Raw genomic sequence first — 144,179 nt, 5'->3', positions numbered from 1 at the left:
ACAAAGTTATTTTTAAGCAACCTCTGCTTCTAACCTTGAAAATTCTTAAGGCAAAAGGACACAAGGACTTGGCTACACTTTTGAAATAGGAAAGGGAAAAATACCAGAGGATCAGAATCAACACAGATCACATTCTTTCCAAATCCTTTTCATCAGTAAAAACAAAACACCAGTTAATGTTTCAATACTTTATCCTTTCACGTTAGTCAAAGAAGAAAGCTTAGAAAACAGAAATATTTCAATTATTTTGGGAAAAGAAAAAGAAGTGTATGTAGTTCTAATGAAAACAGTTATGTAACCTTTTCTTTCTTTCTTTCTTTTTTTTTTTTTTGAAAAATTGAAGAAAGAAAAAGATAAAGGGAGGGAGATGAGCAGGCTATTCTTGTTATCATTTTGGGAAGTCCCATTCTCACATAACTATATGTCTGTAACCTCACTTTATTGAATAAAAACATGCAGAGATTTCTGATGCTAGGATCCCAGGGTATGATTTTCTTAAATAACAGTGATAAATTACCCTCCTCCTCAACTTCTTCTTTGGTCCCTAATGATAATGTTATTACCACCCCATGCACATACTTTTGCTGTTTGTGCAAGTAAAAATATGGTCCTGGAAATCTGGAATTTTAATCCCCAGATTCTACCAAGAGCTCTAGCACAAAGAGAGAACTGTTTTTTTCTGGAAACAGTGAGATATTGGGAAAATATGTTAATCTCTGTTTCTTATTTTTTCAATTCCTCATGTAAAAATGGATCAGCAATATATAATCTTATGAGAAAGGGAACAAAATGCGTAATTATAAGTAGCACTGTGTGTATCAGTTGAGGAAAAGGGGCTAGTATATAGTGTATTCTTGTCTGTTTGGAAAACATGAAGATGAAATAAGAACGTGGTCTCGGTTAGGGGGAGCATTTCTCAGGCTTCTGGCTGACCTGGCCTCCTGTCCCTCCTCTTGTTGTGTGATCTAATCCCTTTGGTTGAGCAACCTCTCGTTTCTTACCAAATTCCTTCTCACATGCTAATTCAGACTTTTTTGGATCATCTTTAAAGATTTATTTCAAGTTTTTCATGGTGAAACACTGTGTCACTTGATTCCGGCCTATAAGAAGACCAAGGAGGTGGATGGTTTCTCACACCGCTGACCTCGGGGCCGGGAGGGTGTGGTGTCCATGTGTGCGCTTGCTCACCCCTGCCCCTCACTCTGTCTGTGTTCGTATCATGGTTAGATTGTACTCCATCAATTAAACACAAAACGATAAATCTCAGATATATAATTTGAGTGGTGAACTCATTCAAATATTATAAAACAACTAAAACTGCTTTACCTCTATTTATCCAAAAATCCTCCCCTCTTTTTCAGAGTCCCTGTGTCCAACTACCTTCAGCCATCAAGACTCACAAATTGGCTTTCTAGCTCAAAGAGTGGTTATTCTTAAAGCTTCTGTTACTGAATCTGGCCATTTCCCCACCATAAAGTATGCAGTAGGCATACCCTCTGTACTTTAGCCCCTCCTCTGTCCTGGAAAACTCAGGTCATAACTAAAAACTGTTTTGCTTCATCAACTAACAGTATAAAGGCTCATAGCTGGGTAAAATAATAGGTTATGCAATATGTCCTTTATGTTTTCTTCTAGCTTCTTTAAAGTTAAACTTTGGCCCAGGCCAAAATCCATGCTTTTGTGGAAATCATACATTCTACATGATTCTATTTGTATGAAGTTTACAAATGGGCATAGCTGATCTATGGCTGTACAAGTCAGAATACATTCATTACCCTGGGAGTGGAGATGGGAATTGACTGAGAGTGGACAAGTGAGAACCTGTCTGAGATTCTGAAGGTGGTTTCAAGGGTTAAATCATAAGTAAAAATTCACCAAGTTGTGCTCTCAATATCTGTGCACTTTCTGATATATAAGTTATATCTTAATAAAATATAAGTCCATAATAAATATTTTTATAAACAAGTAGTTGTTTATATAATAAAGGGACCACATATACATTTTCAATAAGAATACAATGAAAGAGTATTTTTACCTAGAAAAGAGTACAAGAAATTTGTACATTCTATATAAAGAAAAACCCCTTTAAGATAACACTGAAACACACAGAGGAACACTTGAAAAAATGAAAATGAAAAATAAAACACAAAGCACACCCTGGTCTTGCATAAGGAGGTCAACCTTAAAAAGTTGACAATTCTCCCTATGTTAATGTACATACTTGAGAAGATTCCAGTAAAATATCCAACTTTCATTTTTTATTTTTATATATTTTTATTTTTTTTCCTTTTTGTTGAATTTATTTGGGTGACACTGGTTGGCAAAACTGTACAGGTTGCAGGGGCACAATTCTACAACACATCATCTGCTCGCTGTCCTGTGTGTCCACCACCCCAAGTCAAGCCTCCATCCTTTACCATTTATACAACTTTCGGTTTAAATAGAGAAGCTGATTCTAAAGTTCACAAAGAAAAATTAATAAGAACATACCTGAGAAAACTCAGGAAAATATATGCAGTAAGTGGGAACCAGTCCTTTGAGATATAAAACCACATTAATAAAGTCTTGATAGTTGAAATTTTGGTCCTAGCACATGAATACGCAGAGAGACCAAAGAAACACACTAGAGGTTCCAGAAATGCCCACCAAAAACATGTGGGAATATGGTTTATGCTGTAGGGGGTGATAAAAGTGCCCTTCAAACTAGTGTGCCAGAGATGAACTACTTTAAAAAAGCTGCTGGGACAATTGGTTAGATTTATATCTGTATTTCACCTCTGTGTGTGATCGTAGTATTTTTCTTAATTATTTACTGTTGTTCCTGTTAAGAGAACTATGTATTTCTTTACATTGCTATGAGGCTTCTGTGTTTCCTTGTGGGAAGAATCACCCTGCCCCAACCTATGACCAAAGTCAGGCTTGGTCGTGTGACTTTCTTTAGCCAATAGAATTTCCAATGGATGTGACATACACTTCATCTGAGCTGAAGCGTTAAGAGCCATGGCTTGATTCATCTATTCTTTCCCTGCTTCCAAGAGAATAGTTTATCTTCAAAATAGCTTGAGGTAGGGTCTGTTATTATCCCCATTACTTTGTGAGAAAGCTGAGGCAGAAAGTCTAAGCAACAGCCCTAATCACTCAACTGGTGACAGGCATGGAGTCAGCATTCGAATCTAGACAGTCTGGCTCCAGTGTCTAGTCTTTAACCACTGCACAATGCTCTCTGTCTCCAACATATTCTTTAACTTTAATCATTTGAGTCTCTTGTGAAGTCCATCCTGTTGTTTTAGCTTAAGGACAAAGACAGATATTTTCTGTTTTTTCTCAAGAAATATGTATGTCTTTCTAGTTTCTAACCAGCACTTTTCTCCCCAACTTCCTAGACTATTGAATGATTTTTTTCTAAGGTTTCTCAGAACATAAGTTTTCAGTTATTTGTCTATTTGACTTTATATGTTATATTCACAGCTGGAATATAAGCAGATATGTTACAAATCTATAGTCTTTTCATTATTTAAACAATATAACTCTTAAGTAAACATGTAATTGTTTGATGAATAAATGATGGAACAAATAAAAGCTTGACTAGAAACATATATTTACTCAACAAACCCTTTTAATGTCTATTTTACAGAGATGAACGACTCGATTTCTTCCAATAGAGGAACAGGACAGTGAATCCACCAACATATGTAATAAATAAGGTCCTCAAACATTTCCTCGCTCTGCATCTATAGTGGGAAAAGAAACAGAAGAGAGCTGTGGGGTTTTCTCAGGAATACTCTCTTAGCTGAGTCTGGGCAGTGAGTGTGGCCAAAAGGAAGGGTCAGCAAACTTTCTCTGTGAAAGGCCAGATGCTAAATATTTTGGGCTTTTCAGGACATATGGTTTACATCATAACTACTCAACTCATGAGAGCTGCCATAGAAAATAGTGATAGAATGAATGTGGCTCTGTTCCAATAGAACTTCACTTAAAAAAATAGGTGTTAGGTTAGATTAGGCAAGAGAATCATAATAGTTGGCCCTTGGGATGAAGGAAACCAATTAACTGTGATGTGAAATGTTGCCTATTAGTGATGGCTATCCTACAAACAAACAAAACTTACTGACTCTTCTGATAACAGAATGAGTATCTTAAATTGGAGAGTCCACTTACAGAGTAACTACTCTTCTTCAGCCCTCTCTTTGTGTGAGAATATACCACTTGAATTGTCTTAGATCTAGGAAGCGACTTGTAAAGAATTTTAAATTTAGAAGAATGTTTAGGGAGCAAAGTTAATGGGGTATGATGTTGGTCATGGCATGTGATCTCTGACCTGTGCTGAAGGGGGCAATGTACTCAGCAAATAGCATATTCATCTGAGGGAAATATTAGGTGAAGGAGAAACAAAAATAATCTATGAACCAGGGGCCATATGAGGTCTCTTCACTTTACTTTTGGCAAAAAGTGCATCATATCAGGATTGTTAAAACTCCATTTAAATAGACCAGAGTTGAACAAGATAGTGAACATATCTACATTTCCCCCGCTCTAGAGTGGAGGAGACAGACTGAAGCCTGTTCAGAGAGCAGCTGTTCAAATTGTAAATTCTTAGCAAGATGACCATTGTGGCATTAGCTTGGAGCTCTCTCTTCCATGACCTCTGCTTCTACTCACTTTGTCCAGCTTGCTTCCTGAATCCCTTTTCTAAGATTATTGCTCCAGCCTAAAACACTTCCTACTTCTATTTCTTTTAGAAGATGTACTCATCTGTTAGGATCCAACTCAGATCTTTCTTCCTCTGTTTGTCTTTTTTCTTTCTTGTGTGTCTGTCATAAGCACTAGCCTTCTGTGCTGTTTTCACTTCCCCAACTTCTTATCCATTAGCCCCCTAACACTTATTTATCATTAACTGTCTTTCCATGTGTATGTTCTCTATGTCTCTAAACTATTCGAGAGCAGTCACTATATATTATCCTTTCAAAAAGTTCTTCAGCTTCTGACTCAATAAATATTAATTGATAAATTTGTTTGTAGGTAGTTTCTATTGTATATATCTTGGAGGAAAGAAACAGATATAATATTGACTGAATGGTCTAAAAACAGGATTTATTGTATTAGAATCTGTTTCTTGGCTCTGGGTTGAGACTATTTGTTTGTCTCAGTCTTCTCTCACTTACCTATCTCATAGTAATCATAGACTTTAACTATTGCTGGCTTAGGTCTCTTACTGGGATGTGTTGAAGAACCATGCAGGAGAAGCTTAGTGTCTGGTCTGCCACCTAAATGAAAAAGTGGAGTAATAAAGAGGCTAGAAACCCTCCTCTTTCTGTCTCGAGTAAAACATACTCTTTATTGTTCTCTGACTCTTATTCTCCTGTGTCTTTAGGTTAGCGAACATTTGTGGATGTCAAGATGGATTTAAAAGGCAACCTTGAAACTCTTTAAGGAACAAAATCTCCCAGATGCTCTAAATGACTGAGAAGATTCCTATGCTCTTGTAGTCCTCTATAAGAGATTAACTCTCTGACTCTATGTGAATGTTTTCTAAGATGCAGAGACTTGGCTTTTTACTGTCTGCAATTATAATACCAAACAATTTTTTTTGGTGTGTGTGGCTAGATAAAACATTCCCTTGGCTTTACAGTTGAATTTGAAGATATTGACGAACTCTACATTTAATTTTATTTCATATTATGGTATATTAGGATATTAACACTATCATTAATTAACCACAGTGGTATATTTATTCATTTTAGTGGGTCCTTTATACACACACACACATGCTTTAAAGATTTCATTTATTTATTTTTAGACAGAGGGAAAGGGATGGAGACAGGAGGGAGAGAAACATCAATCATTGCCTCTCACATGCCCCAACTGGAGACCTGGCCTGCAGCCCAGGCATGTGTCCTGACTGGGAACTGAACCAGCAGCCTTTCAGTTTGCAAGCTGGTGCTCAATCCACTGAGCTACACCAGCCAGGGCTGTCGTGGATCTTTAAAATAACACACATGATAAACATTTTATTTTGTTGATATTATTCTGGAAATCATCGAAATACTCCAATTGTAACGTAATTAAAAAGAGAGCAGAACATTCTGTGGATTTAAAGGGAAATTTACCTTTTGTTCTCTTTAGAATGGAATAACTTTTGGAAGGGTGATAGTAACTATTGTTTTCTTCACATTACTTATCTTTTAGTAAAGAGACTCACTTAGAAAGACCACTGATGTGTACAGGCTCACCACAAATGCCAGAGTTCTCACCTGTTCCACATAAATGATGACAGAGCTATTGCTCACTTCTGTCCTGCTCACGTGGCTAGATCTTTCAAGCTGAAGAAAATTAGAGGACTCAAAAAGTTATAAAATAGATATGAGAACATAGATCTAGAATAGGTTGTAGTAAGGGACAAATGTTTACTCTTCAAATAATGTGAGGGCTAGGATGTCTATTACTCATCTTCATAATTAAATAGTCAAGGTGCATTAGCCATACAAAAGATGGGTGAGGGGAAGGAATCGCATAATGCAAACAGGCTTCTTTGTTGCCATGTGTTGACTGTGAAAAAAAATTTGCTTGGCTTTCTATCAAGAGATGGAAGCCAGGTATTTTCAGATCAAGATTTTCACTATGTTTTAATATCCAAGTAACATATTAGAACTTCTGGCATCTTTGATGATTCTAGATCACATTAGTTTCATTGTTGCCAATTTTTTTGTGAATAGCAATTTAGTACTTAATCATAGCCTATCTTGCTTGCTTTTTCTTTTACTGTTTCATGTCCATGTGCTTAAATTTTCTAACTACACCATGAGTGGCCTAATGATAGGGATTCCCCTTATATTTCTCTGGTACCACAGTGGTCCCTTAGCTTAGAGCCAAATAAATAGTTAATGAATTCAATTTTTGGGTTTGGGGAAAATCCTTCTTGAGGCAGGATGATATTGATAGGGCTTTGATATTGTTATGATCTCAGTTTGAAGACACAGAGCATCTTTTTATATGAGATCTACTAGGCTTAAAATACACCTACCGTTTTTACTGTTGGTTTCAAGGGAATAAAACCAGATACCATCTTTATATCCACAATCACCATATTGCAGACACAGGGGCTCCCTCTGCAACCGTAGTCTCAAAGGAAAAAGGTGTTAGGGTTTATCATGTGAAAGAAAGCCAGATATCCTCTGTTAAGATGTGCCATAAACGTTCCCATCTTCATGAAGTTTTCCCTGAGATTATTACTTACAGAGATCTGTGTTTCCTGGGCCTGTATGATGTGGAGATTTAGAACCCTGCCAATATATCAAATCTACAGCTTACTAAAATCACAGGTGTTCAAGCCTCGGCCCCAAGCTATCAAACAGAATCTTTGAGCATATAGCTTGCTAATCTGCTTTTGAATACATTTATACTCTTACTTGTTGTTTGGTATGTCTTACTTTTATATTTTCAGTTAACTTGAATGTAGCACATCTTCCAAAAGTGGCTCCAAAATGGAAAGTTAGATAGATTTTTATGCTTTATACTTTGAATAAATTGATGTTTAATAATTGGTTTGGTTGTCTGAAATATCATTTGTTTTATAATATTAATGTCATCAGTATTAGATACAAAGCAATATCATTTCTGCTATATTTTCTTAGGACTCTTGTAAAGTTTTTTGATGATTTATGATAGAGCAACTTCTATCTGTTATATGTAATTTATACTTTGTATTTAATATTAGCATTTATTATTTATTCATTTGATTAAAAATAAGATAGAATATAATCATTCAGAAGATGTAAGAAAGATTTATTTCAACTTTAAAATATTTGAGGAAAATTATTCTTTAGCAATAAGTTCAAGAAAAATTAGTATAAAAGATAAGTAGGAATTGATCAGAATATTTGAAAATATTTTTTGTTGACAGATTTAAGACTAGACATTGCTTTTAAATGCTTTTAAAATTATTGAAACTTTAAGACATTTTACTAGAGAAAAGGATCATTTCATGATAAAAAAAACTAACTTCATTAGTAGATATATTAATTTAATTTTATTTTTTTAAAGGTTTTATTTATTTATTATTAGAGAAGGGAGGGGAGAGAGAAAGAGAGGGAAACACCAATGTGTGGTTGCATCTCGTGCGCCCCCTACTTGGGACCTGGTCTGCAACCCAGGCATGTGCCCTAAATAGGGAATTGAACTGGGGACCCTTTGGTTTGCAGGCCGGCGCTCAGTCCACTGAGCCACACCAACTAGGGCTAGACATATTAATTTTAAATTACTTTTACCTAATAACTTCCAAATATATTATTAATTGCTGATGGTTCCAAGTATCTTTTAGACCTCAGATTTAGATGATTCAGTCAGAAGGTTTTACCTGACATTCAGTGAGATCTGGAAGCTGGTGTGGGCGTTGGGTCCTTCACAAGTTTGTACCTTCAAAGCAAGTGGAGAGTCCTCCTTCTCAGGAAGAATGTTATATTTCATGGATGTCTGTGGAACTAAGGACACCATTAGTTACTCTTTTTTCTTGGGACACTCCCTTTTCAAGAGAAGAGGTTAAAGTTGACTTTTTTCAATATAACTCCAGAGTCTCACCTGAAGATACATTTTTCTCCAGTCACTGTTACGACATATTCCCCAGGGAGCTCTGGCAGGGAGACCTGCTATAGTAACAGGAGGTTGTTGCTGTCTATTGGAATTTTGTGGAAAATATCTGTGAATCACAAATTGTCACCTGAGCAGTTTTCCAAGTTCTGGTGAAAGTGGCGGCTCCATATCTAGACAGAGCACAGAGAGCCACCATCTGCAAAAGATGAGTGGAGAACCCGCACCCCATGAGTCAGTTTTTGGTGGCTGGGGTTTTCCTCAAAAGTTTCTATCAGCTCCTGCAGGGGGACCATGGTTCCCCCCACTGCTGCTAATGGCTTTTCTTTTTCTTCTGAATTTAAGGCATAATCAAAATCACACTACAGTTTCTGCAACTGAAGTAAAAGATTATTGATGCAAATTAACCTCACTATTTAATTTCACTTGTGTTTGTATTGTCCTAGAGACAATTTCTGCATGCAGTTATGCCCTGCTCTTTCTCATCAATAGTCCTCTTTTCCATATTTTTCAAAGTAAAGATTTACAATGAAAAAGTTAAGATAAAAAAGTTTACTACATGGTTGTTCAGATGGAAGAATGAGAAAAACTGGTTGTGGATAAAAAGTGTAGTTAAAAGACAAGTTGCACTTTCCTAAATTTCCTTTTCCCTTTATATAGTTTTTATTTGCCCCATCTAATATCCCTAAAAAACAAGTTTCATTATCTACATCCGAAATATTGAAAGAGGATGGGTAAGAGGAATAACTCAGATCCTCTGGATGTTTAACACATTTTTTACACTCAACAAAATGTTTTCAAAATTGTGGTAGAAAAAATAATTTCAGAGCTTCAGCTTAAAAACACTTTAAAGGGGCAGTATAAAGGGAGGTCTCAGGGCAGTTAGAATAGAGTGGAAAGTCTGAATTCTTTGGAGTGGTTAAATAGAACTTGTCAATCATTCTATCAAGATTAAAATGAGCTCTATGTGGTCACTTTTCTTTTACTCACACAATGTCCTGGTTCACCTTAGAAAATTTCTTGCAGGATTCTAAAGATGTGGTTTAGAACACTTACTCAAAATAAGAGTTGATTTTTATCTTCTCTCAGCTGGGAGTAGTGTGCTACTGGCATCTAGTGGGGAGAGATGAAGAAGATGTTAAACATCTTCCAATGGACAGGACAGCCCCTCACAAGAGCAGTTATCTGGAACAAAATGTCAACAGTATTGATATTCAGAACCCTGGTCTGTAGTGTAACCATTGACCAATGTGTGCTAAGGATTTAATACAGCTTTAGAGAGGAATGATGTTTATGGTTAAGAAGCCAAAGTGATAGGATAACATAGGGCTTAGTGAAAACTGTTTTTGGGGAATGTCTCAGGTCTTTTTCCTTTATTTTCCCACTATTCTCAAATATCCGTAAGTAATTCTTCCAAAATTTAATGATTTATTTAATATCTTCTCTTTTCTTTGTACGTATTCTGCTTCGAAACTTCCCAACTGCCAAGTGACCCTGGAGGAGGAGACTCTTTGGGAACCACAAACCTGGGTGGAGGAGAAGCACCCGTAAGAATTCTGGTGCTTTGTGATCCACTTCACAATGTGCGATGCAGAAGTCAGGTCCTCTGAACTTGGGACAGGCTGGGCAGTGACATAAACAAGAAGCACATAGGATGTCATCTCTACCTCAGCAGAGGGAGCACCAGTCTAGTAAAAAAAACAACAACTTTTTGTTGCTTTGGGTTTTTGAGGTTGCTCCCAGTGAACTGAGTTTTCTTGAGGGTGAGAAAAAGAGAGAATTATAATTACTGGTAGATAATAAGTGAATACACATTCATATCATATGGAAAACAATATGGAGATGAAGTAAGTGCCTTTCTGCCATAAATCCTCAAAACCCACTAGCTCGCATTTCTATGCTGAACTTGGTTTAGTCCTGTTGGATTGAGGTGGAGAATGTTGGAAGAATAAACATAGTGCACATTTATCAATCTCTTAAATGCTTTTTAAAAAAAATTGGACTGGTAGAAAAGAAAAGTGACAGAGCATTCTTTGATTGATTGTGACATTTCCTAGGAATTGGAGTGTAAATTGGATATAAAGCTTACCTATCACACTTCTCCAAAGAGCGCTATAGATGGCTAATAGACATATGAAAAGATGCTCAACATCACTATGCATCAGAGAAATGTAAATTAAAACCACAGTGAGGTATAACCTTATACCTGTCAGAATGGCTATCATCAATATTTCAACTAACAAATGTTGGCAAGGATGTAGAGAAAAGGGTACCCTCATGCATTGTTAGTTGGAATGAAGATTGGTGCAGCCACTATGGAAAACAGTATGGAGAGTTCTCAAAAAGTTAAAAATGGAACTGCCTTATGACCCAGCAATTCTACTTCTGGGAATATAGCCAAAGAAACCCAAAACAATAATTCAAAAGAATATATGCATCCCTATGTTCATTGAAGCATTATTTACATAATTTACATAGCCAAAATATGGAAGCAACCTAAGTGTCCATCAATAGACAAGTGGATAAAAAAGCTGTGGCACATACATACAATGGAATATTACTTGGCTATAAAAAGAAATGAAATTTTAACATTTTCAACAGCATAGATGGACTTAAAGGGTATTTTGCTCAGTGAAAAAATTCAGAGAAAGATAAATTGTATGATTTCCCTTATGTATGGAATCTACAGAACAAAATAAACAAGTAAAAAAAATTGAAACAGACCCATACATACTGAGAACAGATTGTTGCCAGAGGAAAGGGAGAGTTGGGAGGCTTGTGAGAAATATGAAGGTTCAATAATTACAAATTTTTAGTCACAAAATAGTTCCAGGGAAGTTAAGTATAGCATAAGGAATACAGCCCATATTGTAATGGCTATGTACAGTGCCGGAAGGGTACCTGAAATATTAGGGGGACCACTTTGTAAAGTATATGATTGTCTAATTACTATGCTGTACACCTAAAACTAATATAAATATATATAAATAATAATATAAAGTAATATTAAAGTGTAATTGAAAAAATAAAACCTACCTATTGATATCAGAAGATTTTTGTAATTATCTAGCAAAATGAGATAAAAACACTTTGAAAATGTTATTACACTTTCTTCAGTATGGCTTTTTGTTGTACTGTTTTTCATCCAAGTAGGTAAGCACTTATGTAAAAAAAAAAATTTATATATGTTTTCAAGGACTTTTCTGTCCTGTTGCCTCGCTATTTTAACAATTTCATGGAAAAAAATATACAGCTCAGAATCTGGAACTGACCACCGTCTGTGCAGGTTTGAAGGGCAGTCGGTGGGGGCTGCGCCACTGAAATCACGTGGTACTTGCACCCGAATCAGGAACTAACTTAGTGTCTGCGTCAGGATCTGGCTGAGAACTGGAGGTGGGAGGGGTTCTGCGGTCGTCAGCCCCTCCCCCCAGGGGCTACTGAAGGACAGGAGGAGGCCGGTCAGCCGGTTCCCAGGGCAGAAAAACAATCATGAGTTAACCCCGGGATTCACACCCAAGCTCCTACTCAATCCCCGTGGGCAGGGTTGTAAGACACAGCGTGGTATTTGAATTTCAGAACAGATAATTTTAAAAATATCAGTATGTTCCACATACAACAAAGGGGCATGCTTATACTGAAAAATTATCCTTTTGTATACCTGAAATTCTTATTAACTCAACATTCTGGTTTCTTTTGTTGCTAAATCTGGCAACTGTGTACCTAGACTCTCAGGGCTCCTGCCTCAGAAGTCAGGGGATTGGGCCCTGCTGTTAGAGAGGCCTGGGAAAGGAAGGAAAAATCTGGGCCGGAAGGGAGGGGGAGGGTCGGTAGGGGTGGGGGTGGGGGATGGGAGGAGGAGGGAATAGCTCAATCCAAAACACACACACAGAAAAGCTTTTATCTCCCATAGGAGTGATATATTAGTTTTAAAAGTTGTTTTTCAGAAATATTCTATACTGGACGCCTTCAGCAGTTAATAGCTATGGGTGGAGGTGGAGTGCTTTCCCGCAGGCACCCACTCCCTACAATTCTAAGTAAAAGTGTGGAAGCACTTAGTATAAAGGTGTCTAGGAGTCGATGTTCCCTCTGGTGGCAGACCTGCTAACACTGTTCCTGACACTGCTCGAGAAAGATTTAAACATGTCAAGAAGAAACATGAGAAATAAGCCAGGGGGCGAAAGACAAATACCATATGATCTCACCTATAAGCGGAACCTAACCAACAATACAAAGATGCAAGGAAACTAAGACCAGCAACACTGAAAGGAAAAGAAACCAACAGAGACAAGAGGGAAGGAGGGGGGAGGGGCTGGGGGGAAAGGAAGGGAAAGGGCAAGTCAAGGAACATATAGCAAGGACTGATGGACAAAACCAAAGGGGAAAGGTTGAGGGAGGGTGCTGGGGAGGAGGCAAGGGAAAGTGGTGGGGGGAAAGCAGAGACAAATGAATTCGAAAAAAAATAAATAAATTAATTAAAAAACAGGAAGAAGAAACATGAATAGAGGACTCCTGGCAGGGGCATTGGGGTGGGGATGGACTCTGGGAGCGAGTGGGGGCGGGGCAGTGGAGAGCAAAGGGGAGAAAAACGTGGGACAACTCTAACAGAACAACAGAAATGACAAACCAATTGGGGCTGAGTGACTGCTAAAGCCTGTTCCTAGTGTCACCCTACAAGGGCCCCTTCTTGAAAATGGATGCCCAGGGGCCTCCCTTCTGCTCCCCATCTTGTTGTTTTCCCTTGGAAAGGGCTGCGTTTAGTGTTCAGGTTCGGTCTGGCATTACTCCAAGGGGCTCCAGGCTTCCAGTGCAGGAACCAGGCAGAGGAGGCGGGGACGGGGAAGTGTGCCTGCCCCATTCCTCCCGTGACACACATTTAACCGGGGAAGTCACTGCCAGGTCACAGCAGAAACTCTAGGAGAGGAAAGGAGAGCCAGTGTCCTCAGCTCTAGCACCGAGGTCGCCCTTGAGTTGACCTGCGTTGCTGGCGGGGGGCAGGGGGGAGGGGGGAGGAGGGGAGGGGGGCGAGGCAGGAACTCAGGTTGACATCTGGCATTGATTTGAGGCGGAAATGGAGAAAAGGAAACTGCTTCCTGCTGTAATAACATAGCCGGTCCTACAGAGCTCAGGGAGGCCAGGGTGTACGACAAAGTCAGGCACCCAGTTGGCACCCAGGCTAGCTCGCCCAGTCCTCCACAGGCCCCCAGGCTCTCCCAACGCCCCTCATCCATGAGGTCCAGCGTCCGTGGCAGAGGCCAGGCTCTTGGCTGCTGGGAAGGGGAGGGGAAGGTGGTGGTGGGCTGGGGTAGGGAGATAAAGCGAAGAGCGTGGGGCCCCACTTCCTCCTGCCCCACGCTCGGACCTTGTTTTCCTCCTCCTCTTCTAGGAAGGAGAACTCTTTGTTGCGCTGCCTGGGGAGAGCGCCCGGACCCCGTCTGGCCCCCTGAAGATGGGGCGGCGCTTCTACCGGACGCTGGAGGTGCCGCTGGCCAGAGAGCTGCTGTCCCGCGAGCTGTGACTGCCCATGCTGCAGGCAGGGTTGAGCCCGGGCTAGAAGCCACAGCTACCCACCCCTTGTCCTGCAGAGCGTGGGGCAGGGGGCATGAGTCCAGGCCAGCCGTGCCCCCCGACGCAGAAGGGGGAGCCTTGGGGAGACTGCAGGGGTCGTTGTCGCCTTGGTAACAGCCATCTTCCTCCTCTGGCTCCCACTCTTTGTCCATGATGCTCAGGACATCTCCCAGCCTGGAGGGCCCCAGGTCGATGTGGAAGGACATGATGGACTCTACCTGCTTCAGCCTGAAGCTGGCCTTGGGCACGAAAGGCAGGCCTGTCCTTCAGGTCCCCAAAGGCCTTCTTGCCAATGCGTGGGTCTGGGGAATGGGGGTCAGTGGCCCTGTTCCGTGGGGGCACCTCCTCTACATGGGCCTCCTGGTCACCCTTCCCGGGATTAGCCTTCTTTATGGGGCTGGACGACAGGCTCTTGGGCAGCTTGCCGGAGCCCTTCTCTGTGGCCTCCTCGTTCAGATAGGGCAGAGACATGACGTTCTTGACAAACAGGGCTGAGTTTCGCAGTGATCCCAGCATGCCCCTCTGCTCCTCATGACCCTGGTCATCTACTGTGAGTACTTGCTGCCCCGAAACTTCCAGGACAGGAGGCTGCGTCTAGACAATGAGAAGGATGCGTACTCACCGTCCAGCTTGCCAGCGTTGTTGTTGAAGACCAAGGTGTCCCCAAAGGCGTTCCCTGCCCAGTCCACGCGCATGGTGTGGTGGAAGTCACCCATCAGGACACTGATCATCTTGGGATCCACGCGGGAGTGGCGCTTGGAGTGCATTGAGCTGGGCACCAGCTGCTTAAGGATGAGCATCTTGCCTGAGGGGAAGGGAGGTAGGGCCTCCCAAGGCAGCAGGCAGGTCGGAAGTCAGATCTAAGTCTGGCCAGTGGAGGGGGCGATAAGGAGGAGCTCAGAGAGCTGGGTCCCCAGAGACAAGAGCGCCTGGCCTGGCGCATAGCGCTGCTCTCTCGCTGGGTGGGCTCTGCCCTGTGCTGGGACATGTGGCTCATGTCCTTGCCTGCGTCGGTTTCCTTCTCTCTCCCTATGTATACTTAATAAATATTTGTTAAATATATTTGTTTAATACCTTGGTCTCAGCAGGTAGGAACAAAATTCCATAATTTACCTGCAGCATTGTCTGTAGGGTGTAACATATGTAATCGCAGAGAAGATATTTTTATAAAAGGTGTTCTGATCTCAAAACATGTGACTTGGCTAAAGAATTCAAGACAAATCTTGTTGCTTTCAACAGGGATACATTCCTCCTCTTCTTATAGGACCTGTGTAAGTGTAAGGGAACATTTTTTTTTTTAACCATTTGCTCTCACTTTCTTTCACAGCTTCCTCATCCAGAGAGTTCAGTATTTCTCTTTTCCTTTCTTGGTTTCCCACTAAGGCAGACGCATAGGCCAGCAAAGCCTTGGCTCCCACATGTCCCCTCCTTTGCTTTGTTCCAGGCAGACCCCAGGCAGAATAGGGCCTTTTGAATAATAGGGTGTTGTGAAGACAAAGAGGCGATGGTGTCAAACTAGGTTAAGTAGAGGATGGAGCAAGCAAATATCCACTCTAAGTTGAGAAACATTGTAAAACTCTTAACTTTATAGTTAGTTCTCAAAAAATAAGTCTAGAGAACCTGTGTTTTAGGATTAGTTTTAGTACATAGTCCAAGGGCATTCTGGGGCTAGTGTAAATTCCCCTTTATGGATTGACTGAAGAACTCATCTAGCTTAGAAAAGCCTCATCATTGACCAAAAAGACTTGGCTTTTATTAGGGTGGTATTCCAAACATCAGATCTGGAGTTTTCAGGGTACAAAATGAGATCCAGATGGGTCAGACTAGAGGAGCACTTTCCAGGAGAGCAATAGTGACGTAGACAGAGAGGGTCACTTTGTCTTCTACTCCTCTCTCTGTAAACAGACAGAGAGAGAATTTTGATGAATAGTACTTGATTACTTCTAAATTATAGTATATTCTGTCTTGTTTTTTAATGCAAATTGTCCTCAGCATCTTCTCTATCAAATAAAGCAACACCTTCATGCAAAGCACTATTTCTTTTTCTTTATAAGTTTTTTCAGGTTTAATACTCCTTCCTGGATGCCCTTTCACATTACCTTGGACTTCATCTTTGCAATTTGTGCCTTCTTTCTCCCATCACTCTTGGAAAAGTGTTAATACTCATGTACCATGAGGATTAGGATAAGTACTCACCACTCTTTACCTTAATGGCATTGTTGGATAGAGATCCAGAACTTGTGAAACAGCCATTGTCCTCCTGCTCTTGGAAGAGCCAGGTCAAGGCTTGGGTAATGTGTGCTCCATCAATGAAGATGTAAGTTTGAGCCTGGGCAAAAATCTACAGTACAAAACTGTGAGCCTAAAGGATGAAAAAGAATGAAATGCTAAGACCATTTTTTTCATACAGCACTTTAATGTTCGGTTTTGCACACATAGAGGCCCACTACTCCCAATTCACCCCCATGAGAATAAAAGAGTGATTGCTGAAAGTTTGGAAACTTTTTCTGTTAATTTGGCAGTATCTATATCTGTATTTATGTCTATATCTGTATCTATCTATATCATCTATATCTATATATAGTTTTGCTGTGGCATGTTGTTAAATGCACTACCAAGAATTCTTGCTTCTGAAAGCATTTCTGCATCACTTTAGAGATTTAGGTTTCTCCTAGTTTTCTTGGGTGGTTAAGATATTTGCTCTCATATTCTGGACTTTCTGTACTTATTTCTTCCCACTGATGTCTTACTTTGTATTCTGCAGCTAATGTTCTATTGGACTAACTTCTTCTAATGTTCTGCTTCAGTAAATGTTTTCCTCTACATCATCCTGTCTCTCCACTACTTTTCAGGTCCTTGACTTCCTCTTGTTTTCTTGTGTGGTCAAACTTAGTCAAGATAGACAGATAGATTGATAAGTGATAGATAGATAGAAGAATATATAGATAGATGAATGGATGGGTATACAGATAAAGGACAGATAGAAAAATGGATATAGATAGATGGAGGGATAGATAGATGATAGATAGATAGAAACAGACTGTCATCTAGTAGAAGGTGGTAAAGTACACACTGTGAGTAACGGCTGCCATTTTTTAAAGCCTATTTTTAGCATCTTTCAGCACTGATCAACAACTTATGAGGGCAAATCACAAATTTATAATAGTCCTTTAGCAACATGAGAAAGGAGTTTGGTGTGTTGGATATAAAAATAATCAACTTCAAAGTCTTGTCAGTTTTGCTTCTTACTAGTTGTTTATACTAGAGATATTTATTTATTTATCTACAATGGATGTCATTTTCCCCTCTCTAAAATAAAGCAAATAGCTCTCACTTCACAGGATTGTTGTAAAAATTAAATAGGCTAACATACAGAGTTGGGCAAAAGTAGGTTTATAGTAATGAGTACACAAAAGTTTATTCTTATATTATTATTAATTATTGTCTTATTTTCCATATGAACAACTGTAAACCTACTTTTTTGCCCCACCCTCTATGTACATGCTTTGAACTCATAGTTGAAACTCAGAATGGGAGAATCGAGATGGTGGAGGAGTGAGTCGAAGTCACACTGACCTCCTCCAAGGACCAATCTGGAATTACAACTAAATTGTGGAGAAATCACCTGGAACAAACAACTGAACAATAGTGAGAGAGGAGCCTTGTAACCTCAGACAGACAGAAGAATCAGCTTTAGCGCAATCTAACTGGTAAAGAGTATGGTAGAGACTCAAGAAGGCAGATGGGGCACCCATAGGTGGCAGCACCAGAAGGATATTAAAATGCCCAGTTGGATTCCCCTGAGATGAGCAGGCTCTAAACCATAAACAGGGATCTCCAGCCTACAGCACCAGAGCCCAAAACCTACACAGATAACCCCAGTTGAGAAAAGCCTCAGGGTCGCTCTCTGCAAGGGATGGGAGGTTGGAGACGCAAAGAGCCATTTAAAGGGCCAATGCATAAATTTGTATTTGCAGCCACTTACCCTGGACTCCAGCAAAGGCAGGGGCAGAGTGGGTTGGAACCACCTGAGGAGAGACTGGGGAAGGAGGTTTTGGGGAGAGAACGGAGAGAGTGGCTGGCAGGATCCCTGTGCTGACTCCTCCCCCATAGGGCGGCAGCAGTCTGGCTCAGGCAGATTACTCCCTTGAGAGGCAACAGCATGAGAGGACACAGTAGCCTGGCCCCCAGGAGGGACTAAGCCCTAGCCCAGTAGTGCTAAAGCCTGACTGCTGAGTTCAGGGTGGCAGCCACAGATAGTAGGCCCCTGGCTAGAGGTGGAGCTGAGTGGTCTACAGACACTTGAGGAGAGACTGGAGATGGAGGCTTTGGTGAGAGAACAGACAGAGTAGTTGGCGAGATCCCAGTGCTGGCTCCTCCTTCATATGGCAACAGCCATTTGGCTCAGGCCCACCACTCCCCTGAGTGGCAGCAGTGTGAGAGGACACAATAGCCCCACCCACAGGAGGGTCTGGGCCTCACCCTGTGGTGTCTAAGCTACCTGCTGAATGCAGAGTGACTAGATTAACAGCTGAAAGAGACAGCCACAGACAACAGATTCCTGGAAGTCTCAAATAGACTGCCTCAGGGGAGACAGGGTCAACATCTGACATTATCAGAGGCAGATCCAGAAAGTAAAAGCAGTGGTCTTCTACCACAGAAGTTGACATCACAAAGTCAGGAAATCAAGACAGATCAACTTAAGAAGCAGAAGCAAAAAGAAGAGTCTTACAAATAATGGGGAGACAAAGAAACACCCACCAGTCGAAGGGAAAGGGGGATTCCCCAGAAAGAGAACTAAATGAAATAGAGGCAAGTAAACGATCAGATATTGAGTTCAAAGCAATGGTTCTAAGGAAGCTAAATGAGCCCAGTGAGCTCAGAGAGAGTTACCAAAAATAACAAGTTTATCTAGCAAGGTTTCTTATATACTTTTACGATAGGAAACTCCATTAGTCTTATCAGATGAATTGTGTGAGCATGATAGTAATTATCCTTTGCTATCTCAAGAATGTCCACGCTGTTTATTGTTACTACAGTTAGGGGTTCAGAAAAATGTGTGGAAGGGATAGAGACTGACTGACTTCCACCAACAGAGTTTTTGTGACTGTGTCTTTCCTCCCAATCGCAGGGACCTCAGCAACGTCACTTCCACACAGCTCTAGGGATTGCACTGACTCTGCACTCACCAAGAACTTCACATTCCCTAAAACAAAGAATGTAGAAAATATGAGTATTCATCTTGACAGCAGTCCCAGCCACCGCTAATAGCTGAAAATGACTATGCTTCATAATGATCTTAAAGGGCTGGACTTTAACCTTACAATTGGCTGGAATAGTAAAGAAAACTGAAAACAAAACAAAACAAAAAGCTCAGGGCTAATGCATGCTGAATAACCAATGCCCAAGCATAGTGACTGTGGGGCCCAAATGTCATGGGAGTAGTGGGAGGGACCAATTTGGTTAGCAAAAGAGGGAATATGATGTAAGCAGTGTTCAAAGATTCACTGCCCTTGTTGACTGACAAACATTTCGGAGGAATCTCACTTACCCAGAGTTTTAGGAGTTATAGCCCAAGACACCATTCGCTGCTCATTTACACAGATGCAGTAGGATTCTTTTCCCTTTGTGTTTTGGACTGCTAGGAAGGCTGTGGAGGCTTCCAGTTACCCACTGACCTATCATCCACAAGTGAGGCATAGAGATAGATGTTATCAGAATATGGAGAGACACCAAATGCATAGAATTGGGATCACATGTGAGATGCTGCACTAAACTGGGATTTGGAAGAAAAAAAGCTATGACTTTCCTGTATGCTTTGAGAAGTGTGAACATAGCAATGACACAAATCCAGATGGATTATTTAGTAGGAGGAGCTGGCATTTAGATTAGGGAAAACCAGTGACATCAACAGATGTCCCAGGGAGCTCTATGTCCTTGTTTCCCCCATCCAAGTACTAACCGGGCCCGACCTCGCTTAGCTTCCGAGATCAGATGAGATTGGGTGAGTTCAGGGTGGTATGGCCGTAGACTGTCTGTCCTGGTTTCTATCTGACGATTCTTATCTCCTATGTAGATTTTCTTCTTACCTCTCCTACTTCCTCCAACATATATCACGTCTATTCTGTATAAGACGTTGTAAATTTTGAAGGGAAAGTTTCTGACCTTGAGCATATTGTATTACAAAAGGGATAATCTCTACACAAAACAATGACATAACTTACAAGTGTTAGAAGTTAAAAGTACATATTGTGGTAATGTAGAGACGAGGGCTTGAAGAATGACACCAATGAAATTAAGAAAACTGAGCTTTGTGTCAACATCAAGAACTTTCCCCCAACTGAGGACCTGGCTCAAAACCCAGGCATATGCCATGACAGGGAATCAATCAACCTTTTGGTTAGCAGGCTGAGCTACATCAGCCAGGGCTAAAATTTAATACATACAACTGAACTTTGAGAAGTAGAAACTAGAATAAACCCAAAAGAACTGCAATATTACTGATTTATCTTCCAACATTGTAAAAATACCTCCCAAACAAGCAAATTAATTTTTCCTTTTAAATATTGATGCATGTGGCAATTAAAGTTATAAAACTTTCCAGTGGTTACTTTTTGACAATGATATACTCCTAATATACTATTTTACTTGAATTATACTGAAAAATTTCAAAACATGAGTAATCTACTAAATAGGTTAGAAAAGGAGTCTCTGAATTTTCCCATTTTGCTGATAGATTTCTCTCCCAAACCCCATGTTTAAGAAGGAATTAGCCAATGAACATATATGCATGACACATAGGCACAAACAACAGTGTGGTGCTGGAAAGAGGGAAAGGGGCTTAGGTGGAGGTGACAAAAAGGGGATGGGGACATTTGTAATAGAGTCAACAATAAAAATAGTTAAAAACATTTCTCTTAATGCCAATTATTAACCAATATTTCACCTTTTATTTTTCTGAGCCATATATAACATTTTATTCTCTCTCCAAGGTCACTGCTCTGCAAGGACAAGGACTGTGATATGTTTACTGCTATTTTCCTAGCTCCTATAACAGACCTAGTACATAGTGTGTTTACAATGGTGGTGCTGGCTCTGGATGGTGTGGCTCAGTGGATTAAATGCCGGCCTGCAAACCAGAGGGTTGCTGGTTCGATTCCCAGTCAGGGCACACACCTGGGTTGTGGGCCAGGTCCCCGGTAGGCAGTGCAAGAGAGGCAACCACACATTGATGTTTCTCTCCTACTCTTTCTCCCTCCTTTCCCTTCTGTCTAAAAATAAATAAATAAAATCTTTAAAAAAAACCCCAATTCTGATGATGATGATGATCACAACAGTGAATTAATATGACACTCCAATACTACCACTATGAAATATATAATTCTAGAAAAAAAAGCAGAAGCTTAAAATTTTAGTCTATGAATCATCATTTCTGACAAAGTTGTGATAGGTCGTGTTTTGTTTTTAATTGAAAATAACTTGTGAATCACTTATTACCACTTTTACAGATCCCAAGTATTCTAGAGACATACATTGTTAGATCCCTTGAAAGTTTCATGACTTATGCTCATACTATTAATTTTATAAAATGCTTAATTACTCCACTGACCAAAAATGATTTTACTTTAGCAATTTATTATTCATTCTCTGACCTATATAACTAGTGAATCTTAATAAAATTTAGCTTTCTTTAATATTATTATATAGCATGAATAATCAAGGTTTAGATTTGACTCCTTATAGAAATAGAAGTTAAGTCATGAAAGAGATTAAAGTTTGTAGGCAACTTCAGAATGACATCTCAACTACGTCATTTACTTCTGGGTAAGCTTGCACAAGTCTCTCAACTGTTACAAACCTTAGTTTTTATATCTTGAAATGAGGCTGTTATTTACTCTCCAGGATATCAGAAAGATTAAATGAGAAAATGTGTGGGAGAGCTTGAGAAATCATAAAAAACTAGACAAACGGTAAATATTTTTATTACATTCTTGTATTTTAGTCTCATCAGGGCCTTCTCCTTGCTCTGAACCCCTCATGTGGCCCTTTCTAACCCCTGAAGCTGACAAGAACTCACCGAGATGAGGAGAGCCCTGCCTCAGGCTTCATGGGCGACACACTTTGGTCCGCTGCACGGAGGGCACAGAGGGACTGAGGAGAAGCTGTGACAGGCAGGTGGGCGTGTGAGGCGGGAAGACTTTGTGCTGGGTTGAATCCACTTGTGAGACATGAAGTAAAAGTCATCCAGCACTTCTGTTTGTGTGATCCTGCAGAAACCTACATTTTTTGAGTCATCCTAACATTCAGATTTATATGGCTATGTTTATGTTATGTCTATATATATTCTTGAATACATACTCATAAAAGTACACATATCTAATAAATTATGGGTGATTACTCACTTTATAAAACAATATACATTAAAATCTGTCTAAGTAAACATCACTTGTGCATGAACACCATGACTGGATTTATATAAATGCAACTGAAAAACTTCAGTGAACATATATCCATTACATAAAGCAATACATATTTATGTTGCAAAATAATTTTCTTAACACACAAAAAAGAACACATATGCTGTTTTTCTCAGGTTCCTCAGATATGGCCTACCTAAAAACTCAATAGTTTTTTAATCAGCAAGTTTTAATTTTTATCAATAATTTACGTGCACACATCTATGTCACACAAGTATACAGAACGTTTAATTCCCATTCTCCTTCATTTTCATTGCCTCGAGGTAATCAATCTGAATATGTTAGTATTAATATTTCTATGTTTATAAACATATGCTGTGTCAAGACTTTATCAATGGATAAATTGTCCTTTTTTATTAAAAAACAAGTTCTGGTAATACATATTATTTTGCAAAAGCTTTCTCACTTAAATTTTTAAATGTATTTAATTATTCAGAGGTATAGGAAATTTTTTGTGTGAGCTTTGCTTCTTTGTCTTGACTTCATTGATGAGTTTCCTTTTTCTATGATATGCTCATATTTTCCTGTCACAGTTCGATGCATTCTTCAGGAACCATTTTAAGTGACACCTTTCCTGCAGCATTCAGTTCAATATATCTCCATATTCTGAACTCCCATGGGCTGAAAGAGAATCTGTGTTTCCTAAATATCTGCTGCTTGCCAGTTAACCAGTGTCTGCATAAAGCTGTTGAATTCTCTCAACAGTCTTTTAAGGTTCATAAAATATATCCTCATGTTCATGAGAGATAAAACTTGTGATCCTCATTAATTCCCATATTTGAATATATATAACAGTGAGATAAAATCTCTGCCCCCTCACTAAGTCAGGATATTATACATGCAATGTGAATCCTCAAAACTTGACTGATTTAGTACCTGTGGTTTTAAGCTGTTTATTTATAATATATCTTTGTAATTAAGAGAATTATTTTTATATGATTTTATTATCCTTTCCTTTCTTTCACCAACATAAAACACAATTTTATTACTTGACAAAGTTAATAAGTGTGAATCTAGGAGTAGAGAATAGCAAAGGCAGCTTAGTTGTTGAATCTGGAAGTCAAGAGCTGTGTCTGCATTGTCTGCTCTGCTCCAGCAGTCTTCCTGTGTATGTTTTAAATTTTGCCTTGGCAAAATTGTATGCCATGAATCTTTAGAGCCACTCTTAAATCATTAAAACCTCAGATTGCTTATTGCATAAATGCTAATGTTTTGCTCTAAAGCAAAGAGGCTCAGAGCAGCTAAATAAACTACCCATGGTCATTCAGACAGTACCTCTCATCGAATCCCTTTCTTGCATTTGAATATTTCTGATCTTCTAAACATCTGCTCTTTCAAAGATGTGATATATAATAATTTTTTAAATTTTCACAACAACAACAACACTCTTCTACAAGGCTTACTGCATTGAACGCAGTAAAAACAACCATATGGGAGCAGGCAGTTCCAGTGTCCATTCCTTTACATCTTTGTCCTATTCTGAATTATGTCCTGAGCTCTTCCTACCATGAAGAACAAACTAGGGGAATACTTCTAGGATGATTACTGTGAGATATGTCTCTGCGAATTTTTCTATTTCCCTCAAACTCCTAATCATTTGTTAGCAACTCCAGACCATGGTTAGGAAGTAGAAGACTACAAATTTTTATGAGTGACCCATACATTGGCCTATTGCCTTGTCTCCTCCACCTTCCTAAACAGAGCTGTAATATTATTCTCTGGACTCTGCTTACATAAGAGACGTATAGACTAAAGTTATGGCTATCTTATTCCTTCATTTCCAAAGTCTTTACTTTCTCTACATATTTTAAAATCACTTTATTGAGGTATGAATGACATACAAAAAGCTAAACATACTTAGTGTGTACTACTTGAGTAGTACGTAGTTAAGTATACACTTGTGACATCATCAGTACAATCTTTGTTATAAACATTTCCATCATTTCCAAAAGTTTCCCCTCTTCAATTATTATTATCATTATTATCATTGTACTGAGAACACAACATAAGATCTATCCTCTCAGCAATTTTTAAGTATGCAGTATAGTATTAATTATAGGCTTTATAAAATAACAATATTTTTTTAACCTCTTCATCCACTTCCCCCTCTTATTTCTTTGAAATTAATAGGAAAAAGTCATTACTATATTATAATTTTATTCCATATACTACTTTTATTTTTATTAACCTAATTAGATCACAATTTAAAAAATTTTCTCCTCATAATTTGACATTTCAGATAACTCACACAAGTTTGGTTAGTATTCTTTCCACAAATATTCAGATTGGGACTTACAAAAGTTGAGTAATTTGCCCAAGATTTCAGGTGTACTGAGCAAACAAAATCTTTTAATATATTACTTAATTATGAATGTTTGACTTTTAACTACTTGCCCTTGTAAGAGTGATTAAATTTTGCAACTATTAGACTGATCACTTTTAATTTTCTTTTTCATCATGTTTCCCTGTAACCTCTCTCTCTCTGAAGTTTACTGACATAAGGCAGGGGAGAACTGGGGTCTTTAGGTGATAGCGCTATGTGACAAGAAAGAGCTACTGTGAGTCAAAGTCAGCTAAAGAGAACTTCTGGGACTCCTTGGCAAAGGACCAAACCGAGAGAAACTAGATGGTTAAAGGCTCAAAAGATGAATGTTAGCAGGTAAGGAGAAATCAGATTGACAGTGGCCAAGGAAGACAGAGAACTCTGAGACAAAGCACCCTGACCCTTCTTCTCCCCCAGTAATTAATGAATATCACATTCTTCTAGACATTATTTTGGGGAGGAACTGGGGAGAAGTGGAAGAGAAGACTTGCAGTTTTTGGATTTTGCCATCTTTATAACTAAATGGAGTTAAAATTACTTTTCCCCTGCATTAACTATTTACTGAGGGCTCTTGATGTAGACTCAATAAGTTATCGAGAAATGAAGGAGCTGTATTTTCTCTATGCATGTGATCTACAATGTGAGTTAAGTTGCACCTCACTATACACTTTAAATATTTTTATAAGTCAATGTTTTCAACCCCCCCTAACAAAAAAATGGGTCTATGAATGTGGAGTCTGAGATTTCAGCTTATAGTGAAAACATGCTTCTTAGTGTTGACTTACTGTGTTGCTATTATTTTAAGAGTGCAGAATAAATAAAAGGAAAAATGCATTAACCATTTATAATTAATTTCTTATGATTAGAAAGTATCTTTAGGAATGAAAAGATAGCATTTAATAGGAAAAACAAAGCAATGGTATAAAGGAGAGATTAAAATAAAGGACAGACTCTTGAGGAAAGGACTTTGAGTGAGACTTATAGTTTTGCAGGGTTTGAGGCATTGGGAGAAAGCAGGACAAGGAGAAGTACCATGAAACCTGCATGATGAAGTTGGTCTTTTCCCATAGAGAGGGGCAAAACTCAAGGACTGTATTATGCCCGCCTGCCTTCAGCCAGGTCTTTGATATCTCCCAAATTTACCAGGCTTTATATGGCTGCTATTTGCAAACAAGCCCCGCCCTTAGGCTTCCAAATAGAGCTCAGAGTTGGGCACAAATTCCCTAAAAGGGTAGTTGCTCTCAGCGATTGCCTCATTAGCCTCAAGGCTTAGTAATTGTTTTCCAAGGGAAGGAAAGAGAGTAGTTTTGTTTTAAAATTCCTGGTTCTTTCATGGTGTGAAATAAAACAATGAAAGAAAAAACCTGAATGGTGATAGAATGAGGTCTGCAGGAAGTGATTTTTTCCCTTTATTTACAACGTTGAATCTGGGAAAAAAATGCAACTTTTTCCATAGCTGGCACATTTTTAGCAATTTTTAATTTAAATATAATTCACATAACATAAAAATCACCATTTTAAAGTGTACAATTAGGGTATTTTTAGTATATTCATGAGGTTGCACAAATATCATCACTATCTAATTATTGAACTTTTCATTACCTCTGAAATGAATGTTGTGCTTGTTCCCAGTTCCTTCCTCCCTCAGTCCCTGACAACCAGTAATTTATTTTCTGTTTCTATGGATTTGTCTCTCTGGATATTTCATGTAAATAAATGGAATAATACCACATGTAGACTTTTGTGTCTGGTTTCTTTCACTAAGCATTGTATTTTCAAGGTTCACCCATATTATGCCATGTATCAGTACTTTATATGGGTGACAATTATTTCATTTTATGATTGTACCATATTTTATTTATTTATCAATTGATAAAACATGTGGGTTGTTTTCACTTTTTGGATATAGTAAATAATTCTGCTATGAACAGTTGAGTAAAATTTTTTGTATGATATATGTTTTCAGTTCTCTTGGGTATAAAAATAGGAGTGGAATTGCTAGGTCATATGGGAACTCCTGTTTAAAATTTTGAGGAACTGTTAAACTGCTTTCCACAGCAGCTGCAGATTTTTACATTGCCACCTCTAATGTATGAGGTTTCTATTTTTTCCACATTTTTGCCAACACTTGCCATTCTCTGTTATTTTGTTTGTTTCATTATGCCAAATCTAGTAGGAATGAAGTGGTTTCTCATTGTGGTTTTTACTTTTCATTTCCTTCATCAAGGATGTTGAGTATATTTTTATGAGCTTATTGGCCATTTGTATATCTTCTTTAGAGAGATTTCTGTTCAATTCCTTCACCATATTTTTATTCATTTGTTTTCTTATTGTTGAGTTGTAAGAGCTTTTTATATGTTCCGGGTCCTAGATATATATTATATAAATGGTTATAAATATTTTCTTATTATGTGATTTATTTTTCTCTATTAATAGTGTTCCTTGATGCACAAACATTTTTAATTTTGATAAAGGAAAATTTATCAATTTTTTCTTTGGTTGTTCGTGTTTTTGTGTCATATTTAAGAAATTATTGCCTAAAGTCACAAAGGTTTACGCTTATGTTTCCTTCTAAGAGTTTTATCATTTTAGCTCTTATATTTTACTCTAGAATCTACTGGAAGTTAATTTTTGTGTATTATTTAAGGTAAGGGCCCAACTTCCTTCCTTTGTATGTGGATATCTGGTGGTCCTACAACCATTTGTTGAAAACTGTTCTTTCCTCATTGAACATTCTTAGCTCACTTGTTGAAAATTAGTTGACTATCGATGAACATTTTTACTTATGGACCCTCAATTCTAGTCTATTGATCTATATATCTACCTTTTGCTAGTGTCATGCTGTCTTGATAACTATAGTTTTGTAGGAAGTTTTGAGATAAGGAAGTGTGAATCTTCTTTTTTTGTCCTTCTTTTACAATATTGCTTTGGCCATTCTGTGTTCCTTGCACCTCCAAATGAATTTTAAGGTGAGCTTGTCTACTTTTGAAAGAAAAGGTGAAGTAACAAGTTATAAAGGTTTTTAAAAGTCTAAACCATGATTTTGTATAAAAGTGGACAGAAGTTAATTATGTAGTCTTAGTAATGGCTCAATACTTAAGGTTCAGGATTTGCAGACAAACTTAAGGAGGCTACATTGTTAATTAACCCTTCTATGCATCTATGGAAACAATTAGTCCAAACTAATTAGATAACTACTTTGTCCTTTTTGAAATAAAGAATGATTTTTGGATAGGAGACTGTGAGAAAAATTATCAGAAACTCAGAAGTAAAGCAAAACAAAGAGTAGCACATTTTATTAATACAACTTTGGGGCAAGGGCTGTTTAAAGACTATCCAAAGAACAGACTTAGTTCATTTTATTTTTTTCAACAAATGAAAGTTTCCAGGCTTAATGAAGTTACTTGTTGACTTTTATAGGATACACATACAAATAACCTCTGTCAAGGGGAACAGATAACCCCAGAGATTTTCTGGTCTATTTTACGTTATTCATAAGCCATTATTTTTACTTAACAGTTTTTTTTGTTAAATTGTCTATAAAAGTTATAACTATTGGATGCTGTTTAAAACAGTTATGATAACTGTTAAAACTCAGGTGTTGAGTTTTGTAAGTACTTTATAAATTTTGGATATTAATCCCTTAATCTTACTGATTACTTCATTAATTAATAGGTTAAAAAATGTTGACATCTGTTTACTTAAGTTTGTTTGGGAATATAAATTACATATATGCATACATATACATGGTCTGGTAAAGTAAGGCCTGCTTGAGTGTGATTGGTAGGGTAATAATATAGGTGTAATAATTTATAGTTTTAATTTGAACATTTCACATAAAATGTCATATGGTGTGCTTGAGTGTGATATTGTTATGTTATAGAATTATATGTTTATGATTTTGTAATGAGAGGTTTTGTAATATAAAATGCTGTTATTTGTGCCTGACCCTGTATATGTGTGTGTATATATGTAAATATATGTGTATATATACATATATACATATGTATATGTGTATACACACACACATGAACATAGCATGGTTAATAATATCTATCTAGAGTCCCAGTATAAATTATAAAATATTTTATAAAAAGTGATCTTTTACTCCAAACAATTTTTTGATTTAATTTTTATTTTATTTTTTTATTGTTGTTCAATTACAGTTGTCCCCATTTCCCCCCATTACTCTCCCCTGCCCTACCCACCTCCTACCTCCCACATTCAATCCTCCCCCCACCATTGTCTTTGTCCTTGGGTCCTTTACACATGTACTGTGACTTGACTCTTCCCCTTCTTTCCCCCATTATCTCCCTCCCTTCTCCCCTCTGGTCACTGTCAGTTCTTTATTTCCATGTCTCTGGCTCTATTTTGCTATTTGTTTGTTTTGTTGATTAGGTGCCACTTATGGGTGAGATCATATGGTATTTGTCTTTCACCACCTGGCTTATTTCACTTAGCATAATGCTCTCCAGCTCTATCCATGCTGTTGCGAAGGGTAGGAGTTCCTTCTTTCTTTCTGCTGTGTAGTATTCCAATGTGTAAATATACTACAGTTTTTTTATCTACTCATTTACTAATGGGCGTTTAGGCTGTTTCCAGCATTTGGCTATTGTAAATAGCGCTGCAATGAACATCGGGGTGCATATGTTCTTCTGAATAGGTGTTTCAGGATATTTAGGGTATAATCCCAGCAGTGAAATCGCATGGTCAAAAGGCAGTTCCATTTTTAGTTTTTTGAAGAAATTTCATACACAGTGGCTGCACCAGTCCGCATTCCCCAAAAGAGTGTCCTAGGATTCCCTTTTCTCCACAACCTCACCATCACTTGTGTGTTGATTTGTTTATGATGGCCATTCTGATTGGTGTGAAGTGGTATCTCATTGTGATTTTAATTTGCATCTCTGATGGCTAGTGATGCTGAGCATCCTTTCATATGTCTCTAGGCCCTCTGTATGTCCTCCTTGGAGAAGTGTTTGTTTAAGTCCTTGGCCCATTTTTTCACTGAATTGTTTGTCTTCTTGGTGTGGAATCATGTGAGTTCATATATTTTGGAGATCAAATCTTTGTCCAAGGTATCATTGGCAATTATATTTTCCCATATAGTTGGTTCCTTTTTCATTTTGCTGATGTTTTCTTTAGCTGTTGTCCAGTAGTTTTTTAATTTGATGTGGTCCCATTTGTTTATTCTTTCCTTATGTCCCTTGCTCTAGGGGACATCTTAGTAAAAATATTGCTGTGTGGAATATCTGAAATTTTCCTGCCTATGTTATTCTCTAGGACTTTTATGGTGTCATGACTTATTTTAAGCCTTTTATCTGTATTGAATGTATTGTATTTTTTCCATTATCATTTAGTCCCCTTATATATTCTTACTCCCAGCAGTCAGCACTCTGTTGACCATGTCCATGCACCCTTTTTCCTTTTTGTTCAATCTTTCCACCTACTAACTTCCCCCACCCCACCTGCCATCCTGCTCTCCATCTAAGAATCTGTTCCCATTTTCCTTGTTAGCTGAGTTTGTTTATTAGATTCCACATATGAGTGAAATCATATGGTATTTGTCTTTCTCTGACTGGTTTATTTCACTTAGCATAATGTTCTTCAGGTCCATCCATTCTGTCACAAAGGGTAAAACTTTCTTCTTTTTTTATGGCTGAGTAGTATTCTATTGTGTAAATGTCCCATAGTTGTTTTATCCACTCATCTTATCCACTCATAGACACTTGGGCTGCTTCCATAGCTTGGCAATCATAAATAATGCTGCAATGAACAAAGGATGCTTATGTTCTTTTGAATTAGTGTTTTGGGTTCCTTTGGATATATTCACAAAAATGGAATTGCAAGGTCAAGAGGCAGTTCCATTTTTAATTTTTTGAGGTATCTCCATATTGCTTTCCAGGGTGGCTGCCCCAGTCTGCATTCCCACCAATAGAGCAAAAAGGTTCCCTTTTCTCCACATCCTTACCAAACTTGTTGATTTATTGAAGATAGCCATTCTGACAAGCGTGAGGTGGTATCTCATTGTGGTTTTAATTGACATTTCTCTGATGACTAGTGACATTGAACATCTTTTCCTATGTCTATTGGCCTTCTGTACGTCCTCTTCGGAGAAGTGTCTATTCAGGTCCTTTGCCCATTTTTTAAATGGGTTATTTGTTTTTCAGGTGTTGAGTTTTGTAAGTACTTTATAAATTTTGGATATTAATCCCTTAACAGATGTATCAGTGAATGTGTTCTCCCATTCTGTGGGTTGCCTTTTTATTTTGTTGATGTTTTCTTTTGCTGTGCAAAAACTTTAGTTTGATGTAGTTCCTTTGGTTATTTTTTCTTTTGTTTTCCTTTGCCTGGGGAAATGTATCTAATAACAAATTTATATGAGCAATGTCCAAGATTTTACTGCCTATATCTTCTTCTAGGAGTATGGTTTTGGGTCTAACACTTAAATCTTTGATCCATTTTGATTCATTCTTGTGTGTAGTGTGAGAAGGTTGTCTAGCTTCACTTTTCTGCAGGTATCTTTCCAATTTTCCCAGCACCATTTATTGAACATACTCTCCTTAGCCTAGTGAATGTGATTGCTTCCTCTGTTGAATATTAATTGACTATAAATGTGTGAGTTTATTTCTGGGCTCTCTATTCTGTTCCTTTAATCTACATGTCTGTTTTTAATAAGTACCGTGCTATTTTCATTACTATAACCTTGTAGTATAGTTTAATATTAGGTAACATGATTTCTCCAACTTTGTTCTCCTTTCTCAGGATTGCTATTGCTATGTGGAGCAGTTTGTGGTTCCATATGAATTTTTGAAATATTTGTTCTAGTTCTGTGAAATACATTATTGAAATTTTGATAGGAATTACACTGAATCTTTAGATTGTTTTGGGTAGTATGGATATTTTAATGATGCTAATTCTCCCTATCTATGGACACAGTATGTGCTTCCATTTATTTGTATCTTCTTCAGTTTCTTTCTTCAGTGTCTTATAATTTGTCATATACAGGTTTTTTAAATCCTTGGTTAGGTTTATTCCTAGGTATTTTGTTTTTTTGAAGCAATTGTGAATGGGATTGTTTTCTTAATTTCCCTTTCTGTGAGTTCATTACTGGAATATAAAAATACAACTGATTTCTGGATATTAATTTTGCATCTTGCTACTTTGCTGAATTCATCTATCAGTTATAGTAGTTTCTTGGTGGAATCTTTGGGGTTCTCTATGTACAGTATCATGTCATCTGCAAATAAAGACAGATTTACTTCTTCCTTTCCAATTTGGATGACTTATTTCTTCTTGTCTGATTGCTGCAGCTAAGACTTCCAGTACTATGTTGAATAAGAGATATGAAAGCAGGCATCCCTGTGTTGTTCCTGATCTTAAGGGGAATGCCTGTAGTTTTTGCTCACTGAGTATGATGCTAGCAGTGGGTTTGACATATATGGCCTTTATGGTGTTTAGGTATGTTCCCTCTATTCCCAAGTTGCTGAAAGCTTTTTTTTCTTTTATCATAAATAGATGCTAGATTTATCAAACATTTTTTCTGTATCTATTGATGTGATCATGTGGATTTTATCCTTCATTTTGTTTATGTGGTGACTCACATTTATTGATTTGTGAATGTAGTACCTCCTTGCATTTCCAGAATAAATCCCACTTGATCATGGTGTATGATCTTTTTTGATGCATTGCTATATTTGGTTTGCTAATATATTGAGTATTTTAGCATCTATGTTCATCAGGGATACTGTCCTATAATTTTCTCTTTTTTGTAGTATCTTATCTGATTTTGAAATTAGGATAATGCTGGCCTCATGAAGTGAGCTAAGTAGCCTTTCCTTCTCTTGAATTTTAAGAAATAGTTTAAAAAGAAGGGGTGTTAGTTCTTGGAACATTTGGTAAAATTCACCTGTAAAGCCACCTGGTCCAGGGCTTTTTTTTCTTGGGAGTTTTTTGATTACTCCTTTAATTTCACTAGGTATAATCTGCCTATTCACAGTCTCTGATTCTTCCTCATTTAGTTTTGGAAGATTGGATGTTTCTAGAAATTTATCCATTTTGGCCATGTTGTCAGTTGGTTGGCATATGGCTGTTTGTAAAATTTTCTTACAATCTTTTGTATTTCTTTGGTGTCAGTTGTTATTTTGTCTCTCTTATTTCTGACTTTATTTATTTGGGTTCTCTCTTTTTCTTGATGAGTCTGGTTAAAGGTTTGTCAATCTTGTTTATCTTTTCAAAGAAATAGATCTTGATTCATTGATCTTTTGTATCATTTTTAAGACTCTATTTTGTTTATTTTTGCTCTGATCTTTATTATTTCTTTCCTTCTACTCACTTTGGGCTTTGTTTGTTGTTCTTTTTCATGTTGCTTTAAGTGTAAAGTTAGATAGTTTATTTGAGCTATTTCTTGTTTTTTGAGATAGGCCTGTAATGCTATGAATTTCCATCTTACGATTGCGTTACCAGTGTGCCACAGATTTTGGATTCATGTGTCCTCTTTTTCATTTGTTTCAAGGTATATTTTGATATCTTCCTTGATATTGTTTTTTGATCCATTTATTGTTTAATAACATTATTTAGCTTCCATGTTTTTGTGTGTTTTTCAGTGTTCTTGTGATTGATTTCTAGCTTCCTGACACTGTGGTCAGAGAAGATGCCTGATATGATTTCAGTCTTCTTAAATTTATTGAGACTTGTTTTTTTGTCCTAACATGTGGTTAGTCCTAGAACACTTTCCATGTGTTCTATTCTTCTGCTTTGGGCTGAAATGCTCTGAAGATATCAATTAAATCCATTTGATCTTCTGTTTTGTTTAAGGCTGCTGTTTCCTTGTCAGTTTTCTGCCTGACAGATCTATCCATTGAAGTCAATGGGGTGTTAAAATCCCCAACTATATTGTACTTCTGTTGAGAACTCCCTTTGTGTCCATCAAGATTTGCTTCACATATTTAGGTGCTCCTGTATTGGGTACATAAATATTTACTGGGGTTATATTCTCTTATTGGATTTTTCCCTTTATCATTTTGTAGTATTCTCTTTTTCTCTTACTATAGCCTTGATTTTACAGTCTATTTTGTTGGATATAAGTACAGATACCTCAGCTTTTTTTCCTTTCATTTTGTATGAAATATCTTTTTCCATCCCTTTACTTTAGCCTGTATGTATCTGTAGATCTGTGATGTGTCTCTTGGGGGCAGCATATACATGGGTCTTGTTTTCTTATCCATTTAGCGACCTTATATCTTTTGGTTGGAGCATTTAAGCCATTTACATTTAAGGTGATTATTGATACACAAGTGTTTAGTGTCATTTTGTTGTTAGGCTGTTTTCCTCTGTTTTTTTTCTTTCTTTCTCTTTTTCTTTTTCTTCTTCATCTTAAAGCACGACTTTTAATATTTGTTGAAGTACTGGTTTGTTGTTAACTCCTTTAAATTTTTCTTTTCTGGGAAGCTCCTTATTTCTCCTTCAATTTTAAATGATATCTTTGCTGGGTAAAGTAGCCTTGGTCATAGGTCTTTGTTTTTCATCACCTTGAATATTTCACGCCACTCCACTCTGGTCTAAAATATTTCTGATGAGTAATCATATGACAGTCTAATTGGTGCTCCTTTGTATGTAACTACCAGCTTTTCTCTTGTGGCTTTTAGGATTCTCTCCTTGTCTTTAAGCCTTCTCAATTTAATTATCATGTGTTTTGGTGAAGGCCTCTTTGGGTCCAAATGTTTGGGAATCTCTGAGGTTCCTGGACTTGTATGTCTTTTTCCTTCACCAGATTAGGGAAATTTTTGGTCATTATTTCTTTAAATAGGTTCTCGACCCCTTGTTTGCTCTCCTCTCTTTCTGGTATTCCCATGAGACAGATGTTGTCATGCCACATGTTGTCCAAAATGTTTCTTAAACTCTCCTAATTTTTTTAAAATTATTTTTTCTTTGTGTGACTTTGCTTGGAGTTTTTTTTTCTGCCATGTCTTTCAAATCACTGATTTGATCATCTGCTTCATCTAACCTACTATTTATTTCTTCCAGTGTATTAACTATTTCAGATATTGCATTCTTTATTTCTGACTGGTCCTTTTTTATGGTTTCCATGTCTTTTTTTCATTCTGTTGAGTATCCTTGCAATCATTACTCTAAACTGTCTATGTGATAAATTTCTTGCCTCTGTTTCATTTAGCCCTTCTCAAGAATTCTCTTGTTCTTTCATTTTGGGGTCTGTTTATTTGTCTTCTAATTTTGGCTGCTCCTTTGTATTTGTTTCTATGTATTTGTTAGATCTGCAAAGACTCTGGTGTAGGCCTTTGTCGGATGCTGCATATGACTGGCTCTGGTCAATCCATTTGAACTATCAGCGATCCACAGTGTGTATGGCTCCCTCTGCTGGGACTGTTTGTGTACAGAAGGAACCAAGCTGCACACCAAGGCCAATTTTTACCAGCAGCAGACTGGATGAAGGTCAGTTGAAGTCTTATAGAGCTCCCAGAGATCTGCTGAAGTTGTTAAGCTAATCAATGATACAGCTTCAAGCTGTAATCATCAGCCTGGTTTGAGCTCCACAGGGTGGGGCAAAGTAATTCCTGCTGGCAGGTTATTTCTTCCCCTCAGGTTGAGGCCATTCAGAGGGTAATGATCTGCCTGAGAAAGATGGCTTCTGAAGTTTGTGGAATGCCTCAGCACAGGGATCCTGGCGACTGTTCTTTCAGTTCCCTCCCCAGAGCCACCAACCTAGACTCTTCTTAAGTATCTCTAGTCCACTCTGCCCTCTCTCTGCTAGAGGCCAGGGTAAGTAGCTGCAAATGAAATTTTGTGCATTGGCCCTTTAAGAGTCTGTCTGAGTCTCCAGCTTTCTCTCCATGGCAGACAAAAACCCTGCTGCTTTTCATACCTGGATATTATCTGGGTTCCTTTCTGGCTCTGGTACGGCAGGCTGGGGAGCCCAGCTTGGTGTTTAGACCCCATACTTCTCAGGCAAAAACCCCCAGCCACTGAAATATTCCCCCAGAACTTCAGCCTCTACCTGTGGGAGACCAGCTAGCCCTCTTGTGCCTCCTCTGCACTCTCTACCAGTCTCATTGTGGTGAAGTGGGCTTTTATATCCTCCCATTGTTATAAGGCTTCTCTCCAGCTAGTGTTCATTTGGTTATTCAGGATGATTTCTCTACAATTTATCATTCTAGATTGGATCTGGGAGGAGGTTAATGTAGCTTCCACTTACTATTCTGCCATCTTGGATCTCCTACTCTAAACAATTTGACAAAGACATTTTCCTTTGTGTTTTCAATTTTTATACTTGGTACCAAGGAGAAATTTATTTTTATATTCCGTTGCTCAGTGCCAGTGAAGAGAGAATTTTGGAGCCATGTGTTTTCCAAGTGTACCGATGATGAAAGTCTTGCATGGTTTGTATATTAATAGAATTTGAGTAATGAGATCATTTACTGGACATAACAAGTTTCATTTTTGTTTGAGTAAATACACCTTGTATTGGCACAGATTTTCTCAGGAAAAACTTTGTTCAACGATAATTTGAATCCTTGCAGAACTTTTGCCTTTGCTGTCTTGAATTTTAATGTTGTCTTGTTAATTTTGATTCTTAAAGCCTAAATGAAAAATACCAGAGAATATTAAGTGAAAAGCATAAAGATATTTCTCATGCTCTTTCATATTTTTAAAATAACTAAGAAGAAAGGTCTTTAATAATACTTTTATTTTGTATTAAATACTAATCAAACATTCCTTTAGAGCTTGTACCGGAACAGATTAAAATCTACAAGTCCACCTTTTCACCCAGATGTGCATTGAAGTCCAGCAACAGTCATGACTCATGGATTTATTTATTTTTATTATGACTTATTACATTGTCCTTATGACCACAGGAGAGATGGACAAGGAAATTCTTCCTGGAGAACTTTAACAGCAGTAAGAGATTCTTTTTATTGAGATAAGCTATAAGTATGGCAGAGTGCCAGAAGTGAAAAAACTGTACCCTATATCTCAGATTTTATTTGTTTGTTTGTTTTTAGTTATAGGACAAGATAATTTTGTTGTTGAATAAAATTGTGTGGAAATACATAAAACAGAATGAAATTTCTTGCTTTTTCCTTTGTCCACCTAATCATTTGAGACCTTCTTATTTATTGTTCTTATTTAAAAGACAAAGAAGAATGAACTAAGTAAACTGGGCCAATAGGTGAAAATATATTATTTTAATTGGATATTATAGTAGTTATCAAAGTGGGTGGCTTGAAATAAGAGAAAATTATTTTTTCATAGTTCTAGAGGCCAGAAATCAAAGTATTGACAGGGCTCTGCTGTAAAGGGAATCTGTTCCATGCCTTTTTCTTAGCTTCTTTGGTTACCAGCAATCCTTGGTATTCCTGTCTCTTTCTCTGTCATCACATGGCCCTGTGTGTCTGATATTGTCTTCCTTCAGCATGTGCCTGTCTCTGTGTGTCTTTTCCTCTTGTCATAGGACAACAGTAATGTTAAATAAAGGACCCATCCTACTTCAGTTTGACCTCATTTAACTTATATCATTTTTCAATATTTTTTTAGACTATCCTATTGTTTTTTGTTCAAATATATTTGTCTCCATTTTCCCTCCACCACTTTCCCCTGCCCCACCCACCCCCACCTGCCACCCTCAATCCTTCCCCACCTTGGCTTTGTCCCATGGGTCCTTTATACATGTTCCTTGATTTGACCCTTCCCCTTCTTTTCCCTTTCTCTTCTCCCTTCTCGTTACTGTCAGTTTCTTTTTTCTTTCAATGTTGCTGGTTATATTTTCCTTGCTTGTTTGTTTTGTTGATTAGGTTCTACTTACAGGTGAGATCGTATGGTATTTGTCTTTCACCACCTGGCTTATTTCACTTATCATAATGCTCTCCAGTTCCATCATGCTGTTTTGAAGGGTAGTAGCTTTCTTTCTTTCTTTTCTTTCTTTCTCTCTCTCTTTCTCTCTCTTTCTTTCTTTCTTTCTTTCTTTCTTTCTTTCTTTCTTTCTTTCTTTCTTTCTTTCTTTCTTTCTTTCTTTCTTTCTTTCTTTCTTTCTTTCTTTCTTTCTTTCTTTCTTTCTTTCTTTCTTTCTTTCTTTCTTTCTTTCTTTCTTTCTTTCTTTCTTTCTTCTCTCTCTCTCTTTTTCTTGGTTTCTTTCTTTCTGCTGTGCAGTATTCCATTGTGTAAATGTACCATAGTTTTTTGATCTACTCATTTGTTGATGGGCACTTAAGTTGCTTCCAGCAGCTGAATATTGTGAATAACACTGCTATGAACATTAGGGTGCATAGGTTCTTTTGAAGTGGTATTTTGGGGTTCTTAGGGTATAATCCCAACAGTGGAATCGCTGGGTCAAAAGGCAGTTCCATTTTTAGCTTTTTAAGGGAATTCCAAACTGTTTTCCACGGTGGCTGCACCAGTCTGCATTCCCACCAACAGTGTACTATAGGGTTGCCTTTTCTCCACAACCTTGTCAGCACTTGTTGTTTGTTGATGTGTTTATGTTGGCCATTCTGATTGGTGTGAAGTGGTATCTCATTGTGGTTTTAATTTGCATCTCTCTGATGGTTAGTGATGATTAGCATCTCTTCATGTGTCCCTGGGCCCTTCATATGTCCTTTTTGGAGAAGTGTCTGTTCAGGTCTTTTGCACATTTTTTTTAATTGGGTTGTTTGTCTTCCTGGAATGGAGTTGTGTGAGTACTTTATATATTTTGGAGATCAAACCATTGTCCAAGGTATCATTGGCACATATATTTTGTCCTATAGCTTGCTGATTCTATCCTCTGCTTCATCTAGCCTACTTTTGATTCCTTCTACTGTGTTCTTCAGTTCAGAAATTGTATTCTTCATTTCCTCTTGCTTCTTGTTGATAGTTTCTATGTCCTTTTTCATGCTGACATAGTTTTCAGTAAGTTCCTTGTAGTTTCCCTGTAGTTTTTGTAATTCTCTCTGAACTTACTGAGCTCATTGAGCTTCTTTATAATCATTGTTTTGAACTCAACATCTGATAGTTTAATTACCTCTATTTCATTTAATACTCTTTCTGGGGATTCCTCTTGCCCCTTCAGTTGGAGTTCGTTTCTTAGTCTTCCCATTATTTATGAGACTCTTCTTTTTTGCTTCTGTTTCTTCAATTGATCTGTCTTGTCTTCCTGACTTTGCAGTATGAACTTCTACAGTAGGAAACTTCTGCTTACTCTTTCTGGATCTGCCTTGATGATGCCAGCTGTTGACTTCGTCTGAACTTAGGCAGTCATTTAGAGACTTTCAGGAATCTACTGTCTGTGGCTGTCTCCTTCAGCTGTTAATCTAGTCATTCTGCACTCAGCAGTCAGGCTTAGGCACCACAGGGTGGGGCAGAGTCTCTCCTGTGGGTGGGGTTATTGTGTCCTCTCATGCTGCTGCTGCTCAAAGGAGCAGTCTGCTTGAGCAAGGTGGCTGCTGCCGTATGAGGGAGGAGTGAGCACCGGGATCCTGCTGGTTGCTCTCTCAGTTCTCTCCCAAAGTCTCTGTCTCTAGACTCTCCTCAAGCATCTCTAGGCCACTCTGCACCCCTCTTTAGCCAGGGATCTACTATCTGTGACTGCCACTCTGTACTCAGTAGTCAGGCTTGGGCACCACAGGGCCAGGGCAAGCCTCCTGGTCGGTGGGGCGGGGGGGTACTGTGTCCTCTTATGCTGCTGCCGCTCAGGGGAATGATTTGCCTGAGCAAGGTGGCTGCTGCCATATGAGGGAGGAGTTAGCACCGGGACCCCACCGACTACTCTCTGTTTTCTCCCCAAAGCTTCTTTCCCCAGTCTCTCCTCTGGCAACTCCAGCCCACTCTGCCCCGACTTTTGCTGGAGCCCAGGGTAAGTGGCTACAAATAAAAATTTATGCCCTTTAAATGGCTCTTTGCGTCTCAAGCCACCCATCTCTGGCAGAGAGCAACCCTGCTGCTTTTCACAGCTGGCTGTTATCTGTGTACTTTTTGGGCTCTGGTGTTGTAGGGTGGAGATCTCCACCTATGGTTCCAACCCCACTCTTCTCAGGGGGATCCAACTGGACATTTAAATATCCCTCCTGCACTGCCACCTGTGGGTGACCAGTCTGCCTTCTCGAGTCTCTACCTCAGTCTTTACCAGTTAGGTTGTGCTGAAGCTGATCCCTCTGTGTGTTCAAGGTTTTAAGGCTCTCCTGTCACTATTGTTCAGTTGTTTGTTCTTGGTGATTTCTCCACAATTTAATTGTAATTCCAAATTGGTCCTGTGGCTTCCACTCACTCCTCTGCCATCTTGAAGTCCCAGCTAATATCTTAATTACATCTGCAAAGACCCTATTTCCAAATAAGATAATATTATCAGGTCACAGGGTTAGGACTCAACGTATCTTTCAGGGGGGTACAATTCAACCCACAACAGAGATAATTTGTATTTATCCTTTTGACGACTGCTGACAGCTAGTTTTACAAGATAGAGGCAATTATTTTCCTCTTCGTGCTCAATGAATGCATAAAATGTACTTTTAAACATGTTTTGCTTAAAGTCTTAATAAATAACCAAAGTTTATTTCTCCTCATTTATTTGACTTTGAAAAAGTATGCAAATCTTTTCCATAGAGCATTTGTGAAACATTAAGCAATAAGTTGAGTTTCAGTGAAAGTGTTTTTTCTAGCAGTTTATTTTCTATATTAGTGTATTCTGATACCTTTGTATTATTCCGTTTGTCTTCTGTTTACATACAGGAATGTGCTCACTTAAGCACTGACCCATTTAATTACTTTTGTTTTACTGACTGCCTACCATATTCCCAGCACCATGCTGGGTGAGTGGGCTATAGACATGATTAAGACACAGGTTTGGCTTTTAAAGAGATTTGAGTCTATAGATGAGAAGAAAATAAACAATTTTTAAAAGTGTGTAATTGTATAAGTATGGAAGAAAAATATGCGCAAAAACATTTGATGTAGCTTAAAGAAGGCACCCAAGTTTTGGACAAATGGTCTGTGTATCAGGGGATCAGCAAAAACTTGCTTGTTTCCTTCACATCATTGCCTGGAAGATAAACTCTCATAATGAGAAATCTGAAATATACTCTCGCTAAATTTTTTTCAACAATTTCTACCAACATATAAGAAATATTGTTTTAGTCTTTGATTATCTTATATTTTTATCTTTGTCCATATCTTAATTTTTTCATCCATGTATGTGTTACTTTATACTTTCAACTTATCTTACTATATATGCCCATAAAGTTAATTTTTAACTTTAGCTTCATGTGACTTGAATAAAGATAAAATATGTCTAAATAAGAATGGCTAAATGCTGTAAAATGTTTATAGTCACAATTATTCTAAATTCATTCATATTCAATGCTGTACTAAACAATACCCAGTATGACTACGGGGATAATTAACTTGATAAATGGATTTCAATGTTTTACTTTGAATAAATAATGAGCTTAGTAGTGCAAAGAAAACATGAAAACAGAGAAACAAAGTGTCTGTGAAAGAACAGACTAGCTAATCAATAGAAGAGAATAATTCACTGAGAAACAAGCTTTAGGATGTATGATAGTTTAATGTGTGATGAAAGAGGCACTTTTTAGTAGCAGGGAACAAATATATAATTGGTCAATAAATGATAATGGGATTATTAGAAAGTTACATGAGAAAAAGAAGTCCATTTAGATGCTTATCACATAATAGACAACAAAATAATTTGAGAGGGAATTGAATGTAAAAACTTGAATCGAAATTTCTCACATATGCAGGATTTTATTACCACAAAGATCTCTAATGCAATCCCTTTATATGCACACCCTTCACGCTCGCTCTATTATTTAGAACCCCTGGAAATCACTGATTTGTTTTCCATTTCTGTAATATTGTCATTTCAAGAATGTTATATAAAAGGAATTATACAGTATACCTTTTTGAAATTGGCTTTAATTTCACTTAGCATAATCTTTTAGAGATCCACCCAAGTGTGTATATCAATAGTTTGCTCCTTTTTATTGATGAGTAGTATTTTGTGGTATAGATGTACCACAGTTAGTTTAACCATTCATCTGTTGAAGGGCATTTTAGTTGTTTTAATACTTTGAAACATTGTTTTTCTACCTTCTTGTGGGTTACTTGGACATTTTTTGCAACCCCACTTTATCTTTAGTGTTTTTGAATGCACCTCTTTGTATAATATCTTAGTGTTTTTAAAAACAATATGGGGAATAGAAACACATTTCAGAAGGGAAATATAACACTGATAAAGAATAAAAGAAAAAACAGAGTTGTAAATGTCATAAATTTATTCAACATACTAATCTTATCTATTTCCAATTTCTGCCTTTTCACCCACTGTCTTCTCTCCTGATAAGTCTTTGTTCTTCATTTTTGGAGAAGTTCACTTGATGAGGTCCATAAGTTTACATCTTCAAGCATTTCCAAGTTCAGATTCTGAACAGTAAAAGGGAAAAAAGAAATATTTGGGAAATTCTGCAATGTACTGAATACTTTTTCACATTTTAATGATAAATATTTGAACTTAATGTGTTTTATTTTTAATGATAAAGCTGTTCTCAGTTTTTTAAAAAATATTTTAAAGTGGAGAACTGAAGGACTCCCAACTAGTGCTCTATTGTCAAAGATGAACCCTGTCAACCAGTCCAGAGGAAGGTCTAGTAGATCACATCTTTCATGCTATGCTGTATGAATAATTACAGTGAAATGTTTCCTGATCTTAACTAGTATAGGTGTGGAAACATTTCAGAAATGTCATGGGTGATAAATATATTACCTCTAGGTATAGAATATAAATAAACATTAGATGATTTGTTTTGTTATATGTGGCAAATTACTGGACTCATCTCCAAACAAGCTATTCCAGACACCAGTAATTACATTTGACTTGCATTTTTTCTACTGAGAAATCCTATAATGCATTTGAAATTGCTTTATTCATAAATAATAACCCAAGGAGTTTTATAATATGATAAGGATATATTCAAGAAGCTGCCTCATGCAGACAACAGATATTTATTTATTTTCTTTATGTTGGCATTAGATTTTTCTTTTTCTACTTTACCAGCACTGCAGGGAGCACTGTACTCTTCAATGGTGAATTCATCTGAAACACAGAAATGATGAAACAGAAAGAGTGAAGACATTTAGCAACAGGCACATGAGCAGTGAATTTTAAGTAAACTGTACAATGTCAGCTAAGATAGAAAGCGTAAAAACAGTCATGGAGCCAATAAAAGTGACCTCCTTCTCTTCTAAGGCATTTGGGATTGGAGTGGTAAGGTGAATAAGAGAAAATTGGGCTTGGATACAGAATGGAGGGGCAGTTTTCACAGCTGGAAAATTGTTTCTATTTATAGAACACTGTACAGCCCTTTATCACAGCTGTGTTTTTCTCATTGGAATTGTACATACTTTCCTCTCTGAACTTTCCCTTAATCGAAGAAGGAGTAAAGTTCTAACACTACTAGCAAGCTGCAACATTGGTAAGTTTCTAGTTCAAAGTTATGAGTAAATGAAAGAATTTCCTGATATGTTTTGAAGTTTACCAGATTTTGTGAGACTATCCAAGGCACAAGTCAAAAACAGATCTAATTTTAGGTTTTATATCACATAATCACTACTGAGAGGTGGTCTTTTAGTTATTGCTATTCTTCTTGTCTTCCTGGAATAATTCAGTCTAGAGCAAACAATTTTATAAGGGAATTTAAAAGAGTTCACCCCCTTATTGCTCCAAGATCAATTTATAAGTATGGCTCTAAGATTTGTTTAGGGGGCACATGAAAGGTTAATATACAAGAACATGATTATCCAACAACCACAAACTCACTTGTTCTTCCTGTGACAAATCGTGGAGTTTTGTTTTCATTAAGATAACCCTTTACTAGTTTAGTCTGTTTTTCAATCAAAGTGCAGCATGTCTGAATCCTACTCACCTGTCTCATAATAATCATAGGCTTTTACTGTAGCTGGTTTTAAATTCTCTACTTTGATATCTTGTTCCACTGAGAAGGAAAAATTCAGGGCTTGTTTGGTTAGCTGGAGAGACAGAAAAACTGAATTACAGTTGGAGATTAACTTAGTTACCAGTTATCATCCTCTCTTCTTAAGATATTATCAAACCCTGTAGTATTGCTATCTATTTGTAACAAAACCTATGGAAAGAATGGGACATTTTGGGACGTGTATAACACATTCAGAGACAAATAAAAGAAGGGCTAAGGAGGCAATTCTATGGACAGTCAAATGTATTAAATTGAGCCTTGTTGACCAATCCTGTCTTCATTTCCCTATGTGGTTATATTCTTCTCCCTCACCTGTGTATTTGAAAAACACTATTTGGAATCTGTACTAGTTTGTTGGAACTTGTAGTTGTTCTCCCAGATTTAGCAAAGTTACAGAGAAATCTTACCTCTTCAAAGTAAATCAGGACATGGTTGGTGCTCACTTCAGTCCTTTGAATCTGTGGCCTTTCTTGGAGCTGTTGACCAGGAGATAAGACAGAGATACAAGATGAAGAAATTTTAGGATGAGAGCAATTTTCAGGTATTTAAAATATAAGTGGTTGCTCAGAAATATCCAAACTGCTCATTTTGATTTCTTCAGAGTATATTATAATATTTCACATATATGACATAGACAGGGTGGGGCAAAAGTAGGTTTACAGTTGTCGGTACATGAAACAGACTTTATTCTTATATTATTATTTATTATTCTTATATTATTTTGTTTGCATGGAAATCAGAAAACTTATTCTTTTATTATTTATTATTATTGTATTATTTTGTTTGCATCACAGTTGTTTGCATGGAAAATAATACAATAATAATAAATAATAATACAAGAATAAACTGTTTCATGTACTCACAACTATAAATCTACTTTTGCTCCATTGTGTATGTATATAGATATATAATACATGGTAAATAATTAGCTACCTCTCCAATTACCTCTAGATGGCTCAGGGCTTTTGGCAACACTATTAACTATATTTATAAAATATGTCTTATACTTGAGACCATATAACAATGATACCCACTATTAAAATGATGGAAACATCCTCTAGAGGAGCAAGTTAAAGGGAGTAAACACCTTGAAAACTGAATCAATAAAAGAAAATTTACAAGCATAAATGCTAACATTGATCATAACTCTTCTATCTGTAAAGGACTTAGGGTTTACCTTTTTCACTGATGGTTTCACAGGTATGAAGCCAGATACCATCTTTACATCAACAATAACCATGTTGGAACTGGGTCGTTCTCCAGTATAACTATGAAGTCAAGGCATAGGGACAAGGCGTTACAACAAAATTCTTTGGAATTCATTCAAGATAGAAGTCTTTCCTTCTTTATTTCTAGTGTTCCCTATCCCTGTCAACCACTCAGCTTCTCCATGTACTCTATTTGTCTCTGCTATGGTTGCTTGGAAAACCCTTCTTTATGAAATTTCACTCTGTACAATGGCAACATTTCATTCTCAATGTTGTCTTTTCAGTAAGAATGAAGAATATTTTATCATTAACACATATTGTAAGAATTCCATCTACACTATGTGTGACTTTGGATAATGGCATTCCTCCACACAAGAAAATCAATTTGTCATATTCTACAAAAGTTCTGGTAGTAACTTAGGATTTACCTAACGTTGATGTGAATCTGGAATTTCCTGTCAGCATGTAGTCCATCGCAGTTCTTGGGGAGAACATCAACATTCAGAGCGAAGGGAGCTTTCTCGTCTTTCTTGGGTAGGACATTGTATCTCAGGGATGTCTAAAACAATTTGAAAAAACTTATTCATTTTTGCACTCAAATACTCTATCTCTTTTAGGTGATTCATACCACCCCTTAGCACCCATTTCCTTTTCTATTTTGAAATTCAAATCTAATCCTTGAGGCTTTTTTCCCCATTTGTAACATCCCCTAAGCCCCAGCAGTCTCACCTGGAGGTACACACATCCTGACCCGGCCACAGTTGTGCTGTACTCCCCTGGAATCTCTGGTAATGCAACCTCCTGCAGCAATAGGCGATGGGCATCGTCTACTTGAAGTTCTTCTGAGAAGGTCTTTGAAGACTTGATGGTGACTGTAGCTGCTTTCTCCATTTTCGTGAAAGTTGCTGCTCCATATTTGGAGAGGGCTTGAAGAGCTACCACTGTATCCTGAAAAAGATGAGTGTAGAAATCACTGGAGAGGAAGGCAACAACATTATACTAGATGTAAATCATACAAATATTACTCTCTCTCAGAGTTATTTATTTAGTTGTAAACAGTTCATTAACTGAGTTTCAATTTTGCTCAGTCATGGTGTTAATCATGACTTATTCTAGGTAATCTGGGAAATGTCCTCAATCAATAACTTACAATATACATATAGAAATAAGGTTCAAATATTTTACACAAAGCAGAAGTTATTTCAAAAATTTATTTATTTATATAACGATATTTGTTGTAAAAATTCAGAAAAGGCTGAAGAAATTGGGGATAAAATAATAACAAGACTATGAAGAAGGTAATAAATATGCTTATCTAAGAATAATGAGAAAAGTTTATATACACAGAAGAGAAGCATCAGGTGTGGGGAATATTGTAAGTGAAGACACAGAAAAGGGAGTTGAGTCACTTCCAGAAAAAGTGAAGGTACCAGCCTGAGGAGAGAGAAATACTCATGTTTACTGAGGAGAAGAAATATTTTGGGTAAAGTGTTATGTAATTTTAGTCTTCGGGTTAAAAATATTTACATTATCAGGTCTATTTTACAGCAGAGGGTCAGACTAAAGAGAAAAGACAGGGGACTGTACAGAGGACCGAGCAGTAATCCATATTTAAAATAATGAGGCTGGAACCTTTATGGTGATGGAGGAATGAAGAAAGTATGAATCAGAAACACTATACAATTTTTCAACTCTTAGAATATGGTTGTACCTACATATGTATTTATTTTTCTTCCTAGGGTATTTCCACAGACCTGAGTAGAGGAGAAGCCTCCATTGGGGTTTTGTTGCTTGGTTATCCATTTCACAATACGAGAGGCTACAGACAGGTCCTCTGAAGACGGGGCAGGCTGGGAGGTAAGATAGGCAAGGAGCAAGTAAGATGTCATCTCAACTTCAGCAGAAGGAGCCCGGGGTTGATAATAGAATGTCTTAGCTTCTTGAAGTTTCCCAGGACGTTGCAAGTGGATTGAGTCCTCTTTGAAATGGAAAAAGACACAATCTTGAGTTTAGAGAATGGCTTTAAAATCTAATTTGTGACATCATTATAATTAAAGCTTACTTAGTGAATTGATGGAAATGAAGGAAAAATATTAAGTCATCACCAATCGATCAAATCTTTGCCAAGAAAGTAAATTAAGTTTCCAGCAACTCCCATTGTGTCTTTCTGTTTATTACATACTTGTATGATATTAGAAGTTGGGCGGTAGAGAGTCAATAAAGTGTAAATTGGTAAAATGATTCATGTTACCTAGAGAATTTATTTTCAATGATAATAATTCTTGTTATCATAATGTAATATATAATATAATTAATAACATAAATAATATAATATACTATAATATGGAATAATAGTTGTGAGTTCAATAGATTTTTTTCCCTTCTGATTTTCATCTTCTGATTTTCACCTTCTGATTACTGGTGATTTTTGGAAGTAAATTTTGCAGGAGTGGTTCTTACCTTCTTTTACAGCCTCTTTGTCCAGTGATTGAAGCAGCTCATTTCGCTTGGCCTGGTTTCCTGCCAGGGCAAAGGCATAGGCCAATAATGCCTTGGTATAGACAAGACTTCCTTGGGCTTCTGAAGTGGATGCCCATGCACTTTCCAGGCAGAATAGAGCATTGCGGACAATTGGGTGCTATGAAGAAGATGAAAGGAGATCTTAGGATAGCAGAACTAAGCTAATGAACTGTTCCCAGGCTAACCTCTTAAAAGCCTGAATGTGTCTGCACAACCTCACAATTCAGACCAGAGAATAATTTTCTCTGCAGCTTCCAAAAGGATGTAGTCCTTTATGTTCTGGTAAAATATACCAAAATTAAATAACACAAAACCACAACTCATTTTCCTCAGAGATTCAGAGGTTTATGATTTTCCCCCCTTAACATTTGTGAAAGGCAGGCAATGGGTGTGTACTAGTACATACAGTGACAGGCAGTGGCATCTCCAGCAGAGCAATGGTGATGTAGGCAGAGAGTGTCACCTCATCATCTACTCCACCCTGTAAGGATCAGAGGCAATGACACTAAAGCACGCCAATATTCATTAGCCAGAGTCAGCTAACTCTCTGTTTCTTCTTGGGTATCTTCACTAGAAAGCATCCTTTTTTGAGTAATATTATTGATTTTCCACCCTCTTCTTCCACCCTAATATTCTTATATCTGTCTTGAATCTCCTTAACTTTTAGTAATATATTGGTTTTTTTGCTTACTATTTTTATTCAATAAAAGACTGCTAATTAATTGCTATATTTCAGAAGTTTTAGAGCCTACCATCCTCCCTCAAAGCTATGTCATGAAGACTTGAAGAATGTATAGGAGCATCATTGCACTGGCATATCAGCATCATTAGGACTGGAGCAATGTTAAAGGCATCACCTTCATAGCATTGTTTAGCAGTGATCCAGAGTGTTGGAAACAGCCATTTTCCCTTTGCTTCTGTGAGAGCCAGGTAAGGGAATTCGTGATGTGTGAGTCTTCCACAAAGATGTATGACCGAGCTTGAGAAAAGGACTTAAGCACAAACGCAGTGAGCCTGTCCAGCAAAGAAAAGATGAGTCATCAGGACAAGCTAACTTTGTGCACTGCCTCCAGACACTGATTTTCATAATTCAGTGAAGGAAATTATTGGGGGAGAGGAACTGGTGGTGAAATAATACTAGGACACTGAATACACTCTTCGTCAAAAAAACATCTGAGTCTCTTTTTGTAAATCTTTCAATTTTATTCGTTTCTCCAGAGTCAATGTTTTTCACTTTCTTTTATCTCATGTAGTGTTGGAACTTCCAAGCCTTCTCACCATCAAACTTCCAATCTGAGTGATTTTACTACATTACATCTTCTGTCTTCTCCAGGCTCCTCTTTCTTGCTATATAATATAGAAGCTTCTTCCTTGATTTTTTTCTCATTGTGACACTTTCTGCCTTATATTTCCATTTTGGGGGATCCTTATTTCTGTTATCTATTGTGCTATCAGATCAGGTGAGCTCTTATAGATGAATGGTGAGGTCACCCAGTGTGATGACACACATATAGGTTTTTAAAGGATAACAGATTTCTATAAAAGGACTCCAAGTATCAGAGACTAGCTATTTCCATATTTCTGAAATATTATGGGTCTACAAAGAGCATACAGAAATAATTATCTTACCAAGTGTTTCCCTGGCTTGTACCACCACGATCCCCAAAAGTGCTGTATGAACCATCGTTGTGCTTATAATTCAACTGTCTTTGATACCCTGAAGAAGAAGTATTCATAAATTTATGAAATAGCAGAGACATTGGAGAATTATTATTTTTTCCTCAAAACTTGTTGAAGAGTCATAGGGACACTGCTCTTTTACCAAGAGATCTCCAAGACTTGATGATGCCTTTGAATTTTCTGATTGTATGTGGGACATTTAATTGGATATCACACCAATAATAATGATTAAATCTTAACCAAAGAGATACTGATTTGAGTTCACTGAAGAATATATTTAGGGACTCAATTAACATTTCTCATGTTGGGGTAATCTCTTACCACTAATGAGGTGGCTAACGGCTTTGGACTTGATCTTTTCTGTCAGCTGTCGTGTCTCATTCAGATAGTTCAAAACATAGATGTTAGGGACAAAAAGGACCATGTTCTGTTCTCCACAACCATAGGGCATCTGGAGAAGATTCTGAAGATTATGCATTGCAGAGCCTAGTATATCACCTGAGGAATGAAAGATACAGAAGAATCAGAATAACTTGGAGTTTGTTTATGTTGGGATAGGAAGATAGACACTATCTAAGTGAGAGGTCAACTCACTTATGGAGGGGAAGATGCAAAAAGCATAGGAAGTGAAGAACCACAAGAAATAGAAAGAAAAGAGAAAAGTAGGAAAAGTAAAGTAGATGGTTCAAGGGTAGAATAAAACAAAGAAACAACTGAATGACAAGATAGATACATCTTTCCTGATGAGGGACATGTCTGGTATAAACCAACTATACTCAAATATATTAGGAAGTACCACCAAATACTCAACCCTTTGAATATAAGGTCACAGAGAGGTGACCCTTCTTACTTTATAGATTATATCAAGATATATATCACAACATCTATTCAACCCCCTTTCTGATGAATACACAGTGCAATACTTAGCTTAGTGCTCTTTCTCTTTCCAGTGACTAGAGTCAGTGATCTCATTAACCATGGATGGTGAGGCCCCATGCACTAAAATTGTGGTGATAGCTGCTTCCTTTGGGCTGGGAGACTCACCCAAAACTGAGTATGTTGCCCTGGCAGATCCTTCAACCACATTTGAAGGAACTTTTAGTGACAGCTTTTCATGTACTCCAGTTTCTAATGAAAGAAGACATAAATAAAGGAGGAAAAAATGAGAGATATGTTCCATTTTTGTTTGAATATTTTTCCTCTACAGGATTGAGGTCCAACCTCTCATTTCTCTTGTTTCTTATATAATTTCTTTGATACAACTCAAGGTTCTCCTAAAGCCATGATTCATCTCATAGTGTAGCTCATATTAAACATATATATTTGTGCTAAATTTCTATAGATTTCTGATGTATATACCATATGGTATACTTATTTTCTTCTCTTCATTGTTTATGTTAATTTCTGATATTGGTAGTTTTTAGAAAAATTACATTTATTCCATAAATATGTATGAAATATTTGCCAAATATAAGTTCTGTGTTAAGTGTAATGATATAGCAATTTTCAAAACAAATCTCCTGACTTCCTGGAATTTTTATTTTAATGGAAGTAATAAGGTAACAAATCAATACTTAATATGATAGATGTTAATATTTATAGAGAAAATTAGAGTGTTTTTATGGTTAAGCTAATAAGAAAAGTCAAATAAGGGAATATAGGGCATAAGGAAGTGACTCCATAATAAAAAGCTCGTTGATTAAAAAAAATCATAGGTGACTAGAGACTTTAACTAAGTCATGGAGTAAGTTTATAGATATCTTGGGAAGAGACTTACAGGAAAAAGAAATAAAAAGTGAAAAGACTCCAGAGAATAGAGCATGCTAGATGTGTTCCAAGAGCAGATTAGACCTAAAGTTCTTATAATTATTGTTTAAATGAAAACACATGAGTACATTTAAACAACTGATTGAATAATAGTGTTAATATCACACAGGTATTTCAGTATTTCAAAAATTATTTAGAGAGAAGTATCAGAGATAGTAACTTTGTATTGAAAGAAATCCTGTCCCCCAGTCACCAGCTTTTTTCCTTAATATTAGTCAAGCTCTTTTAGGCCTTTCAACTTCTCCCTGCCTTCATCTGGAAAAAGTGGTTCTTCATCAAATGTCCTTAGATTTGTACATGGGAAAGTATAAAGTCCTCCCCCCACACAAAGGACAACATTCCCCCAAGGGCATTCTATAATCATATACTTTGGCAAGGAGCAGAACTTGAGAATCTTGTCAATTTTTGACACTTACCTGTTGCACAGAGGAGTGAGTTGAAAGTTTCCTCCTTTTCTATTCCCTCAGGCTTTATATGACAAGAAAAAAAATAAAAATAATTAAGTGACACTTAATGTATCAGAGAAAAATCAGCTACTCTTAAGGAGAGGAGAAAATGCTAGTATAAAATTGAGTTGTGGATACATCTGTATGTTTGGGAATTAAATGTCACTGTCACACACATATTAGAATATATGCTGTTATATAATAAGGTGTCTGAGAAAGTATACCTGCATACCTCTACTAATAAGGGCTTGACTACAGTGTCCTTGCGTCCAAGTGCTGGGACTTGAGGCATCTCATTACCGCACGATTGCGGAGACTGCAGGGCTTCTGCAGTCGCTGTGAAATTCACCTTTCCTGTGGAGTTAAACAGCGATTCCATGTTGAATGTTTGTTTGTTTTTTTTCTTTTTGAATTTCCTCAATATACATAATGGTTTTCTTTCAATCGATCATTGTTAAAGAAAAAAAGACATATACTTGGGTCAGAGAGGAAAGCAAACCATTACTACTCACCCAGTGACTTGAGGGTTACAGCCCAGGATACAGTTTTCCTCCCATCTCCACAAATACAGTGAGATTCTTCATTCTTCTCTACTGGAACAGCCAAGAAGGCAGGAGAGTCCTCCAGCTCTATGCTGACCTGTCCCCCATTCCCCCACACAAGTTTGAACACAAGCAGAAGGTCAGTAATAGGGGACTGAGGCTTAAAGGGACAATGCATACTAATGGAGAGACTTTGAGAAATTGTCCAAACAGCATAAATCCTGTCAAATACTTTGTTGTTTAGATATTTGCAATAAGGGAACTGAAAAACAGACAGGAATTAGAATTAATGTCCAGGATTTAAGCTTGTACCAACAAAAGGAAAAAACTGAACACTGAAGTAATCAGGTGGAAATAATATCTGAAATTAGGAATACACAGATAATATAGAGCCCCGCATGAATATAACCTCAACAGTTTGGACCCATCGGGTAGTTTTGCTCTTAGTTCCTATTCCATTCCAAAATTAATTTCCATTATATTCAATTATGATTTACAAGGAGATTACCTAAGAGACCTAGGTAATGAATGGTGATTGTGTTCCTTCCTTCTACTTTTGCTCATCTCTAGAGAAGTGTTCTTACCCAGATGCAGTAGGACAAGTAGTTGAACACAGTGGCTTTGAGTATAAAGGCTTCTCCTCGCACCACAGAGTAGGGGAGAGTGAGTTCTAGGAAGAAGGGCTGGAAGACTTGAAGAGAGACGACAGGGGAGAGGCCAAGCCCAGTTTTTCCAGACAAGCAGAGCGCACTGGCCTTCCACTTGGTGATGGTGTCAGGGACCTTTATTTCCAGCTCACTGTTACCTGATGAACTAATGAAAATAAAAAGAAGAGGAGAGTGAATGAAACCCCACCCTGCCCTTTTCTGGCATGTACCATAGCTGATCCTAAACCATGATAACTTAGAAACCTAGTGTGGTAAATATTAAATTTGACATAAAGTTTGTCACTCTTATTGAAGTCCCTGAAAGTTTTTCAATTTCTTTTTAGGGGTGAGACGAGCTTCCTGCTTTCTATTATTTTAGCTACCTCAAGACCAAATTAGAAAAAATGTTGCATTGTTTCACTATGAGATCAATGAACTATGAACCTAAATATTAATGAGAAAAGAATGGAGTAAAACTGAAAGGATCAGGAACAAAGGATAACACTAGAATCACAGAGGAGAATGCAGGTCTTCTCTTATACTGAATTCCAGGCAATGCACAACTTACTCAAGTGACACCAAGTCCCAGATCCAGGTCTCTGGGAAGTACTTCCGGACTGTCTCTTTTACGCCCACAGCTAGAGGGGCCGCGCTCATCATCAGTGGATAACTTTCATGATAATATGCTACAGGAGCGCTCATTGGAGCCCCTATGGAAAAACAACATTCAGGACCCAATGTAAACCTCATTTTATCATTAGTTTTTTAAATAGGTGCCTTATTTATCAAATAGAATGTCAGTGGCTCAGTGAAAATTTATTATTGGAACAGTTTAACCTACCAACTTGTTACTTATACGGGAAGGCTAATCCTAATATTTCCTCATTCTAGAGGTAAGTGTATTTTTCTCTAGATATGAAAACAAATGTAGATTTCCTTAAGCTGATTATTCAACTGGTGGAGGGTAGAATAAAGAGTAATTTAATACACCAAATATTGCTTTTACAGTGAAATGATGATCACATGATCTCCGTTTGTGGCAAGACTCAAGCTAGAAGGACTGATAGTAGCTACTGCAAGAAGATTTTAGGGATGATTTTTAAAAAATAACAGTGAGTGAGATATGGAGACATAAAAAATTAAGATATAATACAGTATGTGCTATAGACAACAGAGACTCAGTGAAGGACAGAATATTAATTTTAGATTGGCCAGAAAAGACTTTTTCAAAGTAGACATTAAAATGATCATTGAAGAATGAGAAACAGGAGGATGGAAAAGGTATTTCAAGGCAATGGCTATCTAGATTGAAAGGGTTGGCCCAAAAACCTTATCCCTATGGAGTAGAAATGTCTGTTTTGGGGGTGTGTTTAATATAGTTGTGTAAATAATGGGTGTTTTTAACATATTTGAGTAAATAGTAGGTGTAATTAGGTGTAAGTAGGTGTAATGTTCATTACCATGAAAATTAGGACAAATTAGATCTGTGAAGATAGAAGTTAACTTGATTAAAAAGTGTTATTCCATAGATCAGAAGATATATAAAGATAATATGTATAATGTATAAATATAAAATATGTGCTATATAAAATAGAGTTGGACATGGTCTTTTAAAGCCCTAAGTGTAACAATCCTACCAATTCTGGAAGTAGGAACTATGTATGAGAAATAGGTGACATGATAAAAGCAATGTTTAAGGATGATATGCCTTTCACAATAGACGGAACAGACTGAGGTGGAGAAAGACCAGAAGCAAAGAAAGTAAATTAGTGTGGTTTACAGTAATAATTTGGTTATGAAATAATAAGGTACAAGACTAAGGTGGTATAATTGAAAATTAAAGAATGAATAAGTAATAAATACCAAATGTAAAATTTGTATAAGAGTATTGCAGAATATTTGGGATAAGAATGTAACTAATGGTACTCTGATTTTAGGTTTGGTGGATCATTCCATTCTCTTTGGATTGACACAAATGTATATAGTTGGTTTTAAAAGGGCTATGAAAAAATGAGAATAAAGAAACAGTTCTTTTAACTTTTTTAAAACAAAGAATATGCTATCACGTGGAATCATAATTATATTTATTTTATGCTCACATACATCATACTAGATAGAGATATGATACAAACATGTCCCTTTGCTCTTAGCACAGTGTTGCTTTTCATTACACAAAAGTTCCTTTCTATTGAGAAAATGCTCTTATTCCTTATATTTTCAACTAGAACTTTATTCATGGTCTTCCCAGGTTAATAATTTCTACTTTATTAAAATAGAGGTTTATTTTTTATTTAAAAAATCACTTTACACCATCACATTTCTTATAAAGTAGTATTACTAGACCTCTAAGCATGCAGAGAGAAACTTCTCTGGATCTGGTAGCAGGAGAAAAGAATTCTCAGGATTAGAATTTTTCTTTTCCTTAGTTCCAGGTGTACTTGAAACACACCAAGAAACTAATAGTATGTCTGCCAAAAGATGAATTATTGTTATTTAATATATCAAAATCATTTAAATTTTTTTCTATGAAAGTACATGGCAGGATATATAGGAACTATTAATATCCATATGGTCCTTCATATTTTTCAGCCTCACTTGCAGTTAGGGTGGATGTGATATATATCACTTCCACAGCTGGTCATAAAGGTCATGCACAAATCTACTCCTCTTCCCCATAGTAGTAACCTTAAAAGACACATTAGAGATGATGGAGTCACAAGATGAAATTAGAATGAATATCTTTGAGTCATGATTGGTAAGAAGCTGCTCTGGAGAGCTACTGGACTCACTCTCTTTTGTGTAAAGAAAATAAATGTTACATGCTCAGTCACTGAGATGTGGGGGTTTGTTTGTTACTGCAGTATAACCTAGCTTATCCTGACTAATTTAGGTATTGAATCCATAGTGGATAAGAAGAATTTGAAGTAGCAAGACTATTGAAGGCCAGGAGAAAAATCATTCAATTTTGAGGAAGGGGGGGACGGGGAGAGAGGGAGGGAGGGAGGGGGAGAGAAAGAGAGAGAGAGAGAGAGAGAGAGAGTAATTGCTTTAAAATACTATTTGTTAGAGGAAAAAATTTCATTTGAGGAAAATTTTCCAAGAAGTTGCCGCAATCACAACATTCAATACTTAGAAAAATAGGGTTGGGGGATAGGAACAGAAGATGACAGCAGAGTAACTGGCAGCTCTGTTCATCTGCTCACAGACAGGGACCAGATTTGAAGTCAGAACACAGAGAGTGAGTGAAAGCACCTGTGAGAGAGCTTGTACAGGGGTGATAACGTGAGGAGTGCGGAGGAGTGTGCAGGAACACGCCCACCTGTGGGGTGCAGGGGGCGTTGGCTGGGGCTGTCTAGGTGGACCCCCACTGCTGTCCAACCCGACACTGCTGGCGGCGCAACGTTGGGGCGGCTGCAGATTTGCTCAGGACCCGGGAGCTGCTGGGGTGGCGAGAAAGTGCTACAGCATGGGCGCCATACAGAAATTATTTTAAAGGGGGAGCTGAGGCAAGTCCAGAGGCTTGGCAGGGACCCAGGCTCGTAGGCCTGTGTGTGTGAGTAGGGCACAGTGGCTTTGCCAACCAAAAGCTCAGAAGCAGAGAATACCCTGAAGGAATGGGATGACCCGATCCAGAAAGGCTGGTGAGTAGAGGGCAGCTCAGAGGGGAGAGTTCAGGCGAACCCTCTGTGAGAGAGCAGCAGGCTCAGGTCTGGAAGGCAGCAGTCGAATGCCTGAGATTCGATGCAATCAGCCAGAGCCTTTCACAGACACGTGAATGCTACCCCCACCTGCAGGATTACAGGCTCCACGGAGTGATGAGGCCAGACGCAGGAGTTACCTGCTCTGTACATTTCCTCAGGGGAAAGAAGGAAAAGCACAAATAGGGCCCTTAGCCAGACACTACAAGATATACAGCTCCCCCAGCCCTGATTTACTAAACCCAACAGAGCAGAGAAAATAGAGACAGGCATGACAAGGCACTATCTTCTCTCCTCCATAACTGTTTACGATTCATTTCATCTCCTTCAATTTTGGGCATAATATGGCACCAGGTTTTATAATATAGTTTATTTCAAATCTCATATATTGTGCCTCCCTTCTCTTACTCCATACTACCTCCTTCCTTCCTCTTCATATTTTTAAGTTCTATTTTCTCTCTTGCTACAACTTGTTTCCATTCCGCACTATCACTATTCCTCCCCGCTCCAGCCTCTCAAAATCGTTTGTGATTGTTATTCATCGTCTCACATTCCTTCTCCTGTTCTTAAATACTCTTATTTTCCCTCCACCTTTATCAATCTTTGCTTGTAGGATGTGGATAAGGTGGTTGTTGTTACAGCTCTTCAAACTTATTTCTAGATAGTACTATCTTTGTATTTCGAATCTCAAATTTTACTGTTTCCCTCTCCATTTGTCTTCCTGCCCTTTCCTTTTTTAATTTTAAATATTAATTTTTTCCTTGTCTTAGCCAGGTTTTCATCCAGCACTCTTAGTGTATCTTCTCCCTCTATCCTCTCAAAATAAATTCTCTTTCCTCTAGACATCTCTTGTTTCCTTTTGCCCTCTTATTCCCATCTCACCTATATAAATATTAGCTCATTGCTTGTTGATAGTTCTGTGGTGGAGCTTTTTCTGCAATTAGGGGGTTGTGTGTGTATTCATATATATATTAGATCCATATATATAATTAGGACTATATATATATAAATATATGTATATATATAAAATCTTTTTGTTGTGGCTGTCTGTTTTTTCTCTCACTAGATATGTAAAAAATATATATATTTTCTTTAAACTTTGGTTTTAACCTAATACTATATGCTTCCACTCTCTTACTCCATTCCACCTTCCTACCTCCTTTTTTTAGTTATGAAGTAAATTTCCTTTCCTGCTTTGCCTTGTTTCTATTCCCTAATCTTATTATTGCCCCTCCCTCTACCCTCAAATATCTCTTTTTTTTTCAGTCATCTCATATTTGTTTTTCCTTTCTTATAATAGTCTTAATCTCTTTACACTTTTATTAATACTGGCTAATTTGTTGATGAAAGTGTAACTGTGGATGGGGGTTACTTTTGCAGGTGTAAGTCTATTTCCTGGGCTGTTTGACTTTGGTTCTGGCAGCACCTGTACAACAGTATATAAGACGTGGAAGGCAGACTGTCTCTCAGTCAGTCAGCTGGAAGGAGGAACCCAACAAAAAATGACCCAACAACAACCAAAACCCAGTTACAACCAGAGAGCCCACATAAAAGGCATAAAGGGTAACACAAGAGCATCAAACACAGATGATCAAGGAGGTTGCACCACCGAATCCCACAGGTCTCTTACCATAGATCACACTACAAAGACAGAGAGTCAAAGCAGACCAGTATAACACAGAGAAACAAACAAGAAGAGTCACCTAAAATGGGGAGACAAAGAAACAACCCCCAAATTAAAGGAAAGGAGGAATCTCCAGAAAGTGTTAAATGGACATGAGTGGGTCAAAAATTGTGGTACATTCACACAAAGGAACACTATGCAGCACAAAGAAATAATTTATATCCTTCACGACAGCATGGATGGAACTAGAAAATATTATGCTAAGTGAAATATGCCAGGTGGTGAAAAGCAAATACCATATGATTTCACCTATAAGTGGAACCTGATCAACAAAACAAACAACAGAAAAACAGAACCAGAAACATGGAAATAAACAACAAAATGACAGTAACCAGAGGGGAGGGAGGAGGGGGTAACAGGGGAAAGAAGGGGAAGGGCCAAGTCAAGGAATGTGTATAAAGAACTCATGGAAATGGACAACAGGGTGGGTTTTGACTTTAGGAGGTTGGGGGGGCATGGGCAGGACAAAAGAAAGCAACGGGGGAAAAGTTGGGGCAACTGTAATTGAACAACAATAAAAAAAATTAATGTGGTTGTGGATCATGAGATAGAATATTTAAAGATAATTTATTTGCTATATAACTGATCATCTACTTTAAGGATTATTTTTGCATGATTTAAAGGATTTTACAGTTTTAAAGGAGAAATGAATAATAAAATTTTTCTAAGGATAAAAAAAGAAAAACCGCTATAGTTTTTTATGCCAACACAATCTAGCAAAACATTATTTTTCTTTTCTGTTATTCTGTTTTCTGTTATTTTATAACAGCAATATAATATAATAATATTTTCTATTATTCTAGCAGAGAAGTAAATCTCACCTAAACCAGCTGCACCAGGCACAAGAAGACGGCTAGATTGTACAGGCAGCTGACATAAATATGGCTTGTGGATTTTTGAGTTGGTAAAAATATTTAATCCTGCAGACTGAAAGAAAATTAATTGTTAGAGCATATTGGCAATACAATCTTAAAACTGGAATATTTTCTTACATTTGTATTATATTTTCACTATTATTATACATAAAGCTCATAGGATCATGAAAATTCTACACAATAGAGAATAGAGCTACTTTATAAATGAAAATGAAGACTCAGGAAGTCCAGAGTATCCAGTTAGTGCATGGAAATTGGGATTAGAACCCACTTCTTCTGATTCTTATTTCTGAATTTTTGTCTGCTCTATACTTATGCCTCTTTAATTATCTTTTGTAGACAGGAAACAGTATTTTAGCTGTGGATGTTTTCTTCCCTTCCTCCCCAAACAAATATAACACATATACTTACATAACATATATATATATATAAAATATATATACACATACACAAACATGCATATCTCATAGCTTTATTGCAGAGAGTAATTTTTAATTTTTTGAATTTGAATTTGTAGGATTGGAGATTTTTTTACAGTCTTAGTAAGCTTTGCTTTGTTTATGTTTTATTGGAAAATACACCTTTCCCTGAATAGTTCTCAACCCATCCCTTTTGTAATTTATCTTTTCCTCTTTTATTTCTCAGTTTTTATTAACTATCTTGAATCTCTGCATTCAAAACACATATGTTCGTAGAACCACCTGTTCCCAACATCCTCTTTCTTCAACAGTAGCCACAGTTAAATATTACTGGCTGTCCTGTCTCAGAATATATGGGAAACTGTGGGACTCTGAGGCACAGTGGTCAGTAGTGGTAGCAATGTGAACAAGGAGAAAGAAGTAAGGAATAAATGTTAAAGATGAAACAATGAGCTAATTAACCTAGAGTCCTCCTTCTATTCTTCCACCACCTTATGACTCTGAAGATTCCAGAAGGAGGAGACTTAAATTGTTCTCAGCTAGGCTGCAGCTCTTTTGGAAGAATGAAATGTTTTCCTCAAAGTATAATGATACTTTTTATTCCTTTTTGGTAGTGATCAGGTTTAGTCTCACAACCTGGATAAACTCCCCGTTCATAACTCTACCTAGTTTTAGGTAATCCCAAACATATGCATTTTATTTAATGTACCTAGAGCATGTTAACATCTCTACCTCAAGTACTGTAGATCTTTTCTTCATGAAAGGTTACTTTTAGTTTCCTCAAACTTTACTGCACCCAAGTAAGAGGGCTCAAGTATTGTACTTTGTGTCACTCATGTCTTTATTGTGCAAATGACTACTATAATGGCTTCCGTTGAATACTCACCTTTCCAGAGGTGTCAGAGGCATTCTAGAAAGTGCCTCCCTCACGTAATAGAATCTCTGCAAATGACTGAGAGGGGCATGTGACTGTGGTAACTAGCTTTGGGGTCCACTTAATTAAAGCTGTGAGCCCTAAAAGAATACCACATGCTATTTAAAGTACCCCAAAATTCATGATTAAATATCTGTATGCATACAAAGTTGGCTATGTATTTGAGGTTTTAATGTTTTTCAGTTAATCATTGTTTTGTTTGGGAACAGGGGCAGGGGCAAGGGCAGGATTCTAGAGCTTAGAAGTCTAGTTGTTCTCCAGTTTACAAGTACTCAGAAAGCAATTTTGATTATGTTTTTATGATAAATAATTACCTGAAAGATACTGTAAACATCGTTGACATTCAGGTCCTGCTTTGGAGTGTAAATGATTCCATTGTGAGTTATGTCTTCTGCAATTATGCATCCCTCAGTGTCTTCATTCATGTTATATCTGTATTGAGCATTAAAGGTGTTCTTTGGTAACAGATTATAAACCTGCAGAATTGAGGAAAGAGAGGAAAACTCTTGTGTTTTTTTCTTCTTTTAAGTGTGATAATATTCAGTCTGAGATTTAAAAGATCATAGTGTTTTACACTCCCATGTCAACATTATAAAAAACAACACAGGGAATCATGGAGAGATATTAAAGGTTATAGACCCTAAGCCTCTTGTGAAAGACAAATACTATATGATCTCACTGACATGTGGAATCTAATGGATAAAATAAACAAACAAGCAAAATAGAATCAGAGGCATAGATACATGGAACAGACTGACAGCTGTCAGAGAGGAGGGCAGAGGGGAGATCTGGATGAAAGAAGGTGAAATGATTAACCAAAGAACATATATGCATGACCATGGACATTGCCAACAGTGTGGGGATTGACTAGGGGAGTTGTGGAGAACAGTCTGGTGGAGGGTAGCAAAGGGAGAAAAATTGGGACCACTGTAATAACATAAACAATAAAATATATTTCAAAAAGAAATATATGAATATTAAAAAAGAAAAAAGAAATTAATATAAAAAAGAAATCAAGTTAATTGATCAAAGTCTCAGGGCCCATTTTCGTTGTAGTACAATATAACCCAAGTCATCTGTCCCCCAGTCCAGATGCTTGCTTTTAAAAAATGCAGAAAATGTGTCTAGTACAAAGAAGTGTAATAAGAGAACAAAAGCCACTTATAATTCTATCATCCAGGAATAAACTCTGTAAATACTTAATTTATTTCCTTTTCCCATTTTACATGAATAAGTTCTTACCAAGTTTAAAAAAATTTTTTTTTAAGCCTACCACTTTAGGACCACATTTAAATTGAGAAAAAAAACTGAGTGCAGTTTTTTTTTCTCTGAAATAATTCCAGTTCAGCTTTTGCCCAAAATAAGGCCACCTGCACAGTTATATAGTGTTCAGGCCATTAAACACATGCTGGACCCCAGGCAGACCTTCTAATCTGGTCGCTATTATTTCTTATCTGAGCTACAACAATAACTTCTTAACTGTTTTCATTCTTTCATTCTTGTTCTCATATTCTCAGCAGCAAACAGGATCTTCTTAATAGATAAATCTAAATTGTGACTCTCCTGCTTAAAACTTTTCGGTAATTTACTACTGCATTTTTTGTCAACACCAATCTCCACTCCAAGTTAACAGAGCTTGTTATAATCTTCCTTACTTTCCATTCCACCTATGGCCTCTACCATCACTTTCTGTTACAACCACGTAATAGATTATTATCTTATCCTTTTTTAGAACACTCTAGAGTTATTCTGACCACACACCTTCAGGTATACTGCTTTCATTCATTGTAATGCTTGCCCTAGTCCCTTCATTATCTGACAATCTAAGAAGACACCTTTAGTTACTATATCAAAAATTATTCAGCTCTTTTTTTCTTTTTTCATATATATTTTATTGGCTATGCTATTACAGTTGTCCCTTTTTTTCCCTTTTATTCCCCTCCAACCTGCAACCCCTTTCCCACCAGCATTCCCCCCCACCTTAGTTCATGTCCATTGGTCATACATGTAAGTTCTTTGGCTTCTCTATTTCCTATACAACTCTTAAACTCCCCCTGTCTATTGTGTACCTACTATTTATGCTTCTTATTCCCTGTACATTTTCCCCCATTCTCCACCCCCGTCCCCTCCCTTCTGATCTCCATTTCTGTGATTCTGTTCCTGTTCTAGTTTTTGCTTAGTTTGTTTTATTTTTTTTAGTTTCAATTGTTGATAGTTGTGAATTTGTTGTCATTTTACTGTTCATATTATTTGATCTTCTTTTAACTCCTTGGTTGGACTTCCATACAGTTTGATTTTCTTGCAGTTCTGGTTATTTTTTGTTTTTAAATTTGTTGTCTTTTTGGTTGTGCAAGGGGCAAAGCATATCTATCTATATGACTCCATCTTGGCTGGAAACCTCAACTTTTTTTCTTTATCTCAACATCCTGTTTATTCCTTTTATTATTCTTATCAAAAGAATATATGTTTGTGTGTTTGTTTAATATCTCATAAGACTATAAGTCTAAACTTGTCAAAGACAGTATCTGATTGTTCACCATTAGAACTATTTCTTGAGCATTATCCATCCTATAGTTGAGATGTCATGAATACTTATTAAATAAATAAATGGACCATGAAGCCTGTAAACTATAGGACCATTTTGAAAATGTTTTATTATAAGACACATCTTAAAAAGACAAGTTTGAGTGAAAACTCTCTTTTGTCCTAATTAAAACCAGTAAGTGGGTGCCTGGATTTTAAAGGAAGTTTAAAAAGCTGGTATTTCACATACTAACTTGAATTGTGGTGCAGTAAAAGTGCCATTGAGTGAAATTTGATTCAAATTCTACCTTTAAAATATATTTGTGGCATACTTTTTCTACAGTTTCTTAGTCTATCTTAGCTTTGTTTTTCATTTATAAAATTGAGGTAATAAAACCCATCTTAAAGAATTATTATTTACTCATTCATTCATTAAAATATGTTGAGCATCTTTCATATATAAGGTACTGCTCTAGGCACAAAGAATGTAGTGGTGAGCAAGGCAGTTCCTTCACTGGGAGTATGTTATAATAGAAGATGAAATGAGATGATACATGAGCACCTTGTGCAATGTCGTTTGTGGAACTGCATTGAATTTCAGCTTATCCATAACAGTACACTATGCTTGACATGCTGAAGAACTTGTCCCTTGCAATGATAATTTCCCAGTTCCAAAAATGGTCTTATCATATGTGGATTTTCTAATATTCAAGAATGAAATAAGACTCACTGATTGAGGTGAGAGCTCAGCTTCAGGCTTCATGAGCAGTATACTGTGGTCTATTGCACGAAGGGCACACAGAGAATGAGGAGTGGCAGCGATCTTCAGGTTGGTGTCTGAGCCTGGCAGGCTCTGGGCTGAGGAGAAGCCCAAATTTACCTGTCAAGAGAATGTGATTATAGCAGCAAATTTTCTATTATGATCTTAAAACTCTCTTCTGCCTCAGGCTAGGCCTAGTCCTTTCTATACTTCCTTTCTCTTCACCCATTTTAGAGCAGGATTAAGAGATGACTCCGCCTAGGGATGACCAGTTAACCATCTCTGGAATAAACCGAAAATATGGTTCTAGTTAACTCAAGTTTCCCACTCCTTATATAACTGGTGAAATATAAATTGGTTTTGATCACAATGAACTAGAATCCTGAACAGGAACAAGAATATACATACTAATAAAGATGCATACCTTATATCTGGCCTTTCTCTATGCGGTGTTTTTGTGATGAATGTGTGTATTTTGCATGATGCTGGGAAAAAAAATCACACTTTACCTCTCAGATCAGCCAACCCAAGTCTCCTCTGGTTGGCAGTCTTAGTCATCTGACATTCTAAAGAAGTATAATAATGTTCATTAGAATCAGAGGTTTATTGGGTCTTAAAAATTAAACATCTAATATTCATCCTAAGAGTTAATTGGTTGAGAAATTCAAAGAGTTGTGAATAAAGAATAAGAAAAACAAAATAAATGGGAAATTATGCACAATTTTTTCAGAGATTTGATTCTGCTTTGGTTGGTGGAGATTCATTGGTAAGTGAAGCTATTGGTCCCTTATGTTTGTGTTCAATATGATTTTTATAGTAAAAACATAAAATAAAATAATTTAAAATGTAGTTACTATAATGGTATCAGGTAATGTAGGTTCATGAACTCAAAGCTGATTTGGATTGGAATAAAAAGTCAGTGTGTTTAGTGAAATATTATTTGACTTGGATTGCTGAATTTGACTATGATAATCCTGTTATGCCATCTACTGAATTAATGTAATGGTTTGGACTTATGTGTTGTGAGACATATATGAAAAAAGTAAATAATTGATTTTTCCTCAAGATGCTGTAGTAGTCCTCTCTACTTAAGGGGAATTCTATTTTAAACATATGTGTTTTTATTTTTATAAAACTTAAGTTAATTAAAATATGTCCATATCAAGTCAGTTATTTGGAATTATAAGCAACTAAAAACACTTTTAGCTAAGAAGTGGATATCTTAGAAAATATAAAATGTTTTACTGATGTGAGAACCAAAAAATACTTTAAGACATATTTTGAGAGTCTGTACCTATTTATATTGAGTAATGTTTTCCTCAATGAATAATTATATCTGGTTAAAAATGACAGGCAATTTAAACTGTTACATACTATGTAATGTTTATACTAAATCTGTTCTTTTTAAAGTGAGAAAGTGGTATGTGAATTTTGAATAGAAAACAGTTTTTCTGTACCCCAGCAAAGAAGACTGAAAAAAAATGTTTCAAGTATATTGGTTTGATGGAACATACGTCTCAAACTGACCTGAATCTTTCTTCACATTCTCAGCCCACTCTTCACTGTTTGCTCTTCATCCTGTCAAAATGTCTAACTTCTAGGGGACTTAATTTTTAACTTTAATAGTACTCTTTTTATAATTTTTTGTGGTAAATAAAAAATAGTCTACTTCTTAGTACCGAATAAATCTTCATCTATAATTACTTATTTTTCATAACTGATCTCCATGTCTGATCAATGATAAGTTAAAAGATATTTGACATAAGTGTTTGAATACAATGCATGTGGAGTTTTGCTTCCATATGGAAGTTTGTGGTTTTACCCAAGAGTTTTCATGTGATTTTCACCATAGAGAGACCATTACTAGAATGAGTAAAGCGTGTTGGAAGTTGTAGCATAACACAGCCATTCTAAGGTTTAACAAATAACTAACTGTGATTAGCAATGAAGGTATTGAAGTTCAAAGCAGGAATTTCTTCTGGTTCATATAAAACACACAGAACATTTAAACAGAATAGAACTTATGCTCTTGGATGCCTGTTCTGGTTTAATAGCATTCTTTGTAAAGTGGAATTGAACATTTATATCAGAATCTCTTGTGTATTTTTTTAAGATCTTAGTATATTAAGATATGGATAACCTAAACATAGTTCTGATTACAGAAATGTTAACTTGCTATAAATGTATATTGTTTTAATCTCCATAAAACTCATGTTAAAGAGTCCTTCTAGGTAAATTTTTAAAAAGATACCTGAAGTTGGTGGATCCTATGTGATTGTTAATGTTAGGATTATGCTTATTTATATCCCAGTAGGCATCTCATTACAGCTATGTATTTTTTTTGGAAATATACAAAGATCCCACTTGCAGCTGTTATATTTTTATGCTGTAGTCATTATTCAAGTGCTCAGGTTATGTTTCTCAAAATCGGGTACATACATATCTCCCTGTTCTGTATTATCAAATTAAATTTAAACTCACAGTAAGTTACTGGTTTCTGTAGTAGTACATGGAGGCATGCCAAGCGGGCATGATGGGATAAATTGACACATCCTTGTGGAACATCAATTTTAATTGGAAAATTTTGGAACAAAACTTCTCAAAATTAAAACTATTAAAGGCTTATGATAAAATAGATTGAATTTCATGTAAGTTTTAAGGTTAAACAAGACATTTAAAAATTGTGCTAATGGCAATCTGATTTGGACTGCCCCAGTAGACCTCTCAAGGTATGGTGTCACTCTCTGCCTCTAGAGGACCTTTGGGGACAAGCTGTAGGAACATTATATGAGGGCCTTTAAATATACGTACATTCTTAGTTTTCATACTTCAAAAAGAGAGTTGGATAAAAGGACTGGGCTTCAACAAAACACCCACCTTATTGGCAAAACAGTTTTCAATCTCAAGGTTCTGTGTATCTGCAACAACTTCTCCATTAGGTAAAATAGTATAAACAAGCAACTGGGCAGTAGGAGCAATATCTGACTCCACTTGAAAGGAGAAGGAAAATACTCCCTTCACTGGAGAATAAAGGGAGTTCAAAAAATTGATTAGAAAGAGGGAGGAGTTCTCAATTTTATAAAGACAAGTTTCTCAAATAATTTAACTTATTTATATTTGGAGTATAATAAAGTAAGAAAAGACTTGCATTTATACCATTGTGCATGTAATAGTGTTCAATAAATATATGCTGAACTAATGACATTTTTCCTTAAAGATTTAGGTTAATTTGTTCATGTCTTCTACTTGGGCAGGAAAAAAACATTTAGCACATGTCTCAATTTTCTAAATAAAAAGGATTTATTAAGAAAGAAGTCAAGAGAAAACTTTTAGACTTCTTTTATTATCTCTATCTATGGTCCAAATTAGCACAATTCTTGTCAAATGCATGAGGACAATTCAAAGAATGCAACAGTCTCTACCCTCAAATCATTTGAAAAAGAACAGAGATACAGGTACAAATAATCACATATAAAACAAGCTGTGCCTCTTATTTTTATGAAAGAATTCTCTGTATTTATCTTTGTGATTGCTTTCTGTATGAATTGCATAGTACTTATATAATGTACCTGTTTAATTTTCCAATAATTGCTTTAAGTTTGATCTTTGTAGCATAACATTCTTTAAAAAATATAGCCTTCCAAAAGGTTTGAAGGCATCTTGCAGTGAAAATACCAAAAACAACAGGAACAATATAAATTTGAAACAATAATATTGAAGCTGTATGTAGGTGGATTTCTGGAACCAGGTGAAACATAGGCAGGAATTAATTTTATTAATGATTTTATTAATTTTATTAATAAAATGGTTATACAATAAAGTACTTAAATTTAGCATTTAGTTTTTTACAAGTAAAAGACAAAAAAACATTTATATGTTCAAATAAAATAAAGTACTTTTTCCTTATTCCATCCTTCTAGGTACTTACTACATATACAATTTAAACTCTATTACAAGACCTAATTTTGAAGAAATTGCTTTATGAGACACTTTGGGTTGTGATATGCTGTTAGTAACAATCTTAACAGCATATCAAAATGGGAAACCCACAAAATTTTTGAGAAATTTCTATCAGTAGAAACCCTGCCACCTTGGACCAAAAAGGACATAGAGAATGTAAAATGAAAGAAGGATATTAGACTTATCAAATTCTACAGGCAAGAAACAAGCTGATTAAACTATTAAGTTGCAAACATATGCTATGCTTTATGCTTTATGAAAAAGAAAGAATGATTCTGAGAGTGAAGGCTTAATAGCAGAGGGCAGAAACATGAACCCAAGAGGATTTTTACCAGATCTTGAAACCTACCGTTTGTGCAGCTGGATTTCAAACTATCTTGAGCCTGATGACACATTTTGTTCTAGAATTGATTATACTTAGGGCCCCACCAACACCTAATTTAGATGATGATGGTTGGGATTTTTGAGTTCATGAGATTTACATGAGATTTTGGACTTGAGTTAATGTTACAATGTATTGAAGCATTTAGGGGTGTTGGAATGAGGTGAATGCATTTTACATCTGAAATAGATGTAAAACTTTTGGACCAGAGGGTGGTTTGTAGTAGTTAGAATAATGTATCTCCCAATGTATTCATGTCATAATTTCAAAAACATGTGTATATGTTATTTTATATAGCAAAAGGGACTTGCAGATGTGGTTAAGTCAAGGACCTTGAGATGGGAACATTATATTGGGTTATCCAAGTGGGCCCACTGTAATGATAACAATATTTAAAAAGAAAGGCAGGGATGAGGAACTAGAAATATTTTCTTTCTTTTATATGCAATATTTTTATATAATTTTTTAATTTTCAGATTATAGTTGGCATACAATATCGTATTAGTTTCAGGCGTACAACCTAGTGATTAGACATTTTATAACTTACTAAGTGATCATCCCAATAAATATATTATATATAACTTTATGGCTCTGGTAATTTATTTTGATCTGATTTACCATTTTAATAAATATTTACCTTTAAACCTAGAAAAAAGAGAGAGAGAGAAAGTCAGGAATGTAAGAAAAAATAAATGGTGTGCCACTAGCATTGAAGATAGAAGGGGCCATGGATGAAGGAATGTGGTTCTTTAGAAACTGGAAAAGGCAAGGAAACAGATAATCACCTAACACTCTGGAATGGAAGTAGCCCTGATGACACCTTGATATTAACCCACTGAGACTTGTTACATACAGGAGTGTAAAATAATAAGTTTGCATGGTTTTAAATCAGAAAGTGTATGATAGCCTATTACAAAAGTAATAGAGAACTATTATAAAAACATACAGAGTAAAACTTTGGTGATTTTCTGCAATTTCAATTATCTTCTGCATTTTAAAAACCATTAAAAGGTGAGGATATTTTATTTTAGGATAAAATTTAAAATACTGACATGCTATAAAAAGAAGAAAAAGACTAAATAGACTAAACACGTTTTGTATGAGTTCTCTCATGTTTGGTTGATGGAAGAAAATTGCTGACTATTTTCTCTAATGTAAAGATAACTTATTCTTTATAAAATATTCAAGATTTGACAATAGGAGGGAAAAAGCAGGAAATCCTGAAAGTACTTACTATCCCCTTGTTCAACGGACAACACATGGATTCCTGATTGGGATATGCTTTCTCTTGCTTTAATCTAAGACAGAGAGAAATGCATTTATTATTATTTTGAAAGGCACATATTAAACTTAATCAAAATTATGACATAAATAGCCCTGGCTGGTGTGGCTCAGTGGATTGGAAACCAGCCTGCAAACCAAAGGGTTTCTGGTTTGATTCCCAGTCTGGGCACATGCCTGGGTTGCGGGCCAGGTCCGCATTGAGGGAGCACATGAGAGGCAGCCACATATTGATGTTTCTCTCCCTATCTTTCTCCCTCCCTTCCCCTCTGTCTAAAAATAAATAAACAAAATCTTTAAAAAATTATAACATAAATAAACAATAATTTCACTACTTCAACCCAGAAGTTATTTTTGATCACCAAATTTCTCTTCTAATACTTTCCTATAGATATAATTATGTACTTTAAGTGATGAACATATTCTTATACAAGGATTTTGTATTTCATTTAATATTTACTTTGTATTGTAAATATTATTTAAAATTTACATATTCTTTTGATAATATTTTAACATCTAAAATATGAAAAACAACCTATAATGAAGGCAGATATAAAATATATGTAAATATTCTCTACAATAGCTATTTTAGAAAAACAAAACTAAATGTATTGACACTCTCTGTGCTCCAAGCACTGAACTAAATAGTTCTAGGATTTTATTTAATTTACACAGTAATCTCGTGAAGTCTTATAAACGCCCACTCTAGTATTAGGGTGAGATGGGTGACATTTCTCTTTACAAATGAGATTAGGTAAATTGCCCAAGGTCACAGAAACATGAAGATACTAATTTATTGTCAATTTTTAACTTTTTAGTAAAATTTTAAAGAATGTTATAGTTAATGTTCCTAAACAGAATTTCCTACACATACATTTTTCTTTAACATGACTTACTTGGATAACTACTAGTTTTGAATATTCTTAATTTTGGGACATAAATAGATATGCTGGCCTCAAAAATGTCATACCAATTTATAATATGTCTGTTAAGGTATTTTTCCCTGGACTTACACCAGCCATAAACTTCGTAAATTAACAGAACCTTTATAAGTATACAATGCTACTGCTTTATTGTTTTAATTTTCACTTATCCAATTAATATCAAAATTAAATATTTTTCCAGATTATTGTTTAACATTTTTATTTCCTCTTGAATATGTTCTTTATTCTTATCTTTTGCTTACTTGTCTACTAAAACCAACTTCTCCTCAAGCATAAAAACAAAAAAAATACATGTTTATATTGATATCTTATAAAGGGCATTACTTAGATAGGAACTCAATATTTTGGGATCTACACAATTGGGAAGAGAAACAGTGGCTTTCATTCTCACCAAATAATAGAAGGTTAACTTTTTTTCATCTTTGAGAATCTGTTCATTCAGAATGTAGTGTGCCCGGATCTCTTGGGTTTTCCCACAGGCTATGGTACCAGTAACAAGTTCAAGGTGAACATAACTCTTGCTTGGAGAAAAAACATGATGTGCAGTGTGCTGTGCTTGTAAATGAGATTCTTCAAGCCACCGGTTAGTAAAACAATTGTAAGTTTCTTTGTAAGTGACCTAATGGAAAGAATAAAAGTCTTACATAGGCAATTTTAATATATATTATGTACTGTATTTGTTAGTCACTTTCTATAATTTGCTGAAGTTTTATTTATGTAAAACATGTTTGCTTGGTTCTATTATAGGCTGCTTTCCCAGATAAAGCCAATTCTATGAATGACTTTCCCTTGTTTATTTTAGGTTATACTGTACTGACTTAGTAGATATTATTCACTCACAATCAAGACCAATTACTTTTTCTTAATACCCTTATGGCTATAAATCACACAAGACCATTTGAATATTTAACACAAAAAAAATAGTATAGCGGAAAAACCAAGAAAAACCTAATTTTATTATAAAATTGTAAAAATATTGAATTTTTCAAAATACCATTAATGTGATATAATAAAAATCTCCTGAAACTAGATGATATAAACAGAGTCAATCTAACAAAGTCAATCTAACAAAGTCAATCTAAAAATTCTGACAAAGAAATTTTTTGTTTCTGTGAGAGCGGGGATAGGTAGGGGGAAAACAACTGGGGAAAAATTGGGACAACTGTAATTGAACAACAATAAAAAAAGAGTGTTTTGTTTCTTACAATTTAAGTCTCTACATTGCTTAATTTCTATTTTACTCTTTATCACCTTTTCTTTTATCCCTAGAGTAATGTGCTTCCCATATATCCTTAAATTGCGTGGCTCTAGTGGTCTCTTTCTTTTTGACTCATGCCCTTTCCACTTACTGTAACTATCATCGAAGAAGACGTAACATTGGTGGTATCAATGAAAATGTTCGCCAAACCATGCTCATTCGTAGTAAAGTGGGAACGGAATGCAGGCTGACCCCAAAAGACAGCCAGAGTTTTATTGGGGAGTGGCTGACCCTTCTCATCAACTAGAAGAACCTGGAAAAATAAAAGTGATAGCTGGTTTGAAGTGTAATGCAGCCATAGCCTCATCCATTCTTTGTTGTGTTCATCCTTGACGTCTTGGTCACTGTCATTTACTAAATATCTTAAAATCTAAAAATATGATTTGCTTTCTGGGCTGTAAATTATTTTTACTTTTGATATTTCAATTTAGATAACTCATGAGCATTCAATTGAAAATATCCCAAAGTGGGCTCATGATGATACCTTTCTAAATTTTCTTCATGTCTGGTGTTCTCTCTCCTAGTCCCTGGTGCTTCTATCCATCCCATAGTTTATGCAGAATATTAAGGGCTCTTTTTTGTTTTCTTCTCTTTCACTGCCTATATCTAACTCATTTCTAAGTGCTGCTTCTTCCCCTGTAAAACATATTTTATTGCTATTTCCTTCTCTCCAAATCCATTGCTACCATTCCAATTAAAACCACAACATTTTTCCCCTCCTGGTTTCCATTAGTTTTCTATTTAATATTATGCAGTCCACATATAAGTTCTTGCTGCTTCATCCTTGCTTCAAACCATTCTCTATACTGCCTCAGCTAAACTAATCATGTTATTCTTAAAACCTTCAGTAATTTCTCAATTCAGAATTCTGAGCATATACTAAAAGGCCCTTGACGGTCTGGTCGAGCTTACCTACAGCTATTCAGTCAATAAGTTGTACCTCTTATCTCAGCCAGTCACACTGGCTAGCTACCTCTTAGTTCTTTGCTCTTGAAAAGCTCTTCCTCTGTTAGAGCCTTGGACATTCTCCTATCTTTCTTAAATTTCTGGCCAAGTGACATTAATCTAACAAGTTCTCAGTTTCTTCATGCTTTTTTGCCAACCTGAAATGACCTTGTCCAATCATATCTATATATTGATTTTCTCAATTTAATATGAAATACTAAAATAAATGAAGATAATATAAAATTCATACTATGCCACTAAAATGAGAAAATTGGCTATATACTGTCAATTCAATAATTAGTTACCACAAAACAAAAATGCCCAGAAATCTTGCATTTCTTATATGAAAGGAAATTGATAGTTTACTAAATTGGATCTTAGTCCTAAAATTTACCAATATTATTAACAATATTTAGCCTTGAAACAGTAAAAACTTTTTGAAAAAAATTTAAAGCTATAATTAAAAATTTAATTATCTAGATGAACGACTTTTTATTTTTTTCTATAGAAAATTATATTACAAAGTCATTATTTAAAAAGAGGCAGTCAAAGAATATGCAGCCTAGCTACTCAGAAAAAGCAAATTATAGAGGTGTGTTAGAAAGTTAACCGATAAAACTATCCTTTATTTTTCTGGATTTTGTGATGACATTTGCCTTTAAAGTTTGTAATTTGCTATAATTTATTTTCTTACTGTAAATAAATATTAATTTTCATAATAAATTTTGATTTTATAATATAAAAACTCATTTTATTAAAAGCCGCATCCCCCAAATTATGATTATATTGAAAACATATTTTACCTGTCCAAAGAAAGGGAGCCCACGTCTATAATATGAATCTACTTTTACAAATACCAGATTGCTTAAGACATTTGTGATGGTACATAATCCATGCCCAGTTAATTCCAACCCTGAAAAAAAGTAAATGCAGTTGAACAGTTCTATATATTCAATTCACATCCTACTTTCATCCCAGCTTCACTCTATCACAACAAAATACCACACATATCCTTTTTTCTTATTCTTTCCAGGGTTTCTTACATTTAGAAAGTACATGCAATTTGCCATTAACTTTACTTTCATATAAAAAATTTATTGGCATCCATAATTCTCCAATTCCTGTGGTTTCACGAGTATTCTACTTATTCAAACCATGTGCTTAAGCTTTTCCCATCTCCTCTGTGATTTTTCTCCATCTTTGTTTCTGTCTCTCTCACATCCCTGCCCCTTCTCCACAACTTTTTCATGTAATGTAATTTTTCACATTGGCCTAAATATATGCTTCAATTTCTTACACAAACAAGTTCTCCAGCAAGACCCTTCATTTCGGAAAGGCCTGTCCAATGTATAACCAACACCTGATGTTTTTCCATTCAATGAAGTATAATCTGTATTTTGACTTCAACATCTAACGTACTACTCTATAAAATCTAAAAGATCTCATTGCTTCCAATATAGGAGTAGTCTCATTTCATACTTAACAAAATGAACCCTCAGAAGTAATAGTACAATTGAAACTCTTCTAGTGGCTTCTAAGAAATAGCATTTATAACTTTCCCTCTGCTCTTCTTATCTTTAATTTATTATGCTGACTTACTTGATACTATTTTTTAACTACACAGTGATAGCTGTTATTTGTGGTAGTATGTTCCAAGACCCCCAGTGGATGTCTGCAGCCACCAATAATACCCAAACTTATATATACTGTTTTTCCTTATGCATCTATACCTATGGCAAAGTTTAATCTATAAATTATGCATGCAATTTAAAACTTAAGACTTATTTATTTCTGGAATGTTTCATTTCATATTTTTGGACTGCAGCTGACCATGGGTAACAAACTGTGGAAAGCGAAGCCACAGATAAGAGGACTACTGTAGTTTGTCTTTGGGCTGCTTCTTGTCTACATCTAGCTTCAATTTAGCAATTCTAAGTGAGTTCACTTTCAGAGGGATTGCATTTACTCTTAGGAGGATATGGGCACTGTGGGAATTGTCCCAGATGTACATTTCTGGTCTTGATTTTGCTCTGGCTTTCTTCTTAAATTATGTGCTGAATAACTCAACTTCCATTTTGATATTCCAAATTATAATTAATTATCTTGGACACATTCTCATCACCATAATTCTTTCTCATTTACTTCTTATCTCAGTTAATGGCATTTCTGTTTTCCAGTACCCAGATTTGTAATCATTGGAGTCATCTTTGAATAATGTTCTGATGTATCACATTGTAACACATTTTTTTCTTTTTTTTTCAAAAAAGAAAGGAGAGTTTTAATGATCAGAATAAAAATGGTTAAACTTTATTTTTATATGATATAATAATTAAAAATAAAGATTTTTAGAGTAAGTTATATGTTCAGTAAGATGTTTAGATATGAGATGAACTAAAAAGGCAATTGATTTCCTTATATCAGCAATAAATATCTAAAAATATTAGAAATTAACATACCATTTACAGTGGAAAAAACTTCTTAATATGTAGAAATTGGCATTATCACAAAGCCTGTAAGGATACTATTTTAAAATTATGCTTAAAGTATTTAAGTGAAGATCTGCTTAAATATAGAGATAAATCCTATGCATGAAAATGACACACAGACATTTTAAAGATGTCAGTTCTTCCTAAATTAATTGATAAAGTCAATGCATTTTCAAGAAACATTCCAGCAAGATTCAAAGGAATATTTGTTACAGTTGTCCTAAAATGTTTATGGAAGATGAAAATTTCAATAAATGGAAGAATTTTTAAAAATATTCAAGTCACAGCTTACCAGATAATAAAAGATATTGGTACAAACTCATAGTATATAAAACAGTGGTGCCTAACATAAAGGCCTGGGGCATAATAAACAGTTTATAACAGAAAATTGTATTGGGTTGGCCATAAAGTTCATATGTTTTTTTAATAAATGCCCATCACTAGATGATTGGATCAAAAAATTATGGTACATTTACACAATGGAATACTACGCAGCAGAAAGAAAAAAGGAACTACTGAACTTCGTGACAGCATGGATGGAACTCGAGAGCATTATGCTAAGTGAAATAAGCCAGGGGGCTAAAGACAAATGCCATATGATCTCACCTATAAGTGGAACCTAACCAACAATACAAAGATGCAAGGAAAATAAGACCAGCAACACTGAAAGGAAAAGAAACCAACAGAGACAAGAGGGAAGGAGGCAGGGAGGCGAGGGAAAAGGAAGGGAAGGAGAAAGTCAAGGAACATATAGCAAGGACTCATGAACAAAGCCAAAGGGGAAGAGTTGAGGGAGGAAGGGGGCAAGGGAAAGTGGTGGGGGGTAGGCAGAGACAAATGTATTTGAAAAAATAAATTTAAAAAAAGTAACACATTTGTCATCTAGCCAGTCCTCTTCATGTCAGTTAGAATTATCTTTTAAAAATATCAATTTATTGAGGTCATTCTCCTGATATCCAATGCTTTTTTTAATAAAGTCTAACCTCTGTAGTATATGATTTATTTTTTCTACCCATCTCAGCATCAACCTACATCAGATTCTTCTGAGACCAAACGCATTTGTTATGCTTATCATGCTTTCCCAACCCATAACTATCATTCAAAATATTATTCATTCTGTACAAATGAGCTCAAATAAATTTTCTCTTGCTTTATTTTAGGACTAATTATTTCTCTTAATACTCATTTATTCTGTATATTTTGTATTTCTTGTGGTAATTTTATTATGGTTATACATCTGCACATACATACAAATATACATATACATATATATAATTTCTTTATAGATTTTTAATTTCTTGAGGACAAGGATCATACTATTTTTATTGTCCCCAGAAACAATAAAATAATTTACATGGAATGAAATTTTGATAAGTGTTTAACAATTAATAAATGATGAATTAATATTTACAAATAATACAAACCTGTTCCCTCCTCTCTGATCTTGGCTTCCACTTCTAACTCCATGCCATACCCTCTTTGTGTCAGCTGAAATACTTTAGTCTTTACAAGTTGTGTGAAACAGCCTTTGCTGTCTGCCTGAAGAGAAAGGAAGAGAATTCCTAGGTCTTCTGATTTGCTATCCAAAGAGTTAGTTATTAACCTATGGAAATTTTTTGTTGACTATAGAAGAAAATTTTACAAATATTCCGACCATATTTTATTCACTTACCCTTTCTCAAGCTCCAAAATGACATAAAATGTCTTTATTAATCATTGAGTTACTTTTGCCAATCTTTGTCTCTTTTCTTCTCTTGAGAGCCTATCCCATTTTTGCCTTATTAAACTTCCTAGAGTATCCAAATGTGCCACTGTATTTTGCAATTGTATTTTTGCATATGTTGTTCCTCAAATGATAACATTCTTTCTCCCATTCATGTCTTGGCCAACAGTTATTGCTCTTCTAGACTTAACCCAAATATAACAACTAAGAAGCCTCTGTAACCATCTCCACCTAAATATTGGCTAAGGATTATATTTTCTCAACTGTATTTTCTCAGTCTCAAAAATTAATGAAAACAAATATATTAATTGAATAGGTCAATTACTATAACATAGTCCTGCATCACTTAGCAACAGGGATACATTCAGAGAAATGCATCTTTAGGTAATTGTGCAAACATCATAGAGTGGAGTGTATTTAAAGAAACCTAGATGGCATAGCCTACTACTCATCTAGGCTATATGGGATAGACCATTGATCCTAGGTTACAGGCCTGTATAGCATGTTACTATGCAAAACAACATGAGGGTAAATCAAGCACGAGAGAAAATGATATAATCAAGAGAGACACAGTAAACATGTGCTGTATGAGGCTGCTCCTGGCATGATGTAGCATACTGTTTTACAAAAAAAAAAACAAACAAAAAAAAACCCACAAATTTTTTTTTTGGTAGAAAGACTATACTCTAAAATAATGATAAAAAGTATAGTATAGTAAATACCTAAACCAGCAACATAGCCATTTATTATCAGATATTATGTAGTGTACCTAACTGTATGTGCTATACTTTTATATGACTGGTAGAGCATTAGGATGGTTTATACCAGCATCACCTCAAATGGGTGAATAATGTGTTGTACTGTGATATTACAGAGAGTAGCATACCAGGTCTATTACTGACTAAAGTATTATTATGAAGCACATGACTGTAATTAGATTTCCAAACTAAATATTGAGAGTCGTGTTTTAATGAAGATTTGTTTTTATTTTTGTATTTACATGAACATATTTATTGTATAATAAAATTTAATTATATTAATTTATATATCAAGGCCATGACTCACTTTAAAATAAAAATTAATTTTAGTCTCTGATACATTAAAGAGTTTGACTGCTAGTTTTTTCTCATATTTATCTAGCAAACTTTGGATACTTCAACATCCTTTTATGCCTTATACATGGCATGTTGATTGCAGTTGGAAAAAAATTACAAAACTAGCCAAATAAATATCACTATAAATCCAGGAGCCCAAACTTCAGGTGGGCTCCTAATGTTGCCACACAATTATACGATGTTTCCCTTAATTCACAATTTTTCAAAGTGACTATTTCAAGCACTACTTTCTATTGTATTATATTCAGAACACAAAATTCTATTGTACTCCTCATAGTATTATAATCCAGGAGGAAGCAAGATCTGGCTTTAATATCCTGGAGAGAATGGTTTCCATATACCTGTTGACTGAATTCTTCACAGATACTTTCTGGATACCTTCCCTGACAGGAGGAATAGGATTGTGAATATTTTCTGCATACATTAATTGTCACCAGTCCAGGAACAGGCTTTCCATATGTGTACCTACAACAATAAAGCAGTCATACAAAAAGATATTTAATATAAATAACTGTTGTTTTTCTCATGACTTGATCCATTCACATATTCATCTTGCTCATTTATAGCAATTGTATTTCCTTCTATAGCATTTGTACTTTAAAAGCACTTATTCTGAAACTGTAATAATTATCTGTGTAAGCAAACATCTATAAGATATATGGAAAAAATTCTTCCTGAGTCTTTTGAAACACTTCTAAATGGAAAATTAGCAATGTGGTTTTTCTCAGATCTTTCCTCTCCCCCAGGTGAGGTTTTATGGTAAGCCAATTTTATTTCCACCTTTCTCTGATGTTAGACTATCTAGGTTATGATTCCAGCTTTGAAAATACTTCTTAATTTTTATGTATTTTAAGAGTATAAAAGAGAAATTAAATGGGAAAACACTAGCTATAAAACAAAAATGTTATAAATAAATATTATAATGACCAATTCTGGTTCTGCCAAATCAGATGGAAGGATATAATGTGGTGTGGTCTGCAGGTTTGTGTTCCCCCACATTCATGTATTGAAATTCTATTCTCCAAAGAGGATAGTGTTAGGGTGTAAGGCCTTTGAGAGGTGTTGAAATCATGAGGGGAAACCTTCACGAATGGGATTAGTACTTCTATAAAAGAGGTTCTAGAGGGATCCCTTGCTTCTTCCACCCTGTGAGGTCAAGGTAAGAAAGCACCAGCTCCTGAGGTCAAGGTAAGAAAGCACCAGCTCCTGAGGTCAAGGTGAGAAAGCACCAGCTCCTGAGGTCAAGGGGAGAAAGCACCAGCTCTGAACGAAAAAGAAGACCTTCATCAGAACTTGACCATGCTCTCACCTCAGTCCTGGATTTCCCAGCCTTCATAGCTGTGAGCCGTGAATTTCTGTTATTTATAAGCTACACAGTCTGTGGTATGTTAGTATAGCAGCTCGAACAGACTAAAGTATGATGCGAAGTCAAACTTAGACTATTGTTTCTCAAAGTATGTTGTATACACCACTTATATTGAAATGACCTGAGATATACACTGAGAGTCAGAGTCGGGAATCTCTCCTGAGATTTATCATTGGAATCTCCCGAGGTGAGGCCCAGGAATCTATATTTTAACTAAGCATCTCTGCAAATTCTAATGAACCTTTAAGTTTGAAACCCTTTGCGTTAGCACAAACTGTGAGGAAGGGGAGATTTGAGCTTAGTGTCCCCAGACTGCTCCCCTTTTAAAATGTTTCCCTCAAATTTCTACAAGTACTAATAAAGTAATAAGTTATTTAGTAAATTTCAATCACTTTGTTGAATGTTATCTTTAAGTTTGAATCAAAAGGTATTTCCTGTGCTGGAAAAATTTAAAGCATCAAAGCTGGTAAGAAGATTGAAAACATGTTTCTCATTCTGTTTTCAAAAGCAAGAGGTGATGTCTCTCCTTGGTACATGTGGAGGATGCTCTACTGCACTAAAAGGCAATCTGGGAAGAAATAACTATGACATATATTTTGAATTCTACATTAGGTATCCGGCATTTAAAATAAAGGGACAGCTTAGCTTCTTCTAAATTTCCATAGTTAAAAAAATTCAGAGCAATTTTAAAAAGGGGGATGAGAGAACACAGAATAACACAGAAGTCATGAGCATGAGCTCCAAAGTTGGGCAGCCTAGTCTTAAGTTAGCACAGTGTCTGAGAAATGTAAATGCTTACGAAGCTAGATTTTTTTTTTTTTAACTTTGGAGGAGAGAATTTTGGTGATGAGTTCTGTGTCTGAAGCCAGGCTATCAGATTTAAATTCCAGTCTGCCATTTACTACCTGTAGGAGCCTAAGCACTTTTTTTTTTTTAAATCCTCTATGTGTTTAAGTTTCCTTATTTGTAGATTGAGGGTAACTAACTGCATCTCATAGGGTTAAGGTAAGACTAAAAATGTTTATAAATACAAGGCACTTAAATTATTGTTTAGCACATTTTGAGTGTTCAGTGAATGATTTTAATATCACTAGTAAAAGTGTCAGATGCTACCGTTCCTGCTCTCTAATCAGGGCTCAGCCAAGTTGGAAAGAGAGTCATTCCTTCTGTGATTAAAATACTTCCAAGTCAAGTAACAGTTATTTGCAATACAAATAAAATAAGAAAATAAAATGAGATGAAAAATATAACTTACAGGCCACATGCAGATACCTCAAGTGTTTCATCTAGAAAACCAATAACCTTGGGCATTTTCAGTTGGACCTCAAATTTGGGCAAAACTGTTGTCAGTAGAAGGAAAAAGAGAGGTGAAAATGGACACGAGATCATGTGAGTACTAGTAATAACTCTATTACAGAACCTTTTAACATAAGATCACACGAAATTACAATTTGGAGCAGCAGGGGCACTACTGAGAAGGAGATGTCATACATAATCATGGGCAGTTTGTATCACATTGATTTGGTTAAGCTGATACTACATTTCCTTGACTCTCCTTGTCTTTCACTTGTTCCATATTTCAAAGGTGGAAGGAAAGCAGCACCCCAAGTCTCTGAAGATCATCATGGTTAGGTGTAGTAACAGGTACAGTGAGGCCAGTAAGCTCCATTTGTTCTTATTCTTTCCCTCTGTGCCCAGTTCTTCTTCTGAACCACTAGCCCTGCTCACTAACACAGGCCCTAGACCCACCATCAGACACTTGGCTACAGAAACACTGAAGTGGTAACTATGAAGAACTAACAGCCTTTCATAGTTTCTTCTACCAGTTTTTCTTCATGGTCCCCATGATTACTTCAGGAGAACTGTTAGTGATTTCGTCTGATCCACCAGTTCCTGATGGACATTTAATTTTCTGGTCCCTCCCATAGTTGTGTAAAGTTAGTTATTCAGATAATAAATCCCTGCTAGCCAATCGTAAATACTCTAATATTATAAATGTCTTGGGCACATGCAAAATTCTTACCATATTCATCCACCTGAAAGGAATGCTCTATTTTACTCCCTGACGCCTTCTGCACAATGACTTTGTAGGTACCCAGAGTGGGCTCCACTGAGAGTGGGAAGGAGAGCTGGTTGAGTCCCCCTTTCAATGAGAGACTTTGCCATTGGAAAATTCGGTTCCTCTTAGGATTCTATAGGTAAAAACATTATGAGTTCATAGAAACAATTGAAATACATACTTTTGATAAAGAGATATTGGGGAGGGTGACATTGAAAGTTGGATATCAGATGGTTGGTAAATCGGCACCAAAGGTAATAAGAAAGTTTTATAAGAATTCTAGATTGAGAAAAAGGCAATCAGTTTAACAAGCTATGAGATATTGCAAATTATAGTACTTCATTTTGAGATTAACCAGATATATTGTGGTCAGAAATATTGGAAGAGTCACTAAATTGCATCATCCTAGGGAATTTTGTTCCTCCATTTACATCTTATCCACTCTTTAATATGTTTAAGGAAAACCAGAAAAATAATATTTATTTAGTTTTGGTGAAATGCTAATGGAGATAGAAGAGGTGGAGAAAGGCAGTTTGATATAACTTGTAGTAAGTCCTTATCCCAATTAAGATACAATGGTATATTACCTACCTCAATATAAACCACTGGGAACTGAAAAGAAAGAAAGAATACGAGCATGAGGTAGAGTTCACAGAGAAAACCATGATATCAGCATTGATAGAGTATCTGGGTCAGAGGAAGTGAACGTGTATATTTCTTGTCCAGGCAAGCAATTATGCCCCAATTTGTCTCACAGCACTCTATACATTTAGTTTGGGACACACGTCTTTTAAGAAGTCATGTCTTTCCCTTTATGAAATAATGTAAAACTGAGGAAACCTACACTCAGGTAAAAAAAAAAAAAAGGTCCAAATAATAAGTTTATTTTGCAGATGATATTTACCTCTAAGAAATTCTTCATTTCTTTTAGAGAGAATTAAAATGTAGTTATTTTTATTTGTTCAATAAAAATAACTGTTATCTTTACAAATATCATATAAACGATATTTAATTTATTTTAAGGATGTAATTGGTGAACGGATTTCTCTTATCCTTCAGAAGTTGTACTCTTATGAAATCTTTCTGTGGTAGGTTTAAGCACCTCATATTGGTCTTAGGTTCTACAACAGGGCAGGCTTTTAACCTTTTACATGTTTCTCCAAACCTCACCCATCATTATGAGACTCACCGTTTCATTCAAAGGGAGAAAACTGATATCCACAGAGACAATGCGGAATCTCACTGAAACAGAGATTTTTCCCATGAAACCCTCCAAGGGGAATCCAAGGTAATAACACAGATAACAACATATCAGGACTTTCATAACTGCAGAATAATGTAATAAAGAATCTCACCCTCCCGGACCGCCTGCCCCTTAATGTGCCCTTGTTCATTTGATTCTTTTTACCTGTTTGTCCCGGTTTGTAGGTAGGTTTGTCTGTCTGGACAAAGACTAGGCTCTCTACTTTCATTACTTCCATTGCCTTCCTCTTTTTGAACTCCTGGGTCGGTCCTTTCACCTTCACAGTAATGAATACTGAGGAAGTTGGCAACTCTGGAATCTGTAAAACAGAAATAGGAGCTGAAGAATCTGCCCAGACCAACCCACTTCTGCACGTTTCAGCCTTTATGATCTCATTTCTCTGGTTAGTTCCAAGAGAATTAGTAGGGGATATGGTCAAGGATTATTACCCCTGTTTTATAGACTATTATGACTGTGTAACATTACAGTAACAATTCATTGATTAAATTAAAGGGAAATAGCATTGCAATAAAACAATCTTCAACCAAGTAATGACAGAAGTAAATAACATGCTTGTATTTCACAGCAATTATATGTTATCATTGGTAGTAACATATAATTGTCAGCATGATTAACTAAATATTTAATACCTTAAGTAATAGAAGGTTACTAGGGCAATACATTAACCATCAGCCATCTCTGAGACTTAGATAAATCACTTAACTTGATGAATGTTAGTGTTTATATCTCTGACGAAATAAACATTGTCTTAGAAGTTTACAAGCAAATAAAATCTTTCCTATATCTACAGTTAACTTTTGTGTATTTCACTACGTCTGTTTGTAAATATTATCTAAGCACATTCAATAGAATTTTCATATTTAGAATCTAATTTGAAATTCACTCTGCACTTCTCATTCTTTCTTCGTTACACTTTTTTTTTTGTTGTTGGGGGCAGAAGACAAGGCATCAATTAGTATGTGCTTTCATTAACAATCTCCCTTATCCCAAAGAGTGATACTGACAGTGAAGGGGCTGCAGTAGAAGGAGTTCTTCTCTGTCACCAGGTCTGAGAGGAGGGACTTGTTGTGTATTCCATACTCCAGAATTATGTCCAGTGTCACTGTCTCATTCAGGTGATTAAGCATGACACAGGCCTTCTCAGGAACTCCACTGTACAGCTGTGATGGGACCACCACCAGGTACTGCCTGTGGAGGAGGAGAGTATGACTCAACCATGGAGAGGTTAAATAGACATCATTATTGTGGCTATTTCCAATATAATCTTTGTAATTGTTACCAATCAGAATAAAGCCAGATTTCATCAGGAGTATAGAGAAGTGTATTCTTTAAAAGCCAACTCAAAAGATTTTAGAAACTCAGAAACCCAACAAGTGATACATGTATATGCTTCTCTTGTAGAAATGTTCACCCTGGCAATATTTATAAACTTGTTTATAAGCTATGAATTAGCAATCCATGAATTGTATGTATTTTGCAATAATTTTCAAATTTAGTAATAGATCAAGAAAATGGGATTATATATAATTGAATATTACTCAGCCTTAAAAAAGAAGGAATCCTGCCATTTGTGACAACATGGTTGTTGCGGGAGGCGACACATTGTGGGGAGCACGGGGTATGGGCACTCCTGGATCTGAGGGTCACTGTCCAGAGCCAGCGGAGGAGGGAGTGGGGCTCTGAATCCCACAGAGTCTGTCCCAGGGTTGTCATCGATTGGGGCAGGAGGGAATAAACACGAGTCATCGCAAACACTTCCCTGTTTCCCAGGGAGGGGACATGGCACTCCCCTCTAGTGGGGAAGGCCCTGAACCCCCATGTCCAAAGGCTTTTATTGAGACCCATATACACAGAGGTATGGATGCAAAGCTCATCAATCAATGTCAAAAGGCTATGTTTACAGAAAACAGACAGAGATCATGGATAACAATTGGAGGAACACAAGAGATCTACCTCAGGTCAGGGTCTATGAATAATGTAAATCTCCTTCCCAATATGAGCCAGTCATCATAGCTTTTGAGGGAAGAACAAAACATGCTTAGAGGAACTTCTAGCCCTGATTGTCCCCAGGAGCTGCCCGATCCAGGTTAGGGCTGTATCTGCCTTTAGTATTGTTTCAAACCTGAGCCAGGTGGGCAGGGCAGAACCACGAAGGGATAAGGAAAATTCTTTAAGATAGAATGAGGACCCTGGCCATGTTCAAGCCTAGCCTAGGGGTGTGGGCCTTTTTGCCCTTTCTCCATATCCCCCAAGTCCTTGTCTGCTGCCCATACTAGCCAATGTCTGTCTTAGGTCATTCCTCCTCATGAGAAAACTTACCCATCATCAACAACCAAACATCACAGGGCCAAACAGGGTGATGTGAGGGAGGCAGGGGCTGCGTCCCTGCCAGGGGGACAGGTTTCATCTCCTCAGTGGCCTGTTTTCCCAAGGCCTCCTTGATTAGCTCCAGCCTTGGGTCCTCTCACCTGACAGTGGGGCTACAGTCCCTGAAACCAGACTGGGGTTTCCCAACACATGGCCATCCATGTTGAGGACATTATACTAGTGAAATAAGCCAGAGAAGGATAATGCTGCATTTTATCACTTATATGTGGAATCTAAAAATAAATAGATAGATAGATAGATAGATAGATAAATACAGATAGATTCATAGATAGAAAGCAGGATGAAAGCTTTGGGCAGGGGACTTGGGAGGTGGAAGGACTGAGCAAAAAAGAAAAAGAACTCATGGACTCTGACAACTGTGGTGATGGTGGGGGGTGGGTGGAGGTAGAAGAAGCTACAGGAAGAAAAATGGTAATGGAAAAATATAACAAAAAACTATTAAAATCAATTAACTAAAGTCTTAAAAAAAGAGAAAAAAAATTGAATTCATAGAAACAGAGTAGAAAAATGGTTGCCAGGGGTAGGATGTGAGAGGAATAGAGATATATTGGTAAAAAGGTACAGACTTTCAGTTATAAGATGAATATGGTCTGAGGATCTAACATAAAACATGGTGACTATAGTTGATAACAGTCTATTGTATAACCTAAATTTGCTACAAGAGTAGTACTTAATGGCGTCACACAAAAAAAGTAAATGTGTGAAAAGTGAGTGTGCTGATTAACTCAAGAAGGGGATTCTATATATATGCATTATATATATATGCATATATAAAATCATCATGCTATCCACTTTAAATATCTTATAATTTTTTTGTCAATTGTCAAAAAAAGCAGAAAATACATTTTATTTTCTTTAGCAAAAACAAAATGTGATTCATCAATTAATCATCACTGAAAGCATTAAGAACATGTCTTTATGTAGTCTTGGGTTTGTTTCATATGGAAGATATCAAAAAATTTCATTGTTCTAGGGAACAATAAAACAAATCCATTTAATAGATGAGGAAGAGTTGAATTGCTTTTTACTACTATTCCATTTATTTATTTATTTAACTTTATTTTGATTGTTTACTCTCTTATGGATGTCCCCATTCCTCCCCACCCCGCCCTTGTTTTTATTACTGTTTTAGAAGGTACTATATCTCTTTTCTATCTTTCATTCTCTGGTGATTAAAGAAAAGCCATGCCAAGCTGGCCTCATCACCAAACACATTACCACATAAACCCAAGATAAAATACCACTCTCTTGTTGTTCTTTGCTCATTATTAATAATCACCTAAATATGCTGCACTTTGAGAAGCTCTGCTTGTCCATGCCTTTTCTACTTCTAAAGGGTCCTTGGTGTGATGAGCAGGACCAATAAAATGGCATTGGTCTGGTGAAAATAGCATAAAATATATAAAATAAAATGGAGTACTCATTTCACCCAAGATGGCTGCCAGTCAGCCATGACACTTAGGTTCAACAAAAAAACTGCCTAAGTCATGCTAAACACATCTGGCAAGGAGACACACCTAAGATATCTGCACATGTGGCCAGAACAGCTGTGTCTGCAGAGCGGGAACACCCATAGACAAGCTCCTGGGGAAATTCCCCGCTTTGAATGAGGGTGCCAAGACACTTATCAAGAGACCCAGAAGGGTGGTACACCACCCTCAAGGGTATAACTGAGGCAAGTTCCAGACCACAGCTGAGACAGCTGAGCTCCACACCACATTGATTTCCCTTGGCATCGACCTCTGGAGGCTCTGCCTTGCTGGGCTGAGGACTTCATCTGCCCTGCTGCCCCCCTGGCTCCAGGGAGCCTTCCTTGCAAGACACTGATGGATCCTTTGTCCACTGTGCTGTCTCCCTGACCTGCTGACTGAGACTCTGGGATTCAGGTTAGTTATTCCCCATTGATTGCTGGGTATATATGTTATATTTCTCTTAGATTGTTAGAATGTGAGTAGGATATTAATGTATGTTGATGTTCTACTTTGAGTGAACCTGTACTCAATAAAAGCTGAGTGAATAGCATAGTTACCTTGTGTGACTCTTGTCTATTCCTTGGTGTTGGGTTGCTCAGTGGGCGGCTAGCTGAGCAGTTGCCCAGCTGACTTATAGGAAAGACTGTATCGTGAACATACACTTGGGACCCCTTGTTTACCTGTAAAACTTCTATTTGCTTCATAAAACTTATCTTGAAGACGATGTCCCTATGCAGGCTTCAGAGATGCCCCTTCCCTTATTCCAGGTCCCATAAGGAGTTAAGTTTCTTTTGTAAATATTCTCACAGAATCCTGCATTACCTGTTTCTGGTTTTGCACTGAATTTCATTCTGTGTACCAACTCTCTTATCTATCCCGTGAGGTATAGAGGACAGGGTCTACATTTTGTTAATCTTTCTAGTACCAAGATCTAATGCTAGCCACTAATGTTTTCCTGAAGGATTGACTGAACTGACACACAAATCCTGGCTTATCTGTGGGTATGCATCCATTTTCTCAAGTACTGACTTGAGGAAAGGCAAATAACTGAGTCACTTCACAATGACCATAACACTGTGCCCCCTTTTCATGAGCTAATAAAGAATTTATCTCTTTTTTGGGGGGCTATAGTTCAGGATTCTATGTTCTCTATATTTTATGAGTGCTGTAGAATTCTATAGTCTTTAATTTTTACTTTTTAAAAGAATTTTATGTTTTTATTTGGTCAATGTTTCATAAATGTTACTGCCTTATGTCTGAGTTTTCTAGAATTACAGTAGACTTTATCCCATGAAAGCAATAAGCACTTTAAAAAAGAAAACTTGTATTGAATTTACAGGGGTGGCATTGGTTAATAAAATTCTATAGGCTTCAAGTGTATAATTCTATAACACACCATCTGTATATTGTATTGTACATTTACCACCCAAAGTCAAGTCTCCTTTCATTACCATTTATCCCCCTTTATCTTCTATCTACTCCCCCTCATTTTCCCTCCAGTAATTGCCATAATGTTGTCAGAGAGATTATTTTAAAAATAAAAAAATAAAATAAAAGGTCTCCACCTTTTTCACCTAGTTCCCATCTTGTTCCCATCTGACAGTTGTTAAATCTGTTCTCTGTATCTATGAGTCTGTTTTTAGCTTGCTTGTTTATCTTGTTTGTTAAATTCCACATATAATTGAAATGCAATAACAACTTAATGACCCTTCTAAGCCCTTTTGACAACAGATCATTTCACAGGGAATCAGAAAATAAATAAAAAGATAGATATCAAGAAGCAAATAACACAATGGGAAAGAGGTGAAAATAGACTTTCTGGAAATTTTGCTTACGGTTTTGAAGTAGCTGAGGCATCTCTGGGAAGGAGCAGAAGAAGCAGAATCCAGACTGGATTGGGCAGTTCACGTCCCCTCATGGTGTGGAGAGGAAAGGGAAATAAAGGGAGTCTGAGCCCTTGATTCCTTGAACTCTGCTCTTATCCCCAAATCACTGGTTTTTATTTTACCTGCTAGTCAATGAAAGTGAACTGCTAACCATTTGTTTTTTGTAACATATTAACCATTCCCGGTATAAAAAAATCAATTCCAGATAATTTCCACAACTATCAATATTCTTTCATCTATTTTCTCAAATTTTCTAAAACATTGAAAAATAGTGCTTTGAGGCTACACTGGCTCTGGTTATTAATCTTTACTTTAAATATTTTTAATGCAAAATGAAATAAATTACATAATTTGATAAAATCAATCAATACTTTTGATTTCTCTTTCCTTTTTTAAAAAGAGCTATTAATGTAAATACCTATCTGGGTGCTGGGGGAGGAGCAATCTAAGCAGCTTTCAGTTGTGGAGATAGTCACTGAAATCAGTTACTTGGTACTGTTAGTCAGGTAGAAGGAAACTGGTTTCTCAAAATTTGGGTTAAGTAAGAAATGAGGAATGAAAGTATCACTGATATACATTTTATTTTTAAGTGAGGAAATAATTGTAATAAGATTAATATCTTTGAGCTTTCACAATATCTCAAAGTTCTACATCCTTCTACATGTGGCCATTCATTTAATCTTCACAACAGTGCTATTAGGCACATACCATTTTATCACCATTTAACATAGACATGGAAGTGAGTAGAAAGAAGAAATCTCATGAGGACACACGGAGAGGCGGCTATGAGTGGCAGGGAAGGGGTTCACTTGGAGACAGTGACGGTGGGATTTAGGGAGAAGGGGGAACTAGATGGGTGGGTACGTGGATGTAGCTCGGGGATTGGGACGGCACCGCGACATGGTGTGATAACCAAGAAGGACTGTGGTGCTGCAGAGATATCTAGAGCACGTTTCGGAAACTAAATGAGTGCAGAATAAGAAACAATATTTGGTTTGACTCATCGAGAGATGCTGGGTAGCAGCAGCATGTGCACTGTGGCCGTTTGAGCAACGGGGCTCTCAGGGACCAAATCCTGTCCCTCTTCCTCAGTCTGTGCTTTTCTCCTCCATCTGGTATTCTGTTCTCCTTTAAGACCTCGCAGAGGCCATTTTCTCGTGGCCTCAGCCCAGGCTCTGCAAGGCTGGGTGTGGCTCCTCTCTGGCTCAGACCCTCCTGACTGCGTCCTTCTCTTGGAGCATGAATATCACTGCCAGCCCCCCGGTCCCAGCACCCTATCTTTCCTAGCCGATGGCTGTAAGACCTTCTTCTTTTCCCATAACAGGATGTGCCGCCCTCATAACCCTATTATTGCTTTCTTATGTCCCCGATGAATCCCAACCTTTCATTCCTCCCAAGCCTTCAGAACGCCTTTCCTTCCCCACTCCCATCTTCACTCCCGCCAGCCCCATCCCGGCCTCCCCCTTTATGTGGGTGACAGAGACTAGTGCGCATATGAACCTGTATGCCTACCGGACTTCCGTGTGGATCTGAATGTGACTGTGAATGGCAGTGACGGTATAAGGGGCGTACGGAAGTAAGGGCGTATTTGTGCCCATTTATATATGTGCATGTATCTGTTCCCCGGGTGGGAAAAGGCAGCCGGGAGTACATTGATTAAAGTCAAAAAGATGGTCAGTCTTACCTAAGAAAAAAGGTTAACTACACAAAGATATGCACAGGAGGGTGATTATCCAGTTTTTGTAAATTGAAAACATCGGAAATTTCCATTATGAAGAGATTAATTAATTTTTGGTTAATCTTTCAGTGAAATAGTATGAGTTACAAAAATATTATATTACATATTCCTCGTGTGTGTGTGTAGAGAAAGAGATGAAAATATTACGGGAAACAGGTTAAAGCAGTTGAATATTTTTAATTACATTTACATATTTTTGCTTGCAAAAATATCTGAAAATAATTGCTTAAACAATAATGTGGTTGCATCTGGAAAGGCAATTATTTTTTAAACTGCATTTTCTGATTTGCCACAGTGAACATGTGGTATGTGAGTAATAAAAAATATAAAATTGTGAGACAATAACACTATTTTATGTGTAGCACAAATGCAAAGAGTAAGCACAAAGGAGGAGATACACTATTATGTATCATTTAATTATTTAGGCATCTAAGTTATAAGGCAAAGGTCACATTATAATCACCATTCAAAAATAATTTTAATAGTCTATCAGATGATAAATTAAATACATCTTCAAGAATTTTGTGGAAAATAAGCATTGAAGCAGTCCTATGTTCTCTGTAACATCATTTACAATGTCCAAGATGTGGGAGCAAACTAAGTGCCACCGATAAATGAGTGGATAAAAAACTGTGATACAACAAATTAAAAAAACACTGTGGTACATATATACAGTGGAATATTACTTGGTCATAAAAAGAATGCAATCTTCCCTGGCTGGTCTGGCTCAGGTGATTGAGCACCAGCCTGCGAACCAAAGGGTTGCTGGTTTGATTCCCAGTCATGGCACATGCCTGGGTTGCAGGCCAGGTCCCCAGTAGGGGGTACTCAAGAGGCAACCACACATTGACGTTTCTCTCCCTTTCTCCCTCCCTTCCCCTCTCTAAAAAATAAATAACTAAAATCTTTTTAAAAAAGTGCCTGGACCTCTGCAAATCTTCAACAAGTTAAAAAAAAGAAAGAATGCAATCTTACCACTTGTAACAGCATGGGTGGACCTAGAGTGTATTATATCAAATGAAATAAGTCAAAGACAAAAATCATATGATTTCACTTATATGTAGAATCTAATGAGCAAAATAAACAAACAAAATAGAAACAGATTCACTCAAGATACAGAGAACGAACTGATAGTTGCCAGAGGGGAAGGAGATTAGGGGACTGGGTGGGAAAAAAGTGAAGAGGTTAAGAAGTACAAATTGGAAGTTACAGAATAGTCACAGGGATGTAAAGTACAGCATAGGAAATACAGTAAATGATACTGTAATAACTGTGTGTTTCCAGGTGGGTACTGGAAATATCACGGGGACAACTTTATGATTTACACCTGAAACTAATACAAAGCCATATTGAATGTAAACTGTAATTGAAAACTCAAAAATAAAAAAATCTAATATACCTAAGAAACTTGGTAAAATTGAAATATTAGTTTAATTATACTTTTATTGATATAAAGTGATATAAATGATATATATATTTATCATTTATTTAATAAACTCACAAATATATACCCCCTATGACAATTATCCCACTTTTGAGTTTTAAGATAAGGTAGAGAGTCTTGCTGGGTACTTATTACCTAGATGAAATAAGACTTCTACTTCAATATATTTTTCCATGCTCTCTGCTTTAATCTATATTAAAAAATTACTAAGTGTAATTCAGATGATTATACCCAATTCTGCCTCATGACAATAAAAAATGTTCCTATCAAAATCACATTATGACATGAATACAGGTTTGTTGCTTTTGTACAGCTCTAGAAACATGCACCAAATGTATATAATAAGTTTTACGGCTTAGTAAAAATATAGAAATTTCTCAATGCAGCTTAAAGTTGAGAATAGGATCCTAAGATTAACGAATCTTCTGAATACCAGCATTCCCCAATGTATAGAGTACACTTTAAACCTACTCCTAAAGCCTCAGTGAGGGGGAAAAGGGTGGGAGAAAGATGAATAGAGAGCCAAGACAAGGAGTTCTGCCCAGAGCTCATGGTTTCTTTATTCCCCTGGCCTCTCTTCCCATCTCTGGTTTCCCCCAGAAATCTACACCCCAGAAATCTCTGCCAGTGGACAGAACCAGAGAGCTCTTTCTCTGATTGGCTGACAGTGAGGGTGGGAGGGAAGCCACAGGGCTAGCATGCAATGTTAGGGTTCTTCTTGACAATCCAATTTGGAAATTACGAATTATGTTTCTTGTATATGGAAAAACAAAACATAGATATATATAGTAGTTCACTTCTGCCATTAGAACATTTCGCTGCAAGTTAAACCAATTAGTGTGTTTGGGCTTAAAAGCTAACCCCCTTTTAGGACATTTTTTAATAGGGAAAAAAGTGCTCTGAATTCCATATAACTTTCTTATAAACAACCATTTGAAGAATGGAGACAGAAATTACCTGATAGAGTTACAAGGATTGAGTGTTTCTTGCCTCCAAAGTCAGCAGGGCAATTGAACGGGGAAAATTGTGGGGCTGACAAAGCCGTGTGCAGATCCCCTCAATGTGCCATGGGTAAAATTTTGCCTGACAGACTAAAGCAACACGACTCTTGTCAGCCCTTTATCTCTGCTGGCAAATATCATGGAATTGGCTCCAGTTGAGACTTTGCTGCCAAACCACTTCATCGCCTGGCCTAAGGTCTCAAACTCTCTTCTGGAAACTGTGACTATGGTCCAGAGGTTGTGTAAAGCTTTATAAAAGGTGGCCTAAGCAAACTTTTCTTTCTCTTAGGTGTACCTGAGCAACTGACTTTTTTTCTAGAAGGGTATCAGAAACAGACCAGAGTCAATAGTCACTTATATAAAACTGGTATTTTAGAATGGCTCTTTAGATATTAAATAATTCAAACCTAAGAACCCAAGGTTCTCAAACATCTCTTCTTCCCACCAACAGAAATAAAGTAAGACACTTGAAGGATTTAAATAACCCCAGTGGACCTTCTTGATAGGAAGAGCGTAGCATGTGAAGGGAACTGTCCACATCATTGGTGAGAGCAAAGGCCTAGACTTAAGGCTAAGGAGAAAACAAAGGAAAGAATTCAGAAGAAAAACCAGCTTGTGAAGACCAAACCCAGTCCCTTGTGAATGAAAGAGGGAGGTCCCTGTATAAGATCTGGCCAAGGTTTTGAATGGCAGAAATGAGGCAGCTCAGAGAATCAAGGTACAAAAATTTTCCCATAAATCATATGACTGGTTTTTGACAGCTCCCAGGGAAAAACAATGAAGGCATTTAAAGAAAAGGCTGCAGAACAATATACTGGGGCTAAAGTGAAAAGGCTCTGGGCATTAGCACCCCTAGACCCAGGCAGAGAAACCATATCCACAGAAGGCTAATGGCATTAGGATCTGATGGGGGGTTTATTCAGGGATCCCTCCACCCCACTCAGTGTTTGGGCTCATAGTTTGCTCCGCTATCTCATAGCAATAGGTAGATTGTTTTGGGTTTTCTTTCAAAGGCTTCAAACTCTTCTACTATTATGTTAATGATTCCTAGATACCCAGTTAGCCTTGAGATGGCTGATCCAGCAACGACATGGAAGATCCCATGTCACCAAACCTTCCTGTGGCCTTGCACCAGCTCCCTGGCCACCCCCATCTTAGAGTTCCTCTTACATTTGGAACTACAAATGAGGCCACACCAGGGAGTCGTATTTTTTCTCCACAGAGATGTGTCTCTAGCAGTCTGGATGGCGAGGTCCTCTGAAGCTCTTGATATGAGCCTGAGCAGTGGTTCAGACACACTGCAGACCCCTGTCCCACCATCGATCCTTTGGGCTAACAGAAACTATAATATTTGAAGTCCTATCTCTTGAGTACGTTCGCTACGTGGAAGTAGGAAGTTGTCTCAGGAGAAGGAGATGCTGGATTGGTCTCTGGGTGCTTTCAAGACTGTGCTGTGAGAGTGAGGCCAATGTCCAGGCTGAGTTCCTAGCTGTCACCTGGGCACATGGGCTCAGCTCCTAGTCCGAGGCGCTGTCTGCTTCTCCCCGCCACCTTTCTCATCTGGCTCTTTTCTGGACGCAGTGCTCCTTGCTGCTTCAAGGTTCAGTTTTTGGGCTTCCTCCTCACACTAGAACACATGGTCTTTGGGTTTGTTTAGGTATGCCAAGGGTGAAGTAACAGTGCCTTGGGACCCAAAAAATGTCACCGGTCTTTCCACCAGGTTGGTTCCAGAAATGTATAATCTGCACAGATGTCAATTCATTAAAGATACCACTTCCTTTTCCACCTGGGGGATTGGTCCTTTTAGGTATGTTCTGAGATTCTTCAGTTGATGCAAAAATATTAGATGCCATCCTATTAGTCCTCCTAGAAGGAACAGCATTTTTCTGGGCTTCTAAAAAGTTTGCTCGTTTCTCCTGGGAACTTCATGGCCCTGGAGCTGGCCTGGCTGCTCTCGGTTCTCCTGGCCCTGAAACATGCATGCTAGTCACCTCCTCGCCCCTCCTCTTTATTCTTATGGAATTTTCAGGGAATGCAACCTTTGACAAGAGTTGGAGGAGGGAAATGTGGGGGATTTAAATGAAAATTGTCATTATTTCTGTTACCCACCACTACAACATGTATAAAGTGGAGAAAATTCCAAAATGGGCCCAAAGTACCCAATTCTAATGCTGTACTTTTTAAAAAGTATATGTATATACTTTTTATATATATTTATATATAAATATAATCTTTATTACCTTTTTTCCGCTACCATTTAGTCCTCTTTTGCTTCCCTCCCCTCAGCCATCAACACCCAGTTGTCCATGTCCGTGAGTCCTTTTTCTTTTTTGCTCAATCCCTCAACCCCTTAATCTCCCCTCTCCCCACTAGCTGTCATTTATTCTCCATTTATGCGTCTGTCTCTGTTTTTTGATAGTTTAGTTTGTTCATTAGATTCCACATATGAGTGAAATCACATGGTATTTGTCTTTTTCTGGCTGGCTTATTTCACTTAGCGTAATGTTCTCCAGGTCCATCCATATTGTCACAAAGGGTAAAATTTTCTTTTTCTTTTTTTTTTTTTACAGCCGAGTAGTATTTCATTGTATAAATGTCCCATAGTTGTTTTATTCACTCATCTATTGATGGACACTTGGGCTGCTTCTATATCTTGGTGATTGTAAATAATGTGCAATGAACACAGGGGTGGTTATGTTCTTTCGAATTAGTGTTTTGGGTTCCTTCAGATACATTCCCAGAAGTGGGATTGCTGGGTCAAAAGGCAGATCCATTTTTAATTTTTTGAGGTTTCCTCATACTGCTTTCCACAGTGGCTGCATCCATCTGCATTCTTACCAACAGTGCAAAAGGGTTCCCCTTCCTTCACATCCTCACCAAAATTTGGTTTTTGATTTATTTATGATAGCCTTTCTGGTAGGTGTGAGGTGATATCTCATTGTGGCTTTATTTTCATTCCTCTGATGATTAGTGACATTGAGCATCTTCCCATATGTCTATTGGCCATATGTATGTCCTCTTTGGAGAAGTGCCTGTTCAGGTCCCTTGCCCATTTTTTAATTGGGTTGTTTGTCTTTTTGGTGTTGAATTTTGTAAGTACTTTATACGTTTTGGATAGTACCCTCTTATCAGATGTATTGGTGAATATGTTCTCCCATTATGTGGGTTGTCTTTTTCTTTTGTTGACGATTTCCTTTGTTGTGCAAAAACTTTTTAGTTTGATGAAGTTCCATTAGTTTATTTTTTCTTTTGTTTCCTTTGTCTGGGGAGATATATCCTATAAAAAATTTCTATGAGGAATGTCCATGATATTGCTGCCTATGTTTTCTTCTAGGATTTTTGTGGTTTTTGGTCTAATATTCAAGTCTTTAATCCATTCTGAATTTATTTTTGTGTGTGGTATAGGATGGTAGTCTAGTTTTATTTTTCTGCATGTATCTGTCCAATTTCCCCAATACCATTTATTGAACAAACTATCTTTAGCCCATCTCATGTCATACTTTTTTAAATACCAGAAATATATTTAGGGCAGATGGATATATGAGGCCTACAATGAACTTATGATGTCTTAAGAGAATTTGTGCAAATATATGTAACAATAAGTGAATATTCATACATTAAAATTAATCCACATCATGCCTTGATTATATTACCAACAGTATTATAGTGATTTCGTGTAATCATGACCTATAAAGATCATGGAATTGTTGACCATGCACAATTTCACAGATAGTAAAAATTATGTTGAAATAGGTTGTGACCAAAGATGAACCTGAAAGGCAGATTTTAGCCAAATGTGAAAGTCAAAGACCAATGTCACAGCATTCCAACTTTTAATAGTAGATAAGAACTTAACTCACGTCAATGCAAATATAGTAACAAAATTTCAGTCATCAGTTTAATAGGCACTCAATAAACATTTGTTGAATGAAAGAATAAATAAAATATTTGACCTCTTTTTCTGGGCTAAAGTAATATTTATAGGAGAAAGAAAAGCACCCAGAGAAAGAAGCAATCTGAAATACAACAGGGGAATATTTTAACTGCTGAAAGTAGCACAACATGGTGTTTGAGAGAGTACTCAATCGTCAAACTGCCTAGGATGGAATTCCAGGTCCCTCACTTACTGTGTCATTTTGAGCAAATTATATAAACTCTTGATGCTTCAGCTTCCTTGTCTGTTAAGTTGGCTTAATAATAATTCTGTGATTTGATTATATTAATTAACACATGTGAAGCACTTACAAAGTGCCTGGCTTCGGGTAGGTGTTATGCAAATGTCAGTTATTATTGATTTTTAACTTAGAAACACTTCTTTGTGTAGGAGACATTTGCTATACATAATTGGTGTGTAAGATCCATGGTTTTGAGCACCAAGTGTAACTGACTCAGTAAAGAAATTCCCACACAAAGAATAAAAATGAACATACCACTAAATGAACATATCACTAAAGCAAAATTTAATATTAGTAAAATTTTAGATGAGTGGAAATGGTCAATAACAATTAAGATACATATTGTATATTGCCTTGATAGAATATTACACATCTATTGAAACATAAAGATTTTTCATGACATCAAAGCTTTATTTTCTGCTATATGAAAAAAACAGACCAAAATCTAAATTCTGACTCTAATAATAGAGTTTACAAGGACTAGGGAATAATGAAATGTGGAAAGACTTTACTTTGTAATTGCTGATTATTCTGATACAATGTAAATTGTATAACAAATTAAAAAAATTTTCAAAATAAAGCTATAAAAGAACTATGAAGGACATCATTACCTTTGAACACATTTCTAAACCAGTGTTATTTCCAAAGAAAAATATGTTTACAGAGGATTGAGCAACTGTGCGTGGGAAGAATGAAAGTGTCCTTGCCACCTCAGGGTACATTGGGGGAGGTAGAGTTAGAACCATTAACATGTAGAATGAAATTAAAGTTCATATTAACACGAGATATTTATAATAATACTTTTAATAAATAAAAGCAGGAATTCTGGTTGTGATAATTTGTCTTTCATGATAACTTGCTGATTTGATTTTCTGCATGTATTTTCTTCTTTTCAATACTTGGTCTGGTAGAGAGCAGGCTGGGAAATTCTGGGACCTTAAAGACACATTTTCATTTTTTAAGGATTCCGGGGAACAAATCCTGAGAGTCAGGACAATGATAGAAAAGAATGCTTAGAATGTGCCATTTCTTGTTTTATTAGAAAGACATTGTTTAATATTACCATGCTGATTTAGAGATCAGTGTTACGATCCCCACAAGTATGAGCTCAGAAATTAGAGTTTGATCACACACTCTTTATTATTTGGCCAAGTTTTACCTGCGCAGGGGCCACCTTTCCCTCGAAAGGAAAAAGGCGCACCGCTGTAAGGGTACACAGGTTTTTATAAGCAGAGCAAGCAAGCAAGATACAAGGGCGAGAAGTGGCAGTTAGCAATAGGCAGCTTCTTTCTTTTTTGCTGATTAGGTTCAAGGCTGTTACTGGGCCCCCTACTCTTTCTCTGGTCAGGATGTGTATCTGAGGCAAGGCTCAACCCTCGCCCTATGCCTCCTCCTCATTCTTGTCGACTCTGGCCCAGCTGCATGGGGGCTGCACCCTGATATGTTTTTCTTGGTATTTGTTTCTCCCTTATCCTCAGCTCTGACCCTGCTTTTATGGGCTATTTGTCTGAGTCAAGGCTCAGCCGTTGTCCTATCTTGTTACTAAGGGGGGGCTCTAATTCTTCCCTTCATCTTGGGGTATTGTTTGTTCTAGTTTCTTGTTTCGGCCCAGGCTTGACCTAGTGTTAAAGTTTGGCCCCTTCAATCAGGCCAGTGGGTTTGTCAACTGAGTTGTTCAGACTGCGGTAATATTTTCTGCGGACACGTCATTAAAAACTGCCCTAGTGGCAAAGTAATGTTCTATCCAGCTTAATGATCTTCCCCTGAGTCATCAATGGAAAGTTTGTCCACCCTCCCCACAATGCTCTCCAGTCCCCATACCGCTGACCTGCTGATTCTTTTACTTTGTATGTTTTAGCCATACTGAACACTTTGCATCCCTCCAGTACTTGAGAACCTTCCTGCCTTAATGACTTTGTGCTTTTTGTTCCCTTTTCCTGCATTTCTCTTCCCTCAGATTTCACATAGATAATATCCTCACCTTAAACCTTTGTTCTCTATCAACTTCTTATTAAGAAGCAGTGTCATGTCTCATGGGCACATGATTCTTCATCCATTTATTCAACAAATAATTATTGAGTGCTTGCTATTATTAGGTATAATTATTGACAACCATTATACAAAATTGTGCCTTGTGAAAATTAAAAAAAGTTCTTATCAAAATCACATTGTGATGTTGAGTATAGTTTTGTTGTTTTAGCAAAGCTCTGGAAAAATGCATGAAATGCACATAAAAAGTATCAAGGCTTAATAAAAATACATACTAGTAATTTCTCATTAAGTTTAAAGGTTGAGAGTAAAATGCTAAGATTAATGATTCTTCCAAATACCAGCAGTTCCTAATGTGTAGAGTATACTTTAAACCCACTCCTAAAATCTCAGTGAGGGGAAAGTGGGGTAGAGTTTATATTTTATTTTTCAAATTCAAATTCTAGAAGTGAAAGACATACAGTTTGAATGGAAGACCTCTTTTTTGGCTCTCCTCTTAATCTTCTGTGGCATCACTACAGATCTTCCTAAATTTTTGGTGTGGGATAAACATGACTGTGTTTAGACACTAGGTTCTCTAGGGGAAATTCAATTGTCCAGGGATTTGAAACATTATTGTTCCACAAGTTAGCTTCAGGAATTATATAAGCCCCTAGAAAATTTATGCACTTACACAAAATTTTAGAGTCTGAAACTTTCATTAGATTATCAGGGCTGTGTGAGCCAAGCATGCCTGATCTAATTACTTGATTACATATGATTTAATCCCTCCATTTACACTGATTTAATTTGCTGCCCTTAAAAAGTGCATCCTCCGGGTGGAAGTCTCTTTTCTTTGATTTCAGAAATGGAATGCTTGCCACCCTAGGTAAGTTATCATATACTCCAAGAACAAGAGGTAAGTTGAATTAGCAGAAAGCTATTATCGAGGTTGTATAATTCTTTTAGGGGCAAACAAGCATCCTTGAGATGTCAAGAGAAAATTCACATTGGGTGATAAAAGTGCTAATAACTATGTTCAAGGCATGCCTTAGATGGAAGAAATAGTGCAGGAAGAAAGTATTAGTGGCATGAATTTCTTCACTACCAAATAATTGTATGAGCATAACTGTAAATGGACTTGAGGATTATGGTAGTATAAGGATGCAGTATGAGTTTATTGTATCCATATTGGATTTGTCATGGGCCCAATATTGGGCATAGTATCATTGTGGCATTGAGGGAAAGCCATAGACTGTAGAACTCCAACTTAACTGTAGTGACCTAATTGTCTGTCTGTATTCCAACTAAAAACTACTGGATAACATTTATTTACTTATTTTTATTTTTTATTTTAAATAGTTCATTTTTATTGTATTTTTTCATTACCATTATACCCCCATACCCTCTTTCACCTAGATCCTCCCTCCCTGCGCCCTTGCAATCACACACTGTTAAATCTGTAGGGATAACGATAGCATTAATTTATCTTCTGAGCAAAAATATCTTGTATAAAAAGAGTCTCACACAAATGCCTGATTTAGTTATCTACCATGCCAATAAATACGAATGGCAACCTTAGGCTCAAAAATCTCATCAAAGTGTAATGCTCTCCAGTTCCATCCATGCTGTCGTGAAGGGTAGGAGCTGATGCTTTCTTTCTGTTGTGTAGTATTCCATTGTGTAAATGTACCCCAGTTTTTTAATCCACTCAACAACTGATAGGCACTTGGGCTCTTTCCAACATCTGGCTATTACAAATAGTGCTGCTATACTTTATGAACATAGGCAAGACAGAAAAAACAGCATTTTTAGGTACAGCGTAGCAGCAGTCTTCCAGAATGATATTCTGACATCCCCAAATCACGCAGCAATTAGGACACTAGTGGTCCTGAAGTCACACTAGACAAGGTTGAGTCGGCTCAGGTCCCTTTAGCTCAGGACATCCATCAGTTCTGAATTCTTTAAGTTTTTATGCTTTGTTACTCACATCACCTTCCCTGATGAGCACCCCAATCATATGGGACTGGCCCTCTTCTCTTGTATGGTGACTGGCCTCATCACCATCAGTTACTCTTTATTCAATAAACTTGACAATGAGTACAGGGTAAGCTCCTCCATATGCTCTTTTACCTTAGATCTGACATACTCATACACTATTTGAGTTAGTGTGCCAAGGAAAATTTGATCAAAGATAAAATCCTCACGCATCCCTGAGGCTGGAAGAAAGGCTCAGCTTCTACTTCTCTGCTTGCTGCTTCTCCTTGTCCTTTGGTGTCTTTCTCTCTCTCTTCTTTATACACACTGTCTCTCTTAGTGTTGAGATGGAAAATTTTCTTACAAATCTTAATCTTAGTCCATTAAGTTGTTATGTAGAATACCATTATAGTATATAGGAAAAACTCTTCAGGCAAATTAGGGAAACATTTCTTTTTACATTTTGTTTTTGAAATGTGTATGCTATTCAAACCTCTAGCTGCCCAGGAATACATAGGGCTGTGCAATTAATTCAAACATCTTTTTTTTTTCTCATTTCTTCCAGGAAACACTTGTTTCAAATATCCTTCATTTTCTGAAATAAGCACTGCTTTTAGGAGATCAACCAACTGAAAATATTTGTGAATTTTCTTTCAGTGACTTATGATTGGTGCATTACTAATACATTTACTTTTCCTATCTACAATAAACCAATTAATAAAGATTTATTAAGGGCCAGTTGTAATTTAGGTATTATTTAAAGTATACACTATCAGAGAAGTTAAAAAATAAATGTCTAACCATCTTCTATGAAAACACTGTATTTTAAATTTGTTGAATATTGACAGAGTCTAGGACACTCTGTTTCTAAATTTTTTTCACTCCAAAACTGGAAAATTTATCTTTGTTTTTTTCTTTCTTTTTCTTTTTTTAAAATATTATGGGTTTATTTATTTATTTATTTTTAAATTTTATTTTAATTTATTTTTTCAATGCATTTGTCTCTGCCTCCCTATCTTTGTTTTTTCTTGTCTGTAGCAGTATCTCAGTAAAGTCAGAATCCTGTGTTAAAGTTAGTAGAGAAATTGTCTTATTCCATTCCTATTTTCTTCCAGTTTCTTCCTGCCTCTCTCTTCTCAATATTAATTCATTGCTATAATAGTAGTGTTAAGCAAAAGGCAGACATTGAACATTGCTTTTCAGTAATAAGTGATAAGCTCAGAAAAGTAAAATAATTTTAAAAAGATAAAATGCCCTTGGATTAACTTCTCAATCATGGTCATAAATCCACTAAATTTATCAGTTAATTTGTGACTCTCTAAGCAATCTCCACCCCATTCTTCAATGATCTTTTACTGAAAATACTGTGTGTTTTTGTTGTGTTTTGGTTTTTATTTTTATTTTTATTTTCTTGAGCTCACATGAAGTTCTCTTCAATTTAATTTTTTTCTCTTCCTCATCAACACTGACTCTCTCTCTCTCTCTGTCTCTCTCTCTCTCTCGGCATATTCCATATTTTCCTTATGTCATAATATCTAAAAACTTAAATTCAGAATTTACAACAGTAATGCAAATTATTTGCTATCAAATGAAATCCTGTGTTTTTTAGGATGAAAATTATGAATGAAATACTGGAAGAAAAGCAAGTCATAAACTCAAATGTGAAATCACAGCATTTAATGGATAACAAAGAAAATCTGGGAAGAAGACATAGCAGGTTCCAGATTCTGCATGGTTTTCTTTCAGGTTTGATTCAGAAGGATAAGTATATTCAAAACAAATAGCTTTCCACCTAGGATTTAAAACACACTTTAAACAATAAATAAATTTGTGTATGTATATGTACATAAGTATATAGATATATAAACATACCTATGTATACACATACACACTTAATATGGACATGAATGTGTATAAATATATGTACATACATATATAATGAACTTTATATCAATTCATGAAAAAAAATAAGAGATTCGTAAAAGGCACTAAGTATCTGCACATTCTTTGAAGCTATTTTAAAGAAATTAATGGAATCTTAATGACTATGAGAATACTAATCTAGTGCACATAGCTATACAATCCTTGTTAAATACTAGAGACTTTTCTTTTTCTTATTCAATGTTTTATCTTTAGGTTTTAATTTTTTTTTACCATATGTGTTTCAGTAGTCTATAATGTATACAATTTCCTTACCTTTTTCTGTGTTTTGTTTTGTCTCAATGGGAAGTTGAAACACTACAGACATTATAAGAAATAATGGCATACTCATCTGGAAAATAAAGAGAAAATTCATCCTTATTGGAGCTCCAACTTTTTATAATCAGATTAGGTCAGTCAGTTGTAGATATACTAAGCCTAATCTTTTCAGTAATTTTGCAAGACAATCAGTCACTTCTTTGTTTTCTAAATCCAAAAATATGTTATTAAAATTTAAGGCACTTGATGAATCAAATTATTCTATTAATAAGTGACAGAGCCAGAATTCAAACACCTCTTGACAAACTTTGTAAGACATTCAATAAGGAACTAATACACAAATAATCCAGGGAAATTTTTTATGGTCTCTACAATACCTTAGTAATTGGTTCAAAACCTAAATGTATCAACATTTCTTGTAACATTTCAGAATATTGCCCACTCCCCTTTTCAAACTGAAGTTCATAAAGATAGCATGAAATCTACCATAAAATCTTGCCATTAACAACAATAAAAAGGACATGACACTTAGCAGAGTTTGTATTTAAGGTTAAAAGGGAGCTCTTGCACATCATATCAGAAGGAATCTAGGTATTGAAAAACTCTGGTAACTGGAAGCTGGCCCCTTCAGAAGATATATCATGAAGGAAAAACAATTCAATATATAAAGTAAAACCATTTGCTGTATAGTCTTTGTAGACTGAAGGAGATTTTGGAAAATTCTGTAGCTCAGGGAATCTTAGATATAAATATCATGTTCGATAACTTTAGGGTGTGGTTGTTGCTTGCCTACCTTTTTCATAATAATCATACACCATGGCTGGGGCAGGCTGAATGTTGGACACAAAGTAGCTTTGCTCAATGGAGAAAGTGAAACTGTATGCTGTACCAGGAACCTGTAAAGACACAAATTCCTAATACATCAGAGAAGATCTGGAAAAGAAATCAGTGAGAAAACTATCTCCAGAAGTTCATTATCTATCCAATTAAATAGATCCAGGGTTTCAATATTGTACATCTTACATGAGGACTTAATCTTAAATAATTAGTTAGGCAAAATTAAATTGTACAAAAATTTAAGTTCTGTTGCCTACATTGAGGTGCAAGAAATTATCTGAAAGTAGTAATGTAGGCATTTATGTGAAATGCAATGATGTGCACATAGAAAGGATGACTCTAAAACTCATGCCACCTTCATCAGGGTTCAAATCAAATTATAAAAGATTTATACAGCTACTCTGTGACCACACTATGTTAGATGCCATGAGGAAAGTAAAACAGGGAAATTATGTTTCTAAACTTAAGAATTATCTAGCCAGATAGTCAAGGTGCACATGAAATAACATTAGAGTTAGCAGGGAGAAGATAATCCCTGGGATAGAAGACCACCAATAATCTTTAATGTCCACTATTTTTAGAGAAACCATGTCATGTATATCTAAAAGGAATAGACTCATCCAATTATTCTCATAAGAAAAAAAAAAACAAGGAAGGAAAAAAAATTATTGCTCAACTTACATTTTCCAAATAGAAAAGAACATGGTCATTCCTGATATCAGTCTTCATCACTTGGCCATTGTTTTCAAGCTTTGAAGAAATTGGCAGCGAAGGACAGGCAATTATATTAAAGAGTACTATTCCAGTACTGAATACTTCCTAATTTTTATTGAACCAATTGTCAGGAATCTATCTTATGGAATGTTTCTTTGTGCTGTGATATTTTCATAAGCACGAAGAGGAACTTAAGAAACAGACTGGAGACTATGGGAGATAATGTCTGCTAATTGCTTTAAGTTAAGAACACCGCCCTCTGACGTTACAGCAAAAATGAAAATGTGAACTCTTGAATAACTATTCAAATAAGGAGTTCCATAGTTTGGTTTTGCTGACCAGTCATTTCATCTGTTGCTTCTCCTGTGCTGAAAGATTGGGTTTCTATTATTTACCTCCTCAGTGGATGACAGCACTGGAGTAAATCCTGATAGCATTTTTACATCAACAAGGGCCATCCTGGAGTAAGTGCGCATTCCAGTGTATCTGAAATTTAAAAACAAAATGCTAGTTTAGACATCAGTTTAGAAAAGTGACTTGTGACAAGGGTGGTGGGCACATACATACAAATTAGCTATATACATTAGGAGAAAAGGTACAGCTGAGGAGAAAACACCTGAAAAGAGCCATTCTCATATCAGAATAGGTACAATTGGAAAGATAACGGATGAGATGAAATAAAGCAACATAAGTTGGAGTGATTAATGAATTATCTGAGCCTATAACCTCCCCAAACCCTGCTTTTAAGATTACCTGAAGCCTCAAAGTCAGAACTTACAAAGCTTGTAATTAATATTACATATATCTATGGTAGGTAGATTAAGATTTGCACAAAACCTAAAGGAAATCTTAATTTAAAAAATCAGATGTTGGTAGAATCATAGAGTAGACATGTCCCTAAGAGATATTCTAGCTTGTGTCCCTAACACTGGATAGGATTGTTGGAGTGTGAAGTTAATTTAGTTCTCATTTTAGTTCTGGTGTTCATGAGACTATCATTTGGAAATCCTAAGAAAATCCTTCAAACTAATTTTTCTTAGTGTTTCTTCACATATTAACTAAAGTTAAAACTCTTTGGCACCTATAGTTTATATTTTAGTTTAAAAGAATTATTTTGCTTTCTACTCTGAAAAGTAAAAACTTAAATTTTACTCTATTGTTATAGAATAAGCATTTGCAGATTTCTTCTTCTAGGCCCATCTGCGTGTGTTTTTAGGTGGGAAAATAGTATCTCCATTGATCAGAACTAAGAGTACTTCCATACAAAAAAAATGAAAGTATTGTTGGAGTGCCTGTGTAGCAGAAGCCTGCAAGTTATATCTGCATGCAGTATAAATTATACTTGCATAATTCTAGCTCTGATTTAGTTCAAGTTGTACTAAATTGTGGTGTCTCTACAGAAAACTATAAAATGTGACTATGTTATAGAAATTACATACCAACAAGTAAACTCACATCTTGCTTACCATCATTCATATTTTGTTATTTTACTATGGTTTAAAATAATTATTATTTTTTTTGATATATTACCCTCTCTCTAATGTGGAAATTGATGATAAAATGGGATACTTACTCAACAGTTACCGTCAGGTCAAAATTACTCTGGAATATATTGGGAGAGTTTTTCTTTACCATTTCCAAGGAAAGGAAAAAGCCAGATTCCTCCGTAGGTAGTAGCACATTATACTGAAGGGTAACCTAGAAAATGTAGCAAATCATTAAAAAAAATCCATCCATTTATTCTGTAGTAAAGACTAAAGGACTTACTGTTTCTCTTATGTTCATTATTAATGCACTTTATCTTACATCTCTACTCATCAAGGAGTAAGGCTAAATATAATTGTTTAGTTTTCAGAATACACAAGAATCTTTAACAACATAATTTAATAGAAATATTTGAATACTTTCTAACAGTGACATTACTTAAGAAACTTCTCAGTTATCCAGTTATCCTTAAGAGTAAATACTTCTTCATAAAGAACTTGCATTTTCAGCTAATGACTAGAACATATCAATGAGAGTGTACAAATAATCTTGGAATTATGCAAAATGGTAGAATAACACTTTATATATAACTGAGCAGATAGTCTGACCTTTTTACTGGCAAATATTCATTTCCCTCTGGGGTAGATATTTATTACCTGAATAAATGCACAACCATGTCCTTCCACATCTACTGTGTAGTGCCCATGTGCTTTTGTTAGCTCTGATCGCTGGACCAGTAAGCGGTTGTCATTATTAACCTGGAAAATCTCACTGGATTCTTCACTGCGTAAGGTGACAGTGTTTTGACCATTAGAGAATGTTAACTTCATATAGCAGGTTATGGCAAGCAGACAGACAGCAGTGTCCTGCACAGAACAGTACAAGTAATGATATGAGCTCTGTTATGTTCCAATATTTAAATCAGTCCACAGAAACATTCCTAAACAGGTCAATAGAACATCAAGAAGCAATATCCTAAAGGACAAGAAAATATATGATTGTGATAGTTGTTGCCATTTAAATTTATGTTCTTTTACAGATCTTAATTAGATTTACCTAGAGGATTGTATAAAGTATAATCTCTGTTGTTGAAAGCAGTGCCAAGTATTTTCTGATCTGATATTATATAATTAAGCTGCCTTGGACAATGCTTATATCCAGCTATCTTTGGAGACGGGAAGTCGGACTCTGAAAACGCTGTTGGGAGAGTCACTAAGATGGGTGAAGACAGAAAAAAGAAAGCAAATAAGGAAGTGAAGGTTTTCCCCGTGGGAACAAAACTGTATTTCTTCATATTTAAACATTTTTTCTGGTTAAGGAAGGATATACATCATTGTTCTTCATACCTATGTCTTCTGTTATACATTCATTTCATTAACTTTTCCCAAACCACAAAAATATTTCTTCTTGACCATAATATCTAACTAATCATCAAGACCCTGGTATTTATGAAAACAATCTCTTCCAGATTTTCATTCTATTTTTTACTGTGAAAGCTGAGATATAAATAAGGATAAATTCCTTGAAAAGGGGCCTCGTTTTATTAATCTGTAAATGGAGAATTCCGAGTAGAGTCCTTGATACACAGAAACTGACCAATAAATAATTGTTAACTAAATATAATAAGATTTATAACAGCAAATAGCCTTAATCTCAGTAGACATTTTCTGTGATTGTCTTTGCTGTCTAGTGTATTGTAATGTCTTTTGCATTAAACATATTGTTATTGCTATCAGACCCACCAATCACCTGGGTGGACGAGAAGCCTCCATGGGAATTCATCTGTTGGGCAAGCCACTGCACAATCTTACTAGCATATGTGAGGTCAGGAGTTTCTTCGGAAATGATGGCCAACAGCACATAGCAAGTCTTTTCAGTATCAGCAGAAGATGTGCGAGGAATAAAGGACAGGGATGCTTCTGTCTGGGGTTTCTTAGGGCTTTCCCAATATATCACATTATCTGAGAAAAAGAAAAAAATTGCACACAGTCCCTATAAGGAGAACTGATTACACATAAAAATGAAGCAAATTTCATTCTTGATTTCTGTTATGGTCTTAACGGCATCCCTCAAAATTCATATGTTCTCCAGAACCTCAGAAAATGACTGTATTTGGAGATAAAGCCTTCAAAAAAGGGATTAAGTTAAAAAGAGGCCATTAGGGAGTACCCTAATCCAGTATGATTGGTGTCCTTCCTAGAAGAGGAAATCTGAACACATGTAAGGGACACCAAAGATTCGTGCGCGCACACACAAACACAAGGTGAATATGGAGGGAGTAGATGGACATCTACAAACCAAGAATAAGGCCTGAGAAGAAGCCGCATGCGCTGACACCTTGACCTTAGAATTCTGTCCTCTAGAGCCATGAAAAAATAAAACTATATTTTGTTGTTTAAGCCACCTAGGCTCTGGCATTTTGTATGGCAACCTTAAGAAACAAATATAGCTTTAAATAGCAACTTCCTAAGGTCAAAAATGGTATGTGATTAAGTTTTACAAGCAGTTTTTATTTTCTATAGTATGGTCACTAAGCTTGATTTCCTTTATTTTGCTCCTTTAAGGAGAAACTAGCAGAAAACAGAAAATAGATATTGCTCTTTAAAGATAAAGAGCTATTCAGAAATTACATGAGAGAAATAGAAATATACTAGTGAAGAGAGGGTTCCTATATGATTGTTAAGTTTCATCACTTTATTCTCAAGGTCATCTCTATTAGCAAAAGTAAATAAGAATGCTTACTTCTTTTTGTAGCAGATTGATCCAGAATCTGGAGTAAGGATTCCACTTGCTTCTCTTTTCCAGCTAATGCAAAAGCATAAGCTAGTATTGCATGATTATAGCCATTGCTAACACCATTTTCCAATGCATCCTCTAGGTAGAAAAACCCATGCCGTAGGGCAGGAAACTTGTCATGCAAAAAAAACCACATATTTTAAAATGATACCCAAACACTTTATAAGCTTGCTGAGTATTTGAACTTATCATTCTTTATAACATACATAATATGTCCTTGAAGTATACTTTACATACAAACCTATTCATATATATATATACACACATATATGTATTATGCTTTATAAATATCAATAAAATTAATTTTAAATGGATTACTAGGATGAGAAATAAAATTTAAATAATCTGAAAATGCCAGCTTCTATATCTGATCAGTCATATTTTAGTTAATAATATAAAGTTCTTATATGTGGCAAAGAATATAAGTTTATTTTTAGATTTAAGATATTTTATTCTAATACTAAAATAGAAGCTTTTTAAAGATGATTTTTGAGATATTTCTAAAGATGGTTTTTGAGATATGCAATGACTATGAAATTTCCTAGTACCTTCTTTCAGGGATAGATTGTGCAATCAGATAAATTGACCTTTGGAATGGGAGGCAGCCAAGAGGAACAACACTTAGGTTGAAATGTTTACATATTGAACTGCTTAGTGAAACAGAATACCAGGTTATGGTTCTACTTGGAGAATGGGCTCTTAATCTGAAATTCATGACTGAACTTCAGAAGATATGTAAATACCTGAAATGATAGAAATGGTATGAAAGACTTCTGTATGTGTGCACAGGTGTATATTCTCCCTAAGGAAAAACCAATAGTGTTCATCAAAGGTTTCTATGAATGAAAAATAGCTTGAGTAACATCAACTGAAAGAGAGGTAATAAATGAAAGGTTCATTTGATGTTTCACCCAGTGTAAGAATTTCAAATAACTCCTATTTCAGTCTATTAATATGCATTCAACAGACTGAAACTTAAAGATGATGGGAATCCTTACAGTAAAGTTGAGTCCAGCTTCCAGGAATGCTCCAACAACATATGCAGTGAGTAAAATGTCCTCTTCATCTTCTCCCTAACACACACATGCACAAACAAAATGAGTCATACAGGAGAGCAGTGCACAAAAGAACAGCTGTTCTTCTCAAGTGAAATGAAGCATAAAAGAAACATTGAAACAATTACCATTATTCATTAAAAACCACCTGAAAGTGTGTAATTTTTAAATTAATTTGTTAATAACCATACTATCTGAGCAAAAATCTACCAGGATTCAATGTAATAATGAGAGATAACATAAAATTAATCTCAAGTATACTTAAGTGACAAATATAATTGTATTTATGTTGCCTGGTATTGAGCATGAATTTCAAGCAGTTCTTATGACAAGTCAAATTTTACTTTATTTGGTATTAATTTTAGAAAGCAGACAAAGAATTTCACATGGGATGGAGCAGAAAGTTATTGTGAATATTCTTCAACATCCCTGGGATATTGTACTGAGAAGTAACAATAATCAGGTGTCACGGATTCTTGTGGTATAAGATTAGAAAAACGTAAGTTATGTGGTTTGCAAATGGTGCATTAAATTTTCTGGGGAACTTAAACATAAAATGAACCAGTATCCACACAAGAGATTTTGATTCAAAAGGTCAGGAATAATATATAAGGAAATTAAATTTAATGGGTACTCTGCTGGTACTGATGCAAATAACATTCAGATGGCATTTGGGATCTGCTGCTTTAGCATAAGCTTCTTCAGAAAAAAATATCTCTGAGGAGCTCAGTTATCAAGTGGTAAATAACTGCAGATTTTGGGTACTAAAATAAGATGTGGGGACCAGTATAAGATTTTATTTTATTTTTTTGCTTCTTTCTCCCACTCAACTTAAAAAGCATGCACACGCACAATTATGGAAAAAGATTGGGTAAGATCACACAAACTGACAGAGTGATCAGTGATGAATCCAATAAAAAGAAATGTGGAGGTGTTTTAGAAGAAAACATGAAAAATTCTGATTTTTTACATAAGAACAGATGTTATTCTCTATCAGAGGCTTCCTGTTGTGAGAAATAGGTTTGAAATAATTTAAACACATTTTTCCCACACTTGTAATCATAAAACAACTTAAAAGCAATTCACATTAAGATTAAATACAATACAGAGTTGCCATTCACCCATATTTTGAAGTGGATTAGCTTTATACTACAAATTCCAAGAAAGAAGTGGTGATTCTGAAGACACAAAGGAAAAACCCAGGATATTTAAGAGGGTGTCAGGGTAATAAAATATCATGATCAGGGATTTGCATACAGAAATACAAATGTTAGGAAAATAAAGGACACAGAGGATGGAATGCAGGTGGGCAGCAGTCTACAAAGTAAGTAAAGCAGGAGAGAGGATGCCTAGGGATTTACCTATATATGGACAGGAAAACGGAAGGAGTGATTATTTCACCTGACTTGTATTATGACCTACAGCAAGTGAGGTCTTCATGCTTTGACTTGAGAAGGTATTGGAAGAGTGCTTCATTGAAACAATATAAATTACTAAATACTATTTCTGAACTTTCTTGTCGCCCATAAATAAGAATAAATTACCTGCTCAAGGACCCTTCCCTTAACCTATCTTCTGGTTCCAAACTTATGAATGTTCTCTGAGTTCCTTTTCTCTCCCCGTTCTCCTATTGCTAGTTTATATCCTGAAACAGATTGGTTCTACGGACAAGCCAAAGACACCAAGACAAAGAATAGATTCAGGAGGAGTTCTTTATATCTAGCAGTGATGCTGTTGACTAACACACCACAGGCCTATGACTTCAACAGGCTCAGAAGGGGTAATATGCCCAAGAAAAAATGTTCATGTTCCAGATTAGTCAGGCCAGAAGTAGGGAAGGTAGGCAATACCAACGAGCAAGGAAAGCCTACTTCTGTTAATCTCTCACCTCCCAGACACAGTTGAAAAGTTTGCCATCACTCTTAAAGCAGCCATTGCTTTCCTGTTTGCTTGAAAGCCAGAGCAAGGTCTGTTGTTGAACTTGTTCATCAATGAAAATATATTTCTTCATTCTCTCAAATGTCTTAAAAGTAAGGGCCGTGAGCCTGTAATGCATACCACCAGTTAGATGAAAGTTAGATAAAAAAGAAGTGATAATGTCAGCTACTCAAAAGATTCATCATCATGGTTTTAATTTGGCTAAATTTAACTGTAGTTAGTATTGATAGTGGCTCTTTCCTTTGGGGCAATACAATGTTTTGATTAGCGATATGTAAAAACAAAAGTAGGTAATTTCCAGGCTGTTTATACACAAAGTTCTTGCTATATCGTTCATTAGATTATCCACATGTGGGGAGAGACTGGGTGTAATTAGATGCCTTGGGGACGTCTAGTTTTACTCTCCTGAATCAGCATGGGACTTTAAGAAATGCAGGTTAAGTTATGGCATTTTCCAGGGAGTTAACAAGCTGTGGGAGTTGAGAGGGTATCATTAAATTTGCCGTGAGACGCTAGGTATATTGTATTAGAGCTGGAATAATAAAGTATTTTAGTATTATCTGATTCACCTCTGAAAGTCACTTTGAAAACCAATTTACTTTAAAATCCCTCCTAACCTCATTCTCTCATTCTCTCATAAGCCCTCCTCAGATCATTTCTACATTATTTAAAATAAAATTTTCAGGTCTCACCATAAGCTTCCTTCTTGATTCCTCTGCCAAAACACATTATATGAGCCATCGGAGTTTTTGAAAGTCAGCTGCTTTTGATAGCCTAAAATACAACATTGCAGAAAATTATTTTTTAATCTAAGAAAGTTAGAAGAAAAAGAATGATGTAGTACAAGTCTTGCATTTCAGTGTTAGACAGATATGAATTGCTAGATGATTATTTCAATTTAATTTCTGACTGAGGTTCTCTATCTATACTGAGAAAAAAAATTCCTACCATAGAGAGTTTTAATGACAAGACATTACATGTGACTGAGCCTGGTTTAAAAACTGGCATTTTCACTATTTCATTAAGGTTCTTTTGTTTCAGTGTTATCTTTCTAAAAGGAAAATCTAAGAAATCATACCCTTGGACTTTCCCTTAACATCACATTTTACAAGACTTATACATCTTTTTCCTACATACAAATCCAATCACTTCATTGCAATGAAACACAATTGAAAGATAAATACAGAAGTTGATAAATAAACCATTTCTAGCTACTATTAATAGCAACAACAAACAAGATAGCTTGGCAAAATATTAGGCACTAAAAAACCTGAATTTATAATTTGAAATGTTAGTTTTATATTGTGGCACTAAATGACTACACAGGTATTGACGTCTAAAACCCCCAGAATACCAAAAACAAAAACCACATACATAGCTCAAGCTCAGAGTACCTCAGTGCACATCCACTTCTTGCCCTTGCAACTACTTCCGAATAAAAGATTTTTGACATTTTGAGGTCAGTAACAGCTGATTTCATCTACCATGGGCAGAAATTACTTAAACCTTCTCACCGTTAGCTAAGAAAACAACAGCCTTAGCTTTAACTTCCTCTGTCAATTGTTTAGTAGATGACAGGTAGTCAAGGACAAAGGTATCAGATGCTAGTAAGGCAATATTCTGCTCTCCACCTCCATAGGGCATTTGGAGAAGATTCTCCAGATTCTGCATTGCAAGTCCTAGAATATCCCCTAAAAATAGGAAAAGCAGAAAGTGACTGTTACTTAAAGTTGGTATCTGAGCATTAATAACTATAGTCTAAAGAAGCATAGTTTAAGTAGAAAATGCCTAAAATTAAGTCTAAAAGGTGGAAACAAGGACAATTTTCATGAAGTCATTCTAAAGAGGAGACTGACATGAAGGGTAGAGTTAAGAGTCTGGTATGAAAACTATTTCTGAAAAATGTCATTACCAGAGAAAAGAAAGTTAAGAAAGTGTGTTTGTTTCCTTGTTTATTTTTTGAGAAACTGACCCTACGAATTATAAACTGTATTCTTTCCCTTTCCCTCAAAGTGCTGATGTTAGTGATACAGGAGTTTAAATTTTGAAAAACAGATTTCTACTATTACTTGAGGAAATTTCCAGCATTTATAACAAGCAAAGATTATTCTGACTCTCCAAAGGGAAATTTAATATTTCAGATTAATAAACTATAATAGAACCCTTTGTTTTTTAAACATCAGTTATTGCCCACTAGGACAAGTGATTCCTAGGGACACAGATTTGAAAATGGTGCTATAATTCTTTAAATTCCCATATGGAATCAAGCTTAGAGGATATCCCTCAAAAACAATTATCTTCAATTGATAGTAAATATAAGAAAACTCTCCATCATGTTATTTTAAGGAATTTTTAAAGACTACATCAATCAAGATTTTCAAATCATTGTGAAACACAAAGTTTAAGCAACTTACCCACAACAGTGAAAAAAGTCCTGGCTGATTCTTCCACCACGTTGTCTGGCAAATCCAAAACTACAGGTGTGGAGGCTTTGGTACCTGGAAAGGAAATATCAGTAAAATAAATAATGTGATGGCTTCTTTTTATAAACAACAGCAGAAGACTTGTGGAACAAATGTACTATGTAATATATTCCATTATTTATTTTTATTTTACAAGTTGCTTGTTAGAAGAGATAAATTGAGGTTTTGATTAATTTAGAATGATAATATATTCATAAAATGGGATATATATCTGTGTGTTAGCTAATGCCTCCTATTCTCCATTAGTTTAGTGCCTGTACTACTTATGAATAAAAAATGTCAAAAATTATTGACTATGACATATAAAATAGCACACACAATACATAAATCTTGGAGATACCTTTGAGGTATTAAAATCATATCATTATCAACCAGATAAAACAATACTGTGATGGCCATTAAGCAGGCAATTGAAGGGCAGTGATTACTTCATCCCAAGACCATAAAAACAAAGGTTACATTATATGTAATTTGGGCATACTCTCAATTTCCCACTGTCCAACAGTTTGTCACAATCATATGACAAAAGAATCCAAAAATATACAAGGTAGGAAAAATAGGTTGAGGCAGATCAATGAGTTGGATTTTAATAATGAAATCCCATAACTACTATAGTTTTTCTTGGCTAAAATTACACCGTAAAAAATAGGGCATGAAATAAAATAATACTCTATTAGGCATTTAGAATAAATCTCTGAGGTACTCAGTACAGCAAGTGTTGATAAATTTTCTTTAGAACCAAGTTGGCCACCTAAAAGATCCTCTTACCTTCTGTATAGATAAGAAAACTTTGAGTCATTTCCTTTTCAATACCTTCAGGCTGTCAAAGAGTAAACAAAAACAAACACAAAATAATGAGCCTGGATCATCTTTCCACGAAGGAAAGCATCAGCTTACATAAATATGACTGGACATATTTGTCTTTGGGAGAAGATTCATTCATTGTCCCCTTCTTTTTATATCAGGAAGTCATCATACGTTATCCACATCCATAGAAGCCCCTGTGTTCCCACAGTTTGGACTGAGATAACTCTGATGTCCTTGTGGGACACTTTCAACTCCTCTGATACTGCCTAACATCTCCAATATACAAAGTGTTCTGCAGAGTAGGAATATGTCAAGAGGTGAGGATGGTGGAAGCTGCACAGGACAAGTAGATTTGTCTTGGATTTGAGTCAGTCAAAAAGGCAAAGGGAAAAAGAATAACCATACATAAAACATCATGAATCTGAAGCAAACAACAAGTCATCAAGCCTGTTTTAAGTGGTATGTTTTACTATTCTGGGTCAAGTATTAGTTAAGAAAAAGATGAATTTTATTGCTGTTTGAAATAATTTCAGATGACACGTCTTGTGTCAAACGTAACTATGGTCAATTAAGTACTTCAGAGAGAATGTCTTTTAATATTTAACCCATTAGATACTGTCTCTTTCATATCTGGAAGAGCTTGACAGTTTTGTGTGTACATACCTTTACCAACAAACTCTTGACCACAGTATCTTTCCAGTTTAGATTTTGCTGCTCGGTTGCTCCATTTGGGCAAGCATTAGTCTGTTCGGACTCAGCAACTACAGTGATGTTCACTTTACCTGGAAAACATTTCCAAATTTAAGTTAAAGTGATTATTGGCTGCTTCTGTAATGGAAAATAATAAATAGCCTGTAAACCACATTTTGAAACAGATGCACTGAATTTTATCGTATTTATGCTTACTAGAATATCCCCCTCTCTCACCTGACAGGAAATAATTTGGTATAGTTTGTTTTTACCTGTTTCAAGATTCCTTATGTTAAATAAGTGATTCACTTACTTAATTAAAACATAAGAAATTTTAAAGAAAAATAATAGTTCTGTAAAACCAAGTGAGAAGGTTGCTTGATATAGTTTACAAGTTATATATGACAATATAGGGACATAACATCAAATAACCAGGGCTTCTAACTTTTCCAAGTTCTAATAAACAAAAATAGTAAAATATAACATATTGGAAAAGGTACTGGATTTAAATCAAGTGCTAAAAAACAATCTATTTCTTTTTTACTCCCTGTGATATCACAGTTCATGTAATAAACTAATCTCTAGTTTCCTTATTGTAAAAATTAGAGGATTGAGAAATATACTTCTTTTGGTTTAATATTACCTATAAGCCTATATACCAATATGCATAATCAATACACTGTTCTTGATTTTTCTTTGTTGTTTTGTTTCTTTTAAAAACATTTTTATTGCATTTTTTTCCATTACCATTTAGCCCTCATACTCCCCTCCCCCTACAATCGCTACACTGTTGTCCATGCCCAAGAACCCTTTTTCTTTTTTGCCTGATCCCTTCACCCCCTAACCTTCCCTCCCATAGCTGCCATTCTGCTTTCTATGAACCTGTGTCTATTTTGCCTGTTAGCTCAGTTTATTAGATTCCTCATATGAGTAAAATCATACGGTATTTGTCTTTCTTTGGCTTATTTCACTTAGCATAATGTTCTCCAGGTCCATCCATATTACCTCAAAGTGTAAAATTTTCTTCTTTTTTTTAATGGCTGAGTTGTATTCCATTGTGTAAATGTCCTATAGTTGTTTTATCCACTCATCTACTGATGGATAGTTGGGCTGTTTCATTATCTTGGCGATTGTAAATACTACTTCAACGAATATAGGGGTCCTTATGTTCTTTTGAATTAACTGTTTGGGGTCCCTTTGGATATACTCCCAGAAGTGGGATCTCTGGGTCAAAAGGCAGATCCATTTTAAATTTTTTGAGATGTCTCCATACTGCTTTGCACATAGGCTGCACCAGTCTGCATTCCCACCAACAGTGCAAAAGGATTCCTTTTTCTCCACATCCTTCCTAGCACTTGTTTGTTGATTTACTGATGATAGCCATTGTGACAGGTATGAAGTGATATCTCATTGTGGTTTTAATTAGCATTTCTCTGATCAGTGACATTGAGCATCTTTACTTATGTTTATTGTCCATCTGTATGTTCTCTTTGGGGACATGTCTATTCAGGTCCTCTGCCCATTTTTTAGTTGGATTGTTTGCTTTTTTGGTATTGAAATTTGTAAGTCCTTTATAAATTTGAGGTAATTTTATCAGATATATTGGTGAATATGTTCTCCCATTCTGTGGGTTGTCTTTTATTTTGTTGGTGGTTTCCTTTGCTGTGCAAAAAACTTTTTACTTTGATGTAGCCCCATTTGTTTATTTTTTTTTCTTTTGTTTTCCTTGCCTGGGGAGATAGATAAAATATTGTTATGAGCAATGTCCTAGATATTGCTGCCTATATTTCTTCTAGAATTTTTATGGTTGTGGGTCTCACGTTTACGTCTTTGATCCATTTTAAATTTATTTTTGTGTGTGGTGTAAGAAGGTGGTCTAGTTTCATTTTTCTACATGTATCTGTCCAATTCTCCCAACACCATTTTTTGAAAAAACTGTCTGTAGCCCATTTTATGTGTTTGCTTCCTCTGTCAAATATTAATGGACTATAAAATGTGGGTTTATTTCTGGGCTCTCTATTCTGTTCAATTGATTTATGTGTCTGTTTTTATGCTAGTACCATGCTGTTTTGATTACTATGGACTTATTGTATAGTTTAATATTAGGTAGCATGATTCCTCAAAATGTTCTTTCTCAGGATTACTGTTGTCATGCAGGGCCTTTTGTGGTTACAAAGAAATCTTTGAAATATTTGTCCTAGTTTGGTGAAACATCGTTGGAATCTTGAAGGAATTACATTGAATCTATAGATTGCTTTGGGTAGCATGGACATTTTAATGATGTTACTTCTTCTTATCCATAAAACATGTTATGTTCTTCCACTTATTTGTATCTTCTTCAATTTCTTTCTTCAGTGTCTTATAATTTTTCGTATACAGGTCTTTTACATCTTGGTTAGATTTATTCCTAGGTAATGTTAATGTTTTTGAAGCAATTGTGAATGAAATTATCTTCTTAATTTCTATTTTTGTTAGCTTATTGGCATATAATAATGCAACTGATTTCTGGATATTAATATTTTACCCTGCTACTTTGCTAAATTTATTTATTGGTTCTAGTAATTTCTTGGTGGAATTGTTGGGGTTCTCTATGTAAAGTATCATGTCATCTGCAAATAATGACAGTTTTACTTCTTCCTTTCCAATTTGGATGCCTTTTATTTCTTCTTCTCCTCTGATTGCTATGGTTAGGATTTCCAGTATTATGTTGAATAAGAGAGGTAGAAGCAGACCCTGTCTTGTTTCCATTCTTAGGGGGAATGCTTATAGTTTTTGCCTGTTGAGTATGATGCTGGGAGCAGTTTTTTATATGTGGCCTTTATTATGTTTAATTATATTCCTTTTATTCTTATGTTGCTGAGAGTTTTTATCATAGCGAGTGCTACATTATGAAATGCTTTTCCTGCATATATTCATATGATCATATGATTTTTATCTTTTATTCCTAGAATAAATCCTACTTGATCATGGTGTATGACTTTTTTTAATGTATTGTTGTATTCAGTGTACTAATATTTTGTTGAAGATTTTAGCATCTATGTTCATCACAGATATTGGCCAATAATTCTCCTTTGTTTTTTGCAGTGTCTTTATCTGGTTTTGGAATTAAAATAATGCTGGCCTAGTAAAATGAGCTTGGGACCCTTCTCTCCTCTTGAATTTTTTGAAATAGCTTGAGAAGGAGAGGTGGTAGTACTTTTCAGGCTGTTTGGTAAAATTCATCTGTGAAGCCACTGGGTTCAGGACTTTTCTTTGTGGGAGTTTTTTGATTACTGCTTCCATTTTACTAGGTATAATCTGACTATTTAGATTCTCTGATTCTTCCTGATTCAGTTTTGGAAGATTACATGTACCTAGAAATTTATCCATTTCGTCCAGGTTGCCAATTTGTTGGCATATAGTTGTTCATAGCATTTTTTTTACAATCCTCTGTATTTCTTTGGTGTCAGTTGTATTACTCCTCTTTCATTTCTGACTTTATTTATTTGGGTCCTCTCTCTTTCTTTCTTGATGAGTTTGGTTAACAGTTTGTCAGTCTTGTTTATCTTTTCGAAGAAGCAGCTCTTGGATCCCTTGACCTTTTGTATCATATTTTAAGACTCTATTTCATTTATTCCTGCTCTGATCTTTATTTCCTTCCTTCTGCTAACTTTTGGCTTTGTTTGTTGTTCTTTTTCAAGTTCCTTTAAGTGTAAAGTTATATTTTTTTTATTTGAGCATTTTCTTTTTTCTTTCTTTCTTTTTTAGATAGGCCTATAATGCTATGAATTTTCCTCTTAGGAATGCTTTTGCTGTGTCTCATAAATTTTGGGTTGTTGTATACTCATTTTTATGAGTTTCAAGGTATCTTTTGAGTTCTTCCTTGATTCTCATTGTTAACTCATTCATTGATTAGTAGTTGATTTTTGAAGACCTTGTGTAGTTAGAATAATGAGAAACTTAAAATCTAATAAGAAAAGTAGTCTTAGATAAACATCATGGGTGAACTGAAATGATCTCATAAAAATACGTTTTGTTTGTGGTGGAAGGAGATTTGACTTTAGGTGGTGAACACACAATACAATATACAGGTGATATATTATAAAATCATATATCTGAAACCTGTATAATTTTATTAACCAATGTCACCCAATAGATTAAAAAACTCAAAAAAATACAATAAATATAGGATATGAAATAAAATTTTAATGACATTTAATTTTTTAATTTAGTGATAATGACCATATGTATCTATCACATCTATCTTCTTTATTTTTTACACTATTTTTAATTTTTCCTTTCTATTTTCAAGAAGATATGGTTAAATATGTATGTTTTATATTGCAAGTAATATGTGCACTGAGACGTGCTTCTCAGTGTTTGATCTCCAAGTGTTTTTTGTTATCTCATGACATATTTAATAAATTTGCAAATCCTGGCAAATATATTGTGATTAAGGAGCAATTTCTGTATAGGTAAATGGGTTAATGATGATAGGTGAAGGAACAAATGGGAATTAAATTGGTCAGCATTAAGAAAATAAAGCCTTCATTTGGGATAATATGTATAGGCTTGAGAGGTCATACAAATTAGCATTTATATTGTATTTTGACCATATTATGCTTTTATATAAATGAAGGGTGGTTTTGCTTTACACAAACATTAGCAAATTAGATTATAAATTGGATTATAAAAATAATATTTTTAATTGAGAATAAAAAAAGAATTAAAAATGCTATGGGAAAAATTGTTTGTATAGAGAATTTAAGGAAAATAAATAGAGGCAATAAAAATGGGCTGGTTTTCTATGAGGGACTGGTATAGATAGAGAGCTGCTTACCTAATTTCTTTGGTATAAGAGTCCAGACATATGTTTTCTTCTCTCCAGCTTGAATAACATCACTGCCATTGTTTTCAGGGGTACGGACATTTGCCTCAAAATTCTGAGATTCTTCCAGTTGAACAAAAATCTAAAAAATAAAAAACCCATGGTAATGAGGGTGGCACTCTAAATAATTTGCTGTTACTATTCCTCCTCCAATCTTGAGAAAATTCCTCTCTACTTAATTTAAGTTAGCAGAGATAAAAGATACCAAATGACTCTTCTCATGCAAAGATAAATATGGTAGAATACATATGAATTGCCATTCTCAAAGCAGCATTTAAATCATTGCCGTGAATTAAAGCAATTGCTTTTGTTTGAGGATTATGGAAGTCAGTCCTATTACTTTATAGTAATTTTGCATTTGGGAATGAAAATACTATGTGACTCTTCAAGGAAAATATTAAAAACTTTTCTTGCCCTTACTAGATTTTGTCTCCAAAGGCAACAACTTACCTCTACACATGTGTCCAGGTAGCTGAAGACATTGACAATCACATCAAATTGTTCATTTCGAACAACTGAAAAGGGGAGGGTCATTTCAACAAAGAAAGATTGTGAGACTTCCAGAGAAATTGTTGATGAAATGCCAAATCCGGAATCACCATTCAAACAGAAGCCATTTGTCTCCCATTGAGTTATAGTGTCAGGGATGATGAATGAAAGATTTGCTGAACCTGAGGAACTAGAAGGATAGATTATTGGTAAAATCAGTTCGTTTTTTGTTTAAACTAGGAAACTAAATTCAGTCTAGAGTAAGTGGAAAAAAAGTACTAACTGAAAGTTAAAAATGAGTTATATTATTTAGATATGCATCAGACAAAAGTCTTGAGAGCTATATTTCTATGAATTTAACCTTAAAAAGACCACATTCCTTTAAACACCACACTGTTTTTTAAAAATTAAGTCATGTTACATCCATCTGCATGAAATAATGATAATGCTGGAGAAAAATTAAAATAAAATACATGATCAGCACACCTTAATGAATGATATTACATATCTTTTTTTACAAATATGGTACTGCTTTATATACCCAGAAATAAATTTTAAATAAATAATAACAAAAAGAAAATAGAAATAAAGGCACATTGAAAAGAAAACTGTTGAAAGCTCACTCGACACTGATGAGATCCCATATCCATGTTTCTGGAAAGTTTGTTCTTACTGTTTCCATTAGTTCACTTTCTACAGAGTTAAACTCCTCCTCCACGACTTTGCCAGGTAAAAGAAAAGAGAAATGCTTTATTTTGGAAGAATAAGAATACATGTTTCAACCACATGGATCTATAAGCTACGTCTTTAAGCATATATGCTTAGTGTGAAAAAGTTGCTCCTAGTGCTCATTGCCAATAAATGTACATCTCAACCCAGCATTTTGATTCTCAAATCTGTCCCATTACTAACAAAAACAAATAGCCTGCATTGTTCCTCCACAGTCGGGTTTAGAAAAAGTGATGTGTATTCACTGAATTGAGCTTCTTGCCTAACATCCTGGTGTGGGCCAGAAACCAGTTTGGTACCTGCTGATTCCATTATGCTAACATGACTTTCACTAAAGCTTCTAATGATGTAAATATTGCTAATTCTAAAGAACATCTTTTTCTTGCTTGGCCTCTAGGTTATTTGACATTCTTAATCAAATGTATCCTCTTCAAGAGTCACTATTTTTAACTTCTATTATACCAGCTCCTTCTCATCCCTTGCCCTTCTCTTTTGAGGATGTAATCTCCTCATCCCTGACTTGCTCCTAGAAGCTCTGTTCCAGGTCCTCTTTTTCTTACTGTGCTCTGTCTCTGCATTGATGACTTTATTACAATATTTATGCTGAGGTGTCCTAATTTGTGTCTCCCACCTGGACCTCTCTTCTCAGCTCCATGCTGTACATATACTGCCTGTGTGCAATTTTCTTTTTGGATGCTTTACAGGCATTTAAAATTAGATTGTTCAAAAAGTTAACTAATTGTATCTTCTGCTGCTATTTTTGAGTATTTTCCATGATGGGTACTAGAATCTACCCACTTACCCAAATTGGAAATTTAACAATTGTTCTTGACCTACCTGTCCACATCCTGCACTTATCATAATCAACCAAATGAAAACAGCCTTTTTATTAGTAGTCCAAACACCATTGTTTCTCAACTCAATTACTAGCTTTTATAATGTTTCATATAGTGTTAGACAATACAAGTCCCAATCCCTTTTTCCAAAGAGCAGTCAGTGATATCTTTTGAAAACAAGTATTAGATTGTCCGCTTAAAACTTGTCAGTAGTGAATTACTGCATTAGAATGAATTCGGAACTCTTTAAATGTCCTAAAAGGTCTTCAGAAGCGGTCTGTTTATCCCTTTTCCTGTAGCTATCTTTACTCTTTCCTTTGAACCTTACCTTCTGCCATTCTGAAGTGCTTTAACGTTCTATCTCATTTTTCATAGTACTTCTCTCTCTTGAAATGCCCTTCTAACTCTTTTTGTGGTGTATTATCATTCACTTTTCAGGTCTTACTATAAATGTAAGTTTTTCCAGAGGAACATAATAAGCCCTTGAGAAACTTAGGTCATTTCTATTGATCTTATTTCCATTTAATACACTCTTCCCAGGTTTTCAAAATTACCTGTTTCACTGTAAGTCTTCCTTGTTAAACTAAATGTTCTGGGAAAGCAGAGATTAAGCCATTGCATTTATATACATAACTAAATCCTGACCGCAATAAATGTTTGTTGAGTGAATTAATAAATGAATAACCGAAGAAAGAAATCAAATGAATGACTTTGGGTTTCAGTATATTTTAGTCAAAGATATTAAAAAGTTTAAATGTGTCTGACAAATCTCAAAATATGATTTGATCTAGTAGTAACAGAAATGTTGATAGCTCAACTCCTTGATTAGGACTTCAAAGTGGTTTCACATTCTGGACTTTTAGGGCCTCTTGAACTCATGAATTCTACCCTTGTGGAAAGTTGTCAGGCCTTTCTTTTTTCTCAAGTGGTGTTTCTGACACCCTTCTTCAGGGTCAGCCCCACTTAAATTACTGGCCTAATCTCAATGGTAAGTGAGAAGGATTTAAGGGGTGTTATTTAAGAGTTTTCAATCTGGAATATAGCCTTGATTTGGGTTATATTTTGATGACTTTTTTCATTTTGCTTCTGTGATGAAATTTCTGTATAGGGAATCTACCTATTTACCTTATTCATCTAACACTATGACTGAGTTTTATGCTTACAGTTCTTCCAGTAAGAAACGGACTAATATTTGAACACAGTGCTCTGATGCCAGCTGTTTAGCTCTCTAGGAATCAACATATTCTTTGCCTTTAACTCTGAACTGTGGTCTATAATAAGGGTAAAAGGGTCCCTTAAGGACATCTCATTCTCCTGTATTATACTCACTTGTAATGCCTGCCCTTCCATCACTATACGTTACCTGCTCTTAGACACTTCTCATATTGTGTTCTACCAAAAAAAACACTTCCCTTCATATCTGAAGCCAGTTCTTCCTTTTAGCTCAAACCATTCCCATTCTGCTTTATTTTACAGGAGGTCTAGCTGTAACTAAAAACATGGCATAATTTACATGTAAAATTCTTATTTTTTATAGTTTTATCCCAAATACACCTCTGACCAGACACAAAATTCTAGATTACTCACATGCACTTTTATGTGTGGCACCGTATGATGGTAAATAGCCTAACATCTGGTCAGGGAATGACCTCCACTCTATCGAACATATTTCTGGTTTCCGATAATGGAGATTGGTAAAGACTTTCAGACCCATGGCCTTCAAAGAAACAAACAACAAAAGAAAAGTTGTGCATTCCTTTCATGCAAGGCCTAAAGAAGATCTGTCATCTACACTATAATGGTAAGTATAAATATTTCCTTTGCTACAAAGGTCTTGGATTTTAGAAGTCAAATCACCTGTATTTGATGTGTTGAAAATCTTTAACTTGGAGAAAAAATAATAATCAGTATGATTTATCTAGCATTCATTATGTGCTAGGATTTTGCTAAGTACTTTACATCATTTTCCATTTACTTCTAAGGAAAAATACTAATGAAATAGGCACTATCATTACCCTAATTAACACCAAACATACACAGAGTCTCACACACACATACACAGTGTACAGTTCGCAATTTGGAGAGCTGGGGCTTAAACAAAAGTGTATGTAATTCCATTCCCCTTTTCTTCTATACCTGTGACTTCAGCTATGAAGATCGTTGTATGGAGGTCTTGCCCTATCTAATTGATAGCTCTGGAATGGGTGGAGCCTTGGCTATATTCTAGCCTCTTGATTCGACTATTTCTGCATAAGAGTTATTACAATAAATTGAAGACTATCTCATTACTTCCAACATGAAGTTTTATAATTTCAGCCACCAATTAATTTATTTTCAGCAGAAGAATCAACAAAAATTAATATCTCCTAAGACAATTTCTGACTGCTCTTTAAGCAGTTACTGACACCTATCTTAAAAAAGAGGAAAACACCACATAAATAATAAAGCATAGATATGCATTATGAGTACTAAAATTAAAATTGAGATAAAATAAATTAAAAATTTTTTAACTGTTCTTACCTTAACAATATCATAGGTGTCTCCATCCCCATTATTGCTTACAGGTATGTAATACAATCCATTGTAAAATATGTCCTTCTGAGGAATGCAAGGGTCTAGCTTGCCATCATCAAGGTTGAGACCGTGATAGAAATAACCATGAAGTTCTACAGTTGGAAGCAGGCTGTACACCTATGAAGAAATCACATGGTTCTCAATGATTTTAAACATTCTCTTTATTTTTACAAAAGTGGAAAATTTGTGCCGTAACCATTTATTGGTGTTTTTTTTAAAGTAAAACAATAATATTGAATCCAACATTTTTGTGTCACCTCATTCTTCCAGAAGAGGAAAACTTCAATATTGTTTTAGGTGGTCAGTGACATATTCACAAGATTTTTCAGCTTTGGTGCAGGATTTAGATATCATGTAAGAAAGAGAAGCCTGAAGATCTATGGCTTAAGCCAAGGCCTAGTGTACAGATAATTCATTGCAATTATGATCCTGGAACTCCCAAATCTGAAGAAAAATTGTAGCTGCCTGAATCTACATCTTCTCACATATAATTTTAAAGGAAACATAAAATCAAAGAGGAGAAGTAATAAAAACCAGGACTTGTATTTTTAACATTACTAAGATACAGATAATACTGTGACCTTCTAATTACTTGATAGTAGAGAAATAAACCGAATTCTAATAGAGCTTCCACTGCTGCTGAAGATTTGAGGGTATAGAAAGCTGGAGAGGAAGGCTTATGAGACTACGTGAAAGAAAGGAGACTAGCCTACGGAAATTAGAGAAAATACACACCAAATCAGCTCCAGATAAGAGAATGTACAACATTAAGTGTCAAAAAATGAATCATAGTTCTCAGACTCAACAGGAAATAGTAAGGAGCTTGGGATGAATGGGCCTGAAAGTGGAAGATTCCAAAAAGTGTAGCTGCTGGGAAATCATCAGATCATTCAAGAGGTGTGGTGACTCTTGGAGACAGGGCACTTTTTCTACATCACACAGGTGCTGTAGACTAAATGTTGGTGTCTTCTCAAAATTCACATGTTGTAATCCTAATGCCCAGTGTGATGGTATTAAGAGGTGGGACCTTTCGGAGGTGATTAGGTCACCAGAGCAGAGCTCTTAAGAATGAGATTAATACCCTTATAAAAGATGCCCAAGAAAGCTCCCTGTTCCTTCCACCGGGGCACAAGAAGAAGTCTGCAACTCGGGAGGCTACACCTGATTCTGTTGGCACCTGATCTCAGACTTCTGGCCTCCAGAACTGGAAGAAATAAATTTCTGCTGTTTATAAGCTACTCAATCTCTGGTAGCCCAAATGCTACTGAAGGCCAAATGGATTAAGACAATAAGTATAATTTTAATAATATAAATAAAAAAATTATTAGATTAGTTTTAAATATGATAATAAATTTCCAAAACAAACAAACACAACTGAAACAAACTCATGGATACAGAGAACAGACTGATATTTGCCAGAGGGAAGGGGTGTTGGAGGACTGGGTAAAAAAGGTAAAAGGATCAAGAAGTACAAGCTAGTAGTTACAAAATGGTCATTGGGATGTAAAGTACAGCTTAGGAAACATAGTCAAATATTGTAATAACTATGTATGATGCCAAGTGAGCCCTAGAAGTAAGAGGGGGACCATATTGTAAAGCATATGATTGCCTAAACACTATGTTGTACACCTGAAACTAAAACAAAATTATACTAAACATAAAGTATAATTGGAAAATGAAATTTTAAAACAGTTCCATATTTATATGCACTTGTGTTAAAATAAAGGGAAATATTCAAAAGTTATTAACTGAAAAAAACTTGGTGTGAAAGTCTGGGATTGCTGGTCTGAAGAGGAATTAATAGATAATAATTAGACTGTATCTAAGCGTATCTTTCAACATAGAGATTCTTCTAGGTTTCTTCAAACATGTAATTATATCTATGATTTTTTTCAAGATCACATTGTTGTATGATGCCTATGTTGTTATAATTATCTACAGAATTCTGCATTGGTATGAGTGCTGGGTCAGCTGAGAGAAATAAGTAAGTATATAATCCATGACGAAAAAAGGAAGAGAACATTTGATATTTTCAACATGTTCCATCTCAAAAATATCATCTAAAGGGTTTGATTTGTAGGAATCTGAATAAAATTGGGGAAAATGAGGAAATCAGAGAGCTTACACGTTCAGCTGATAGCTCTTGTTCTGGTTTCAGTAGGAGAACACTTTTATCCACAGCCCTGAGTGCACAGAAGGAGTCAGGGGCTGCTTGAAGATAGAGGCTAGTCTGGGAGCCAGGGAGTCCCTGCTCCTTAGAGAACTCGATGCTCACCTGAAGGAGAGGAAGAAAAGGAATAAGCATAGGGTAATTTCATATAAAATGCTCAATCTTTTCAAAATAAATACTTATAGATTTTTGTACCTATATTTTTCTCCTGTCTACTGTCACCCTCAACTCTCTTTACAGGGCCATTCTCCCATTATCTCAGGATTGGCATTGCTGTCAAAAGTTATTCATTCTGCTTGCCGATTCTCTCATCCGCCTAACGATCAGTCACACCAACATTTACTGCGAGGGTACCATGTATAGTTTACAGAACGGAGGTGACAGGGAGAAAACTGCTCACTCCTTTCACTCAGGACCAGCAAGAAACAGAAGAAACGTCACCTTGTTTTTAAAGTACTTTTCAACCTGGAATTTGACAGTGTCAGCCACAATTTCCCCACTGGGGTGAAGGGTGTAGACGAGCATGACAGCCACAGGAGCCAGATCAGCGCTGACGTCGATAGGGAATGAGAAGTTTCCATTCCAAGCTGTGTAAATAGGAGATGTCATCGACAGATACAATGCCAGAAGTTTCCTGGCTCATTGCGTTCACTTAGATAAGAGAGAATGACTTATGGATAGAAAAAGCAAATTGGGCTTTATTTTAAATGCAAATGAATTAACTAATGGGAACTATATATACAAATACGAGCACTGCATGATTTAGGCAATAATGATATTTGGATTTTGGGCATCATTTTTCTATAATGTATCGATAAGCTGGCAATAAGAGAAACAAGTTGAAATCTCCTTCAACAAAATATTTAGTAAGTTATTTTGGGCCACACTAAATATTGCCCTTCATTTACAAATTGCAGTGTTAAGCGCTCTTCTAACCTAACCTCTTGACTCTGTCACTATAACATTTCCTTAAAAATAAAGGAAAATGAAGGTAGGATACATAGTAAAAAATAAATGTATTGCAAAAACCTTTGTTTCTGATTTCCTTTTGTCCACTGAGGAAGATAGTTCCTTTTGCCATCATCTGTGCAGAAAAAAGAAAACACAATATGTGAAATCATGTTATTTAACATATCATATAATTACTAAATAATGAATAATCTAGTGATAATTCTATTCTGTCAGGTGAGATATTTTCCATGAACAAATATTAACAATGGACTTTGAACAACTTGGAAAAGAACAGAGAAAGTTACTACAATTGATTAAAAGTCAATTGTGTGCTAGAACCTCACTGACAAATAGTGTGCAGTGCACTGTATAAGGGAGTGCATAACACCCTGAAATTGTTTAGACTGCCTGGCTTTGAGTAAGTCAAGCCATTTCAATTCTTTGCCTCTGTTCTCTTATTTATAAAATGGAGCTATCCAGAACGTTGAATAATGAGTCAACACATGTAAAGCCCTCGTAACTCTTCCTGACACATAATACTTACCTTAGGAATTGTCTTATTACTTTTAATTACAAATATACAGCTGAGGAAGCTAAGGCTTAGAGTTTAAACAATCTGTCCAATGTCAGCTAGCTTGCATGAAAAAAAAAGGAGAAGGTGGAGAATTTTAATTAGAAGTCTTAATTTCCAAATCTGTAACTTTTCACTTTTCAATATGCCTTTTAGAGACAAAATGAATAAGTATAAGGCAGAGCCAAAAGGGCTAACTTCTTTTATTATCAAAATCAGCCTTCTACTTTAGTGTCTGGTGTTTGCCTGATATTTTACTCTCACAAAGGGGCATAAGTATTTACTTTATGTGAGTTATAATTAAATACTTAAAATAGAAGACTCTGAAGAGTAAGTTTTTTACCTTAGGGAAACTGAAATTGCCTTGGATCTTTTATGTATTTGTTTATTTGTTTCTGTGGTTGTTTTTAATAGCATTCCAATAGCATTCACCAGCAAAGTGAGATTGGTCGACTCACAAGTTCTAAACTGCATTATGCTAAGCAGACAGACAAGATCCAAGAATCCACTTGCTGAGACTTACCAAATAAAAGAAGGTTATGTCTGAATTGTCCCTATATGCATCACTGTTTAGGGAATAGTGCACCCTAACAATCTTTTGTTGATTGCATCTAAGCGGCTTTGGTTCAGGAACAATCTTCAGGAAGCTGTTGGTTCGGGAATAAAAGCGTGAGACTGAGAAATGCGCATCCATATACTCAGGTGTCAACCAGTCGGGACCATGGCAGCTTTCGGGGTGAATGTATGTGGCCTGATAAGATAAAAGAAAATAAAGGATCTTAGAGCTATATAAACCTTTCAAGGACAGTAATTATTACAGAACAAAAGCCTTCTTATCCTTTCAAAGGAGGGAGAAAACAACCTGTGGCTGACTTCAAACATTATGGGAAGTTAAAATAAGAAAAGCATCCTCCTCTTTTTTGTATACAAAACATGACCATGATTGTATGTCTATTTTATTAGGCTTACAATGAATTGTTTATTTTTACTTTTTAATTGAAGTCACAGAATAGCTCTAGGTCCTGTTGCCTTTCAGCTACATTTGAACACCGATAAATTGTTTAATTGTAAAATTCTGTTTAAGAAGCAGAAAAAGAGAAATCATAGTATCAAGATTTCTAGTATATGCATAAAATGATCAAAGAAGTCAAAACATTTTGATGAGCTATTTCTAGTTTTACAGAAGAAAATAGATTGTCAATTTATGTTATAATAGGCTATTATTACCTTATCCTCTTAAATAAGTATTCTCATGCATTATCTAATAAACAAGCAATTATATAAAATACCCTAATTTTAAAACTGTGTTGAAATGCATTGTCAATACAAGTTATCTTGTAAGACATTCCTAATGTTCAAAATTCCTAACATTTCAATCCTCTGTGGGACTGCATCTCTTTGATGTCTTACTTTCAGGCGGAATTCTGGATCAAACATGTCTGAAGTGTCAATGGATAACTGAGCTTCACCATTCTCGTCTGTGGTGTAATTTCCTATAAGTTTGTCATTGAGCTCCAATTGCAGTAACTCATTTGCCATTGGGACATTATTAGGACCAGAAAATTTAAGCTGTACCCAAAAAAAAAAAAAAAGAAGCATTACATTTTAAAATTCAAAATGTCACATTTCTGCTGAGAAGGGATTTTCTGTTAATAAATGTAATCATTTATTTGTAAGTTTCTTAAATTGTAACACACAGATATTCCATTAAACAATATATACTATGGAAACAATTATAATTTTATTTATCATTTTCTTTAAGCCTAGGACTTTTCCTAGTATACTGGATGCAGTAATGTCACAAATGCATTATGGAAGTGGGAAAAAATGTCCAGAAAATTTCAAAAGGCAACCTATTTATCCAAGAAAATGAAATGAGAGCATATATTATTTAGTAAAACCTACAGTGCCTATATAAGGAATTCCTCTTCTATAGAAAGGGTCCATGTTCTCAAAGTTCACACTCCCAAGAAGTTGAGTGATAGGGATAGAAGTCTTTTCACTGATCTGCACACCTGTAAGAAATGAAAAACGGTGTCAGAGATGATGCAATATATCTAAAGAAACCCAAAACACTAATTTGAAAGAATATAAGCACCCTTATGTTCACTGAAGAATTATTTATAATTGCCAAGATATGGAAGCAGCCCAAGTGTCCATCAGTAGATGAGTGGATAAAACAACTATGGGACATTTACACAATGGACTACTACACAGGTGTAAAAAAAAAAAAGAAAATTTTACTCTTTGTGACAGCAGGGATGGACCTGGAGGACATTATTTTAAGTGAAATAAACTGGTCAGCAAAAGACAAATATTATATGATTTTATTCATATGTGGAATATAATGAACAAACTGAACTAACAAGCAAAATAGAAACAGAGACTCATCAATAAAGATCAGGATGACAATAATTGGGGGGTGGGTTAGGGGGTGAAGAGATTGAGAAAAAAGGATAAAGGACTTATAGACATGGACAACAGTGTGGTGATTGTGGGGGTGGGATATAAGGGAGCTAAATGTAATGGAGAAATACAATAAAATTTTATTTATTAATTAAAAAAAAACAACTTCCCCCCAATAAGCTGCATATATTCTCGGGTTGCCCATAAATCATGACCGTTACCTGTTCCAGTTTCTGTAACAGTTACAGTGATATGAAATAACATGAAAAATCCAGAATGGTAGAGTTGAAAAGCTTTTGTATTTACAACTTGAGAAACACAACCATCTCTCAACTGAAAAATAAAGAGAAGGTACAATGAAAAAGTTAGGGATTCAAAAGTCTTTAAAGATTATGGAGTTTTAGCACAGGTATACATCTCTCTTCACCAACCCCGTGGCTCTATATCACACACTTGTTGAAATGACCACAAAATTACAAAAGATTGAGGGAGGAGAGTTCTCATCAGCAAATAAAACATAATAATGAGATATTGTATATTAGGGTTATTCTAAGAAACCATGTAGATGGAAACAAATTAAAAGATAAAAATAAAACTGAATGGTATTTTAAAGATAAATTAAAACCATCCTGAGAGACACTAATAACAGATGGAATAGAATCAGTCTTCAAATGTGTAACACCACAACATGATTTAATATAATCTAGTCATTTAAAATAAGAAAAAAAAAATCTATGGATACTCTTTCATTGGTGACAGTAATTAGAAAAATATAGATTTAGTTATATTTAAAATAAAAATATTTATTCAATTTAAATTTAAACTTTTATAAAGATATATCAATTCATTTGATTATGAAAACTACCATATGAGTTGGATACTGTGATCCATTATATGGCTGAACACACTGAAGCATGGGTAGGTTGTATAATCTGCCTAAAGTCACACAGTGAGAAGGTTTTAGGACTAATCAATCATTCCAATTTCAGAGTATGTCCTCCTCTGAACCATCGACTATAAGATCAACAACAACAAGAAAGGCAATTTTACTATTTCTCTAATGACATTATCTGATAATATAATCAAATTAAAAAGAAATAATAAAAATACTCAAAAGAACCTTAAATTGCTTTCAAACTAAGAAAAAAATTCAAGTAGTACTGAGTCAAACAGAAAATGTAAGGTACATCAATATGAATCTAGTGTCAAGAAAAACTGCTTTGTATCAAAGTCTATGGTGTTTACTTATGGATAAGGAAAGTGTAGAACATTGTTTTTAACAAAATGAAGCAATTAACATTTTTTAAAACCAGCAATATAAACTAAACTTTTATGGAAAAGGATTAAAGAAAAAACGAAAATGAATTACTTGGGAACACAAAAATAGTATTAGAAAGAAATAAAAACAGAAGTCAGAGTAAGAATAACAAAATAAACTATAAGCATGATTTAGAATAAAGAAGAGACAAAATTGTATAAGACTAGGTGCTAACACAAATATTCATCTGGAAGAAAGCCAAATTTCTTATTTTACAACATAATCAATAACTACTTTATCCTGGCTAGTGAAAATTTTAAAATCTTACTTAGTTACATGTATAGCACAGTGGTAGGTGAAACCTTTTTCTGAAGTTGAGAACCCAGAAACATTAAAAACTTTGGTATTTCAAGTATACCACAATCAAAGTCAATATTTAAAGAACAGACTAAAAACAGTGTTTGCTTAGAAGCTAGAGGACAATATTTAAAATGAAAGTTTATTTTCCACAGAAACAAGAAAGGCAAGAATAATTGAGTTTTTAAAAACAAATACAAACTGATAACAAAAATATAAAAATATGCTCAAACTCACTAGTAATGCATAGACAAAATAACTGTGTCTATGAAAATGACAAAAATTTTAAGCTATATATATGTATTTGATAGTGATTTGGGAAATATAGTATACATATATTGCTGACAGGAACTTGAAACCTTATACATTTTTGGACAGCATGCTAATATTTTTTAAATTAAAATGATATGATTCTATCTATCATCTATCTATTTATCTATCACCATCTACTTTGACTCAGAAAACCAGCTCTAAGTAATGCGTTCAAATACATAAAACCTCTCACATAAAAGAGATAATTTTAGCAGATTGTTTATTGCTATATTTTTCACACTGGGGGAAAATACAAAACATTAGCTGGAATGAACACCCATCACTTGGTAAATTATATTACACACAATAATATGCAGTTGATATTGAAAAATTCCACACAGCCTTTCTTAGTCTGTAATTATTACTTGAAAGATAGGTTTCTGTTCAGGTCCCCTGCCCATTTTTTAATGGGATTGTTTGTCTTCCTGTGTTGAGTTTGTATGAGTTCCTTATATATTTTGGAGATCAACCCCTCATCTGAGGTATCATTGGCAAGTATGTTTTCCTATATTGTTGATTCCCTTTCCTTTTTGCTGATGTCCTCCCTAGTCATGCAGAAGCTTTTTAAGTTGATGCAGTCCCATCTGTTCATTCCTTCCTCTCTATCTCCTGCCCTAGGAGATACATTGGTGAAAATATTGCTTCTCCAAGGAGGACATACAGTGGGCCCATAGACATATGAAAAGATGCTCAGCATCACTAGCCAGCAGAGAGATGCAAATTGGAACTGCAATGAGATACCACTTCATACGAGTCAGAATGACCATCATTAACAAATCAGCAAACGACAAGTGCTGGTGAGGATGTGGACATAAGGGAACACTAGTGCACTGTTGGTGGGAATGCAGGCTGGTGTGGCTGCTGTGGAAAGCCATTATTTCATATCATATTAAGGATAATTCTCAGTTCCATGGGGAATTTCCTCAAAAAACTAGAGATGAACTGCCTTTTGATCCAGTGATTCCACTGCCAGGCTTATACTCTAAGAATCCTGAAACACCAATACAAAAGAACTGTGCACTGCAGTGTACAACACGGCAGCATTGTTTATAGTGGTCAGGTGCTGGAAACAACCTAAGTGCCCATTGGTAAATGAGTGGATCAAAAAACTGTGGTACATTCACACAATGGAATAGTACACAGCAGAAAGAAGAAAGGAACTCCTGCCCTTCGCGACAACATGAATGGAACTGGAGAGCATTATGGTAAATGAAGTAAACCAGGCAGCAAAAGGCAAACACCATATGATCTCACCCATGAGTGGAACCTAATGAACAAAACAAACAAGCAGAGACATGGAACTAAGGAACAAACTGAGAGTGACCAAAGGGGAGGGAGTAGAGAGATAATAAGGGGAAAGAAGGGGAAGGGTCTAGACAAAGAACATGTCTAAAAGGCCCATGGATGTGGGCAACAGGGTGGGGACTAACTGCGGGAGTAGGGGAGAGGGCAGGGTAGGTAGAGCAATGAGGGAAAAATGGGGACAACAGTAACTGAACAATAAAAAAAAGGCAAGTCTCTGTCCATGTTTACCAAATATTGACATTTACTTAAAAGGTGTGTATCAGATTTGGTGAGTAACTTCAGGACAATCAGATTTAAAATATAAGCTGTGCAGTGTATACAAATTTCACTTTTTGGAGTACAAAGGTGATTTTCAAAGAGATGGGCAGAGTTGTTCACCTAAGGTTAAAATGCTGCAGACTGAGAAAGCAAATGGTGGCTTCAAAAGTGAACTTTAAATCTAAAGTAATAAATGTAGTTACTCTGGATCGCAGAGAAGTTTGCAAATTACCTTTTTTCATAAGAATAATTCTAGGTTCCATGGGGAATATGATGAGGGATTCATTTGTTTAAAGGATAACTAATGATTCCCCAAAGATCAGGGAGGTCACCCATAGAATATAAAAACGAGGAAGCCAATGAGAGCTTTCAATGATAGATTTCATTAATCTATAGGTGGGCAACAATTTACATAGCCTAGAGATAAGAGACAACTGTTAAACACTATTTTCTTCCTCATTCTTTACATTATCTAACTGCAACCTTCATTATCCACAAAATGAAAAGTGTTATATCCCTTCTATAAAAATAAATCAAAGAAAGAATAATAATGAAATGAACAAGAACTTCTTTTAGAGTAAAGATTATGATCTGTACCTGTATAATAAATTGTTCACATAGTTCATTGTTGTCTTTGTCACAATTTCCGGAAGAAATATATTCTCTGCACACCTGGATTTGGGCTTTCCCTTGCACAGGCTGGCCAAAGGTGTATCTAGTAAGAGAAGGTGTATTGGTAATTATAGATGAACAAAATCACGGTAATATTTTATGGCCTTCTTCAGAAATTGTATATAAAATCTCTAACCTATGAGGACACCAATGACCAAATTCCATTAGGAATTCTCACTTATTGGTGATATTGCCCCTACAGGATTTAGAGTAAATTTGGCATTTAATCTGTCAGCAGGATTCAACCGCTTTTTAAAAAATCATATTCAAGGTAATGTAGACTCTAAAATTTTGGTGACTATAATTTAATGATTAAATTGAACTTTTAAAATTGTATTTTAATCTTATAAAAAATACAAATTGTAACACTTTTTTCTTATCAGAAAATATATATGTAAAATAAATATGCTTTGACCAAAAGTATAGTGTCTTTATGAGGTAAGGTTAAATAAATATCTCATTTTTTCCCTAAAACATACAAAAAATATAAGTTTTTTAAAAGCTTCATCAAAGGCAAATACAATTGATTTGAGGTGTATTTTTGTTGTTGTTGTTGTTAGTTGAGGATTTGGTCCACTAAGATTCAGAAAAACAGGTAACAAATGTGAAATTATTATATAGCAAAACTCAATATAATTAAATGTATCCATTATAATACCTTTCTTCTAATTGTTGGATACTGGTATATATCTGATGTTTACATACATTATCGTATTTATTTTTCCTAGTAACTTTGAGATGTAGGTATATTATCCCATTTTACAGATTAGTAAACTGAGGTCAAGTAACTCACTTCTCCATATTGTAATTGATGGAATTAAAATTTAAACTCACATCTTCCTCACTCCAAGTCCATGTTCTTTCCATTCCACTAATTCATTTCTCTCTATGAAAATTCTTAATATTTCTGAGATTTTGATTCAGCCTAAATCATTAAACTCTTCTGTCAGCTCTAAATATCAATTACATATGAAAGAGATTCAAGAGTAAATTATACCTGAAATATCTTATTTCTTACTGTCTTTTATTTATAAAATAAAACTTTTATTATAGCATTATCTACAAATTAACACATGCCTATGAAATATGTAGCTTAAATTTTCATGCAGGTCAAAATAAACATTCTTTGTTTTGACTTAAAATCTTTTGTTAAGCTTTAACTCAATTGTTTATTAATATCCCTGCCTGTCAGTAAGTTTTCTTCATTCTTAAAAGCATAAGTCATTTCTGAAGTTGTTTGCCAAAATAATCTAATTTGCTGTTGTTTTTTCTAGTTGTTCCAAGCTAAGTAAGTCCTAAGGGAATACTAAACAAACAGTGCACAAGCGCAGTGTTGTACAACTTGAGGTAGGCAACTGATTCACTGACGTTAACTTCTAGACACACCACTTCTGTTCATCATTTTCTCATGGCTGCCCAGGAATAACCTCTAGCATGCACAGCTCCTGTCTCAACTGTCTGGTCCTATTGCAGTACATTATTATTGCTAATACTAAAATATTATTTACTATCAAATTGAAGTGGAATATAATGTTAAAGAAGTTTCAGAAAGTCCCAATTCCATGTCAGTATTTAGTTTAGCAAGTCTTTTATGAAGGTGATGCTTCCTAAATATTTTGGTTCTTCTGGTATGTGTTTTTAGCATACCATTGGGCAGGTAAATTATAGATGTTAATCCCATTGACATTTCTACCTTTGTTGTCTGGTTTTCAAGTGAAGCCAGCTTAGGGTCTTGGATTTCTTCAAACTTACGTTCATTATCCCATTATTTTTTTAACACAGATAATCTATGATCTCTCAATAGCACATTTATTAAATTCTGACATATGTTCACTCTTTTTGAAACTCAAAAAATATTATGGTTATTTTCCTAGAGTCCAAAGAATATTTTAAATACTATAAAAAAGCTAAAAAATATTTTTCAGGATTCTTCGTGGTATCTGTGAGCACTAGTCCCATCTGTTCATTAGATAGCTCTTTACCCAATGTATCTTTGATATACTACTGAAAGTTTCAAAGGCAAGTAATTTGCATTCATCAATTAAACAGTGGTTAAAAATATGGCAAATATTAATATTTTACTTGTTTACATAAGTTACAACAGAGGTTTTGATTAGGGGAGTCGTTCTTTAGTCAAATAGCATAGATCTAAATCCAATTTCTGCCATCAAAAAGCTCCCTTAATGTTAAAAAGTTATTTTAGTTCTCTGTGTCTTATCTTTTTATATAAAGTGAAAATGATAATAGCTCCTATCTCATAGCATTGTGGTGAGAATATAATAAATGCAATGCTTAGCATAGTATTTGGCATTTAATAAATGTTAAATTATTCTGTACCAGCAGCTAGAATTATACATTGGCACGAAATATTTGGTGAGCAATGTGACAATTGAAAGACTAAAAGAATGTTATACATTTTGTTTTGGCAATTCCAATTCTGGCAATTTTCCTTAAGTAATTTTTAATTCAAAAAGTACTTCTTACACATGTATACACAAAGACGTATACTATATTATTTATTACTAGAAAAACAAAATAGAACAGCTTACATGTTCTAGAGTAAAAGAATGGTTAAGTAAATTTAGAATGTCATATAGAGACATTTGTGTAGCAACAAACTGGAATTCATGAAAAGACTGGCATAACATAGGGACATGTCCTCTTAATTATAGTGGGTAGAAAATTATGATTCCAATTGTGGAAACTTCATAAAAGATTGGAGAAAAATAAATCCCAATATTAATCATGTCAAAAGAGTTAATTAAAGGTAATTTCTTATGTTTTCCTTTGTGTTTATAAAATAACTTACAACCACCATCCATTTCTTGTCTGATAATTGTGATGTGAGCAAATAAATAATTAAAGTTACATGGTTAATTTCATTTCTCATTCTCTATTGACCTGCGGAGTCAAATCTTCTGAATAAATACTTACTTAGCACATGCATCTACTGGGAATTCTTCATCTGAAATAGTTACTGTTTGAGGTACATTGACCTTTACTTCAAACTTAGGCAACACTGGAAACAAAGGGAAATATAGTTCAACCCCCACAATCACTGGAGAACAAAACACTGCAATTATGTAACTAAATATGCTTCTTATACACAATATTTTTCTCTGTATACATCTGTATAGACAACGCTTCAATTGTCCCAAATTCTGTGTGGCACCAGTAAATGATGGTGTCTCATTCATGATTAATTATTCCTCTTTTCTTTATTCTCATAACTCTACATTTTATTTGTTGTAATCTTTTAGATTTTTCCTGGAAGATTGTGTGGGTTCTATAAAATGAGGTATTTCTTAGAAAAAAAAGGCAGAGGTCAGAAAAAGGAAACAGGCAAGGGGTGAGGAACAAGAAAGAAGACAAAGCAGGAAAGGCCAAGAAAGGACAAAGGCAGAACACCAAATCAAGCTTCTCCTACGTTTCCTAATTCTAACATAAAAGTTTGTTGAGTCCTTTGAAATCTTCATTTATATAGAACAACTGTAAGTATTGGATACCATATCTATTAACAGTAAATTGGTGTATCAACATCTTTCCTGTTGTCCTTGACACAACAATAGAGTAATCGCCAAACATTGGTTCTGAAATCAATTGGAATGAGAGCTGGGTAATATATTGAAAAGAAGTCACATTTTTCCATTGAAAAATCCTGTTGTTTTGAGGATCCTAGAAAATAAAGAAGAAATAAAAACAGAAGTTATATGAGAGTATTATCCTTTGTTTCTTTATTTGTTACCTTCTGCAATTAAGGGAAGTTCTAACATTTTACTGAACTGATGACTCAAATTGTCAACACACTTTCCTTAATGTTCAAATTCAATCTTATAGCATATCTCTCGTAAGTCCAAAAAAGATGAAAGAAAAAGCATAGTTCTAATTCTAAAACCTAAGTTACTGCATTTTCCACAAAGCTTTTACTAAAAGTGACAGCCCTCTATTTAGATCTTCATCTAATGTCTTAATGTCTTGTGTATATATAGATTTATCTGAATTTATAACTATGCATAATAAAAACTAAACACAAATCACTATTTATCTGAATATTAAAATGATAGAAATGAAAAAAATCAATCTCTTACCTGAATTGTGACTAAAGGATACTGAAAAGGGAAAAAAATGCAAGTTAATATTGTAATAGTACATTGTTTTTTGGCCACTTATTGCATTTATAAGGATTATTTGACTTAAGTATTGGGACTTAGTCTTCAATTTCCCAGAGGGCAAAGTTTCTATTGCTAAAGGTGTAATGCAACCCATGTTTTCCATACATAATGAAAAGTCTTAAAGAAGTATAAATTAACTCATGATAATAGAAAATTTTGTGTTTAAATGTGAGGTTTAGCAATGCAACTATACCTATATAGTTCTCCATGCTAGAATCTATTTTAATACTTATGAAAAGCTTCCTGATGACACTTTACATAGCAATAAATGTTTAATTTGCTTACATTTAATAGTATCATAAAAAATTACTGAACTCACCAAATCCTCAACAGGTATGAACTTGGTATTCAGTGTCACAATGCGAACTTGAACTGAAAGAAAAGAGAGGGATGATATGTTTTTCTTATTATTTCTCTCCCAGGTACGCTTGCTTACAAAAAGACATGGAAATTAATTGCCTTGCTATCAAAGAATATTGTCCTTCCTTCTCCCCCTGCTCTGATTTGATCTTTTGAGATTTGAGTTTCATTTGGAAAGATTTCTTATTGCACATTTGTAATTCTTTATGTTGATGATGCTGGTTGTTACCAAAGCTGACACTAGCTGCTGCCACCGCTGGAACTGGTGGCAGAATTAGTCATAGAAGGACAAAGGTAAAATATTTACGGTAGGAGTTAGACATAATTTTTCTGGAAAAATGTATTTATGCTAGCAAACATTACTGTCTATTAATTTTAGGAGAATTCTAGAAAACCATTTTACATACTTTTGTACACACACCTGTCGTCATAGCACTTTAATGAGTCCAGAGACAAAATATAATGCAGCAAAAGGCTCATCACATTATTTTGCTTTAATTCTTTTACTTATTTTCAATAAATCTTAAGCATATATAATCTCAGAACAAAATGTATAGATGCTCTCATTTAACCCTCTATTTTACAAATGAGAAAGCTAAAGATCTCTCACATCAGAATTTGCTTGGCAGAAGCCAGTAATTTATTAAAAGAGTCGGGACAAAAAACATGTCTTTCTGAACCCTTGGTGGTGTTTGTTTCTGCTATCTTTTACCTAAAAAATAAAGAAAATAGAAGGGCTCTGCTTTGGGTTTCATATTTATGATTACTTCTACTTATATGAAGAACAGTAATAGTAATAAAATATCACTTATGAAGTCTTTATTATGTGTTAGGTAGTGTTTTACACTACCCTATTTTATTCTCACAATATTTGTATAAATGAGATACTTTAATTATCTTCATTCTACAGATAAAAACATTGAGTCTAAATAGAGATTTAACTAGTTTACCCAACTAGTAAATTATGGAACAATAATTCAAGCCAAATAATTTTGTTCCACATCCTATGCTATGTAAGCCTGTTACTAAAATTTGTACAAAGTAAAAATGGCCTGCAAAATTTTAAGAAGCAAAGCATTCAGTTGCTGGAGTTGGAGGGAATTATTTTACAATTGAGCCAGTCAGCCAGTAAAAAGCCTAGAAATACATGACCTCATAACATTAAGAATAAATTTAAGACTAAAATTCCTGTGTTTGGATTGCTCTAAACTTGAAGAATGTGTTCTTAATGTCAACAATACAAAAGAAACATGAATATTGACTTACCCTTCTCTCCAGGTTTGTAGATGGGTTTATCTGTCTGCACAAAGGTTACTGTCTCTTCTGAAGTGACTGCTACAGACCTTCTCTCAAACATTTTAAGAGTATCCCCCTTAGCCAACAATGTCACAAAAGCTAACTGTTTAGAGGACTTTTGAGAAACCTGTTTATGTTAAAGAAGAGAGAATGGGACAATTATTTTTAGGCATTTAGAACGTGAACAATGTCTTTATTTAGTTTCTCAGCCTGAGAGAGCCTTGTAAGCCCCTAAGGGTTATTTCTCAATGAGAGCCTTGGTGACTACTTGTTACAATTTCTTTCCCTAGCATGAGAATAGTTTCTAATAAACTTTTTATGTCTTCTTCATATTATTTTGTTGCCCTAAGTCTTAGATTCTGTTTTCTCATATTTTTAAACAATTCTATCAAAAAGCAGTGATTATGTCCTATAATCATCCCCTATAATAGAAAAATGGTAATATTTCACATTTTTTTGCCTATGCTAATTTTCATTTTATTTTATGCCTCTCAGAAATTCCCTAGTTTTATTCCAAAGCTTCCATAATTCATCTGAAATCAAGGTTTGTTATCCCTCTGAAACTACATTTTAAATAAAAATTTCATGTTCCTATCTAAAGTTGTGAAATGGTAAATTCAGTACTCGCCTTGAAATCTGCACAAGCATAGAAGCTCTCCTCATCCACAGACTGGTTGAAAATAACGGTATTGACTCCTTCATACTCTAAGACAATATTCAAGGACACAGACTCATTAAGATTTAAAAGGTGCAGACAGGCCTTTTCTGTAGAGTGACTCTGAATCACTGAGGAGACCCATAGAATATATTGCCTGTGCAAAGAAAGAAACCAGCACTCTCAGCAAGTGCAAGAGAAATCCAAAGCATGCATAAAAAACAATGTTAATTTGTTGAAATAGTCATGAAACATACACATTTTCCATTATGGTAAACTCTGAGTATTCAGAGAGAGTTATCTTAAGAAAAACATGTCAATTCCATTCATACACTTGCTTAAAATTTATAAAGCAAACAAGTACTCAGTCTCAGAAGTGGTAAAATACCAAATTTTTATACAGAGCATATTTAATAGGGTCATTTTACTAGTATTCTAATATGAATAAAGAATATAATATTCCCTTACGGTTCTGAAGCCACAGAAACTATAAAATGAAGCCAAAAGGTGCTCAGAAAACCAATGGGCAACATTTTATCCCAATGCCTGAACAATAAAGAATTCAAAATAATTATTCTTTCTGTCTCTTTGTGTCTCTTTTTCTCAGACTAGAAGTCAGTTGCCTCAACTCTCCACAGCCTTTCCTTCCTTCTACTCTGCATCTCTCTGTATGGTGTCGCTTTTATAGCAAGACAGTGACGTATCAATTACTTTCTTGGAGCAAATATGAAAACCACCAGTCACACTTAAATCACCTTTTCCATTATTGCTCAAGGGCTGTTAATTGATATAGGGCTTCCTTCTTAAAATCACTGATGCTGCTCTGTTTTTGGAATTAGCAGCACAGATGGACAGGAAGAAAGAAAAACAAAGAAAACAGTTGGATGACACTTAGGAGTTCATTAATTTAATTCAGTTCCTCACTCAGCAGGGCTGACCACAATATCAAAAGCATTATTTTTTAGGAATTAGCACTTGAAGAAAACTGCCCCTACAAAGAGCTGTGGCTGTTCCAATGCTCAGAAGGTGAAAGTTCCAGGCTTCTGAGAGAAGTAGCATATTTGATGTTGCCAAAACCCAGATGCAAATAGGTATCTCAGTACTGGCTCATTTTACAGATAATTGAAACCAGTAAGTTATTTTTTATAACTTTATAATACAGAATACAACATTAAAAATAGTGTTAGTTTCTAGAGATAACATGATGAATAAGACACAGTTCTCTAAAAGAGCTTCCTTCTAGTACAGAAGGGAAGAGAGGAAAAGGGAAAGGGAAGGAGGAAGAATGGGAGGTGGGGAAGGGAGGAAGAGTGACCACAAAGCAAGTGCAGAACTGCTGAAGAGGAGGGGTATTGGCTGAGTACTTAATAAAGAGCAGACCATGTGCTAGGTGCTCATATTGACAGTATATCACTTAATCTTCAGAAAGTACAATTTTAAATTTATTATTTATTTTTATTTTACAGATAAGAAAAATACAGTATCAGAAAAAATGGTTAATTTTCATAGGGTCACCCAGACAGTAAGTGATTAGGAAGACTATCTTTTAACAATTATAAAGTAAATGAGGCTGAAGGATATTTTCACAGGTAATGATACAATAGGACATGGATTAATGTACTATGTTCTATGTACTGTGCTTAGTATGTTTCTACTGAACGAAGAGATATGTAATAGAAAACAGATATTACATCATCATCACTTTACAGACTCAATACTTTTTAGGTTATTGGTGTTTCCTGCTATGGAAATACTTCTTTTTCACACATTCATTTAGTACATATTTATTGATTACTTACTATCTGATGGAATTATGGTAGATGGTTGTAGTGAAGAGGTGAATATAAGTTGTTGGAGTTATTTTATCAGGAAAAGTAGAACCTAAGAACTAATTGCACAATTAATTATTTCATTCCAGTTAAGGCAAGGTTACAGAGGAAAATGAACTATAGGACATTATGAGAATGTACATGGGGGAGGACTTAACATTCATCCAGTTTCTGATGATAGATGAGTGAGACCACTTATTTTCTTAGATTAGTTTACTGTCCACTCAACAAGACATGTAAACATAAATTGCAATTCCATGTGATACAAAGACTATTCTATTGAAACTATAAACAATGCTCAGTGGAATCACATTAAAAAGACATATAGGAAAGACATTAGAAAAGAATTTAATAAAGAGGTTTTGAGTTGGAAATACTAACTTGATTATGATTTTTTTCAGATAGGGTAAAAACTGGAGGAGTTGTTACTGCAATAACAGCTTCTGAAGAAAATTATAAGATTATAAGTAAATGTTGTATGATTTACAACATACATAAGCACAACTCTCCCCAGTCAGAGCCAATGCCCCAAGTGGGCGTTCTAGCATGCAACTCAGTAATGCTCCTGCTTAT

General features: G+C 35.6%; 2 protein-coding genes and 1 pseudogene across 2 annotated transcripts; all 3 read right to left on the bottom strand.

The window, feature by feature from the left end:
- Nucleotides 1-13,756: 13,756 nt before the first annotated feature.
- LOC129084636 (cdc42 effector protein 4-like) lies at nt 13,757-14,948 on the bottom strand (annotated as a pseudogene).
- Nucleotides 14,949-41,490: 26,542 nt separating this feature from the next.
- On the bottom strand, nt 41,491-88,336 carry LOC129085025 (pregnancy zone protein-like). The gene is made up of 36 exons (XM_054591439.1): nt 88,182-88,336; nt 83,491-83,674; nt 82,631-82,784; nt 82,412-82,464; nt 81,814-81,834; nt 81,187-81,355; nt 80,419-80,503; nt 78,139-78,262; nt 76,384-76,498; nt 73,277-73,386; nt 71,620-71,781; nt 70,662-70,889; nt 69,280-69,343; nt 66,581-66,723; nt 63,674-63,823; nt 60,735-60,896; nt 59,014-59,119; nt 53,379-53,520; nt 52,748-52,976; nt 52,134-52,260; nt 51,854-51,975; nt 51,592-51,643; nt 50,393-50,476; nt 49,670-49,846; nt 49,298-49,385; nt 48,526-48,682; nt 48,075-48,149; nt 47,609-47,786; nt 46,903-47,126; nt 45,878-46,096; nt 45,577-45,707; nt 45,118-45,208; nt 44,348-44,416; nt 43,872-43,974; nt 43,001-43,042; nt 41,491-42,372 (listed from the first exon to the last, which is right to left on the bottom strand). The coding sequence occupies exons 1-36, from the start codon at nt 88,262-88,264 to the stop codon at nt 42,350-42,352; spliced, it is 4,446 nt and encodes a 1,481-aa protein (XP_054447414.1). The 5' UTR covers nt 88,265-88,336; the 3' UTR covers nt 41,491-42,349.
- Nucleotides 88,337-102,197: 13,861 nt separating this feature from the next.
- Nucleotides 102,198-142,500, bottom strand: LOC129085026 (ovostatin homolog 2-like). The gene is made up of 36 exons (XM_054591440.1): nt 142,246-142,500; nt 141,751-141,934; nt 141,093-141,249; nt 139,786-139,838; nt 139,383-139,403; nt 138,801-138,969; nt 138,229-138,313; nt 135,220-135,337; nt 131,354-131,465; nt 130,632-130,741; nt 130,137-130,295; nt 129,250-129,477; nt 128,234-128,288; nt 127,646-127,791; nt 127,160-127,309; nt 124,981-125,151; nt 124,048-124,177; nt 121,519-121,615; nt 120,857-121,085; nt 120,359-120,488; nt 115,513-115,631; nt 114,811-114,862; nt 113,974-114,057; nt 113,074-113,250; nt 112,252-112,333; nt 111,510-111,666; nt 109,565-109,639; nt 108,513-108,678; nt 107,520-107,731; nt 106,427-106,636; nt 105,859-105,983; nt 104,681-104,771; nt 104,253-104,321; nt 103,528-103,630; nt 102,732-102,807; nt 102,198-102,327 (listed from the first exon to the last, which is right to left on the bottom strand). The coding sequence occupies exons 1-35, from the start codon at nt 142,308-142,310 to the stop codon at nt 102,755-102,757; spliced, it is 4,344 nt and encodes a 1,447-aa protein (XP_054447415.1). The 5' UTR covers nt 142,311-142,500; the 3' UTR covers nt 102,198-102,327; nt 102,732-102,754.
- Nucleotides 142,501-144,179: the final 1,679 nt, after the last annotated feature.

The sequence above is a fragment of the Pteronotus mesoamericanus genome, unplaced genomic scaffold, assembly GCF_021234165.1.
Source record: "Pteronotus mesoamericanus isolate MK-2021 breed Mesoamerican mustached bat unplaced genomic scaffold, CSHL_Meso_final scaffold_21, whole genome shotgun sequence".
Taxonomy (NCBI): Eukaryota; Metazoa; Chordata; class Mammalia; order Chiroptera; family Mormoopidae; genus Pteronotus; species Pteronotus mesoamericanus.
This window is presented reverse-complemented; position numbering and strand designations above follow the sequence as displayed.

Coding starts and splice junctions, on each gene's coding strand:
- LOC129085025 (XM_054591439.1), bottom strand. CDS start 88,264: ATGAGGGGACGTGAACTGCCCAATCCAGTCTGGATTCTGCTTCTTCTG. Junction 48,150..48,525: donor TGCTAAACAATGCTATGAAG/GTGATGCCTTTA, acceptor TGATCCTTACAG/GGTGGAGTAGATGATGAGGT. Junction 43,975..44,347: donor TCCTGATTTACTTTGAAGAG/GTAAGATTTCTC, acceptor CTGTCTCTCCAG/CTAACCAAACAAGCCCTGAA.
- LOC129085026 (XM_054591440.1), bottom strand. CDS start 142,310: ATGTTGCCCATTGGTTTTCTGAGCACCTTTTGGCTTCATTTTATAGTT. Junction 127,792..128,233: donor AAAGGAAATCAGAAACAAAG/GTTTTTGCAATA, acceptor CTATTTACACAG/CTTGGAATGGAAACTTCTCA. Junction 104,322..104,680: donor TGCTGTCATCCACTGAGGAG/GTAAATAATAGA, acceptor ATTTCTTCAAAG/CTTGAAAACAATGGCCAAGT.